The 144,179-nt window shown below is 41.9% G+C and overlaps 1 protein-coding gene across 2 annotated transcripts; it reads left to right on the forward strand.

The window, feature by feature from the left end:
* The first annotated feature begins 1,865 nt into the window (after nucleotides 1-1,865).
* On the forward strand, nucleotides 1,866-64,682 carry LOC132882124 (CMP-N-acetylneuraminate-beta-galactosamide-alpha-2,3-sialyltransferase 1-like). Of its 2 annotated transcripts, none has more exons than XM_060915389.1 (7): nucleotides 1,866-2,302; nucleotides 43,858-44,048; nucleotides 50,168-50,347; nucleotides 50,451-50,496; nucleotides 54,629-54,748; nucleotides 56,980-57,156; nucleotides 61,619-64,682. In XM_060915389.1, exons 1-6 carry the CDS (start codon nucleotides 2,048-2,050, stop codon nucleotides 57,148-57,150), a joined length of 963 nt encoding a protein of 320 aa, XP_060771372.1. In that variant the 5' UTR covers nucleotides 1,866-2,047; the 3' UTR covers nucleotides 57,151-57,156; nucleotides 61,619-64,682. The 2 variants fall into 2 exon arrangements, with proteins under 2 accessions (XP_060771372.1, XP_060771371.1); XM_060915388.1 differs by having other exon boundaries at nucleotides 61,669-64,682.
* Nucleotides 64,683-144,179: the final 79,497 nt, after the last annotated feature.

Below are 144,179 nucleotides of genomic sequence, written 5' to 3' on the forward strand. Positions count from 1 at the left end.
TCATAATTCTTCTTCTTCCGGGTTTGCGGTGTTTACAGATCCCAGCGCGCTCGCGGGGCGTGTGTGGGCATGTGAGGACACTCCTCCTCACCAATCAGTGCACAGGGGAGTGTCTGCTCACGCCCCCAGCCTCAGTCGGCACGGTTTGGCTCGCTTCAGCCCCACTCCAAAACCGTGCGAGTTTTAGGGGCTAAGCAGGGCTGAAACGAGCTGAGTCGTGCTGGTTTTTGGTAGTCGAAACGCGAGCCGTGTCGGGCTGAAGCGAGCTGAAGCGAGCTGAAGTGAGCTGAAAAAGGGTAGTGGAAAAGGGCCATAAGATGCTGTTAAGGTGTGCTCTTACACTGATGTCATGGCCTGTGAGAGATGTACAAGTGCATTCTGCAAGGGCAGAATAAAAGTGAGCTTTCTGTTCCAGGAAAACCGATGATGAGCATGTGTGACTATTCCTCCGTGAAATTAACAATGTCAAGTCAAGTCGAGTTTATTTGTATACAACAGACATTGTCACAAAGCAGCTTTGCAGAACATCAAAAACTTTAAACATGAGCTAATTTTATCCTGAATAAATGTATTTATCCCTGACGAGCAAGCCTGAGGTGACAGTGGTGAGGAAAAACTCCCTCAGACAACACGAGGAAGAAACTTTGAAAGGAACCAGACTTAAAATGGAACCCATCCTCATCTGGGTGAGAACAGATAGCGTGATTATCAATAACTTGCTTCTATAATAGCAATAACAATGTGTAGTTAACCCGCCTAAAGATGGCTGCACCAACTCCACTCTTATATTCAGTATTACCGAAGGAAGGAGTCTCCAGTGTCAGAGTTAAAGCTGCAACTTTAAGTTTTTGGACATCTTCAGGACAGAGAAGTTTACCCTTTATGGTTTCTCAGGAACATCACAAGCTGCAGGCTTTATGATTATAATTATTTTTTAATTATTATTATTATAGGAACTTATTTTTGTGGATGGTCTGCAACATTAAATGTGATTATAAACAGATAAAAAGTCTCTTGGGCCATTCATGAAAGAATTTCTGTGGATGTGCTGTTACAGGATGCACAGGCTATGATATATTCATACAGCCTGCGCACTATAATTGTTTATTATTATTATTATTATTAATCTCATCTCATTATCTCTAGCCGCTTTATCCTGTTCTACAGGGTCACAAGCAAGCTGGAGCCTATCCCAGCTAACTACGGGCGAAAGGCGGGGTACGCCCTGGACAAGTCGCCAGGTCATCACAGGGCTGACACATAGACACAGACAACCATTCACACTCACATTCACACCTACGCTCAATTTAGAGTCACCAGTTAACCTAACCTGCATGTCTTTGGACTGTGGGAGAAACCGGAGCACCCGGAGGAAACCCACACAGACACAGGGAGAACATGCAAACTCCGCACAGAAAGGCCTTCGCCAGCCACGGGGCTCGAACCCGGACCTTCTTGCTGTGAGGCGACAGCGCTAACCACTACACCACCGTGCCACCCCTATTATTATTATTATTACTACAGGAACATAAAAGCAACTGTGCTTCCTCATACTACCACTATTTCATCGTGTGTGTGTGTGTTTTCTCTTCAGCTGTGGGTTATTTCTAAATGACAAACAGTGTTGGAGATGACTCGTATCTTTCAGTTAGCACAATTGATTTGATTTGCATTTGAATAGTGACATGCAGCTCGACCTGTCTGACCAGACTCCCTTCTCTTCCTCCCCTCGCCTCCTCTCGTGCGTTGATCTCAGGATTCACCACCTCCCATTTTTTGTGTGGGTTTGAACCCAATCATTCTGATTGGTCCTCTAAAGGTTCTAGAGGTGGGGTCTATTTCAGAACACCTGAGTGACACCAGAAGGAACATTGTCTCAGGTATGCAAGGTGCTGATTGGATCCCGAATATAAATAAATGTAAATGGGCCTCAGTGCGAGACAAATCAGAGCAGTTTTCCCCACTGACCCAGTTTAATCCAGGATAGAGTTTTTTATTTTATTTTAATTTCATTTTCATTCATTTATTCCCGGGTCCTTGCCTCTGGATGATGAAACTGAAGGTTTGGGTCATTTCCATGCCCCTGTGTATGGTCCTCATATTCCTGTTCGTCCAAATCACATTCAGATCCGGTTTGTATGATTTCGTCGATTTCGGTGAGCCGAAGATGTGCGCGTGCATGAGCTGCGTGAAGGAGCCACAGCAGGATCCGTGGTTCATGGAGCGCTATGACGGCCGGGTGCCAATATTTATGAACAGGACCAACAGCAAGCTCAGTGAGCTCACGCTGAACTGGTGGATGGTAAGTATATTTTTTGATCAGTTTGTTTGTATTTTTTTAAAGCATTATTTCCTTGCGCCTTTATTGATCTTAATTGTATTTCAATTCCACATTTTTATTAGATTATGTTTAATGTTAATATTAACACAAACACCAAGAACAAATAACAAAGAAATATTATATTAGTCCTGTGATGACCTGGCGACTTGTCCAGGGTGTACCCCGCCTTTCGCCCGTAGTCAGCTGGGATAGGCTCCAGCTTGCCTGCGACCCTGTAGAACAGGATAAAGCGGCTACAGATAATGAGATGAGATGAGATGTTATATTAGTCATCATCCAGTCTATTATATTTTACTTTCATATTTTTTTAGTTCATTTAACATGTTTTATGATCTTTATGGTTTTCATTATCAATGAACTCTCTCTCTTGCTCTCTCTCTCTCTCTCTCTCTGTTGTCAAACTTCTTTAATTAATTGTCATCAGTAATCACCATTACACTACAGTGCTTCCTTTAATTCATTTTTACATGCTTTACTCTTTCTCTTATTTTTTAAGGCTGAATTTTACTGATGAAAAGTAAAGTGTCTTCTTCTTAAATTGTATTTATAATACAGCACCATTCATGCATTTGAAATGCAGCTCAACATGTTTTTCCAGTGTGGAGTACTTTTCTTATTTTTTTTTTTTTCAGCTGTCAACGTGGCAGATAATTTGAATCCACATACATGATTTGGCATAGGCTTTAGACTGGATGCCCATCCTGACACAATCCTCCCCAATGTATCAGGGTTTGGGACGGGCACTCATGCTGGGGAGTTTTACCAAACCTGCATGTCTTTGAACAGTGGGAGGAAACCCACATAGATACGGGGAGAACATGAAAACTATATCAGTGATATAAAGAAAAAAACATCAATAAAATAATCTCAAATGTTAAAAAAGTGTAAAAATAGAAAAAATACAATTATTAAAATAATGTAAAAGTAACATGGTCGTAAAAGTAAGTCAAAGCATGTGTTTTTTTTTTGTTTGTTTTTTAAGATGTTTTTTTTTTAATATACTTGTATATGACCAAAGGTTTGTGAACATCTGACCATCACACCATCCATCTGTGGGTCCCAAAACTGTGAGTTAAAAACCACAGGATTCGTGTTCACCATGCAGAATTACAGAGTTTTAAAAGCACCTTAGACATGGAGTGTAAATGTTGAACTTTCTTTTTTATAAATCAAAGTTTCATTGAAAGCTTGTCATTTTGCATCTGTTAATTTTCTTAATTGTAGGATTTTATAATAATTGTAATAATTATTTAATTTGCAATAATAATAATAATAATAATAATAATAATAATAATAATAATAATAATAATGTGGTTAACATAGTCCACATTTTCAGTCCTGATATTGGAATGGATTTTGGCATTTCCAAATGCACAAAATTCATGATTAAGAGAGGAAAAGTGATCTTGTCTGAAGGAACCACATTATCAGATGAGAGAGAAATCAAGAATCTGAATAATAGGTCAAGTTACAAATATCTCAGCATACTGGAGATTGATGAATTCCAGTCTGAAGAAATGATGAAAGGATTGTCAAAGGAACATCTTCGAAAAGTATGAAAGCTGTTACAGTCAAAAATTAATGATGGTAATGTATCAATGGTATCAGTAGATGGGCTGTCTCATTGTTTAGATACTAGGCAAGTTTCATAAACTGGACCAGAGATGAACTGAGAATATGAGACAGAAGAACCAGAAAATATCTCAACATGAACAATGCCTTCCACCCAAGAGACAGTGTATCATGACTTTAACTTCCGAGAAAGATAGGTGGCAGAGGCCTCAATAGATCTCAACCGACACTTGGATTGGAAAACTATTTAGGTGAAAGCAATGAAAGGTTACTGGGAGCAGCCAGTAGAAGTCTGAGTAGTTCAATCAAGAGTACTGAAGAGTTAAAGAAAATAAAGTGTGAGGAATGGATGAAAGAATTGAAGGAGCTTCATGGACAATTCTTCAGAAAGATGGATGGAATTGCTAAAAGAAAGCTGGGCATGGCTTGAAAGAGGTCAACTCGAAAAACAGACTGAAGGATTAATAATGGTAGCGCAGAGCCAGTCTATCAGAACAAATGCAATCAAAGTGAGGATTGATAAGAATCAGATTGACTCTCTCTGTAGGTTATGTAGAATGAAAGATGAAACTATCAGTCACCTTCTCTGTGAATGCCCTAAACTAGCACAGTGTGAGGATAAGAGAAGACATGATCAGGTGGCCAAGGGACTCCACTGGGACCTCAAGCAATTTGATTTAGAGTGCAGAGCCAAGTGGTACGAATATAACCCAGTTGCGGTAGCTGAGAATAAAACAGCAAAGATTCTCTGGGATTTCTCAATCCAGACATATAAGAAGTTTCCTCATAACAGACCAGGCATTGTTGTCATTGAGAAGAGCAGCAAGTTATATCACATCATTGATATGGCCTGCCCAGAAGATAGCAGGATTGCCAGTAGAGAAGCAGAGAAGTTCAATAAGTACGTCAACCTGGCGATAGAAATCAAAGCTCTGTGGAAGGTGAAGAAATTTGTCATTAACTTTGTTGTTATATGGGTGTTTGGAAGTGTAACAGAGAGACTCGAAAAATATCTAAAGGATATCCATGTAGACATCAAACCCTTCATGATGCAGAAGTCGGTTTTGTTGGGTACAGCGAGGATCCTCAGAGGAGCCCTGGAATGCGAAGGCCACTTGTTGTAGCCTGCCCTGGACTCATCAGTAAAACTGTGATGAACATCATGCAATAATAATAATAATAATAATAATAATAGAGACTGTTAATGACGGCATAGCTCATTCTGGCCCTGTGAGAAATCAAATAGAAGTTATATGCACCCTAGGTACCCCTACCTTTATGCCAGAAAGAGTCAAAACTGGTGAAGGATTGAATAAGAAGAAGCGATTCGTGTGGAAACTGCTTGTTAGGGATTAATTGCTCCATATCTTCATTATTAATAGCAATTATGCAAATTTGGGTAGAAGCTAGATGCACCCCAGGCAGACCTGCCTTCCTGCCAAAAAGAATAAAAATCAGTGAAGAACAGAGAAAGAAGAAGTGATTTTCATGAAATGTGGACTACGCCGGACAACAGACAGACAACACGTGATGGCATAAAATCATCGCCTATTGGCTGGATAATAATAATAATAATAATAATAATAATGTGATCCAACCATACAAACAAATCAGTCCCTTTGTTGTTACCAAGGAGGAGTAACTATGTAAGAATTTGTGTAAAGCAGATGATTTATTACTTAATTACAGTGAAAAAAATGTAAAAACTGTGAATGTAAGAAAAATAGCTGTAAAAACTAACACATGCATTCATACACACAGACTCAGGCAGGTTCTTCAGCATTCATATTTAACAGTTATTCCACTAAATCGAGTCATGCATGAGCTGATAGCCAACGAGGCACGTAGCACCAAGTCAGCTATAAGCTGTGTATGATGAGATTGAGTGGAATAACTGTTTTATTCTATCCACATCCACTGGATTTTGAGAAACAGAGCATTTTTTAAATTATTTTTTGCAAATTCAATAAATAAAAACTTTATACAAAACATCCGATAAAATCATTTCTGCTTAGAATGTAAACAAACCGGTGAAATGACAGTTGCAATTTGTGAAAAATGTAATAATAATAATTCTTAAAAAATACAAAAGATATATTCTTGCCATTAAATACTTTTATTCCATATTGTTGCTGCTTTTTTTTTGTATTTTGGGGGTTTTTGTTTTTATTTAATCCTCGGTTGGTTCAGCAACATGCTCCGCCATTTCGTTTTCCTCTACTCACGGTATATGTGCTGATATCCTAGTAGTAGAGTAGCCAATCAGAGCACACAATTGCTCATATCCAGTGAATGTGGATAGAATAAAAGTAAATACATAAATTCCGGATTTAACCTTTACATTTGTATTAAATTTATTTTATGAACTTATAAATTCATCCCCGGCGGCACGGTGGTGTAGTGGTTAGCGCTGTCGCCTCACAGCAAGAAGGTCCGGGTTCGAGCCCCGTGGCCGGCGAGGGCCTTTCTGTGCGGAGTTTGCATGTTCTCCGCGTGGGTTTCCTCTGGGTGCTCCGTTTTCCCCCACAGTCCAAAGACATGCAGGTTAGGTTAACTGGTGACTCTAAATTGACCGTAGGTGTGAATGTGAGTGTGAATGGTTGTCTGTGTCTATGTGTCAGCCCTGTGATGACCTGGCGACTTGTCCAGGGTGTACCCCGCCTTTTGCCCGTAGTCAGCTGGGATAGGCTCCAGCTCGCCTGCGACCCTGTAGAACAGGATAAAGCGGCTAGAGATAATGAGATGAGATGAGATAAATTCATCCCAAATGAGCAAGACAGAGGCAACAGGTTTTCGTACTTTAAAAAAAAACAAAAACAGTTTTTCAAAACTTCAAGACTTTTATTTTCATGCCCAGTCCATACTGAAGCAATTGAGTAAATGAGTCAAATCTCTTTAATTCAGTAACATGAGTCAAGCTACAGTAGTTTGTTTGCTTCCCTGCATTTAATAGTATCTAGTTAATTAGCTAACAACACATTTGGATACGTATCATGTATTTGTTGTGTGCAGTACCATATGAAGTGTATTTATCTTTCCTTATAGACATCGTACACACCACAGTAACTTACAGTCATCGAAACAACAGTCAAAGAGATTTGACTCACTTGTGGCAGTAAGTTCAGTCCTGAACGTTTCATTAGATTAAAATTATACATCATTTGAAATGAACTAAACAATAATTCTCATTTGAAGGATTAAAACAGAACAACTCAGATCCTAATATATGCCCCAAAAAGGATGTGCTTTTGTTTGTTTGTTTTGTTGAGGTAGAAGTTTTTTTTTTTCATGTAAGAGCATTCATAAACTTAGCCCTTTGATTTCAGCTTTCCTTCAATGAATGAATGTTAGACTGACAGTTCCCTCCAAAAGTACTGGAAAAGCAAGGCCAATTCTTTTGGAAGATTGAGAGGAGCTTCATAATGCAGCAAGACAATGATCCAGAACACACCAAGAACACAACAAAGGACTTCATCAAGGGGAAAAATGTGAGAGATTTTTGACTGGACAAGTCAGTTACCAGACTTTTGTCACAAACATTATAGCACAGGGAAAATTCTCTTCTTTGCACATCTCAACTTGTTAGGAAGTTAGGGTCAGAGTGCAGGGTCAGCCATGATACAATGCCCCCTGGAGCAGAGCGGGTTAAAGGCCTTGCTCAAAACAAATATCTGCTGACAAAAACTGCTCTACAAGCCTGGAAAAGTATCACAAAATCCAACTGGATGCAGTTATTTCAAGCAAGAGATAATGAAGTGTTATTTAGTTTAAGGTGGTGTAGTGGTTATTACTGTCGCCTCACAGCAAGAAGGTTCCAGGTTTGAACCTCATGGATGACGGGGGCCTTTCTGTATGGAGTTTGCATGTTCTCCCTGTGTCTATGTGTGTTTCCTCCGGGTGCTCTGGTTTCCCCCACCGTCCAGAGACATGTGGTTAGGTTAACCAGCTACTCTAAATTGCGCATGTGTGTGAATGGTTGAGAGGAGAAAACCTCTATAATAATCCAGTAGAAGACAACAGGAAACCACTACTGTAATTCTTTCCTAGAAACTCTGAGGCCATGTCCCTACAATAATATGCCACACAGAATTACGTAAAGACTGTCTGTTCCTAAACTTTTGCTCACCTAAAAATTGGGTGGTCTGCCACCAAAAGTGACTTTTTCTTAGTTGTTGAAAAGGGACATGTCATGGAAACCTGTTTTGTTTTTGTTTGTTTTTTTCGAAATAAGAGATGTTGATGTGACTTGGGGACATACAGGAACTTTCAAAGTGGACTGTTACCTTCCCAGTCTGTAATGGTCAACGAAATAAAATAGGCAGAGCAAACAGGCCAGTTACAAAAGTGCATGCTTCTTATGTAGCATCTCCTCATATTATTTATGGTACCACCCCTCATTGTGGATTCTTCCAAAATGGTGTTACTTGAATATCTTATTAATTTTTCAGTCTTATTTTGCCTCCATCCCAACTTTTTTTTGAGTGTGTTGCAGGCATCAAATTCTAACTTCGTTTATATTTACAAAGTCCAATTAAGTTGGTCAGTAAAACTATTAAAAATATTTTATTTTACTTTCATAAGTTAAATAAAGTTTCACACAAATGAACAAATCACAGATTTTTGTTTTAATTGCATTTTGGAAAATATCCCAACTTTTCTAAAAATGGGATTTGTAAACCTCTCACTGGGTTGCACCCATATCCACAACAGGTCTACCAGGCAGACAGCTTCTGTAGTCTTGGGTGTGGCACTGATTCAGAGCCTACACCTTCATTTTCCTGTTCTGATTCATACAGGTAAAGCTGAAATACTTGACCAAAATAATCCATCTATCTTATCTGTCATCTCATATTCATTGCGCGCGCACACACACACACACACTAATATATATATATATATATATATATATATATATATATATATATATATATATATATATATATATATATAGTCAAGTTTATTTGTATAGCACTTTTAACAATAAACATTGTCGCAAAGCAGCTTTACAGAATTTGAATGACTTAAAGCATGAGCTAATTTTATCCTTAATCTATCCCCAATGAGCAAGCCTGTGGCAAGGAAAAACTCCCTCAGATGATATGAGGAAGAAACCTCGAGAGGAACCAGACTCAAAAGGGAACCCATCCTCATTTGGGCAACAACAGACAACATGACTATAACATTAACAGTTTTAACATGAAATCAGTTTCATTGATGTTATAATGCTTCATTGATGGAAACTTGAATGCAAAACTGTTCATGACAACTGCAGTCCTAAAGTTAGCAAGTCAACTGTAGTCCTCAGCCATAAAAGCATTACTGTAAGTATCCAGCACGTCTTCCAAGTATGATTTTCAACTGTCCATATGGGGCCGTCCTCCACAGGAGCGATGTTATGAGACTCCAACCAGGGGTAGGGCATCAGGATGGATCAGGCAGGTCCGAGGAGCAGAAGAGGTCAGCATCTCGATCTCAGGATTGACATATAACTCAGAGGGACAGATTTGGAGGGGGAGAGAGAGAAAACACAGGTTGTTAGGTATGCCCAATGTCACCTGAATAATAGGAACAGTATACATTTTGTGCTGAGTACAAGCAGGGACTCCAGCAACTAACTATGACAGCGTAACTAAAAGGGGAGAGCCAGAAGGTAACACAGGCATGAGGGAGCCCCGGGACATAAAGCAGCAGCCACAACACTGTCAACAAACTCAAGTGAGCAAGCGAGTGGGGGACTGACAGCATCCATTCATCCCAGTTTACCAAAACACTCTATGTCTGAGGACCCTCCAGATCTACACCTTTACCTCATAAACACCATTAACAAAAGGCTTGACTAAACAGATATGTTTTCAGCCTAGACTTAAACACTGAGACTGTATCTGATTCCCGAACATTACTTGGAAGGCTATTCCATAACTGTGGGGCTTTGTGAGAAAAGGCTCTGCCCCCTGATGTAGCCTTCACTATACGAGGTACCAGCAGATAGCCTGCACCTTTTGATCTAAGTAGGTGTGGCGGGTCATAGAGGACCAGAAGTTCACTCACGTACTGTGGTGCGAGACCATTTAGTGCTTTAAAGGTCAATAGTAGTATTTTACAATCAATACGAAATTTGATTGGGAGCCAGTGCAGTGTGGATAAGACAGGGGTGATGTGGTCATATTTTCTAGTTCTAGGCAGGACTCTTGCTGCTGCATTTTGAACTAACTGGAGCTTCTTTATGCACTTATTGGAACATCCAGACAGTAAGGCATTACAATAATCCAACCTGGAGGTAACAAAAGCATGAACTAGTTTTTCTGCGTCGTGTAGTGACATTAAATTTCTTATCTTAGCAATATTTCTGAGATGAAAGAAAGCTATATGGGTAACGTTATCAATGTGAGTTTCGAATGAAAGACTGGGGTCAATAATCACTCCGAGGTCTTTTACTGCTGCATGTGAAGAAACAGAAAGGCCATCCAGAGTCACTGCGTAATCAGAAAACTTACTTCTAGCTGTATGTGGTCCAGGGGCGATTTCTCAGAGACAACAAGGGAAGCCGAGCTTCCCCTAAAATTCTCTCCCCAAACTGCGGCATCTATGACGTTGAATTCTCATTAAAACAATAACTTGCATAACATAATATATGCCTAAGATTGTATTTACGTTCATAACTATCCTGTAACTTATTTGAGTGATGTCTGACGAACTTGCAGTTCGCTACGAGAATCACCTTTGCTGCCAGGCTGTAACCAGCGTTGCCAGATACTGCTGACGTTTTCCAGCCAAAATATGTTCAAAACCCGCCAAAATGCACTTAAAACATCCCAATCTGGCAACACGCTGTAACCTTTCTTATTTCAATGGGCTCTATGCGCTGGCAGCCGGGTATCCGTTGCAGTCTATGAGAGGGCTCTGAACAGCCAATTTCGGCTAGTTGTTATTGGTTAAAATCAGGGCTTTGAACCGGAATTTTTTTCCTATTGGTTTGTTCCGAACAGAAACGGAATTTTAACGTTTCCGGTTTTGGGTTCCACCATTAAATAGACGTTCCCGAACCGGTTAGAACAAAAAAATTTCGTTCCCGGAACGGTTAATTACGTTCCCTGTCAGCTGTTTAACAAATGGCTATAAAATTATGTCTCTGTCTCATCCAGCTTAAGCCAAATGTAGGCTAATTCTATTACAACCTTCATTAAATAAGACAAGAAATAATTCAAAACAATTATTATTTCAAATGTTGGCGATTTGGATTCTCAGTATGTCTTCCCATCTACACAAACAGAAAAAGTGCCAAAAATGAAAGATAATTCATTTAGTGTGTTACCAAAGGCTAGTCAGGCCCTATAGAGGGCTACCGCATGACGTCACCGCGCCGCGAGATTTTGTTAGGCGCCATATTGGAAGACCAAGTACACATCTATGCAAGTACATACATACATAAAACAAACTACACCTGAAATGTAGCCAGGGCCGGTTCTGCCCTAATCTGGACCCGGGTGCAACATCGTGCAACCCCCCCCCCCCCCCCAAAAAAAAAAACCAAACAAAAAAAAAAACCAGTCTAAATCAGGACAACCATCACATAACTATAACTATAAACATTTTATATCAACTATTTTAACTAAATGGGCTATAATAAATAAGCCTGCAGGCAGCCACGGCGGGCTGCCTCAGAAAAGTAACCATTCAATGACAACTGAAAGCCTGCAGCCACGGCGGGCTGCCTCAGAAAAGTAACCATTTGTCCTACCTTAAAACTCGTTTTGCATTTTCTGCCTCCTTTTTTGTATTTTCAACCCTCCGTTTATTTTCTTTCCTTTTCTGAAAACCCGATTTGTGTCCAGACATTTTGTTCTGCTACCAACGAACTAACTCGTCAGGTCTCGTCTCTCGAGTCCGCGATGATTCCCGTGGGAAGGGCAACAACTGATACATTTTTACAAACAACCAATAGGGAGGTTGCATCGTTCAGGCTCTTCTTTGCTCAGACACTCAGTAATGCACTTACTCACTAGCAGTCCACCTTCCCGCTCTCTCCATTCAATCAGCGAACGTCACACAGGAAGTGAACCCCAGCGGGTCATAGAAACTTGCGCAGGAGAAGAATGACTATTTGTAGGCTACATAAACTTTGAGGAACGAAATAAAAACCGGTATTAACCGGTTACCATTATTTTTAATGAGCGTTTCTGTTCCGGATCATAAAAAATAATAAAGTTTCTGGTTTCGTTTCTGTTCCATGTGAAATAGAAAAAGTTCCCGGTTTTCGTTTTCGTTCCTTGAACCGGTTCAAAGCCCTGGTTAAAATCGACAAAATCGTCACTTCCAGGGAAGCCGGGCTTCTCTGGGACTAAATGAGACAGTGGGAGGGACAAGAAGCTGGGCTGATGAAGGATTATTGGAGGTAGTGTTTGAAAGACATGAGGAGGGCGGGCTTTGTCGGCGAGGAACACGGAAGTATGATCAGTCCCTAGCGGATGTTGAGAAAGTGTAGTCGTGTGCCAAAGTGCTGTCCGAATTTCTTTTCATATAAACGGTTCTTCTCATTGATGTCTCTGTACATTACTCTGTAAATAAATGTAAATATTACTCGTTGTGCTCTGTTAACTTTCATCCATTCTATCAGTTTGATCATTCGTGAATTCACTCGTTTATTTCATTTGTAGTTCAATCTGGTTGTAGGCTAGCTTGAGCCTTATTGGGATCTGCAGTGCTAGCTGCTAACAGAAATTGGTAAAGTCTCTGGAAAGCACAACCAGCTAGTATGACAGGGTCACAGACCATTTTCTGGAAAAGGAGCAGAGGGCAGAATTTGTGTATAAATAGTGTGCATCATATAATGTTCATGAATCTGAAGTGTGTATATTGTTCAGTAATGTTAAGAGAATGGTGGGCTCCGTGTTATAGGTTATACCTGGGTATAATATTCAAGGTTCTGTGTGTTGCATAGCCTACCTGGTTATGAATTTCCAGACTGTGTTGCAGAAGATGTTCAAGGATGTGTTGCACAGCTGGGTGTTGTGTTAAAGACTCTGTGTTGCATATCAGGGTATGATGTTCAAGGCTCTTCGTTGAATAGCCAGTGATTTTTGGATGTTTGATATTTTTGATTAAGGATATGAGGCACTAGCCTGGCAAGCCAGACTATAACATGAAATGTACAAGCAAAAATACTTTCTGCTACTAGGTAGGGTTGTCTAGTTCACTATGCTAATGGGGCACACCTTTCTATGCTTTGATATCCGGCCTACAGGTTTTACGATGAATACGTAAAATGGGCTTCCCCTGTTTTAAAAACCAGCAGCCGCCACTGATGTGGTCCTAGTACAAGTACTTCAGTCTTGTCAGAGTTAAGCAGAAGGAAGTTAATAAGCATCCAGTGTCTAATGTCTTTAACACATTCCTCAATTCTATAAATCTGGTGTCTCTCATCAGGCTTTGCAGAAACATACAACTGTGTGTCATCAGCATAACAGTGGAAACTAATACAATGTTTACCAATAATATCACCCAGAGGTAACATATATAAAGAAAAAAAGCAGTGGACTCAAGACAGAACCTTGTGGAACACCAAACTTTTTTTTTGATTGATTGATTGCTTTATTCCAAACAGTAAAGAAGATATAAAAAAAAAAATAAAAAATAAATAAAAATAAAAAATGCAATCATCAAAACATTGTCATAAACAAACAGAATAGCGTAGCCACAAGGCAGTAACATAATAATGTTTGGAAAGGATTAGGAAGAAGTAAATAACATCAAATCCTAACCCTCTATACCACCGCTAATCAAACGTCACTTTCCTCCATAATAAACTCATCTCATCTCATTATCTCTAGACGCTTTATCCTTCTACAGGGTCGCAGGCAAGCTGGAGCCTATCCCAGCTGACTACGGGCGAAAGGCAGGGTACACCCTGGACAAGTCGCCAGGCCATCACAGGGCTGACACATAGACACAGACAACCATTCACACTCACATTCACACCTACGGTCAATTTAGAGTCACCAGTTAACCTAACCTACATGTCTTTGGACTGTGGGGGAAACCGGAGCACCCGGAGGAAACCCACGCGGACACGGGGAGAACATGCAAACTCCACACAGAAAGGCCCTCGCCGGCCCTGGGGCTCGAACCCAGGACCTTCTTGCTGTGAGGCGACAGCGCTAACCACTACACCACCGTGCCGCCTCCATAATAAACTATATAAACTATATATACAAAAGAAAACAAAATCAACAAAAGAAGAAAACATACCAAGACATACCAACATGGTATAATATCGACCAAATCAAATCATATATACAGAAACTTATGTTATGCATATACACACACATCTCATCTCATATCATTATCTCTAGCCGCTTTATCCTTCTACAGGGTCGCAGGCAAGCTGGAGCCTATCCCAGCTGACTACGGGCGAAAGGCGGGGTACACCCTGGACAAGTCGCCAGGTCATCACAGGGCTGACACATAGACACAGACAACCATTCACACTCACATTCACACCTACGGTCAATTTAGAGTCACCAGCTAACCTAACCTACATGTCTTTGGACTGTGGGGGAAACTGGAGCACCCGGAGGAAACCCACGCGGACACGGGGAGAACATGCAAACTCCACACAGAAAGGCCCTCGCCGGCCCTGGGGCTCGAACCCAGGACCTTCTTGCTGTGAGGCGACAGCGCTAACCACTACACCACCGTGCTGCCTCCATAATAAACTACATAAACTATATATACAAAAGAAAACAAAATCAACAAAAGAAGAAAACATACCAACATACCAAGACATACCAACATGGTATAATATCGACCAAATCAAATCATATATACAGATACTTATGTTATGCATATATACACACATACAATACATATATACAGTACATACATATACACATACCGTACCTATAACTATACACATCCATATGTACACAGACACCCATATCATAATTATGCATATTATGCTTATATATTATATTATGCTTATATATTATATACAATTATGCATATATATATATATATATATATATATATATATATATATATATATATATACACACACAAAATACTCACACTTTATATAATATATATCCGTATGTACCCATACCCACATATATACACTTATCAATAGAATGTTATTGTAATTCCTCCTCCCTATACCTCATAAAGATCTGTTCCTTATACCTTTTTTGAACTGGTTTATAGTTGTACATTTCATGAGCTCCACATTCAAACTGTTCCATAGCTTTACTCCACAAATAGAAATACTGAACATTTTTAACGTTGTCCTAGCACTGCGAATTTTAAATTTCAATTTCCCCCTAAAATTATGGCCCCCCTCTCTATCCGAGAACATTATTTGGATATTCCTTGGTACTTTATAATTCCTTACTTTGTACATTATTAAGGCAGTTTTATATTCTATAATATCCCTGAATTTTAAACATTTTGAATTTAAGAACAGTGAATTATAGTATGATCTCGGTAACCAGCACTATGAATTATTCTTATAGCTCTTTTTTGAAGTAAAGTTATTGCATGAAGTGAACATTTATACGTATTTCCCCACACCACTGAGCAGTAATTTAAGTACAATAAAACCAGGGAACAGTAAAGAATGCGGAGTGAATTATAGTCCAGGACGTGCTTAGCTATACTCAACACAGATATGCTTCTTGATAGTTTAATTAGTATGTATTTTATATGTGATTTCCAGTTAATTCTATCATCTATTATTACCCCAAGAAATGTATTATTAGAAACTCTTTCAATATCAACACCATCTACCTGTACATTTATTGCCCTATTTATTTTATAATTATTAAATAACATGATTTTTGTTTTAGACAGATTTAATGATAATTTATTTTGATCAAACCAACTTTTTAACCTGTACAATTCTGAAGAGATTATGTTTTCTAACTCGTGTAAATTTGTTCCAGAACAAAACATATTTGTGTCATCTGCAAATAATACCATCTCAAATATCTTTGATACATTGCACATATCACTTATATTAAGAATAAACAGTTTAGGATCCAATACTGACCCCTGAGGGACACCACAATCAATATTCAAATAAGTTGAGACAGAGTCACCCAACTTCACAAATTGTATCCTGTTGCTCAAATAACTTCTTATCCAATTTAATACAACTCCCCTTATCCCACATTGTTCCATCTTATTAATTAATATATCATGATTAATAGTATCAAAAGCTTTTTGTAGATCAGTAAATATCCCAGCGATATATTTCTTATCATTTATAGAGTTACTGATATCTTCAATTGATTCCATTAGTGCCATCTCTGTTGATCTATTTGCTCTCAATCCATATTGACTATCACTGAGTAGTTTGTATTTTTCAATGAATTTATCTAATCTGTTATTGAATAGTTTTTCAAGAATTTTGGAGAATTGAGGAAGTAAAGAAACAGGTCTGTAATTTGTGAAGTTGTGTTTGTCCCCAGATTTATACAATGGAATTACTTTTGCCATTTTCATATTGCTTGGAGGGTGGCACGGTGGTGTAGTGGTTAGCGCTGTCGCCTCACAGCAAGAAGGTCCTGGGTTCGAGCCCCGGGGCCGGCGAGGGCCTTTCTGTGTGGAGTTTGCATGTTCTCCCCGTGTCCGCGTGGGTTTCCTCCGGGTGCTCCGGTTTCCCCCACAGTCCAAAGACATGCAGGTTAGGTTAACTGGTGACTCTAAATTGACCGTAGGTGTGAATGTGAGTGTGAATGGTTGTCTGTGTCTATGTGTCAGCCCTGTGATGACCTGGCGACTTGTCCAGGGTGTACCCCGCCTTTTGCCCGTAGTCAGCTGGGATAGGCTCCAGCTTGCCTGCGACCCTGTAGAACAGGATAAAGCGGCTAGAGATAATGAGATGAGATGAGATAAATTCATCCCAAATGAGCAAGACAGAGGCAACAGGTTTTCGTACTTTAAAAAAAAACAAAAACAGTTTTTCAAAACTTCAAGACTTTTATTTTCATGCCCAGTCCATACTGAAGCAATTGAGTAAATGAGTCAAATCTCTTTAATTCAGTAACATGAGTCAAGCTACAGTAGTTTCTTTGCTTCCCTGCATTTAATAGTATCTAGTTAATTAGCTAACAACATATTTGGATACGTATCATGTATTTGTAGTGTGCAGTACCATATGAAGTATATTTATCTTTCCTTATAGACATCGTACACACCACAGTAACTTACAGTCATCGAAACAACAGTCAAAGAGATTTGACTCACTTGTGGCAGTAAGTTCAGTCCTGAACGTTTCATTAGATTAAAATTATACATCATTTGAAATGAACTAAACAATAATTCTCATTTGAAGGATTAAAACAGAACAACTCAGATCCTAATATATGCCCCAAAAAGGATGTGCTTTTGTTTGTTTGTTTTGTTGAGGTAGAAGTTTTTTTTTTTCATGTAAGAGCATTCCTAAACTTGAGCAAGCTTAGCCCTTTGATTTCAGCTTTCCTTCAATGAATGAATGTTAGACTGACAGTTCCCTCCAAAAGTACTGGAAAAGCAAGGCCAATTCTTTTGGAAGTTTGAGAGGAGCTTCATAATGCAGCAAGACAATGATCCAGAACACACCAAGAACACAACAAAGGACTTCATCAAGGGGAAAAATGTGAGAGATTTTTGACTGGACAAGTCAGTTACCAGACTTTTGTCACAAACATTATAGCACAGGGAAAATTCTCTTCTTTGCACATCTCAACTTGTTAGGAAGTTAGGGTCAGAGTGCAGGGTCAGCCATGATACAATGCCCCCTGGAGCAGAGCGGGTTAAAGGCCTTGCTCAAAACAAATATCTGCTGACAAAAACTGCTCTACAAGCCTGGAAAAGTATCACAAAATCCAACTGGATGCAGTTATTTCAAGCAAGAGATAATGAAGTGTTATTTAGTTTAAGGTGGTGTAGTGGTTATTACTGTCGCCTCACAGCAAGAAGGTTCCAGGTTTGAACCTCATGGATGACGGGGGCCTTTCTGTATGGAGTTTGCATGTTCTCCCTGTGTCTATGTGTGTTTCCTCCGGGTGCTCTGGTTTCCCCCACCGTCCAGAGACATGTGGTTAGGTTAACCAGCTACTCTAAATTGCACATGTGTGTGAATGGTTGAGAGGAGAAAACCTCTATAATAATCCAGTAGAAGACAACAGGAAACCACTACTGTAATTCTTTCCTAGAAACTCTGTGGCCATGTCCCTACAATAATATGCCACACAGAATTACGTAAAGACTGTCTGTTCCTAAACTTTTGCTCACCTAAAAATTGGGTGGTCTGCCACCAAAAGTGACTTTTTCTTAGTTGTTGAAAAGGGACATGTCATGGAAACCTGTTTTGTTTTTGTTTGTTTTTTTCGAAATAAGAGATGTTGATGTGACTTGGGGACATACAGGAACTTTCAAAGTGGACTGTTACCTTCCCAGTCTGTAATGGTCAACGAAATAAAATAGGCAGAGCAAACAGGCCAGTTACAAAAGTGCATGCTTCTTATGTAGCATCTCCTCATATTATTTATGGTACCACCCCTCATTGTGGATTCTTCCAAAATGGTGTTACTTGAATATCTTATTAATTTTTCAGTCTTATTTTGCCTCCATCCCAACTTTTTTTTGAGTGTGTTGCAGGCATCAAATTCTAACTTCGTTTATATTTACAAAGTCCAATTAAGTTGGTCAGTAAAACTATTAAAAATATTTTATTTTACTTTCATAAGTTAAATAAAGTTTCACACAAATGAACAAATCACAGATTTTTGTTTTAATTGCATTTTGGAAAATATCCCAACTTTTCTAAAAATGGGATTTGTAAACCTCTCACTGGGTTGCACCCATATCCACAACAGGTCTACCAGGCAGACAGCTTCTGTAGTCTTGGGTGTGGCACTGATTCAGAGCCTACACCTTCATTTTCCTGTTCTGATTCATACAGGTAAAGCTGAAATACTTGACCAAAATAATCCATCTATCTTATCTGTCATCTCATATTCATTGCGTGCGCACACACACACACACACACACACACTAATATATATATATATATATATATATATATATATATATATATATATATATATATATATAGTCAAGTTTATTTGTATAGCACTTTTAACAATAAACATTGTCGCAAAGCAGCTTTACAGAATTTGAATGACTTAAAACATGAGCTAATTTTATCCTTAATCTATCCCCAATGAGCAAGCCTGTGGCAAGGAAAAACTCCCTCAGATGATATGAGGAAGAAACCTCGAGAGGAACCAGACTCAAAAGGGAACCCATCCTCATTTGGGCAACAACAGACAACATGACTATAACATTAACAGTTTTAACATGAAATCAGTTTCATTGATGTTATAACGCTTCATTGATGGAAACTTGAATGCAAAACTGTTCATGACAACTGCAGTCCTAAAGTTAGCAAGTCAACTGTAGTCCTCAGCCATAAAAGCATTACTGTAAGTATCCAGCGCGTCTTCCAAGTATGATTTTCAACTGTCCATATGGGGCCGTCCTCCACAGGAGCGATGTTATGAGACTCCAACCAGGGGTAGGGCATCAGGATGGATCAGGCAGGTCCGAGGAGCAGAAGAGGTCAGCATCTCGATCTCAGGATTGACATATAACTCAGAGGGACAGATTTGGAGGGGGAGAGAGAGAAAACACAGGTTGTTAGGTATGCCCAATGTCACCTGAATAATAGGAACAGTATACATTTTGTGCTGAGTACAAGCAGGGACTCCAGCAACTAACTATGACAGCGTAACTAAAAGGGGAGAGCCAGAAGGTAACACAGGCATGAGGGAGCCCCGGGACATAAAGCAGCAGCCACAACACTGTCAACAAACTCAAGTGAGCAAGCGAGTGGGGGACTGACAGCATCCATTCATCCCAGTTTACCAAAACACTCTATGTCTGAGGACCCTCCAGATCTACACCTTTACCTCATAAACACCATTAACAAAAGGCTTGACTAAACAGATATGTTTTCAGCCTAGACTTAAACACTGAGACTGTATCTGATTCCCGAACATTACTTGGAAGGCTGTTCCATAACTGTGGGGCTTTGTGAGAAAAGGCTCTGCCCCAGGGGCGTCACTAGGAATCAAGCTTTACTGGGGCACTGCCCCCCTGGCACACACACAAAATGCCCCCCCCTGCACAATGCACCTTAACGTTCCTGTCCCCAACCTATGCAAAGTGGATAATTCTCATGCTCTCGTGGATGAAGTTATGCGAGGAATAGGTCAACGAGACGGAAAACACATCCCAGTCCCCAAAAAATGTATTGTTGGCATTTGGGCTTTTAATGCATGCTGATGCTAAACATGTCACCTCAACTCTCACGATTCATGAACTTAGCTGGTTAGTTATGACTGACTAGCACATAGCCTACAACCTTAATCTTACCTCTCTCACCCTCCTCCTCATCTGTCACTGTTTCCCTGCCCCTGTCTCTGCTTGGTGAGAAGAATTGTCTGATATCCATCTGGAAAATTAATTTAATATCGTTTAATTCGATGTAGTTTAATGGGTTTGTTAGAAAATGGTTTGCTTAGTTTTGTTGCAAAAACTTCGCGCTACCTTAACTCATCCAGAGCCCGTTCTCTGACTCATCCAAAGAGTAGACTCATCTCTCCAGTAGGCTAAATGGACTCATGGCACGCCGCACGCACGCTATGTTTACAGTGCGAATCTCCCAGACCAATCAGAAAATTAGTTAGAAAGAAGAGGTGATAGAAGTTTGAAACACACTCTGTCCTACAACTTACAGTAGATAAATGATCTGACAAAGAAACTAGTTTGTTACGAAAATCTTTCAACATTTTCTTACTGGGGCACAGCTGATTTTTACTGGGGCACGTGCCCCAGTAAAAAAGGCCTAGTGACGCCCCTGCTCTGCCCCCTGATGTAGCCTTCACTACACGAGGTACCAGCAGATAGCCTGCACCTTTTGATCTAAGTAGGTGTGGCGGGTCATAGAGGACCAGAAGTTCACTCAGGTACTGTGGTGCGAGACCATTTAGTGCTTTAAAGGTCAATAGTAGTATTTTACAATCAATACGAAATTTGATTGGGAGCCAATGCAGTGTGGATAAGACAGGGGTGATGTGGTCATATTTTCTAGTTCTAGGCAGGACTCTTGCTGCTGCATTTTGAACTAACTGGAGCTTCTTTATGCACTTATTGGAACATCCAGACAGTAAGGCATTACAATAATCCAACCTGGAGGTAACAAAAGCATGAACTAGTTTTTCTGCGTCGTGTAGTGACATTAAATTTCTTATCTTAGCAATATTTCTGAGATGAAAGAAAGCTATATGGGTAACGTTATCAATGTGAGTTTCGAATGAAAGACTGGGGTCAATAATCACTCCGAGGTCTTTTACTGCTGCATGTGAAGAAACAGAAAGGCCATCCAGAGTCACTGCGTAATCAGAAAACTTACTTTTAGCTGTATGTGGTCCAGGGGAGATTTCTCAGAGACAACAAGGGAAGCCGAGCTTCCCCTAAAATTCTCTCCCCAAACTGCGGCATCTATGACGTTGAATTCTCATTAAAACAATAACTTGCATAACATAATATATGCCTAAGATTGTATTTACGTTCATAACTATCCTGTAACTTATTTGAGTGATGTCTGACGAACTTGCAGTTTGCTACGAGAATCACCTTTGCTGCCAGGCTGTAACCAGCGTTGCCAGATACTGCTGACGTTTTCCAGCCAAAATATGTTCAAAACCCGCCAAAATGCACTTAAAACATCCCAATCTGGCAACACGCTGTAACCTTTCTTATTTCAATGGGCTCTATGCGCTGGCAGCCGGGTATCCGTTGCAGTCTATGAGAGGGCTCTGAACAGCCAATTTCGGCTAGTTGTTATTGGTTAAAATCGACAAAATCGTCACTTCCAGGGAAGCCGGGCTTCTCTGGGACTAAATGAGACAGTGGGAGGGACAAGAAGCCGGGCTGATGAAGGATTATTGGAGGTAGTGTTTGAAAGACATGAGGAGGGCGGGCTTTGTCGGCGAGGAACACGGAAGTATGATCAGTCCCTAGCGGATGTTGAGAAAGTGTAGTCGTGTGCCAAAGTGCTGTCCGAATTTCTTTTCATATAAACGGTTCTTCTCATTGATGTCTCTGTACATTACTCTGTAAATAAATGTAAATATTACTCATTGTGCTCTGTTAACTTTCATCCATTCTATCAGTTTGATCATTCGTGAATTCAGTCGTTTATTTCATTTGTAGTTCAATCTGGTTGTAGGCTAGCTTGAGCCTTATTGGGATCTGCAGTGCTAGCTGCTAACAGAAATTGGTAAAGTCTCTGGAAAGCACAACCAGCTAGTATGACAGGGTCACAGACCATTTTCTGGAAAAGGAGCAGAGGGCAGAGTTTGTGTATAAATAGTGTGCATCATATAATGTTCATGAATCTGAAGTGTGTATATTGTTCAGTAATGTTAAGAGAATGGTGGGCTCCGTGTTATAGGTTTTGATTAAGGATATGAGGCACTAGCCTGGCAAGCCAGACTATAACATGAAATGTACAAGCAAAAATACTTTCTGCTACTAGGTAGGGTTGTCTAGTTCACTATGCTAATGGGGCACACCTTTCTATGCTTTGATATCCGGCCTACAGGTTTTACGATGAATACGTAAAATGGGCTTCCCCTGTTTTAAAAACCAGCAGCCGCCACTGATGTGGTCCTAGTACAAGTACTTCAGTCTTGTCAGAGTTAAGCAGAAGGAAGTTAATAAGCATCCAGTGTCTAATGTCTTTAACACATTCCTCAATTCTATAAATCTGGTGTCTCTCATCAGGCTTTGCAGAAACATACAACTGTGTGTCATCAGCATAACAGTGGAAACTAATACAATGTTTACCAATAATATCACCCAGAGGTAACATATATAAAGAAAAAAAGCAGTGGACTCAAGACAGAACCTTGTGGAACACCAAACTTTTTTTTTGATTGATTGATTGCTTTATTCCAAACAGTAAAGAAGATATAAAAACAAAAATAAACAAAAATAAAAATAAAAAATGCAATCATCAAAACATTGTCATAAACAAACAGAATAGCGTAGCCACAAGGCAGTAACATAATAATGTTTGGAAAGGATTAGGAAGAAGTAAATAACATCAAATCCTAACCCTCTATACCACCGCTAATCAAATGTCACTTTCCTCCATAATAAACTCATCTCATCTCATTATCTCTAGACGCTTTATCCTTCTACAGGGTCGCAGGCAAGCTGGAGCCTATCCCAGCTGACTACGGGCGAAAGGCAGGGTACGCCCTGGACAAGTCGCCAGGCCATCACAGGGCTGACACATAGACACAGACAACCATTCACACTCACATTCACACCTACGGTCAATTTAGAGTCACCAGTTAACCTAACCTACATGTCTTTGGACTGTGGGGGAAACCGGAGCACCCAGAGGAAACCCACGCAGACACGGGGAGAACATACAAACTCCACACAGAAAGGCCCTCACCGGCCCTGGGGCTCGAACCCAGGACCTTCTTGCTGTGAGGCGACAGCGCTAACCACTACACCACCGTGCCGCCTCCATAATAAACTATATAAACTATATATACAAAAGAAAACAAAATCAACAAAAGAAGAAAACATACCAACATACCAAGACATACCAACATGGTATAATATCGACCAAATCAAATCATATATACAGATACTTATGTTATGCATATATACACACATACAATACATATATACAGTACATACATATACACATACCGTACCTATAACTATACACATCCATATGTACACAGACACCCATATCATAATTATGCATATTATGCTTATATATTATATTATGCTTATATATTATATACAATTATGCATATATATATATATATATATATATATATATACACACACAAAATCCTCACACTTTATATATATATATATATATATATATATATATATATATATATATATATATATATATATATATATATATATATATCCGTATGTACCCATACCCACATATATACACTTATCAATAGAATGTTATTGTAATTCCTCCTCCCTATACCTCATAAAGGTCTGTTCCTTATACCTTTTTTTGAACTGGTTTATAGTTGTACATTTCATGAGCTCCACATTCAAACTGTTCCATAGCTTTACTCCACAAATAGAAATACTGAACATTTTTAACGTTGTCCTAGCACTGCGAATTTTAAATTTCAATTTCCCCCTAAAATTATGGCCCCCCTCTCTATCCGAGAACATTATTTGGATATTCCTTGGTACTTTATAATTCCTTACTTTGTACATTATTAAGGCAGTTTTATATTCTATAATATCCCTGAATTTTAAACATTTTGAATTTAAGAACAGTGAATTATAGTATGATCTCGGTAACCAGCACTATGAATTATTCTTATAGCTCTTTTTTGAAGTATAGTTATTGCATGAAGTGAACATTTATACGTATTTCCCCACACCACTGAGCAGTAATTTAAGTACGATAAAACCAGGGAACAGTAAAGAATGCAGAGTGAATTATAGTCCAGGACGTGCTTAGCTATACTCAACACAGATATGCTTCTTGATAGTTTAATTAGTATGTATTTTATATGTGATTTCCAGTTAATTCTATCATCTATTATTACCCCAAGAAATGTATTAGAAACTCTTTCAATATCAGCACCATCTACCTGTACATTTATTGCCCTATTTATTTTATAATTATTAAATAACATGATTTTTGTTTTAGACAGATTTAATGATAATTTATTTTGATCAAACCAACTTTTTAACCTGTACAATTCTGAAGAGATTATGTTTTCTAACTCGTGTAAATTTGTTCCAGAACAAAACATATTTGTGTCATCTGCAAATAATACCATCTTAAATATCTTTGATACATTGCACATATCACTTATATTAAGAATAAACAGTTTAGGATCCAATACTGACCCCTGAGGGACACCACAATCAATATTCAAATGAGTTGAGACAGAGTCACCCAACTTCACAAATTGTATCCTGTTGCTCAAATAACTTCTTATCCAATTTAATACAACTCCCCTTATCCCACATTGTTCCATCTTATTAATTAATATATCATGATTAATAGTATCAAAAGCTTTTTGTAGATCAATAAATATCCCAGTGATATATTTCTTATCATTTATAGAGTTACTGATATCTTCAATTGATTCCATTAGTGCCATCTCTGTTGATCTATTTGCTCTCAATCCATATTGACTATCACTGAGTAGTTTGTATTTTTCAATGAATTTATCTAATCTGTTATTGAATAGTTTTTCAAGAATTTTGGAGAATTGAGGAAGTAAAGAAACAGGTCTGTAATTTGTGAAGTTGTGTTTGTCCCCAGATTTATACAATGGAATTACTTTTGCCATTTTCATATTGCTTGGAAATGTACCGGTTTGAAATGACAAGTGACAGATGTATGTTAATGGTTTAGAAATCCCCCCAATAATAGTTTTCACTAGTTTCATATCAATATCATTACAATCTGTGGATATTTTATTACTACATTTATTAACTACAGTGGGGCAAAAAAGTATTTAGTCAGTCACCAATTGTGCAAGTTCTCCCACTTAAAAAGATGAGAGAGGCCTATAATTTTCATCATAGGTACACTTCAACTATGAGAGACAAAATGAGGAAAAAAAATCCAGAAAATCACATTGTCTGATTTTTAAAGAATTTATTTGCAAATTATGGTGGAAAATAAGTATTTGGTCAATAACAAAAGTTCATCTCAATACTTTGTTATATACCCTTTGTTGGCAATGACAGAGGTCAAACGTTTTGTCTAAGTCTTCACAAGGTTTTCACACACTGTTGCTGGTATTTTGGCCCATTCCTCCATGCAGATCTCCTCTAGAGCAGTGATGTTTTGGGGCTGTCACTGGGCAACACGGACTTTCAACTCCCTCCAAAGATTTTCTATGGGTTTGAGATCTGGAAACTGGCTAGGCCACTCCAGGACCTTGAAATGCTTCTTATGAAGCCACTCCTTCATTGCCCAGGTGGTGTGTTTGGGATCATTGTCATGCTGAAAGACCCAGCCACGTTTCATCTTCAATTCCCTTGCTGATGGAAGGAGGTTTTCACTCAAAATCTCATGATACATGGCCCCATTCATTCTTTCCTTTACACAGATCAGTCGTCCTGGTCCCTTTGCAGAAAAACAGCCCCAAAGCATGATGTTTCCACCCCTGTGCTTCACAATAGGTATGGTGTTCTTTGGATGCAACTCAGCATTCTTTCTCCTCCAAACATGACAAGTTGAGTTTTTACCAAAAAGTTCTATTTTGGTTTCATCTGACCATATGACATTCTCCCAATCCTCTTCTGGATCACCCAAATGCTCTCTAGCAAACTTCAGATGGGCCTGGACATGTACTGGCTTAAGCAGGGGGACACGTCTGGCACTGCAGGATTTGAGTCCCTGGCGGCATAGTGTGTTACTGATGGTAGCCTTTGTTACTTTGGTCCCAGCTCTCTGCAGGTCATTCACTAGGTCCCCCTGTGTGGTTCTGGGATTTTTGCTCACCGTTCTTGTGATCAGACCCCACGGGGTGAGATCTTGCATGGAGCCACAGATCGAGGGAGATTATCAGTGGTCTTGTATGTCTTCCATTTTCTAATAATTGCTCCCACAGTTGATTTCTTCACACCAATGCTGCTTACCTATTGCAGATTCAGTCTTCCCAGCCTGGTGCAGGTCTACAATTTTGTTTCTGGTGTCCTTTGACAGCTCTTTGGTCTTGGCCATAGTGGAGTTTGGAGTGTGACTGTTTGAGGTTGTGGACAGGTGTCTTTTATACTGATAACGAGTTCAAACAGGTGCCATTAATACAGGTAACGAGTGGAGGACAGAGGAGCCTCTTAAAGAAGTAGTTACAGGTCTGTGAAAGCCAGAAACCTTGTTTGTTTGTAGGTGACCAAATACTTATTTTACCGAGGAATTTACCAATTAATTCATTAAAAATCCTACAATGTGATTTCCTGGATTATTTCCCCCATTCTGTCTCTCATAGTTGAAGTGTACCTATGATGAAAATTACAGGCCTCTCTCATCTTTTTAAGTGGGAGAACTTGCACAATTGGTGGCTGACTAAATACTTTTTTGCCCCACTGTATATCAATAATTTCCTTCTCATCTACTGGTGTAAGAAACATAGAACAAGAATTCATCTTTATAATATTATCTATACAGTCATTATTTGTTACTGGATCAGAGATATTTTGAGCTAATCTTGGTCCAACATTAACAAAAAAATTATTAAAACTATTAGCAACTAGCATTAGCATTATTGCTAGCAACTAGCATTATTAAAACTATTAGCAACAGTACCTACTTTACTACGTTTAGTACTTTTAACCAGTGCTGTCTCTGTGCTAGGATGAGGTCTAAATCCTGACTGATACATTTCATGGATGTTATTCCTATGTAAATATAAGCATAACTGCTGTGCCACAGCTTTTTCAAGGATCTTGGAGATAAAGGGGAGGTTTGATATTGGCAGATAATTGGACAGCTGACAGGGATCAGGGTCAGGTTTTTTAATCAGGGGTTTGATGACTGCTTGTTTAAAGGATTTGGGTACATAGCCAAAGTAAGAGAAAAATTTATTATTTTTAGAGGTGCCAATTTGCGTGACTCCACCCGTAGTGGTAGGTCTCGAGCCGACAACCATACCTTCTGGCCGACATGGTAAACGGGTGCAGGGGTCCTCCACCGGTTAGCCCCAATAGCATAGCTGGTACTGGACTTCAGGAGTGCGATGCGGGCCTGGGCCCACGTGCGGCGGGCGTAGGTGAGAGCAGACGGGCAGGTGGCTTCTCCCTCCTGGCTGGTAAACAGAGGTGGTTGATACCCATACACACACTGGAAGGGGGAGAGTCCGGTGGCAGAGCTGGTGAGGGAGTTGTGGGCATATTCCACCCAGAGCAGATGTTGAGCCCAGGCGTGGGGGTTGTGCGAAGCCACACACCTAAGTGCCTTCTCCAGTTCCTGATTCATGCGCTCAGTTTGGCCATTTGACTGTGGGTGAAACCCGGACGACAGACTGGCAGTGGCCCCGAGGAGGTGGCAGAATTCCCTCCAGAAACTGGTGGAGAACTGTGGGCCCCGGTCGGAAACGATATCCCTGGGCAGGCCGTGGACCCAAAAGATGTGTTCTAAGACAACCCGGGCAGTCTCCTTAGCAGTTGGCAGTTTTGGGAGAGGCACAAAGTGGGTCATCTTACTGAAGCGGTCCACGATGGTGAGGATGACCGTATTACCTTCCGATGGAGGAAGACCAGTAACAAAGTCCAGGGACGCATGGGTACTGGCAGGGGCTGGAGTAACCCGGCTGGGGGCTGCCTGGGGGACTTGTGCTGGTTGCAAGTGGGGCAGGCTCTCACAAAATCCTGGATGTCCCTCCTCATCGACGGCCACCAGAATTGCTGAGACATCAGATGGAGGGAGCGTGTGACCCCAGGGTGACAGGCCAGGTGGGAGTCGTGTCCCCATTGAATCACCTGAGACCTCAGGTCGGCTGGGACATAGAGACGGTTGGAGGGGCAAGCGCTGGGGCCTGGCTGGTCCCTGATGGCCTCTCGAACCTGCTCCTCGATGTCCCAGGTCAGGGCAGCAACGACACAGGGGCTTGGGAGGATGGATGTTAATTCCTCCTTGGAAGCCTCATCCCTCTGAAACATCCGGGAGAGTGCATCCAGTTTGATGTTGCGGGAGCCAGGACGGTAGGAAAGGACAAAGTTGAAGCAGGTGAAGAATAGTGACCACCGGCGCTGGCGGGAGTTTAGCCTCCTGGCTGTCTGGATATATTCCAGGTTTTTGTGGTCTGTCCAGACCACAAACGGAACCTTAGACCCCTCCAACCAGTGGCGCCACTCCTCGAGGGCGAGCTTGACCGCCAGTAGCTCGCGATTGCCGATGTTGTAATTGCTCTCTGCTGGGGTCAGTCTTTGGGAGTAGAAGGTGCAGGGGTGCATTTTTCCATCCTCAGCTGCCCGCTGGGAAAGCACAGCCCCGACTCCCACATCCGAAGCATCTACCTCCACCACAAACTGCCACTCAGCGTCAGGCATCTGGAGGATGGGAGCTGAAGTGAAGCGGGCCTTGAGGGTTTCGAAGGCTTTGACAGCTGCTGCCGTCCATTGGAAGGGCTGTTTGATGCTGGTCAGTGCGGTGAGTGGGGCTGCCATGGTGCTGTAGCCCCGGATGAACCTCCTATAGAAGTTGGCGAACCCCAGGAACTGCTGCAGCTTCTTACGGCTCTCTGGGACCGGCCATGACATCACTGCCGATACCTTCGCAGGGTCCATTTGTATGCTGCCCTCGGTAACCACATATCCCAGGAACGAGACAGACTGAGCATGGAACTCGCACTTCTCGGCTTTCACAAACAACGAATTCTCAAGCAGGCAGCGCAGGACCAACTGGACATGGTGGGTGTGTTCAGACAGGGTTTTAGAGAAGATCAAAATGTCATCCAAGTAAACGAAAACGAACTTGTTGAGCATGTCTCTGAGGATGTCGTTTACCAGCGCCTGGAACACTGCTGGGGTATTGGTGAGACTGAATGGCATGACCAGATATTCATAGTGTCCCGTTGGGGTGTTGAACGCAGTCTTCCACTCGTCGCCTTCTCTCACTCGCACCAGATGGTAAGCATTCCGGAGACCTAGCTTGGTGAACACTGTGGCCCCTTGCAGTAGTTCAAAGGCAGAGGAGAGTAGTGGCAGAGGGTAGCAGTTCTTAACCATAATGTCGTTCAAGCCCTGGTAATCTATGCATGGGCGAAGAGAACCATCCTTCTTCCCCACGAAGAAAAATCCAGCTCCGGCAGGAGAGGACGATGGATGGATTAGGCCGGCAGCCAGAGAGTCATTTATGTAGTCCTCCATGGCCTTTCTCTCCGGGGCTGACAGGGAGTAGAGACGGCCCTTAGGGGGTGCAGTGCCTGGCAGGAGGTCAAGGGTGCAGTTGTATGGCCGGTGTGGGGGCAACGACGTGGCCTTGGACTTGTTGAACACCTCCCTCAGGTGGTGATAGCAGACAGGAACCTTGGATATGTCGGGGGTGGAGCTGGTGGTCTCCTGGTTGGTTGGCAGGATGGCTCCCTTCAAGCAGGTCTGATGGCAGCCCCTTCCCCACTCTCATATGGTGCCAGTCTCCCAGTCGAGTTGGGGGTTGTGTAGAAGGAGCCACGAGTACCCTAGGATGAGTGGTTGGCCGGGTGAGTGTAGGAGGTGGAATTGGATGGACTCCTGGTGGTTTCCTGACAGCAGCATTGTCACGAGGGCTGTGATGTGTGTAACTGTGCCGAGACGATGTCCACCCGGTGCTTGTACAGGAACGGGTGGAGTAAGATGGTGGCACCCCACACCCAGCTGCCGTGTGAGCTCTGTGTCTATGATGTTAGCTTCGGCTCCAGAGTCCACCAGGGCAGCCAGGGCACAAACGGTGTCGGGAAGCTGAAGGCGGAGCTGAAGCAGGGGTTTACGGATGGAGGTTAGGTGGTGCTGTCGCTCCTCGGGGGTGAGGGAGGCACGGCCGATCTCCATGGGCTCAGACTGATTATGTCGGCTTTGGGGCGTGACAGGCAGGAACTGGGCAGTGGAAGACTCACCCCGAGTGCAGGTGGCAGGTTGACTAGGACGCCCCTTCTCTCGTCTGCGGATCTGGTGATCGATGCGTACGGCGAGGGCAATGGCCTCATCGAGTGTTGCTCATGGGAAATGAGCTCGTCCTTGACGTAGTCCGCCAAACTGTGGAGGAAGGTGTCCACCAGCACCGCCATGTTCCACGAACTGCGCCTCGCCAGGGTGCGGAAGTCGATGGAGTAGTCTGCCACCGTCCGGTTGCCCTGACAGATACTCATCAGTGCTCGTGACGCCTCTGTTCTTGACGAGCCCAGGTCGAACACCTTTAACATCTCCTCGGCGAAGGCACTGAAGGAGGCACAGGCCAGGGTCTGCTGGTCGAATTCAGCTGTCCCCAGTGAGTGATGACATACCCCACCTTCGAGAAGGTCCTGGGCTCCAGAGAGAACTGGATACGGCAGCTGGTCAGGAATGGCCGGACCTGGTTTGGGTCACCATTGAAATGTTCCAGATTACCGATCTTTGGTTCCGAGTCACCGGGAGCCAGAGCAGGTGGAACATGAGTGGATAGGTTGGTGAGAACTTGCAGGACCTGGGTTAGCTGATGCTGCTGGAGCTGTTGCTGTTGAAATAGTTGTTGCTGCTGGTTGAACTGCTGTTCTTTGTTGGCGGTCAAGCTGAAGCAGAGATGCAATGTCGCCGGCCATCCGGTTTATTTCTCCCTCTGTACATTCTAGTCACTTCAGGCTCAATCACCATGCTGGTCAGGGAGGGTGCTGGGTCCATGATGGTCAGATCGTTCTGTCAGGAGAAACAGACGAGGACCCAATAGCACAAGTTAAATAGTTGAGTTTTATTGATAACAGGGGAAAGGGAGTTGGGAGGATGTGCGTGTGTGAAGTTCAGTGGCAGGAGGACTGAGAGGCAGGGATGGCTGGTGGGAGCATGGGGGTGATGTCTGCGGTCTCCCATCCAAGCACTGACCAGGCTTGGCCCTGCTTAGCTTCAGAGATCAGACAGGATCAGGGGTTGTCAGAGTAGGGAGGCTGTAAGCTGATGGCACTAGCTGTTCAGGCAGTCTCCCAGCGAGCAGTCCCTCAGCAGACAGACAGGACAGCACAACAGGCAGGAGTGGGGAACAGGCTGGAACACAGAGTCACAGATCAGGTAGCAAGATAAGGGACAGAAATGCAGGGTCAGGTTACCAGGACTGAACAGTTGATGGAGTCGACACCTAGAAGATGATCTGACACTGAAGCTTGGGAGGACAGCAGCTTAAATACACACAGAGGAGGAGCAGTTGATAGGCAACAGCCAATGACAGCCACTGAGAGTTAATAAGAGGAAATGTATGCGGGTGTGGCCGGTAATGCTGAGTGGAGAGGAGTGGAGATGTTAACTGAAGAGAGGAACCCCACAGGTAGGACCATGACACGAAGAGCTTTTCTGTACATCAGAAAGCTCTCCTTCCATGCTAATTTGAACGCTACCGATTTTGTTTGACGCCATTTACATTCCAATTTTTGAGTGGTCTGTTTTAAAGTGCAAGTGTCATCATTATACCAGGAATGATCAATGGTATCAAATGCTGCACTAAGGTCAAGCAACACAAGCAGGGAGACAGCCCTGATCAGATGCCTGATTATGATTTATTATATATATGAATATGATGAATGAACCCTTTATTATCACTGTACCAGTGAAATTGACCATCAACCTGTCCTTACATACATACATACATACATACACAACATACACATAATTAACAGAGGGGGAGTAGACAGGACAGGAAGACAGGGAAAAAAGAAAATTACAGAGTAACATGAGGAAAGGAGAAGAGAAAAAAGCAACCCCCACCCTATGCTCCTACGAGGAGTACAGTGTGGGAACATTAAAAAAACCTCAGCACATAAGCACAAAAAAACCACAAGTACACTTTACAACATGAAAACACGGGACTTGAGGGGGGCGATCAGGGGTGGGGGGAAGGGGGAAGGGGAGGGGAGATGGTAGAGGTAACCCAGCACAAGCAAGCAGCCGTCCGCTCCTGCAGCCATGAGGGCACGGGTCACGCACCCGCTTGTCACACTGGGGGTGAAAGTGGCGACCGCAGGAAGTGGGGGAAGGAATGCAAGGAATGCGAGAGCGTATCACAGCAGTGACCTTCAGGGGGAGATGTTGTCCCAGCAACGGCCTTGGCCGAGGCCTGTGCTGTCTCAGGGAGCAGAAAGCAGATAAGATTGGGATTATTTTATAAAAGTACACTCAACAATGTACAATCCAGTGCAAATGTCTACAGCTGCAAAGGAGGAAAAGACACTTTAGCGTGCTGCCGTTTTCCTTAGATTGTCAAAGAGAATGTAAAATTTGATATCAAATCATTTTTGGAGCAATTTATGAACTGTTTGACAGGAAGTCTGATTTTTTTTTAAATCTTTATAATAAATTTCTGATCAGTTCCTGTTGAAAAGACAAAAGAGACAGAGGCATAGCTCAGCAAAGGTCTGGAAGTGTTTACCCTGTGTGATTTTACCCACTTGATGTTTTGAATTGATTTTGGTTCTTTGGGTCCCACTGAAATTGTTTCAATCCTTTTCACAGAATAACTTGTTTGTCTGAGAAAAATATCAAGGCTGGAGATCTGCAATGACATCAATCTGGCAATCTGTCATGACTTGAGATTGAAAGGGTTCATGTCAAACCACATGCCTGAACTAAATTAAGGTGACAGCATTCCGTAGATATATATATATATTTTTTTTTACCGGTTCCGCATACTATATTACAATGTGTCTTTTGAGAGAGGTTATGAACCCTGATTTGTTTGACTCCAAGTAAAGACAGAGAGCCAAATAAACACCGATATTCACTGGCTGCTTTGTTCACTGAATAAGTGTATGACACCTTCGGTGCATATCAGATTTTAAAATAATAATAAAAAAAAAAAAAAAACAGTAAAAACAAGAAAACACTTTGTTCTGCAAAACAAACTTCTGAAAAAAATGGTTGTTTCATATAAAATAAAGTATTTAAGTCCTACATTCTCAGCTTTTTCATGTTTCATAATTATTTCTGGATAACTTTCAAGTGGTGCTTGAAAGTTTGTGAACCCTTTAGAATTCTCTAGATTTCTGCATAAATATGACCTAAAACATCACCAGATTTTCACACAAGTCCTAAAAGTAGATAAAGAGAACCCAGTTAAACAAATGAGACAAATACACGGAGTGCAGAATTATTAGGCAAGTTGTATTTTTGAGGATTAGTTTTATTATTGAACAACAACTATGTTCTCAATCAAACAAAAAGACTCATAAATATCAAAGCTGAATATGTATGGAAATTAGAGTGGGGTGTTTTTAGTTTTGGCCATTTTAGGAGAATATGTATGTGTTCAGGTAACTTTCACTGTGCAGAATTATTAGGCAACTTAATAAAAACCAAATGTGTAGCCATTTCACTTATTTATTTTCACCAGGTACACTGATATGACAACTCCAGATTTGCAAATAAACATATCTGACATTCAAACACAAAACAAAAACAAAATCAGTGACCAATGTAGCCACCCTTCTTCATGAGGACACTCAAAAGCCTTCCATCCATAGATTCTGTCAATTTCTTTATCTGTTCACGACCAACATTGTGTGCAGCAGCAACCACGGCCTCCCAGACGCTGTTCAGAGAGGTGTACTGTTTTCCCTCTTTGTAGACCTCACGTTTTATAATGGACCACAGGTTCTCTATGGGGTTTAGGTCAGGTGAACAAGGGGGCCATGTCATTATTTTTTCACCTTTCAGACCTTTACTGGCTAGCCACGCAGTGGAGTATTTGGACGCATGAGATGGAGCATTATCCTGCATGAAAATCATGTTCTTCTTGAAAGATGCTGACTTTTTCCTATACTACTGCTTGAAGGTTTCTTCCAGGAACTGGCAGTAGGTCTGGGAGTTGAGTTTGAGTCCATCCTCAACTCGAAAAGGTCCAACAAGCTCATCTTTGATGATACCAGCCCATAGCAGTACTCCACCTCCACCTTGCTGGCGTCTGAGTCGGAGTGGAGCTCTGTGCCCATTACTGATCCAGCCACAGGCCCATTTATCTGGCCCATCAAGAGTCACTCATCTCATCAGACCACAGCACCTTAGAAAAATCAGTCTTAAGATATTTCTTGGCCCAGTCTTGACGTTTTATCTTGTGTGCCTTACTCAGTGGTGGTCGTTTTTCAGCCTTCCTTACCTTGGCCATGTCCCTCAGTATTGCACACCTTGTACTCTTTGACACTCCAGGAATGTTACAACTCTGGAATATGGCAGAACTGGATGCTAATGGCTGCTTGTTAGCTTCATGCTTGATTTTCCGCAGATCATGTGCAGTTATTTTGCGCCTTTTTTTTCCCCACACGCTTCTTTCGACCCTGTTGACTATTTGCAATGAAACGCTTGATTGTTCGGTGATCACGTTTCAACATCTTCGCAATTTCAAGAGTGCTGCATCCGTCTGCAAGACATCTCACAATTTTATACTTTTCAAAGTCTGTCAGATCTCTCTTCTGACCCATTTTGCCAGAGGAAAAGAGGTTGCCTAATAATTATGCACACCTGATATAGGGTGTTGATGTCATTAGACCACACCCCCTCTCATTACACAGATGCACAGCACCTGATATACTTAATTGGTAGTAGGCTTTCAAGCCTAAACAGCTTGGAGTGGGACAACATGCATTAAAAGGATGTTGTGGTCAAAATACTCACTTGCCTAATAATTCTGCACTCAGTGTATATTATACTCGGTCATTTATTTATTGAGGAAAATTATCCATTATTACATATCTGGGAGTGGCAAAAGTATGTGAAACTCAAGGATTAGCAGTTAATTTGAAGGTGAAATTAGAGTCAGGTGTTTTCAATCAATGGGATGACAATCAGGTGTGAGTGGGCACCCTGTTTTATTTAAAGAACAGGGATCTATCAAAGTCTAATCTTCACAACACATGTTTGTGGAAGTGTATCGTGGCATGAACAAAGGAGATTTCTGAGGACCTCAAAAAAAGCGTTGGTGGTACTCATCAGGCTGGAAAAGGTTATAAAACCATCTCTAAAGAGTCTGGACTCCAACAATCCACAGTCAGACAGATTGTTTAGAAATGGAAGAAATTCAAGACTATTGTTACCCTCCCCAGGAGTGGTTGACCAACAAAGATCACTCCAAGAGCAAGGTGTGTAATAGTCGGCGAGGTCACAAAGGACCCCAGGGTAACTTCTAAGAAACTGAAGGCCTCTCTCACATTGGCTAATGTTAATATTCATGAGTCCACCATCAGGAGAACACTGAACAACTATGGTGTGCATGGCAGGGTTACAAGGAGAAAGCCACTGCTCTCCAAAAAGAACATTGCTGCTCATCTGCAGTTTGCTAAAGATCACATGGACAAGCCAGAAGGCTATTGGAAAAATGTTTTGTGGATGGATGAGACCAAAATAGAACTTTTTGGTTTAAATGAGAAGCGCCATGTTTGGAAAAAGGAAAACACTGCATTCCAGCAGAAGAACCTTATCTCATCTGTGAAACATGGTGGTGATAGTATCATGGTTTGGGCCTGTTTTGCTGCATCTGGTCCAGGACGGCTTGCCATCACTGATGGAACAATGAATTCTGAATTATACCAGTAAATTCTAAAGGAAAATGTCAGGACATCTGTCCATGAACTGAATCTCAAGAGAAGGTGGGTCATGCAGCAAGACAATGACCCTAAGCCCATGTTTACATTAGACCGTATCAGCGGATCATCAGATTAATGTTTTTAAAACGATTAGTGTGCACACAGCAACACCAATACACGATTTGCGTGCACATAGCAACGCCAATACACGGATACGCTTGGCTCCGCAAGCATCCTGCGCTCCAAATCACTCCGCCCTGAACAGCGAGTGCCCTCTGGAGGGTGCGCACTCCGGCCTTGCGCAGCTCACACAGCGCGCGAGTGAAGTGCACAAGCCACGATTCGGGACTGAGCCGCTGTGTTTGTGATCCCAGCGCATATCACTTACTACTTGCAAGTGGAAGGATGGCAAGCCTAAAGACAATCATAACTACACAATGGGCAGTATTTGCATCAGTATTTGCAGTATTTTCATACTTTTATACTCTTTAATGAAAGGTGATACAAGGCGGAAGTCCGCGCCGTTTTTCATCAGTCGGGTCACATGACCAACGCCAGCGAATCAGGAAGGTGGATGTCACAGTGACGTTGTCCAATAAGACGCCAGCTAGAGCTCAGCACAGCGTATCCGCATATTCTGAATGTTTACACAGCACTGGAGCTGACACGATCTGGATTGAATACGTGGACGCTGGCGGATTCCCGTTTCCCGGTGTTTCCAGGCGGTTTAATATAAACGGACAGTGCATCTGCGAAGAAAACGAGACAGATACAGTCTAATGTAAATGTAGCCTAAGCACACAAGTCGTTCTACCAAAGAATAGTTAAAGAAGTTAATGTTTTGGAATGGCCAAGTCAAAGTCCTGACCTTAATCCAATCAAAATGTTGTGGAAGGACCTGAAGTGAGCAGTTCATGTGAGGAAACCCACCAGCATCCCAGAGTTGAAGCTGTTCTGTACAGAGGAATGGGCTAAAATTCCTCCAAGCCAGTGTGCAGGACTGATCAACAGTTACCAGAAATGATTAGTTGCAGTTATTGCTACACAAAGGGGTCACACCAGATACTAAAAGCAAAGGTTCCCATACTTTTGCTACTCACAGATATGTAATATTGGATCATTTTCCTCAATAAATAAAATGACCAAGTATAATATTTTGGTCTCATTTGTTTAACTGGGTTCTCTTTATCTCCTTTTAGGACTTGTGTGAAAATCTGATGATGTTTTAGGTCATATTTATGCAGAAATATAGAAAATTCTAAAGGGTTCACAAACTTTCAAGCACCACTGTATATATACATACACACACATACACACACAGAAAAGTTGGGATATTTTCCAAAATGCAATAAAAACAAAAATCTGTGAGTTGTTAATTCATATGAATCTTTATTTAAGTGACAAAAGCGAAAGAAAAGATTTTCAACATTTTAGATTTCGATGCCTGCAACACACTCAGAAAGGAGTTGGGACACACACACACACACACACATATAATTCCTTGACACTTGAGAACTTCCAAAACCAGTTGGACTATTTACTTCATTTCTGTTTGCCCTTTGTCGTCACTGTAACTTTGCTCATCCTGCTTTTAGTTGTGTAATAAATTCAAGCATTCTTGCTCAGCTGCATGTACAGGTCTGTATTCATTCCAGCAAACCTACAAAAAAAAAAAAAAAACACTGAGCTTTTGTTGATGATGTGTCTGTGTATGCATGGACTACATGGATGATGATCTGACAATGGGGAACGAAAAGCACAGATAAAGAATCAGCCAGAGAAAGACACATTTACTTAAGCAGATGCACGCATGCGCGCACACACAAAATGAGATAGATAGAGAGAGAGAGAGAGCAGAAGTGATATGAAGAAAGACAGCTGAGAAGACTGGGAGACATAAATATATAAATATCTGTAAAGTCTGTAGATTTGTGTTCTAACATATCAGCAATTCATAGTTTACCTGCTAATAAACTGATAAACAGTACATGTATGTGTCAAAGCTTTTGCGTGTGTGTGTGTGCGCGCATCTTTTTTTTTGTCATATGCACAGATAAAACAAGTTTCCCCGGATAATGAAATTCTTCCTTTCTTGCCCACTTTGAATGCAGGGAGGACAGTAAAAAGAAAATAAATGAAAAATGTACACTCAACAATGTACAATCCAGTGCAAATGTCTACAGTATGATGTAGAATTCACTGTGCAAATCTGTGTGACAATGTGATGGAAAATTATTCAGCAGAGAGGCAAAAAATCTTAAAAGTTTAAAAATCTCTTAAACTCAGTTCTCATAGTGTCATTCTTTCAAATAAGTGCCTTTTTTATCTTTTCCATGGTTCATTTGTCATTAACTCCCTTACGTCTCTGTGTCTGTTTTGAGATTGAGTGTTTGTCTGTCTTTTAGTCTGTATTAATGTTACCTGTCAATGTTTGTATAGGTTTATGAAACTTTATTTTATTCGCTGCCATTTTGGCCAGGACTCCCTGGAAGAAGAAATATTGTATCTCAATGGGACCTTCCTGGTAAAATAAAGGATAAAAAAAAAACCTATGAAATTATTAATATTGCCTTAACTTCTCAGCTCAGTGATGTTGCTAAAGTATGGAATCCAAGTCAAAATGTGCTGAAAACCAGATTTAAAAATCATCACCCCAGTTATAGCAGTGATGCTTCAGAGAAATCCTCATTTGAATTTTATGAAATGAAAGATAAATTTTTTTCTGATGTAATTCCATTACTGACTTTTCTTTCGTCATGAAAGGTTTTGCAGTCAGAGTTAAACAATTAATTTTCCTATGCTTTTTTAGGGTCAAAAGATACCCCATACAGTGTGAAATTTTATTTAATACTATTATCTTGAGGACTGCAGCTAAAAAAGTTACTATATTTTGCCTTGAATGTAATTCAATTACCGAAGAACTACCCAATGAAATTATATATACAGTTGTGGTCAGAAGTTTACATACAGTGACATGAATGTCATCTTGGATATGAATGTCATAGCAATATTTGGGCTTTATTTGAACTGTTCTTTTTCTGTGGCAGAATGATTGTACAGGGCAGCACGGTGGTGTAGTGGTTAGCGCTGTCGCCTCACAGCAAGAAGGTCCGGGTTTGAGCCCCGTGGCCGGCGAGGGCCTTTCTGTGTGGAGTTTGCATGTTCTCCCCGTGTCCGCGTGGGTTTCCTCCGGGTGCTCCGGTTTCCCCCACAGTCCAAAGACATGCATGTTAGGTTAACTGGTGACTCTAAATTGACCATAGGTGTGAATGTGAGTGTGAATGGTTGTCTGTGTCTATGTGTCAGCCCTGTGGTGACCTGGCGACTTGTCCAGGGTGTACCCCACCTTTCGCCCGTAGTCAGCTGGGATAGGCTCCAGCTTGCCTGCGACCCTGTAGAACAGTATAAAGCGGCTACAGATAATGAGATGAGAATGATTGTACAGCATACATCTTAAAAAAACACTAGTATTTGGTGCAGAAGTTTTAATTTTCTTTGGGTTTTCTGAAATCAACACAGGGTCAAAATTATACAAACAGCACACCTAATATTTAGGTAAAATGTCTCTTCACAAGATTCACCTTGGTCAAACATTTTTGTTTACCATGAACAAGCTTCTGGCAGAATTCTGGTTGGATATTTCATGACTCTTTATGGTAGAGTTCACCTCATCTCATCATCTCTAGCCGCTTTATCCTGTTCTACAGGGTCGCAGGCAAGCTGGAGCCTATCCCAGCTGACTACGGGCGAAAGGCGGGGTACACCCTGGACAAGTCGCCAGGTCATCACAGGGCTGACACATAGACACAGACAACCATTCACACTCACACCTACGGTCAATTTAGAGTCACCAGTTAACCTAACCTGCATGTCTTTGGACTGTGGGGGAAACCGGAGCACCCGGAGGAAACCCACGCGGACACGGGGAGCACATGCAAACTCCACACAGAAAGGCCCTCGCTGGCCACAGGGCTTGAACCTGGACCTTCTTGCTGTGAGGCGACAGCACTAACCACTACACCACCGTGCCGCCCTGGTAGAGTTCAATTAATTTTTTTTTCTTGGCATGGACTCAACTTATAAGCATGGTCAATATATTTTCAATAGGGTTGAAGTCAGGACTTGTTTTAAGCTTAATGTTAGCCTGCTTTATCCTCCACAGCCAGCTCTGAAGCATGTTTGGGTTCATTGTCCTGTTGTAACTCCCAAGTCCCTAGTCAATTTCAAGTTTCTGATGGTTTATGCTGAAGAATTCTGAGGTAGTCCTCCTTCTTCATTATTCCATCCACTTTGTGCAATGAATCAGTTCCACTGGCAGCAAAACAGCCCCAGAGCATGATAATCCTACCGCCACCACCAGCTGGTACAGTGTCCCTCTGTACATCATGGTCATTGTGGCCAAACAACTCAATCTTTGTCTCATGTGACCATACAGCTTTCCTCCAAAATGCTTTTTCTTTGCCCATGTGGTCAGCTTCAAACTTTAGTTCACCTTGAAGTTGGCAATTTTGGAGCAGGGGGTTATTTCTTGGATAGCAGCCTCTTAGTCCATGGTGATCTGAACTGTAGACAGTGATCCATCAGCTTCCAGTTCATGGCAGGGCTGTGCCATGGTGGTTCCCAGGTTGTTCCTGACCACCCAAACCAATTTCCTTTCAGCTGAGGATGACAGTTTGGGTTTTCTTGAAGCAAAGTGTCTTGGCAAAGTGACCTCACAGTAACTTACATACAATTGTTTGAACTGATCTTGGGAGCTGCAGTTGTTTACAAATGGCTCTAAGGACATTCCTGACATTCTTCTTTCTCAGATCTGCACTGAGCTCCTTGGACTTTCCCATTTTACTCTGTGTTGGTCAATCAATTTACACAACATGCCTACCACTTTAAAGGTGCACATTGTTGTTTATGTACAGTATATCCACATGTTTCTAACTAGGCCTTTTCACTGCATCGGGCTGATATGCAGTGTTTCCTTACCACTACGGGCATAATATTGCCGACACACCTGTAAAAGACTACACTAATAAAAAGACTTGTCAATCTTGAAAATGTGGTCTTTTGTTTAGTTTTCTCTTGTTATCCCCACACAGTGGTGACATGTCACCATTTAAATGTTCTACATTTGCAACTCCACTCCCTGTCCACATAAGCACCCAGTGTATAGCTCCCCACGTAGTTCCATGTGGAGATCATCACTGATCATGCTAGTCCGGTTTACCTCCTTCTTTATGTTGTGTTTGTGGTAAAGTGCCATCCGTGTTAAGAGGCACTTACATGCCATGTACGTAATACACACTGGTCCCCGAGTTAGATCTGGATAGTCATGTACTGTAATTGAATGGCTGAAGCTGAAAATAAAGCTGACACTTGGTGAACATCAACTGATTGTTTTATTCTTATTCCATAAATATGTCACCAATCTAGTTGAATATTAATTATAATAAGTCTTCAATCAAAATCAATCACAGCAACTTTTGGCAAAAAAAAAAAAATCTCATTAACATTGCCAAAAAAGAGTGACTTTCAGGGAGACCTGCAAGGGCCAGGAAATGTACTAGAATGCATCTCCAAGCAAGGAGAACCTGTGACCTTTTGGTGGCCTAAAGTGGCCCCTGAACCCCCGGCCATTATGACTGGTGCCACAATGCTGATATTTTGATATTCTGAGACAGTTATGTTCAAATAAACAGCAGTGCATTAAAAAAAGTGAATAAAGTGACTTTTTAAAAATCACTTTTATTTCCATATTTTAAATGTAGTGGAAACATTGACCAATTCAATTCCAAATCAAAGCATGAACAAATTTTTTCTCATTCATCTCATCTCATTATCTCTAGCCGCTTTATCCTGTTCTACAGGGTTGCAGGCAAGCTGGAGCCTATCCCAGCTGACTACGGGCAAAAGGCGGGGTACACCCTAGACAAGTTGCCAGGTCATCACAGGGCTGACACAGACAACCATTCACACTCACACCTATGGTCAATTTAGAGTCACCAGTTAACCTAACCTGCATGTCTTTGGACTGTGGGGGAAATCAGAGCACCCGGAGGAAACCCATGTGGACACGGGGAGAACATGCAAACTCCGCACAGAAAGGCCCTCGCCGGCCACGGGGCTCGAACCTGGACCTTCTTGCTGTGAGGCGACAGTGCTAACCACTACACCACCGTGCCACCCCACAAATTTTATCAAGTCTGCATATGCTTTTACAGGCAGCAAAGACCAGGAATATTAATCTGTTCAAAATAAAATAGCAGTGTCAACATTTTTCTCTTCAAACTCAAACTGAGCTAATATTTAGTTGCATAACCATTGTTTTTGATCACTGCTTCACATCTGTGTTGCTCATGTGTTGCAGAAGTTGTCAACCAAATTCTGGCACCTGTAAACAAGTATTTCAGCCCAGGATGAACAAACTCCATCCCACAGTTCCTGTGATTTGTTGAGTTTTGCTTCAGAAATTGCATTTTTAATGTCACCCCACAAGTTTTCAATGGGGTAGGGGTCAGGGGATTGAGCTGCCACTCCATTCCCTCAATCCTTTTTGTGTGGAACTGAGATGTTGCTTGCTTTGTTGTCTTGTTGAAACACCCATTTCAGGGGCATTTCCTCTTTGGCATGTGGCAACATAATCTCTTCAAGTATTTTTATAAGACTTTACTGTCATTGTAGTTATACAATAAAATGCTGTTTGGTAGCACTCGGAAAAAAACATCAGCAATAAAAATAAAATAGATAAAGTAAGTGTGTGTGTGTGTGTGGGGGGGGGAGTAGATTGCTGTGCAAGCAGATATTCCATGATTGTAATAGGTGTATTTACATTCCTATGTGTAAAGTGATCAAGTCAGTAAAATATAGTGCAGTGTAAGCAGATATTGCACAGATTGAAAGTGATCAGTACATTAGCAACAACTTGTGTGTGGGGATGTAGGTTACTGATCAGGTTACTGATATTGTACTTTTAATATAACTTGTGTGTATATATATATATATATATATATATATATATATATATATATATAAAAACACGATACCAAACATCCATCCATCGCCACTTATCCTGTTCTACAGCGTCGCAGGCAAGGTGGAGCCTATCCCAGCTGACTATGGGTGAGAGGCAGGGTACACCCTGGACAAGTCACCAGGTTATCGCAGGGCTGACACAGAGACAAACAACCATTCGCACCTACGGTCAATTTAGAGCCACCTTTAGAGCATGTCTTTGGACATGCAGGTTAGGCTAATTGGTCTTTGGACTGTGGGGGAAACTGGAGCACCCAGAGGAAACCCACACAGACATGGAGAGAACATGCAAACTCCACACAGAAAGGCCCTTGCCAGCCGCTGGGCTTGAACCCAGGTTTTTCTTGCTGTGAGGCGACAGTGCTAACCACTACACCACCATGCCACCCCTATACCAACTACTTGTTTAAAATTTATCTTGTTTTATCTCAATATTAAAACAATGTTCATACACCATTAGATAAAGTGACATGGATATTGTACAACCCATGGCTCAAACCCAACATGTGCTTCTGAATTAATTGTGAGAAAAATAATTAAGGCTGAAAATGTTTTCTTTAATAACAGTGAGTGTTGATTTGAGCTTTATTCACCATGATCTGCTCTTTTACATCTGTGCAGCATCTGCAGTCATCTCAAACAGTGGGACTCAGTGAAGTGGTGGAACCTCTGTTCTCACTGTTCCATGATAAGGAACACTACAATGACCCTAGTCCTGACCGCTGTCGAACCTGTGCTGTGGTTGGGAACTCTGCTAATCTGAAGCAATCTCATTATGGTGCTATAATAGATGCTCATGACTTTGTTTTCAGGTAGGTTTATCTAATCTACAGTCGTGGTCAGAAGTTTACATACAGTGACATGAATGTCATCTTGGATATGAATGTCATGGCAATATTTGGGCTTTCAGTAATTTATCTGAACTGTTCTTTTTCTGTGGCAGAATGATTGTGTAGCATACAGCTTTAAACAAAACAAAACTAGAATTCGGTGGACAATTTTCTTTAGGTTTACTGAAATCAACATAGGGTCAAAAGTATACATACATGGTCAAAAACGTACATACTCACTTAGATTATTAATTCAGAGGTGCTGAAACTTCCAAAATGTCTCTTGTCTTGCCAAGGCCTCTTAACTTCCTATTATTGATTATGATTGACTACAGTTGGTAGCTTATCTGTGCCTTCAGAAGAAGGGTTTGTTTACAGCACTCATTGGATTGACCAACACAGAGTAAAATGGGAAAGTCCAAGGAGCTCAGTGCAGATCTGAGAAAGAAGAACGTCAGGAATGTCCTTAGAGCCATTTGTAAACAACTGCAGATCCCAAGATCAGTTCAAACAATTGTATGTAAGTTACTGTGAGGTCACTTTGCCAAGACACTCTGCTTCAAGAAAACCCAAACTGTCACCCTCAGCTGAAAGGAAATTAATTCAGATGGTCAGGAACCACCCAGGAACCACCATGGCACAGTCCTGCAATGAACTGTTAGCTGATGGATCACTGTCTACAATTCAGTGAGGTTTATATCACCATGGACTAAAAGGCTGCTATCCAAGAAATAACCCCCTGCTCTAAAATTGACACCTTCAAGCTTAGCTAAAGTTTGCAACTGACCACATGGACAAAGAAAAAGCCTTCTGGAGGAAAGCTGTATGGTCACATGAGACAAAGATTGAGTTGTTTGGCCACACTGACCACGATGTACAGAGGGACACTGTACCAGCTGGTGGTGGTGGTGGTGGTAGCAGCATCATGCTCTGGGGCTGTTTTGCTGCCAGTGGAAATGGTTCATTGCACAAAGTGGATGGAATAATGAAGGAGGACTACCTTAGAATTCTTCAGCACAACCTCAAACAATTGGAAACTTGAACATGATTGGGAGTCACAACAGGACAATGAACCCAAACACGCATCAGAGCTGGTTGTGGAGGATAAAGCAGGCTAACATTAAGCTTAAAACAAGTCCTGACTTCAACCCTATTGAAAATATATTGACCATGCTTATAAGTTGAATCCATGCCAAGAAAAAAACAATTTAATTGAACTCTACCAATTCTACCATGAAGAGTCATGAAATATCCAACCAGAATTCTACCAGAAGCTTGTTCATGGTAAACAAAAAAATGTTTGGTCAAGGTGAATCTTGCAAAGAAACATTTTACTCAAATATTAGGTGTGCTGTATGTATATTTTTGACACTGTTTTGATTTCAGAAAACCCAAAGAAGATTGTGCACCAAATTATATTGTTTTTTTTTTTAAAGATATATGCTGTACTCTCATTCTGCCACAGAAAAAGAACAGTTCAAAGAAATTATTGAACGCCCAAATATTGCTATGACCTTCATATCCAAGATGACATTCATGTCACTGTAGGTAAACTTCTGACCACAACTGTATATACCTATCTCTATTTCCATCCATCAAAATATCATAACATAGAGGTTCAGCAGACCAAGAAGATCTTGATAAGGACTTGTTAAGGTGCTGGCTGTAAGTAACAACTAAAACAGCAATGTTGCATAATTCACAATGGGGTTGTATTGTTTGTGGAAGGAGTCTCCAGTTTTGGTGCTTTGGAACAGTCAGAGGTAAGGCTGTACCGTTAAACAGGATAGATTACCCTACCCAGAATCCAGTTTGTTGTTTGCATTTTGAATCCACATAACCACTAGTCTGTTAGCTTTCTGTGCAGCAAAACCTCCACAAATTCACTGTTGGTGATCCTTTGTGTGTGTACCGTATATGCATGTTGCCCTGTTATGGTCTGACATCACATTCATAGGGTATTTCCGTCTCACTCCTAATATTCCTGGGATAGCCTCTGGGTCCACTGCAGCCCTGACCAGACCAGGATAAAGTCCTTACTAAAGATGAATGAGTTGGCATTATCAACAGGATCCATCTTCAGGAGCTGTTTGAATTTACTGCAGGAATTTAAATCCAATCCCAGGAACACTGGGTGGGGTGTGATGAAGAAAAACATCCTGGATTGGTCATCAGTTCATCAATAACTTCCAATAATGTAAAATTGCAAAGAACATATCAGTAGGAAGTATAGTAGTACAATGATGCATTATAACATATATAAGGTAATAATATCACTCACTCATAGAGGCCTCAGCCAAGTCTGAAGCCCCAACCCTGTCAATCAGCCATGCAGTTGGCTAGCTCAGCTGTACTGGCTATGCCCACGCCTCTTTTCAGGATGCCAATGAAGGTTATGGGGGGACAGCCTTGACTTGTGCAACCGTGGAGAGGCTCCCACAGCACAAGCTCACCAGCAAGCAGATTATTTTACCCAAACCAGTGGCCCACAAGCCCAAGTCTCCGCCAGGCCACCTTGTCAGAAATTCTGGGGAGGGTACCATATAAATCTTCATTTGGTACATAGCTCTGCCAGTTGATGTTCAGAGCCGCATGTAACATTTGAGTGTAGGAGCCATCAAGAGATCTTTCTAAGGTAGAGGTAAGGGACTAGCATTCACATCCATACAGGAGGACAGACTTGACAGTGGCCACAAAGAGCCTATGCTTCAGTTCACGAAAGACAATTAATTTCCAGATCTTATATCATTCAGTGCCTGCCAGGCTAGTGCCTTGCAGACTTTGATATCCTGCTCAGTTAAATTAACCCATGAGCCTAGATACTTGAAATTGTCTACTTCATCAAGCACCATCCCATTGCTTGTGGAGAGAGGTGCCGGAGATATAACATTGCAAGCCATCACCTTGGTCTTCTTGTCATTTAGAACAAGCCTGATGCGAGTACACTTTCTCAATGCTAGCAAGCATTGCCTGTGCCTGTTGGACATCATTAGATAGCAACGCAATGTCATCAGCGAAGTCCATATCCATGATTACCTTTTCTGGGTGTCTATGAAAGCGGCTAGGCATTAACCTAAACCCAAGGTTGGATTCTCTGCCACAAACAGCCTTCCAAAGAGCATAATCAAGTACTATCACAAAAAGAAACCCTTAGCAAAAAGTAGTATACTTAAAGTTCATTTTGTAAAGTATTCTGAAGTGTAAGTATAAGTATATCAAGTGTACTACAGGCCATGTACTTCAAGTGTACTAGAAAGCATACTAATTTAATACTTCTTCGGACTAAATTGGAACATTTTAAGTTTATAAAAGTATACTTTCAAGTCCGTTTTAAGTTTACAAAAGTACACTTTCAAGTATACTCATTTATATACTATCAATGCACTTGGTATATCCCTATTGTGTACTTGAAGTATATCATAAGTACACTTATTTATGTACTGCCATTGTACTAGTTATATACTGTAAGTATATTCATTTATATACTATCAATGTACTTGGTATATCCTTATTGTGTACTTGAAGTATATCATAAGTACACTTATTTATGTACTGCCATTGTACTAGTTATATACTGTAAGTATACAAGAGGGATATACCAAGTACATTTACAGTATAGATATAGTATAGATGAGAGTACTTAAAGAGTACTTTTGCTAACTTAAAAGTAACTTTGAAGTATACTTTTATAAACTTAAAATGTTCCAATTTAGTCCAAAGAAGTATTAAATTAGTATGCTTTCTAGTACACTTGAAGTACATGGCCTGTAGTACACTTGATATACTTATACTTACACTTCAGAATACTTTACAAAATTAACTTTAAGTATACTACTTTTTGCTAAGGGAAACCAGTATAAAAATGTCATATAGGCTTGCCATTGAAAAGTTGTGTGGGAAACTAAGTAACTGCTTTTGGTCTTACAACCGTTTTTTGGTTGATGGAGTTACGTACCACAGTAAAACCTATGACAGACTAAAGAAGAGATTCAACAGTGCTGCATACTTGAAAGATGGTACATTTTGTTGTATTATAGAATTGGTTGTTTTTAAACAAATTTGTTCACATGAAATCTCTGCTTTTTGTCCATGTCGCAAACTATGTTGTGTTTTAGTTGACGTACTTAGTAAATCAGGCAGGCCTGTATGTAAAGATTCACAAATAAATGTACAAAGTCATTTTGTACATGATGTTCAAAAAACTGAAACTGTTCATGCTGTCTCGCCTGACATCATCAAAACAAAATGTGTCCTTGTTGAAACAGCTGACACACTGTACATAACACCATTGCCAAACCCTTTTGAAAGGGACTAGTTAAATAAATAAAGTCAAGCCAAACTTTTTTCTGTTTTCCTGTTTTTGTGTATGATGAAGTGTAAGGTACATGAAGATAATGCAATTCAGTACACATAATGACTAAGTGTTAATCTCCAGAATTATAATAAGACATTAAACAAGACATGCATGTTGACGGTTGGGTTGGCTGGTAATGTTCATCATGTGCTGTTGAGTAAGGCTGCTGCAGAGGGGATGAAGGACTTTTTGTTTATAGTGGTACATTGTAGCGCCAGCCTGATGGGAGCAGTTGGAAGGAGTGATGGAGGGGGTGAGAGGGGCCCTCTGATCAGGTTGGATTCCCTAATCACTTACCAGCTGTATAGCTCAGCTAATGTAATATAAATTATAAATATAATATATATATAAAATAGAATGTAATATAAATTATAAATATAATATATACATATAGTATAAATATATAAATTAAACGTTGAGTCAATTAATGAGTTGACCTTATTGTGCTCTTGAAGCAAGATATATGCTAAGCATTCCTATTTTGTGGCAAAAAGATTTACAAAGTATACTTAGGTCCAAGTATAAGTTTTAGTATTAATGTATAAGTGTAAGTCTTAGTATTGATATAGGTCTACTTATACTTTTTTATACTTGGTTCAGTATAAACCAAGTATACTTCCCTGTACTATGTTGTAAGTGTATCAAGAATTAGTTTATAAGAAGTAACCTTCAAGTACACTTCCTCGATTTTAGTATAAAATAAGTATACTTGTAGCACACTTGATTAAACTTCTTTTTGCTAAGGGAAAGGGCAAGGGTATCTCCCTGCAGCACACTTGCTGTGATTTCAAATTCCTTGGTATAGCCATCTGGGGTCACAACCTTTGCTCAGGTACCTGTGTACATCGCTTCAATTGCCTTTAGTAACCTTGATGGAATGGCATAGGCCTTGAGGATCTTGATCATTTTTCCTCAGTGGATAGAATCAAAGGCTTTCTTGAAGTTCAGAAATGTGAACATGACAGAGAGGTTGTTCTTTCAGGCCTCCTCTAGGATTCTCCGCAGAGCCAAAATGTGGCTAACTATCATCCTGCTTTCCTGGAATCCATTTTGGTTGTCCCAAAAATGGGGGTCAATGGGGTCATGGATATTATGTAGTAATATAAAGCAGAGGAAAAGGAAATAATATTTCATAAAATATGGAATACCGCTCAGGAATAACTCAAACAATTCAGATTTACTAAATTAAAAAATGGGCATAATAGTGACCTGTAAATGGCTATCACAGTTTCTCCTTTGTAAGTATTTCTAGTCACAGGTCTTCTTACCTTTGAGGATTTTGTGTAACAGTCAGATCTTAGCATAAAAGGGGATCACATTTTCTTCTTCCCTTAGCCAGCAAAGGTTGTAGGGGCACACTGATGACATTTTTAACAGTCTATCATTGGTGTGTCTTGGGCATTTAAACTTGGTGGAGCCCATCCTTCTCCAAGCTTGATCAATGGACAATTTAGAGTAGCCAGTTAGCTTAACTGCATGTCTTTGGACTGTAGGGGAAAAAATGGAGGAAACCCACACAGACATGGGGAGAACATGCAAACTCCACACAGAAAGGCCCCCCATCAGCCATGAGGATCAAATCCAGAACTTTCTTGCTATGCAGCAACAGGGCTAACCACTGCACAACCATGCCACCTGATCACACATTTTGCCTTCCATATTTGATGTGATTTCACTTTCAATTCCTTTTGAGGGCCTGCCATGTTTCTGTACACTGGCATGAAACTTTGTCTAACCTTTGCCACAGGATGAATCGTGGTTCAACAGCAGGTTATGAAAGGGATGTTGGCACAAAGATCACACACCGAGCAATTTATCCAGAGAGTGCTATGGACCTGGAAAACTCCACCCATCTAGTGCTGCTGCCTTTTAAAGTTTTGGATTTGCAGTGGCTCATTAGTGTTTTCACCACCAAAAACATTACACGGTGAGAGCTAGAAGTACATGGATGGTGTTTTTTTTTATTTTCTTATAAATTACATTCAAACTGTCTTGAGTTTGTCATGTTTTATTTGCCTTCTTGTTTTTAGTACATATACTGCAGTGAAACCTACAATAAAGGCAAACAAAGACAAGGTGAGTAATACACTCTTCAATGTTAACTTTACTAACCCTATAATAAAGTGTCCATAAAGGTTTGAGCAACCTCAACACTCAGTTCACTTAAATACTTGGGGGTTACTTGGTAGTTCTTTCTTCACTGATACTGAGTACAATGGGGTGTGTGTAAATGATGATACATTGTGCATTTCAATAAGTAAGGAATATGGTAAACACTTCATCTCATGTTGTTACAGGATGGTGGGATCGAGCAGTTACTGTTACTCTATTATTTTCTTATAATAGTACATCCCAAAGTGATTTATAATAATAATAATAATAATAATAATAATAGGGTGGCACAGTGGTGTAATGGTTAGCACTGTCACCTCACAGCAAGAAGGTTCTGGGTTTGAGCCCAGTGGCCAGCAGGGGCCTTTCTGTGTGGAGTTTGCATGTTCTCCCCATGTCTGTGTGGGTTTCCCCCACAGTTCAAAAGACATGCAGGTTAGGCTAACTGGTGGCTCTAAATTGACTGTAGGTGTGAATGTGAGTGTGAATGGTTGTTTGTCTCTATGTATCAGCCCTGCAATGATTTGGCAACTTGTCTAGGGTGTACCCTGCCTCTCTCCCATAGTCAGCTGGGATAGGTTCCAGCTTTCCCACAACCCTGCATAGGATAAGCAGTTACAGATAATGGATGGATAATAATAATAATAATAATAATAATGCATCTTTTGTTATCAAAAATATTATTTTAGGGCTTTTTACATCAATGTTGTTGGTGTTTCCATTTTTCATGGCTGTGTCTGCCAATGTAAGATAGAAAGCATTGATCAGAATATCAGCACTGAATTTGAGGGGATGGTCCTTGTCCCAGAAGTTGCTACTTTGCCCTTTCCTTTCTTCTGACTCTCTTTTCTTCTGATTATTGTTGTCAAATGTTCTGCAGCAATGGCTCCTTCATTACAAGTCCCTTTCCAGTTGTTACGATATATTCATCTGCCATGCTTTCCCAGTTATCAGGTTGGATATTAAACAGAATCATTGACTTCTTAGTGGAATCTCACAAAAGTGTTGCTTAGGTGCACCTCTTGGCCAATGTCCTTCTTCTAACTCAGAAACAAGTACGGTATCTGTTTTGGTATTCTTATCTTTGGCATATGTTTATTTGTCCTAGCCAAAATATTGTTTTTCGACCATGGTTTGAATTCTCATGGAGTTTGCTCTTGTCAGTACCTCATTATTTGTCACAGTCATCCCATTTAATGTTTAGAATTGATCACAGTTTTGATTGATGGAAGCTCTCAAGCTGATTCATTTGATATAATGACCAGATCTCACCACTATATAGGAGTGTTGACAGCACAGTAGCTTGATACACCATGACTTTTGTTTGGGCTTTCAAATTATGATTGTAAAAGACACATTTCATGAGTGATCCAAACGCTTCGTGAGCAGCTTTAAATTCAGTTAGTAATTTTGTCTTCTAAAGAGCAGGAGCTAGAGAAAGTGCTACAAAGTGAAAGATGAAACAATTAATTCTTCAATGAATTTGTCATGGATAGTAATTTGAAGAGGTCTTCTTTCTGCTCTAGTTGGATATATTTGAAAGAACCTTTGTCCTTGCAAGGCTAAGAGTAAGGCAGAATAATTCATAAGCATGGACAAATGCATTGCAAGTAGTTTGAAGGTCCGATTCAGTCAAAGATGGAACAGCATTGTCATCAGCATATTGCAGCTCAAAGATCATGGTTGTGGATGTATGTCCTTTCGATTTCAGTTGCCTTAAGTTGAAGAATCCTCCATCAAATCTGTACCTTATAGTGACTCCAAGTTTTGATTCATTTTCGATTTTCATCAGTACAGTAGCCACAAGGTGGCTGCGAGTACATGTCCTTATTTAACTCCACTGTTGATGACAAATTCATGAGAAAGTTCACCTTGATAAGACAAACATCCTTTCATACCATTGTGAAGTGATTGGATCAGATTAACGAAAGTGTCTGGACACCCAAATTTCGATTCCATAAGGTAGGCCTCAGGACGGTGTTAAAGGCTTTAATTAAGTCATAGAAGATAAAAAAAATAATAATTTTGTTGTTCCCTTGCCTTCTCTTGTAGTTGTCTCGCAACAAAAATCATATCATTTGTTCCTCTGAGGGCAAAAACCACATTGGGACTCAGGTAGGATTTGTTCAGATAACTGGATGAGCAGATTTAGTAGTATTTGGGACAAAATCTTACCAGCTGATGATAATCGGGATATTCCTCGATAGTTTCCATATACTCGATGGTCACCTTTCTTAAATTGCGATAATATTCACATCTTTGAAATCATTTGGAACAGTACCCAAATCTTTAAAATCAGTTCATGAAAGTAGTCCTTCAGGATATTTCCTCTACTTTTATAGAATTTGGCAAGAATTTGATTGGGATCAGGAGCTTTATTGTCTCACATTTGATAAATAGCTTTGTCCAGTTCCATGAGAATAGGAGGTGCGTACATCCAGAGTTGTTTGGGAGAGATTGGAAAATCGACAAAACAGTCATCATAAGGAGTCGATGGTGTGTTAACGAGTTTGTTGAAATGTTCAGTCTAGCAATTGAGAAGAGCCTCAACACCTGAGAGGGTGTCGTTAGAGCGTTGATTTGTCATCATCATTTGCATCGAGTGTTGGCGCATATACACTGAAGACAATAAGGTAGCGATTCTTAATAAGAGGTATTTGTAATGTAATAATTCTTGCATTAACATGGTTGGGACACAGCTTCAGATTTTTTCAGTAGCTTGGTTTTTGGAGCAAATTCAACTCCACAGGTACGACTTTTTTGGGGGCTTCCCTTTCCAAAAAAAAGGTATATCCAAGACCGATTTCTGTTATTTGTCCTTCATCTCCTAGTTTAGTTTCAGCAAGCACTGCAATGTCAACACTGAACCCTGACAGATGTTGGGTAATGAGAGCAGTATGGCACTCTGGTCTATTAGTTTTTCCTTTATCTTGTAAGGTTCAAATATTCCATGTTCCAACAATAAGAAGAGTAATCCATTTTCTTAAATGAGTATTGTGACTACAGTTTGGATACTTTACTGGATATGGTTGTCCAGTCAAGTGAGATGGAGACCAGCAATTTTTGGAGTACCTTTTCCAGATCCTTCCCCAGAATGGGGAAGCAGCGCTGTCCCTAAATAAAGCTGCTTCATCATGAAAGTGGCTGCTGCATTCTGACATTGTCTCCCATGTTCATCATAAAGACGGCCTTCACACTTTTGCCACCAAAGCGCCCAGTTGGAAGTAAAAACTTCCAGCTGTATCAATCCTTTCTCCATCATTCGTTCTGGATCACCATTGGACTTTGATTTAAAACCTGAGGCCATCCGCTAGTGAATTTGATTAATGTGGAGAAAGGGTCACGAGGAATGGTTGTCTGTGTCTGTGTGTCAGCCCTGTGATGACCTGGCGACTTGTCCAGGGTGTACCCCACCTTTCGCCCATAGTCAGCTGGGATAGGCTCCAGCTTGCCTGCGACCCTGTAGAACAGGATAAAGCGGCTAGAGATAATAAAATGAGATGAGATGAGTCACAAGTTCATTCCCCACAGTACCTGATCTTCAAGACCTCTGTCACACGTTATATGTTCCTGCAGGTATGGAGCTTTAGATTTCTCCACACATCCAGCATTAAATTCCATCCATCCATCCATAACCACTTATCCTGTGCAGGGTCTTGGACAAACTGGAGCCTATTCCAGCTGACTATGGGCAAGAGGCTGGGTACACCCTGGACAAGTCGCCAGACCATTGCAGGGCTGACATGTAGAGACAAACAACAATTCACACTCACATTCATACCTATGGTCAATTTAGAGGCACCAGTTAGTCTACCCTGCATGTCTTTAGACTGTGGGGGAAACCAGAGCACCCTGAGGAAACACATGCAGACATGGGGAGAACATGCAAACTCCACACAGAAAGGCCCCTGTCAGCCACTGGGGTCAAATCCAGAACCTTCTTGCTGTGAGGTGACAGTGCTAACCACTACACCACCATGCCTGGCTGTGTATCAGTTACATCCCAACTCTACTAGATCGTGTGACTTTGTTTGGAAAAAGTTCACTTTGATTGGATCTATCCAGATTAAAGGGTTCTTCTGAATTATTTTTAAAGGTGATGATCATTAATCCCGAGTTTATGAAATATGTCTACGAAACATGGTTGAAGAAACAAGGGAAATATCCATCCACTGGCTTCATGATGCTCATGTTGGCCCTGCACATCTGTGACCAGGTGAAAACATTATTATTATTATTATAAGTAAAATCATTTCTTTATTGTAAACTTATTCTCAATGCAACTGCAAGGTGTTAGAATGCAGGCACTTACAGATGTATCTGCGGAGGAGAGTGGAGTGCAGACTGTCAACAAAGCCAAGACAAGAGATTGGAATCAGAGTCAGTAAACAAGCAAGGGTCGGGCAATCGGCGAACAACTTAGTAAAGGAAAGACAGAGTGAAAACTTGGAAGAAATAGCAAAGTGTCAGAAATACAAGAGGCTGTCAGAAAAGATACAAGGCTCGGCATGAACTGAGCTAGCAAGACAATACTTCACAATGGTGTGTCTGTTTGGGGAGCTTAAATAGAGGGACAGGTGGTTAAGGAAATGAGAGACAGCTGAGATTCAGTAGGCTGGAGGCAGAGGGCACTGCGTGTCTTGGGAACTGTAGTTCAGGGTCTCCATGTTTGTAGTTTTCTCAGTGGGTCTTCTGACACAAGGGAAATGTAGCATTGTTGTAATAGTGTGACAAAGTGCATGAAAGACAACACATTAAAGGGCTGTATTGGACCATGGTTAAAAAAATTAAGAAACTACTGTATATTGTGAACTTCACTATATCCCATCCACAGTGTATTCCAGCCTTGTACCCAGTGTTCCCAGGATAGGGTTCAATAATATCAGCCAATGTTGCATCTCTTTAATGATAAATATTGCAGCAAATAAATTCTCAGTCCAACCAACAAAGATTCTACACAGAAAACAGTAATCAACAATTTACAATGTACCACACACTCAAACGGTGATTACACACAGTGATTATCTCTTAAAATATTTTTATGGGATAATTCAAGAATAATTACATGTTCTTAGCTTAAGTATGTTCTAAGCTTTTTGATAGGAAAAAAACACTATGGTAAAGTTCTACATAGAATCTTTAAGGGTTCTTCTAGAGAGACAACTCATGGACCTTTCACTCACTCACTCCAATCCCTGTCACTTGTGATCACAGGGAACCCTGTCATGATGCTTCTGGCAGCGGCGTGCAGCACGGGTTGCTCGTTCAGACTCACAGCTGCCTTGACCCCGTCGCAGGTTCTGGCACCACTTGTCTTGGTTTTGTGTCTCTTCATACCAGGTTGTACTGTTGATGGCAAATGGCTTCAGATTGTCTTTTGTGCAATCTTTCCATCTTTTTTTGGCCATCCATGCTCCCTGGTGCCATTCGTTAGTTCTCCAAACAAAAGTTGTTTTGGGATGTGGTCCTCTTCCATCCTTGATACATGGCCTAACCACCTTAGATGATTTATTCTCAGCATTGTCTCCACAGTTGTTGAATTGGCTCTTGACAGTACCTCTTGGTTGGTGACATGTTGCCACCAGTTGATGTTCATGATGCAACACATGGACTGTTGGTGAAACACTTCTAGTCTGTGGATGTGATTAGCTAGAGTGGTCCAGGTTTTGCTGCCATATAAGAGAGTAGGGAGGACAACAGCTTTGTATACTGCAAGCTTTGTTGTTATGGATAGTCCCAATCATTTCCAGCATCTTGAATCAAGGGACTTATAGGCTGCTTAGAACCTTTAAAGGTTCTAATATTTACCCCACTTTGTCCCAATCTGCTCATTTGACAATTCCTATCCAGTAGCTAGTTCTCCTTATATAGTCTGGCAGTATGCAATTTGGGACATACCCATATATTCACAGCAGCTAGTAAAATTCTATTTATTCATCTTCAGTAAACACTTTATCCTGCTTAGGGTCTTGGCAGATTCAGAGTCTGTCCCAGGAACCCTGGGCACAAGGATATAGTGCGAGTCCCAAAATTCCAAACTAACTTAAAAGATTTTCTAGAAATAAGCCACTTGTGCAAGGCAACAAATTAGCCCCTTCATTTGTTCACTAAAGAAAAATACAATACATATAATTACTGGATAAAGACAGGTTTTTAGCTGCTGATACTCATGTTGCCACAGAACATTTAATTCAAGTCAGCATTGAGAACTACAGCCAGTATGTTATTGTTATCAATACTGTAACTATGAGACTGAGTGAAGTGGTAGTCCTATTGTAGTTGTGGAGATGACAGGACTTGTTCATTCTGCAAATGGAGCAGGTGGTAGTTTGTATTCTACAATACACATGATGTATTTTATTAACATACGAAGTAATCCAATTTCAAATAAAACAAAATGACTTGTAGACAATATGTTTTTAGTCTCACTCCTCACCTCTATCATAGGTGAGTGTATTTGGATTTGGGGCCGATTCAGATGGACGATGGTACCATTACTTTGACCACTGGCATCAACGGCTCATGAATGCAGGTGTACACAGAGGGGGAGTTGAATATGAACTCATTCTGAAGCTTGAGCAGAAAGAGAGGATCAAAATGTATAAAGGATGGTCATAGAGTCAGGTAAAGTGATCCATCTTTTCCTTTGTTATTTGATCAAAATGAACAAAAAAGGCTATTTTGAACAAATTCCATTTTATTTTTTGTTTTCCTAAAAATATCAGTACTATTAGTCATTTAGGCCTGGACAAAATTATATAAAAATTAAATTGTATTGAATATAAATCCTGAAATCATATAGACTGTACCCACACCATTTGCACAACTAGCTACACAGTAGAGTGCATACAAGCTGCTACCTGATTTGGTCAAAATTCACTGTGTTTGTGAGTTTGTTGATATTATTTAACAACACTTAATTCATCTTCCATTGTCACCAACACAAGACAAGTTAGCTGAGTCAGATCCTTGATTTGATCCTTTGAGTGAAATTTTAGAATTGGACCTTTAAAGGGATAGTTCGGGATTTTTGACATGAATCTGTATGGCATCCCCATCAATAGTGTCGTGCAAACACACTGACTTACCCCTGACAGCATCCTGTGAGTCCAGTTCTTGTCCAGTTTTGGTCCAGACAAAAGTAGTCCGGCAAGTTTGTTGGGGTCACGAAAGTAAAACGTTTTTCGTCTCAAAACAGTATGTGTTCAAAAGAGTGATATATTTGCATCACAAAACCATTGCCAAATAAAAAGTCAGACCTCGAAATCGCTTGGCACTATTTTCTCTCCCTTCTTATCACTGCGCGCTGCCGCCAGGTGACAGCGAAACGCAGACCCACTAAGCTGGTGGGAGACCAAGGCTGCACTCTATCCACGGCTTACACACGTGATGGCATGGAGGATGTGTATAGTGGCAGCATCTGTCCCCCCAGAGAGGATCTTTTCAAAAGCAGGACAGATTATAACTGAGAGGAGAAATAGAATCAGAATTAACTAGTTAATTGCAGCAATTAAAGGAATAGGTAGGAAAAGGAAGGTGCAAAGACACTGCGCAGTGCCTGAAAACAGGTTTTCAGGCGCTGCGCACCCGTTTTCAGGCGCTGCGCGGTGTCTTTGCGCCTGCAGCGGTGCTTTGCCTGTGCTGTGGCTGAAAATAGTTCCAGATATAAATTGGTCTAGTAAATCCCTTCGTGTTAATTTGCATTGATATGTGTACTCGATGTGAATGTACAAGTCATGAGAAATAATTATAAAAAATCTTGAGTTATTTAATTCACTTTTGCAACGACAATGCTAGCTGGACACGCCGGATTACAGCGACTAAGCTAAGCTAACCTGGGCGTTTATAGATCAGGACAATGGCTGGGTCGGCTACAAAATGCTTTGGCTCACTCATCCAACTCTAGGGACTGCAGGGACTGACTCAATTTCATCTGGGGGTGGCGTATTCCTTTAAATAAAAAATAAAATCTCGGGAGCCGTTTGGGAGCCGAAAGAGCCGGCTCCTTATAGTAAGAAGAGCCAAAAGAGCCGGCTCCCGAAAAAGAGCCGAAATTCCCATCACTAGTAAACAATGAATGAAACAGCCGTGGCTGTCACCTGGCGGCAGTGCGCAGTGATAAGAAGGGAGAGAAAATAGTGCCAAGCGATTTCGAGGTCTGACTTTTTATTTGGCAATGGTTTTGTGATGCAAATATATCACTCTTTTGAACACATACTGTTTTGAGACGAAAAACGTTTTACTTTCGTGACCCCAACAAACTTGCCGGACTACTTTCGTCTGGACCAAAACTGGACAAGAACTGGACTCACAGGATGCTGTCAGGGGTAAGTCAGTGTGTTTGCACGACACTATTGATGGGGATGCCATACAGATTCATGTCATAAATCCCAAACTATCCTTTTAAGTCAGATTTGAGTCAGTTCTTTGAGTCAGGTGTTTGAATTGAACATCTGATTCAGATCTGATTCAGGTATTTTTGTTGAGCCTTCCAGTCAGATCTGGGTCATCTCTTTGAGTCAAATATTTGAGTTGAGCCTTTGCGTTAGCTCTGGGTCAGCTCTTTGAGTCGGATATTTGAGTTGAGCTTTTGCGTCAGCTCTGGGTCAGCTCTTTGAGTCGGATATTTGAGTTGAGCTTTCAAGTCAGATCAAGGTCAGCTCTTTGAGTATTTGAGTTGAGCCTCTGATTCAGATCTGAGTCAGTTCACTGAGTAGGATATTCAAGTTGAGCCAAACTCAAGTTTGAGTTTGTTGAGTTGCCTATTTGAGTTTAGCCTGTGAGTAAGAGCTGGGTCTGCTCTTTCTGTTGGATATTTGAGTTGTAGAGATGCACCGATACCACATTTGTGAAAACCGATACGAGTATGAGTACTATCATTTCAGTACTTGCCGATACCGAGTACTACCGATACCGATACTGTTGATGTTATTAAAATATCATTTTTCAAAAATTGCAGCATTTGAATATTTAATAGGCCTACTTTATCTATTTCCCGTGAATGTTGTTTTCTAACTGGAGTGATCATGCACACGGGTTCACATTGACAATCTCCGCTGCTCCAGAAGCGCAGAGTAGCCTTGAGTCCACGTCACACAGCCAGACAGCGCCTCTTCACGGTAGCGCTTATCTTTTGCAACATTGTTACAATAATGTTGCAAAACCTAAGCACTGCTGCGCTAGGCCTACTAGGCCTACATAACAATGTTGCAAAAGAAGCGCTACCGTGAAATGAAGAGGCGCTGTCTGCTGGCAGTGTAACTTGGACTACAAGGCTATCTGCGCTTCCGTGTGCAACCTCTCGATTGTCGCGCAACATTCACTCCCAGAAAACTACACTCATTGCAAATAGCCTACACAAAGAATTAAATATTTAGCTGCTGCAATTTCTGAAAAAGGCTGCTATTTATTTGGATTAGATTACAATGTCCAACTTTCGAAGTCAAGAAAGACTTGCACTCTTGCAACATGTAAGACCGATTGTTGATGAAGGGAGGAGAGAGCAGTGAGTTACCACATGCAGCGTGATCATTTCACTCCGCTGGTCACTTACCCCCTTTATCATCGGCCTTCCGCAACATTGCGGTCTTGGTTGACTTAAGGGTTGTTCTGGTGGTGCGCTTAAACTACTCCAATTACATTTAGCAACAAGACAAGGGCGTGAAAGGGAGGAGCAGTGATCATCGCAACATCACAGAGAGCGCACAAGATAACAGTGGCGGCCGGCGACGATGTATTATTTAATTTCCATCGCCAGTAATGCAGACTAAAATATGCCCCCCCTCCTCCTCTCATGTGCATGTGCGCACATCCTGCTGTGTGCTGCAGGAGAGTTGAATGCCTCGAGCACGCTCTTGTTCAGTCGCAGAACTTGTTAGGCAGACGCTGTTGCTGTCCATTCGCAACATCGCGTCCCGTGCTCGTGGAGCTCCATACCTGTAGATGGGACGTCAATTTCCTTGGTCTTAGCGTTGCCCTCAACTGAAACAAGTTGGAAAACTCAATCAGCCATTTCTTAAAGCTCTCTCTCTCACTCTTCACTCTTAAACTCTCCCGGTTGGACTCGTACTTAAAAACTCTGCCGGTTGGATTCACCTATACAAAAATCCGATTTTCATTTGTTTGTTAGTGAGTAGCCTGTCCTACAAAACCCTTACCTAGGTGAATAGCCAACATTAAAAAAGGACAACGTTGGGGATCTTAGCGTAGGCCTATCTGCGTATGGCAGCGAAAGGGAGTGGAGTGTGGAGAGATGTTTAAAATGACAGTGTTGGGGAAAGATGTTGTGACGGCACTGTTTCATGACTACGCAAACACATCTTCGTCATGGAAAAATGGGTTGTTGTCGAACAATTTTTTTTGTCTTCTGACGAAATTAGCCTATGCTCAATGCTTGAGATTTACAATTTTTTTCCTGGGAGAGGCTTTTTTTCCTCGAACGGACGCTGGCAAAAGGTGCTTCACGGAACACTATCGGCGCATGGTATAGCCTATCATATTATGCTCAAGCCTGAGCTCAACAATGCTTCAGGTTTTTTTTCTCTCTCGAATGGAACAAAAAGCGCTGCGGGGAACATTGGTATCGGCGCATGGGATCTTTACTGGTATCGGTTCATGGTATCGGCAACTGTTTGACAAGTACGAGTATGAGTATATTAGTGGAGTATCGGGGCCGATGCCGATGCCAGTATCGGTATCGGTGCATGCTTATTGAGTTGAGCCATCAAGTCAGATCTGGGTCAGCTCTTTGAGTTGATTTGTTGTCTTATCTTTGATTTAATTCTTTGAGTCTGTCCTTTGAGGCCTTTGTCCTGGTTTTTTATGAGTAAATTGATTTTGAATATGTAGTGAAGTAAAAGCTGACAGAAATAGTTATACTCAAGTAAAGTAGAAATATTCACTAAACTGACTTAAGTAGTCACAAAGATCAACTAACTCCAATATCACTGAAATCTTGAAATCTACCTTCTCTTTTTCTCATGATGATCAGAATAAACAGTATTGATGGAAATGGAGCCCCAGTGTCTTGTTCCATGCTTGGGGATCCTCCAGATGACATATGTACAATAATGTTTGTGTGTTACAGGTGAGGGACTGGAGAAGCCACTAATTCTCTATTTTTTTTCCCACCCACAGATGTGTTTTTTAAAAGGCTTTTTCATCGGCCCCAAACTTGCTCACATCATAACATTGTTTAAGAGTGAGTCACATCAGCCCACTCTTTCATGGACTTACTGAGCAACAAAGTCTCATTTAAACTCAGTAATGCTCAATATCAATGCTGAGAACACACACCCCTGTGCAAATCACTTTTACTGCTCTTATATACTTGATACCAGTCATTAGCTCATTATCAAGCCCTTCATTTTCTCGATCTGGTGGAATAGACATGAAATAATGGATATACTTTGGGAATGTAAACCAGCAACATTTTTACCTTTTCTAGGATTTTATCATGTGGAAAAAAATTTAAAATAAACAAACAAACAACAAAAAAAAAACCTAAGCAGTGTATGTATGTGTACACCGCACAGATACAGTGTTCAGTAGGTATGCAATTACTGACTGTTGTTATGCATAATTTGTGTAATGTAATGGCTACGTATTTAAACTGTGTGTGTCTGTAAAACATTATTAACTATGCAAGGTGTAAAGTACATTATATTTTATCCTGTGACTGAGCAATAATAATTTAACCTCAAGGGGGAACCATTAATGGTTAGAGAAGCAGCTTTGGGACCAAAAAGTCATGGGTTTGAGTCCCTGGACCAGCAAGAATGGCTGAAGTACAACCCAGATTCCAAAAAAGTTGGGACAAAGTACAAATTGTAAATAAAAACGGAATGCAATAATTTACAAATCTCAAAAACTGATACTGTATTCACAATAGAACATAGACAACATATCAAATGTCGAAAGTGAGACATTTTGAAATTTCATGACAGCAACACATCTCAAAAAAGTTGGGAAAGGGGCAATAAGAGGCTGGAAAAGTTAAAGGTACAAAAAAGCAACAGCTGGAGGATCAAATTGCAACTCATTAGGTCAACTGGCAATAGGTCATTAACATGACTGGGTATAAAAAGAACATCTTGGAGTGGCAGCGGCTCTCAGAAGTAAAGATGGGAAGAGGATCACCAATCCCCCTAATTCTGCGCTGACAAATAGTGGAGCAATATCAGAAAGGAGTTCGACAGTGTAAAATTGCAAAGAGTTTGAACATATCATCATCTACAGTACAGTGCATAATATCATCAAAAGATTCAGAGAATCTGGAAGAATCTCTGTGCATAAGGGTCAAGGCCAGAAAACCATACTGGGTGCCCATGATCTTCGGGCCCTTAGACGGCACTGCATCACATGTCGGTACAGGCATGCTTCTGTATTGGAAATCACAAAACGGGCTCAGGAATATTTCCAGAGAACATTATCTGTGAACACAATTCACCGTGCCATCCGCCATTGCCAGCTAAAACTCTATAGTTCAAAGAAGAAGCCGTATCTAAACATGATCCAGAAGCGCAGACGTCTTCTCTGTGCCAAGGTTCATTTAAAATGGACTGGCAAAGTGGAAAACTGTTCTGTGGTCAGACGAATCAAAATTTGAAGTTCTTTATGGAAATCAAGGACACCGTGTCATTCGGACTAAAGAGGAGAAGGACGACCCAAGTTGTTAAGTTGTTATCAGCGCTCAGTTCTGAAGCCTGCATCTCTGATGATATGAGGTTGCATTAGTGCGTGTGACATGGGCAGCTTACACATCTGGAAAGACACCATCAGTGCTGAAAGGTATATCCAGGTTCTAGAGCAACATATGCTCCCATCCAGACAATGTCTCTTTCAGGGAAGACCTTGCATTTTCCAACATGACAATGCCAAACCACATACTGCATCAATTACAGCATCATGGCTGTGTAGAAGAAAGGTCCGGGTACTGAACTGGCCAGCCTGCAGTCCAGATCTTTCACCCATAGAAAACATTTGGCGCATCATAAAATGGAAGATACGACAAAAAAGACCTAAGACAGTTGAGTAACTAGAATCCTACATTAGACAAGAATGGGTTAACATTCCTATCCCTAAACTTGAGCAACTTGTCTCCTCAGTCCTCAGACGTTTACAGACTGTTGTAAAGAGAAAAGGGGATGTCTCACAGTGGTAAACATGGCCTTGTCCCAACTTTTTTGAGATGTGGTGTTGTCATGAAATTTAAAATCACCTAATTTTTCTCTTTAAATGATACATTTTCTCAGTTTAAACATTTGATGTCATTTATGTTCTATTCTGAATAAAATATGGAATTTTGAAACTTCCACATCATTGCATTCCATTTTTATTTACAATTTGTACTTTGTCCCAACTTTTTTGGAATTGGGGTTGTATTCCTGAGCAAGGCACCTGGCCCCTAACTGCTCCCCAGGATGCTCAGAGTATGTTATATATTGCTCTGGCTAATGCCTGTAATGTAATCTCCTGTTTCTTGGGGAAAAAATGAGCAAAATATTCCTGGGTCCATTGTTTCCAGATCTGTGTAACTCTTGCTGTAGAAGCTTATTTACTGGGAAAGTATTACACCTGAAGTTGGGTTTCTCTGTTATATCTATTATGAGGCATGTAAATTTTCATGTCTGGCCTTATTGATGAAGATGGTCTCAGGACCTTCTCTAGTTTTGGACAGTTCCAGAATTATTGGCACCCTTCAATGATTTTAAAAATAGACAGTTTGAGAAGCAGGAACATGCCTAGAACTAAAACTAACTGGAAAACTAACTATATGTGCTCTACTTACAAAGATTTGAGACATGGTGGTAACTGGATGGCTAGATAAAAGTCAAGCCAAGTCAAGCGGCTTCATTGTTGTTTCAACCATATACAGCTGGGACAGTATACAGTGAAATGAAACAACATTCCTCCAGGACCATAAAAACAATACAGGACTACACAAGCCTACACAGACCTATACAGGATGTCATAAATTTCTTGCTTGAATAAAGAGCCTAATGCAAAAACATGTAAAAAAAAATTACCTAGTAATTAAGCTGCTGTAAATGTACACATAACATACAGTGTCTTGCAAAAGTATTCATCCCCCTTGGCGTTTGTCCTGTTTTGTTGCATTACAAGATGGAATTAAAATGGACTTCTGTATGGTTAGCATCATTTGATTTACACAACATGCCTACCACTTTAAAGGTGAAAACTGTTGTTTTATTGCGACACAAACAATAATTAAGATGAAAAAAAACAGAAATTTGGAGTGTGCATAGGTATTCATCCCCTTTCGTATGAAACCCTGAGCTGGTCCAACCAATTAACTTCATAAGTCACATAATTAGTTGATTAAGATCCACCTGTGTGCAATCAAAGTGTCACATGATCTGTCACATGATGTCTGTATAAATCAACTTGTTCTGGAAGGACCCTGACTCCACAACACTACTAAGCAACCAACATGAAAACCACAGAGCCTCCAAACAGGTCAGAGACAAAGTTGTGGAGAAGTATAGATCATGGTTGGGTTATAAAAAGTATCCCAAACTTTGAATATCCCAGGGGGCACCATTAAATCCATTATAGCAAAATGGAAATAATATGGCACCACTACAAACCTGACGAGAAGGCCACCCACTAAAACTCTCAGACCGGGCAAGGAGGCCATTAATCAGAGATGCAACAAAGACACCAAAAATAACACTGAAGAAGCTGCAAAGATCCACAGCGGAGATGGGAGTATCTGTCCAACTGTACAAAAAAAAAAATAACTTCACACAATGAACAGGTGCAATTTTGTTAACCACCAACAGTGACTTTAGTGGGTGCATTTTACTTTTTTCCAATTTAGTGATACTCATAACAAAAATTACATGGCATCATGCAGTCTTCATAACACAAAATCACACTGTGTCAAGCAATGACACATAAAAGATAACTTCACACAATGAACAAGTGCAGTTTTGTCAACCTACATGCAATGGTGGTATGACAGTAACATTTACAGATTAGTATAACAAGTAGATTTATAGATATAACTCCTTCTTACATTGGTGCCACCACAATTTCTACCACTTCATAACTTTTATCCCCCTTTCCTTCACAATCTACCTGGAATAACATCCATCTCTCTCCATTGCTTTCCTTTCTACTATTCCTTCCCCATACACTGATTTCCCATGTTACTTTCCAGAAAACTGGCAAAGACCAGACAAAACAAGTTCTTTAAATCACAACAGGGAATCAATAAATATCATCAGAGCAGACTTGACCTCATTCTTGGCATTACAATAAGGTAGGCCTACTGGGTTTGAATTAAATGATAGCTAACATTAAGCTAGCTGATACATCTCCTAACATTGACTAGCCAGCTAACTGCACTAACATTTCCACTGAGACAAAAAGAATCCTGTCCTGTGGGGAAATTTTGACTTACTTTCCGCTTCTTTGTAAAGAATTTCCTTATGTCCATTGTGTCTGGGGAGGAGCAAATACTGCAAACAATTCATCATCAACCAAGAATACCCCATTAGGCTCAGCTTATTTAATTGTTTAGTTGAACATTAATTTAACGTGGCCTAGGGTTAATTTTGAGGGCATATAACAAAAGAATAAGGTTTTAGCAAAAACTAGACATTGTGAGGTGGCAATGGAGCTGACGTCACCTCCTCCACTTTCGAGCAGCCTGCACCAAAATTTTTCTGCTTGCACTGAGATTCACTTCACTTGTGTGCGGTGAGTTGTTGTAGGTAACACCTGGAAAACCCGGAGTGGATTTTCAGTGGTCTGTGTATTCTCTTATCGATCAAGTGGAATGGATTCTTTCACAAAGCAATAGAAACGGCGCTGGGTGAACTAATATTTTATGTTAAATGGGGGGGGTCCAAACAAAGAATTATGAAATGTGAAGGGGACGTGTCCCCTTCACATTCAATGGTGGCGATGCCCATGCCCCCCCCCCCCCCCCCATACTTTTTTCTGGACAAGGAACTGACCTGTGTGTACTACTGTTTTCTTGGGTAGAACTTTAAGCAGATTTTTCTTGAATCTTCTGACATTTTTTTATAATTATATTACAATATAATTATATTACAACTATATAATATAATTACATTACAATATTCAATTTTTAATGTAATTAGCAACTAAAGTCTAGTGTAATTTGGCCTTTGAAGATCACAAAAATGTGCCTGGAAATAGCTGAGAATCCATTTCTAGGCATCTAAACCTAGAACCATCTTCCCGGCCACATTGTTCCAAGCCTTTGGCCCATCATTCGGACAGGCTGAAATTTGGACAGATGGACAACATTTCAGACTTGTCTGTCCTGTGAAAGTCTGCTTAATACTCCTTATTTCCCCCACACTGAAAAACCATCAGCAAACATGATCAACTTGTGCATTCTTGGAGAAAATAAATAAGGTACAGTACTACACTGTATTTTGCCTTCTGGTTGGCTTGGTACTCTCAAAGGTACACTTGATATATCATTAATATTTAAATTTCACATGGAATTATTGATATAGTCTACCTTTAACAAATATACACAGCATGCTTATTAGAAGTAAAATAAAGCATAGGAAAAAAAAAAGGATGAAAGGTACAACTTCAGAGACAAGTATCTGCCTAGCCCTAAAGGCTATAATCATTCCATCAAACCGCTCCAACAGGTTGGTGCCTATGAAAAAAAGTCAGATCAGCTCTAAATATACCCTGTTTAGCATATCTTTCTTCCATGATTAATAAAACTCAAGTTCAGTCTCTCATTTGCTTAAGCAATGCAATGGTATTGAAAAGAAAAACTTTCCACACAGTCTCTCATTCTCATCCAACCAAGTGTCATATCTGAGCTTATCTCTAAAACTATCCATTTCATCTCCACACCCATGCCATATCACTAACATGCTGCATGGTGCAGGTTACCTCATTATAATTCCTGAACTGTCAGAACAGTCTCTTGAATAGCTTTGAAATGTCAAACTCATGGATTTTCATAGGACTATAACCTGACAGTTGATGATTGAGAAATATTACCATTATCGACATTCATCCATCCACCCATGCATTATCTGTAGCTGCTTATCCTGTTCTACAGGGTTGCAGGCAAGCTGGAGCCTATCCCAGCTGACTGTGGGTGAGAGGCGGGGTACACCCTGGACAAGTCGGCAGGTTATTGCAGGGCTGACACAGAGACAAACAACCATTCACACTCACACTTATAGTCAATTTAGAGCCACCAATTAACCTAACCTTTGGACTGTGGGGGAAACCGGAACACCCGGAGGAAACCCATGCAGACACAGAGAGAGCATGCAAGGCCTCTCTCCACACAGAAAGGCCCTCACCAGCTGCTGGGCTCGAACCCAGGACCTTCTTGCTGTGAGGTGACAGTGCTAACCACTACACCACCATGCTGCCTCATTATCAACATATCAACATAAAATAAGTGCTGCTGGGCAAGGTTGATCCCTTTGGGCGGGTTCCCTCAGGGAAATTAAAATTTCAGTAGCATCATTACAGGATAAACAGAGAATAGAAATAGAGAAAAAACTTCTAGATAAATAAAAAAATATTAGGTATTTGCATATACAAATATAAAAAAGAATAAGAATATGGGGAAGGGGGGGGAGGGCCAACAGAAGAGGTATTGCATATTGTCCAGTATTGTTTATTGTCAGGCTAGGCTGCTGCTCCTTCCCATCCTCTGTCCTCCTGTTACCCCTCCTTCCCCCAGAGAAGAGTTGTACAGTCTGATGGCATGAGGGACAAAAGAGTTTTTAAGTCTGTTAGTCCTGCACTTGGGAAGGAGCATTCTGTCACTGAACAGGCTCCTCTGGTTGCTGATGACGGTGTGCAGAGGGTGACTGGCATCATCCATGATGTTCAGTATTTTGTCCATAGTCTTCTTCTCTGCCACCATCATCAGAGAGTCCAGCTTCATGCTGACCACAGAGCCGGCCCACCTGATTAGTTTGTCCAGTGTGGATGTGTCCTTCTTGGATGTGTTGCCCCCCCCCCAGCACACCACAGTGTAAAACAGGACACTGGTGACCACAGACTGATAGAACATCCACAGGAGTTTCCTGCAGGTGTTAAAGGACTGCAGCCTCCTCAGGAAGTACAGCCTGCTCTGTCCCTTCCTGTAGAGGTGGTTGGTGTCGTAAGTCCAGTCCAGCTTGCTGTCCAGCCACAGCCCGAGGTACTTGTAGGAATCCACAGCCTCCACCTCGACTCCCTCGATCAGAACTGGTTGTGACCTTGTTCTGGACCTCCTAAAGTCAATGACCAGCTCCTTGGTCTTCGAGGTGTTGAGCTGCAGATGGTTCCTGCTGCACCAAGCAGCAAAGTCCCTCACCAGGCTCCTATACTCCTCTTCTCTGTCATCCCTGATACACCCCATGATGGCTGTGTCATTGGCGAACTTCTGAATGTGACACAGCTCTGAGTTGTAGCAGAAGTCCATGGTGTACAGAGTGAAGAGAAGAGGCACCAGCACCATGCCCTGGGGTGCTCCAGTGCTGCTAATCACAGTATCAGACGTGATGTCCTTCAGCCTGACATACTGTGGCCTGTCAGTGAGGTAGCTGGAGATCCAGGTGACCAGGCAGGGGTCCACTCGCATCCTGTTCAGTTTGTCCTGAAGCAGTAGGGGCTGGATGGTGTTGAAGGCACTTGAGAAGTCCAAGAAGAGGATTCTCACTGTGCCATTTCCCTTATCCAGATGCAAGTGGGCTCGGTGTAGCAGGTAGAGGATGGCGTCTTCCACACCAATGCCTGCCCGGTATGCAAAATGCAGACAGTCCTGGGCATGTTGCACCTGGGGTCTGAGGAGGCTGAGGAAGAGTCGCTCCAATGTCTTCATCAGATGTGAAGTGAGTGCCACCAGTCGGAAGTCATTCAGCTCGCTGGGCCGGTTCTTCTTGGGAACCGGAATGATGCATGATGTCTTCCGGAGGGTGGGCACTCTCCCCAGCTGCAGGCTGAGGTTGAAAATGCATTGGAGTGGTTCATCCAGTTTAGCAGCGCAGGTCTTCAGGAGTCAGGGACACACCTTGTCCGGGCCTGCTGCTTTCCTGGGGTGAAGCTTCCTCAGTTGACCTCTGACCTGGTCTGCAGTAATGCATGGAGGAGTCTGTGTTGAGGTGGGGGAGGAGGGGGCTGCTGCAATGACTGGGGGGAGGTGTGTTGAGGGAAGGAGAGATGGCTGCAGTGAGGGGGAGGGGAGGAACGCAGGCTGGTTGAACTGGTTGAAGAAGTCATTCAACTTGTTCGCCCTCTCCACTGTCCCCTCAATGACTCTGGTCTTTGTGTTGTGGCCTGTGATGGTTTTCACACCTTCCCAGACCTCCCTCATGCTGTTCTCCTTCAGCTTCTGCTCCACCTTTCTCCTGTAGCTGTCCTTAGCTTCCCTCATGCAATGTTTCACCTCCTGCTGTGCTGCTTTCATCGCCTCCCTGTCCCTATTCCTGAAGGCAGCCTTCTTCCTGTTGAGGACAGCTTTGACTTCCTGTGTTACCCATGGTTTGTCATTAGGGTAACACCATACAGTCTTTGTGGGGGAAACCATGTCTGCACAGAAGTTGAAGTAATCTGTCAGACAGTGTGTCAGCCCCTCTATGTTCTCACAGTGTGAGCTAAGCAGCACATCCCAGTCTGTGGTGTCATAACAGTCTCTGAGGGCATCTTCCATTTCAGGGGACCACCTCTTGATGGAGCTAGTTGTTGTAGGATGCCTTTGAACTGGGGGGGGGGGTGTACTTCAGCTGTACTACAGCCGAAGTACTACACTTGTTAGCCTTCTGAAAATAAAGTTTGTTATATATATATATATATATATATATATATATATATATATATATATATATATACAGTGGTGCTTGAAAGTTTGTGAACCCTTTAGAATTTTCTATATTTCTGCATAAATATGACCTAAAACATCATCAGATTTTCACACAAGTCCTAAAAGTAGATAAAGAGAACCCAGTTAAACAAAGGAGACAAAAATATTATACTTGGTCATTTATTTATTGAGGAAAATGACCCAATATTACATATCTGTGAGTGGCAAAAGTATGTGAACCTCTAGGATTAGCAGTTAATTTGAAGGTGAAATTAGAGTCAGGTGTTTTCAATCAATGGGATGACAATCAGGTGTGAGTGGGCACCATTTTATTTAAAAAACAGAGATCTATCAAAGTCCGATCTTCATAACATATGTTTGTGGAAGTGTATCATGGCACGAACAAAGGAGATTTCTGAGGACCTCAGAAAAAGTGTTGTTGATGCTCATCAGGCTGGAAAAGGTTACAAAACCATCTCTAAAGAGTTTGGACTCCACCAATCCACAGTCAGACAGATTGTGTACAAATGGAGGAAATTCAAGACCATTGTTACCCTCCCCAGGAGTGGTCGACCAACAAAGATCACTCAAAGAGCAAGGGTGTAACAGTCGTCAAGGTCACAAAGGACCCCAGGGTAACTTCTAAGCAACTGAAGGCCTCTCTCGCATTGGCTAATGTTAATGTTCATGAGTCCACCATCAGGAGAACACTGAACAACAATGGTGTGCATGGCAGGGTTGTAAGGAGAAAGCCACTGCTCCCCAAAAAGAACATTGCTGCTCGTCTGCAGTTTGCTAAAGATCATGTGAACAAGCCAGAAGGCTATTGGAAAAATGTTCTGTGGACGGATGAGACCAAAATAGAACTTTTTGGTTTAAATGAAAAGCGTTATGTTTGGAGAAAGGAAAATATTGCATGCCAGCTTAAGAACCTTATCCCATCTGTGAAACATGGTGGTGGTAGTATCGTGGTTTGGGCCTGTTTTGCTGCATCTGGGCCAGGACGGCTTGCCATCATTGATGGAACAACGAATTCTGAATTACACCAGAGAATTCTAAAGGAAAATGTCAGGACATCTGTCCATGAACTGAATCTCAAGAGAAGTTGGGTCATGCAGCAAAGACAACGACTCTAAGCACACAAGTCATTCTACCAAAGAATGGTTAAAGAAGAATAAAGTTAATGTTTTGGAATGGCCAAGTCAAAGTCCTGACCTTAATCCAATCAAAATCTTGTGGAAGGACCTGAAGCGAGCAGTTCATGTGAGGAAACCCACCAACATCCCAGAGTTTAAGCTGTTCTGTATGGAGGAATGGGCTAAAATTCCTCCAAGCCGGTGTGCAGGACTGATCAACAGTTACCGGAAATGTTTAGCTGCAGTTATTGCTGCACAAGGGGGTCACACCAGACACTGAAAATAAAGGTTCACATACTTTTGCCACTCACAGATATGTAATACTAGATAATTTTCCTCAATAAATAAATGACCAATATAATATTTTTGTCTCATTTGTTTATCTGGGTTCTCTTTATCTACTTTTAGGACTTGTGTGAAAATCTGATGTTGTTTTAGGTCATATTTATGTAGAAATATAGAAAATTCTAAAGGGTTCACAAACTTTCAAGCACCACTGTATACACACACACACACACACACACACACACACACACACACACAGACATGCAAAGCGGAGAGGAGTGGTGCTCCCGTGGACAAGCCTCAGCATTAGCTTTGGCTCTGTGATTATGCTCCTGAGTTGTCACCCATTTGCCCCACTGTGAGAGCTCTAATGCCAGAGTTGGGGATTGCTAACTCCACCTAGAGCACCCAGACTTTCCCCTTCAGAAACTACGCTGCTCTCGTTCTCACTAACCCTCTGTAGAGTCTGGATATTAACCTCCAGAGAGGTTCCTGGATACCTCCAATCTTCTCCATCAGAGAACTCATCTACATCTTACTCATCTACACTTATCACAAATAAAGTTATCACTAATGACAGAGGAAGAATGACTAAACATCCTGCACTCAACACACTGAACAAGCTGAGTTTGACATTATAAATAGTTTACGTACCTTAATAGAAGATCTGTTGATACAGTCGATCCAATGTGGATGGCCTCCGATTGCTGTCTTTGGACAGGAAAAAAGGTGTTCTTTGAGAAAATGAAGCCACAAGGTGAAGCCATAAGGTGAATATCCCAATAACAGAAGCCCTCATGTTCATGAGGCTCACACTGACTTGGGCCACTTCCTTTCATTTCTACTTAACAAATCTCTTCTGTATCTCAGTGATCAATATAAACACATGTATAAAGTGCTGTGAGTTCAGCACTTCAGCCAGAAGATGGCAGTGTTGATGTTCACATTGTTCAGAGACTGACCAGACTCAGCATCACTTTAACTCACAGTGCTGTGCAGTATTAAAACTATTCACTTGCTCTGCTCGGGAGGCTTTAAAGCCACTGTGGGTTTTTTTTCTGGCACTGGTCCAATACAACACCATGTTGACATGATAATTGAAATGGTAATCAGATGTTAAGTGCAAGAGGTCTATGAGATGATGACTTCTCCATGGAAAATGGGCTCCTATATTGAACATTTTATCTTTAACTGTACAATGGTTAATGTAATGGGTCTGTGCCAGATTTTAGTTTTAAACCCAGAGCTTTTTCTAGTGAGATACTACTGAGAGTCTCAAATTAAACTCAAATTCAAATTATAAAATATTTAGAGATCTTGTAATGAGAGGCACAGTATTAAATGCCCAGTCCCACAATATCAATAGCTATAACTATAAATAGATCAGTCCCCTGCAGTTTATGTGGTCGGTGGTCACACCAGACCGATAATGATCCCTATAGCCCAGGCCTGGGTTTATCTGTATTGGTGAGATTGCATCTGGAGCCATTTTTCCAGGCCTGGACCTGATCTGATAAAACATCTGACCAATCAGGTCATTGTTTACATGTGACATTGTCTGATCACGTGCTTCTTTCCCCGGGCATCTTTGTACATCCTTGATGTATCATGAAGTCACGGAATATGAATTCACAGAAAATTAAAAATATAATACAAAGCACGGATCTTTTATTCACAGATATGTGATTTTCCATGAAATATCAATCATAAATTAATAAAGTAAACATATGAATGCAGGTAAGCTATTTTAATTATGAACTTCGGCAGTCCAAACATTGAATTGCTTTAGATTTCTTCATTTTTATCCGTGATGAATCATCCATATGAAATCGGTAACCAATCTGTAATATACTGAAACGTCCGTGACCAATCCGAAAATTATTAGCATCCGTATTAAAATCCGTAACCACTCCGTATTTTGTGTCCTTTTTTATTATATTTCTGTAGTCTGTGACCTATCTGTATTATATCAACCACTGGAGTGTGTGCATGGGTTGTTTTGGAGTCCAAGCTGTAGAGTATGACCCGGAATAATGTGCTACTACTTGGAAAAAACTTCCATGACTGTTCCTAAGTTGCATGTATTTATTTCCCTGAGTGTCAGGACCAAGCAATATTATAGTGGAGATTATAGCTGTGGTGTGACTGCTCCAGACTGGAACTAAATTCAGGCAGAGGGATAGTCATTGTAGTTATAGGTTTTGTGGGACCAGGCCCTAATAGTGCAGGTTTAAACCAATGAAATAAATGTGCAGCCATCTGAAAAGTTTGTGTTCCTTTAGGAGGAACTGAAGAAGATATGCAAAGCATTAAAGATTGATTTGCTCTTATTGGAAAATAATCAACTCCTCCTCCTCCTACTACCACAAGGGTTCCTAGGAGGTGCAACAGAAAAGTATTTACCTGATCATCAGGAGACTGTGAGTTGAAATCTCACTCACTACGTTTACATGCACATAGAGAGAATAGAATTTCTGCCGTTGCTCGACTGAAATCGAAGTTCAAAATGCCATGTATACACCTTAATTTGGCTGAAATTGAACCGAACTTGATTTCTCGGAATCGAGCTACACGACCTAGTTTATGCGATTTCTGCCAAGCTACTTTGTGCATGTATACCCTATCAAGCTAGTTGTCGACCTACTTCCGGAAGTGACGAGTGACGAGACCACAAGCGGGAAACACAACAGCCTCGGTCGGCATGACAACAGTAGTAGCGAGCAGCAGAAGAGGTCAGGAGGAACAAACGAAGAAGAGAAAATGGCGATGTAGAGCTCTCTGAAGTGTGGGTGGAGCACAGAGGACGGCAGGACAAAGCTTCTGGTACTAATAGGCTTTTTATTGTCAGACTTTTCAGTTTAACAGCCTACTTTTATTCTTGAGAGAAAAACACACACACACACGCACGCACGCGCGTGCGTGCGCTGTGTTCTAGTCCCGGGATGAGCTCTCCCCTCTGCTCTCCCTCTGCCTCCTTAAATAGGGCACGGTTACTCGGAAGACACACAAACACAGGTTAATTACTGTCAGGTGAAGTGATTCTGCCACTCACCTTCCCTGGCTCTGCCCTCCTGTCACAGACCGGCGCTTGACCACGCCCCCACTTCCACAGGCAAGCAGAAACGTGCACTTCTGGAGCAATGAGGAGACAGAGTTCATGCTCATTCAGCTTAAGGAGTTGAATATATTAAAATTCATGGACGGGAGAAAAACGCGCAATGGAGAACACGGAACTGATAACTTTGTTTATACTCTTGAATAGCTGTTCTTCATGACGACAACCGGAAGTGTACCAACACGATGGGGCGTGTTGCGCCACCTGTGGCTCGGGTGCACAATGCACCTCACACAATAGCCCAATTTCATTGTGTGCATGTAGGATTGGATTCCTCTGGCACCCTGCTGGGACCTTCAGCTCGATTACCGACAGCAGCTCGATTTGGATGTGCATGTAAACGTAGTCAATGATGCCACATCTGTGGCCAGAAGCCAAAGGAGGAAAACTGCCCATGTTCTCTAAGTAAGAGGGATGGCATACCTCTGAGTGGGTCATGCTGCACTGTGATGCAACTTGAGCAGTCATTTGAAAAGATGTGGTCAGCTGGCTTCACAGGTTTCTCAGGAAGTACATGTTAACCTTCAATCTTGCAGTCTGGTAACTGTCATATGATGGGGCAAGCTGGCTGCTGGCTGGAACCTGGCAGGTGACCAAGTTCCCTACTAATTAACAATTCATAAACTGAATCATGAATAATTAATAAATGCATAATAGCTCTGCTTCTTCTTTTGCTTCTTCTTCTTTTCTTCTCCCACATATATTACTGACAGACAAATGCTGCTCAGTAGGTGTTGATGAAGGTCCTCCTTCAATGAAGGAAATCACTAAGATTGTGAAGAGCCTAAAAAATGGTAAATGTTTGGGGTCTGATGGATTGGTTGCTGAGCAAATCAAGTATAACTCCTCACCGAAGCTGGTTTCCCTGTTGTAAGCCCTGATGGCTCTTGTTTGGTCAACTTTCACTGTACCCAAGTCATGGCTTCACTCTTGGCCCAAATGAGTGTGAAATACAAATGCATCAATGTATGGAATGATCTTCCCCTCTCCCTAAAGAATTTTACCTCTATAATAACTTTCAAACGTAACCTTAACCCTCTGGAGTCTAAGTGCCCGCCGGTGGGCAATTTGACACTTCTCCAAAACCACATCTGTAACCCTATGAGTTTTTGTCATTCAAACATATAAGTGACACCATTAAAAACCTTGAAACTTCTAGTTTTCATATATATATATATATATATATATATATATATATATATATATATATATATATATGAAATAAATTATATAGCTGGCCCTTTTTAAAGAGAGTGAAAATAAATCTTTGGATTTTCTGTACTGTCTGACTGCAGCAGCCCCCGAGGCCACACCTATCGCTATTCACATGTAAAGTACCTGGTGCTTGAGTGGCTATTCAGAGGTGAGAGCACGCCCCATTCAGCCAGAAGGCAAAGGCGATGTCCTGCCAGAGCACATGGAAAGTGACAGGGGGGTGGGAGCCATCAGAGGTGTTTCACGCCCATCTAATTAGTATTCGACTAACAGAGACACTGGCTTGACATACAATTACTTTTTTACATTTTGTATGGAAACAACAAAACATTTCTAAATGCTCTTTTTACTTTTATGCAGCCAACACTTTTGTTTACAAGGTTCAAACTTCAAAAGTCTTGGCTAGATATATTTATTGTGTGTTTTCTTGCACTGTTTGAAGACCTCTAAAACCTGTTTTTTGTACAGTTGTGTTTACACTCAATTTAAATAAAACGTGTTTGTATTACATTCACTTTACTTTCATATTATTTTTTGTTAGGCTTTTCAGAATACAACCATATGTGCCACTTTTGCATAGATGTTTACAGTTAGTTGAAATACTTGAAAATCTCAGGGTGTTGCAAACAGCCTCAAAGTCTCTGAAAGGCCTTAGACTCCAGAGGGTTAAAAAACATCTGCTATCCAATCCCAACCACTTTGAAATCCTCTATTTCATCATATGTACTTAGTTAGGCTTTTGATTTATAGAATGTTATTAGAATGCATTTTCATCTTTGTGGCAGCGGGGGCGTAGTCAAGCGTCGGTCTGTGAATGGAGGGCGGAGTCAGGGAAGGTAAGTGGTAGTATCACTGCACCTGATGTGAATTAACCTGTGTTTGTGTGTCTCCTCCAGTGACCGCGCCCAATAAAAGGAGAGAGAGAGCAGAGAAAGGGAGCTCTCTCCTGACCTGAACGCATGTGTGTATGAGAGAGTAAGCTGAAAAGCTTACATACAAAATAAAAAGTTTGTGAGAACTCAGTTCTGGCCTGCCATGCTTCTGTGCTCCACTCACCTGCTCTGATTCTACAGTGGTGCTGAAACCCGGGATCCGGAGCGCAGAAGGAGACAGCCCCATGGAGTCCTCCCCCTTCAAGGACCTGGTCCATGCCCTCACCATGGCCCAACAGAGCCAGCACCAGGCGCTGATCACCCTCCGGAAGGAGCAGGAACAATGGTTCAAAGCCCTGGTGCTGGTGCAGCAGGAAGATCGCCAGGCATTCCGGCACCCGCTCGCGTTGGTGGGGTCCACGACCACCACTGCCGTGGACCCTCCCCACTTCATCCTAATGAAGATGGGTCCGCATGATGACCCCAAAGCCTTCCTCGCTCTCTTTGAGCAGGCAGCAGAGGTGTGGGATTAGCTGGTGGAACAGCGTGTGGCGCGTCTCCTCCCCCTGCTAATGGGCGAGGTGCAGGTGGCCACACTGCAGCTCCCCGCCGACAGCCGGCTGATCTACATGGACCTCCACAGGGCCGTCCTCCAACGTGTTGATCGCATTCCAGAACAGCAATGGCAGCGCTTCCACATGCTGCACCTGGAGGAGGTCGGCCGGCCGTTCGCGTTTGGCCAGCAACTCCAGGACGCCTGCCGGCGGTGGCTGAGAGCTGACAACCGCAACACCGAGGGAATCATCGGCCTGGTGGTGCTGGAACAATTTGTTGCCCGACTTCCGGAAGGAACAGCGGAGTGGGTCCAATGCCATTGCCCAGCATCGCTGGATCAGGCGATCAAGCTGGCGGAGGACCATATGGCAGCCGTCCCGATGGCAGGACAGTGTGTCTCCTCTTCTCCCCTCTCTTCTATCTCTCCCTCTGCTCCCTGTCCTCACCCAATTCCCCCACTGCAGAGGCGGGGGCTGGCTCCACCCCAGCCGGCCCGCTGCACCTACGGTGCCCTACCATTTCCTACTTCCTTGTCTGTGTCTTCTCCCCCTCAGGTGAGTGATGTCCGGAACACCAGTGCAGAGGGAGAGCCTGGGCCTGTATGCTGGCGCTGTGGGGAACCGGGGCACCTCCAGCATCAGTGCTCGGCGATGGAGGTGGGCGCGGTGGTCCGGATCCCTGACACGCCAGGGACCGCCCTCGATTGGGCCGGGGCATACTGCATACCGGTGAGTATCCAAGGGGATACGTATCAGGCTTTGGTGGACTCTGGCTGTAATCAGACCTCAATCCACCAAAGTCTGGTGCAAGACGAGGCAGTGGGGAGAGCACAATTGGTGAAGGTGTTGTGTGTGCACGGGGATGTTCACAACTACCCTTTAGTGTCGGTCCACATTCTATTTAGAGGGGAAAAATTAAGAGTAAAGGTGGCGGTTAATCCTTGCCTTACACACTCGATAATTCTGGGGACTGATTGGCCAGGATTTCGGGAATTAATGGTGCATCTAGTGAAGAGTGGGGCCTGCCATAGCTTAGCGAGGGGAGGTCCCGGAGTGGCATTGGCAGGAGCGGCTGTCACAGAGCCATCTATGTCATCACCGCACCAGAGTGAGGAGCAGCCTGCTCCTCCTCCCTCTTTCAGGGATTCCCTTGAGGATTTCCCGTTAGAGCAGTCACGAGATGAGACTCTGCAGCATGCGTTTGACCAAGTGAGAGTAATCGATGGTCAAATGCTCCAGCTGAACACCACACCGTCCTTCCCCTATTTCTCCATTATTAAAGATAGATTATACCGAGTGACGCAGGACACTCAGACTAAGGAACCAATAACCCAGCTTTTAATCCCAAAGAGCCACCAGGAATTCATATTCCCGGCGGCTCACTTTAATTCCATGGCTGGACACTTGGGGCAGGATAAGACACTAGCCCAAATAATGGCCCGGTTCTATTGGCCAGAGATTCGCGGCGATGTCTGTAGGTGGTGTACGGCATGTTGCAAATGCCTGTTAGTAAATCCCGTGGCCATTCCAAAAGCACCTTTGCGCTCTCTGCCATTAATCGAGACCCCATTCAAAAGAATTGGGATGGATCTTGTTGGGCCATTAGATCAGTCAGCACAAGGATATCGCTTTATTTTAGTTCTGGTGGACTATGCAACGCGATATCCAGAAGCAGTGCCTCTTCGCAATATCTCAGCACGCAGTATTGCAGAAGCGCTCTTCTGCGTCATCTCCCAAGTTGGAATCCCCAAAGAGATTCTGACTGATCAAGGCACTACGTTCATGTCATGCACACTGTGTGAACTGTATGGGTTACTGGGAATTAAGCCTATCCACACCAGCATTTATCACCCACAAATGGATGGCTTAGTCGAACGGTTTAATCGCACCCTCAAAAGTATAATTAGAAAATTTGTAAGCAAAGACGCACATAACTGGGATAAATGGCTCGAGCACCTGTTATTCGCAGTGTGAGAAATCCCGCAAGCCTCCACAGGGTTCTCCCCATTCGAATTATTATACAGGCGTAAGCTGTGTGGCTTTTTGGATGTGCTACGTGAAAATTGGGAGGAGGGACCTTCAACTAGTAAAAACGAAATTCAATACGTTCTCGACCTGTGTACCAAACTCCATACACTCACACACCTAACCCAGGAGAATTTGCGGCAGGCCCAAGAACGTCAAGTCCGTCTGTACGACAGGAGCATGCGCCTTAGGGAGTTCACACCAGGAGATAAAGTACTCGTGTTGTTGCCCATGTCAAGCTCCAAATTGATCGCTAGGTGGCAAGGACCCTTTGAGGTCACACGGCGAGTCGGGGACGTCAACTATGAGGTGAGGCGAACGGACAGGGGTGGGGCGTTACAGATTTACCACCTCGATGTGCTAAAACGTTGGAACAAGGAGGTCCCCGTGGCGCTGGTTTCGGTGGTTCCGGAGAAGGCGGAGCTGGGGATGGAGGTTCAAAAAGGAAAATTGACATCGCCCACCACTCCAGTCCCCTGTGGAGACCACCTCTCCCCGACCCAGCTCACGGAGGTCGCCCAGTTGCAGACAGAATTTTCTGACATGTTCTTGCCCCTGCCCGGCCGCACCCACCTCATAGAACACCACATTGAGACGCCCCCGGGGGTAGTAGTGTGCAGCCACCCTTACAGACTGCCTGAACACAAAAAAAAGATGGTTCGGGAAGAAATCAAGGCCATGCTCGAAATGGGCATCGTTGAGGAGTCCCACAGTGACCGGAGCAGCCCGGTGGTCTTGGTTTCCAAGGCCGACAGGTTGATCCGCTTCTGTGTGGACTATCGAAAAGTCAACGCGGTGTCTAAATTTGATGCATACCCAATGCCTCATATTGACGAGTTGCTTGATTGACTAGGCACGGCTCATTTTTATTCGACACTGGATTTGACAAAGGGATATTGGCAGATCCCCTTGACTCCTCTATCCCGAGAGAAAACGGCTTTTTCCACACCGTTTGGCTTACACCAGTTCGTCACACTTCCTTTTGGGCTGTTTGGGGCACCCACTACGTTCCAGTGGCTTATGGACAGGGTCCTCCACCCCCACGCCACCTACATGCCACCGCCTTCCTAGATGACATCATTATTTACAGTAATGACTGGCCGCAGCACCTGGAACACCTGAGGACCGTCCTTAGGTCGCTGAGGTGAGTGGGTCTCACAGCCAACCCAAAGAAGTGTGCGATTGGGCGGGTGGAAGTCTGGTATCTGGGTTTCCACTTGGGCAATGGGCAGATGCTTCCCCAAATTAATAAGACAGCAGCGATTGTGGCCTGCCCGAGGCCCAAGACCAAAAAGGGGGTGAGACAGTTCCTGGGGCTGGCTGGCTACTATCATAGGTTTATACCTAATTATTCGGACATCACCAGCCTGCTGACTGATCTCACTAAAAAGGGGGCACCAGATCTGGTCCAGTGGACGGAGCAATGCCAGCGGGCTTTCTCTGAGGTAAAGGCTGCACTGTGTGGGGGGCCACTGTTACACTCCCCTGACTTTTCTCTCCCCTTTATTTTGTAGATGGATGCGTCAGACAGAGGGCTAGGGGCTGTTCTGTCCCAGGAGGTGGAGGAACGTCCCGTGCTGTACATCAGCCGGAAGCTGTTGGTGCGCAAGGGCAGGTACAGCACGATAGAGAAGGAATGCCTCGCCATCAAGTGGGCGGTCCTCGCCCTCCGCTACTACCTGCTGGGGCGCCCTTTCACCCTCTGTTCAGACCACGCGCCCCTGCAGTGGCTGCACCGCATGAAGGATGCCAACGCGCAGATCACCCGTTGGTATCTGGCACTCCAGCCATTTAAATTCGAGGTGGTCCACAGGCCAGGGGTGCAGATGGTCATAGCGGATTTCCTCTCCCACCAAAGGGGGGGAGAGGGAGTTGGCTGCAGGCCGGACAGCTCCCCGGCCTGAGTCGGGCGGTGGGGGTATGTGGCAGCGGGGGTGTGGTCAAGCATCGGTCTGTGAATGGAGGGCAGAGTCAGGGAAGGTAAGTGGTAGTATCACTGCACCTGATGTGAATTAACCTGTGTTTGTGTGTCTCCTCCAGTGACTGCGCCCTATAAAAGGAGAGAGAGAGCAGAGAAAGGGAGCTCTCTCCCAACCTGAACGCATGTGTGTATGAGAGAGTAAGCTGAAAAGCTATATGTACATACAAAATAAAAAGTTTGTGAGAACTCAGTTCTGGCCTGCCGTGCTTCTGTGCTCCACCCACCTGCTCTGATTCTACAGTCTTGTATTATTTTTTGTCATTGTTATTGATTTAATTGTATATGCTTATTCTGCAATCCATTGAACTGTATTAGATTTTTGTTATATCTATATTCTACTAATTCATCTGAGAATTATCTCATTAGTATTGTGATAGTATTTGTTTAGTTTAAAGGAGGAGGGCTTAGCATAAGCCTTGTTAGGCTTCTTCTCTCCTCCTGCACTTTTAAAAAAATATAATTTCATTACTTCACTGTTTATGTTTTTTGTGCAAATAAACAAACAATAAACAAACAAACTCTTTAATCACATGCCTGTACAAGAGTAAAGGAGATAAGATGGACCCAAGCAACTACCATGAACTCTCTATCACTGCCACATGCTCCAAATCTTTGTTGCGATAATAGTTGAGCAGTTGAGACCAATCTATGAAATATTTCTTCTGGCAACTCAGTTTGGCTTTAGACCAAACAAGTCCACCAATTATGCAATTTTTGTTGTGAAGAATGTCATCGACAATCACAAGGGTGAACTTTTCTGCTGTTTTATCGATTTAAAAGCAGCTTATGACTGGATTGACTGAGATACTCTTTTCAAGATCTTAGAGATACATACTGGAGCAAAAACGCTTGTTAAGTTGCTGCAATGTATTTACAGCAGGATGACTACAGCAATCAAGCACTCAACATCAGCCATTGAAACAATTTATGGCTGCAGACAGGGAGGCCTTGAATCCCCATGTATTTTCAACATCTTCCTTGACTTTGTTCTGAGGTGTATCCTTGACTGGATCAATTGAGAACTCCCTGACCCTGGTGTCCTCATAAAGTATGAGATTCCATTTACTTGTATCAATAGAAGTCAACAAAAGGAACACTCTTCCAGTGGAGAGACCTGTCTCATCCAAATCAGCTATGCAGATGACATTGTCTTCTTCTGTAAAAGTATATCTGAACTGGAAAACATGCTGAAGATATTTGATGAGGAGTTCACTAGGTTTGGGCTAACAATCTCGGCAGCCCAAATGAAAACAATGTGCTTTAATGCTCCCTCAGAGAAAAAACAACGAGCTCTCGTATTAAAATGAAAGATGCTTCTATTGAGAATGTTACTAGCTTCACTTATCTTCGTCAAACTTTATCAAATGAGGAAGACCATCCAGAATTTACAATCTAGCGCATCGCTTCAGCTCATAAAAAGTGGAATGAGTTAAAAACTGTACTCACAGACCTTCAGATAAAGCTGTCCGTGTGCGTAAAGTTTCTAACTGCTTGTGTACGCAGTTGTCTCACCTACAGTACCCAAGCCTGTAATCTTAACGCCTTGCAGCTGGCAAAATTGGAATCCACGTGGATGAATTTTCTTAGAAAAATTGTCCACAATGGTTTCAAGTGTTTCAATGCCCCACCATCAAGACGAAGAGGCAGCTGTAAAAACCCCATTTATTGAAGAAGACAACGTGGACTGGTGCTACAAATATACCAACAATGACATACTCTCCCTCACCTGCTCCTCACCAATCCTTAACTTCTGTCTGTCTCAACACCTGAATTATATTGCCCATATAACTAGACTTCCTAACTCTGCCCTACAGAAACAAATTCTGTTCCGATCTAACAATAAGCTGTATACTCGTAATATCTGGAAAAGCTATGAAAAACTCACTGGACTCGCAGCAATGCAACTACAAAGAGAAAAGCAGTGCAAGTCAAGTTTCCTGCCTTTGTCAGAGCATTTAATCCTGGGCACCCAACCTGCTGAAGCAGTGGAAGGGGAAAATGATGATGATGATGATGATGATAGTGACTTATTTCTGTGCCATGACTTCTTTGCCATGGGGCAGCATGGTGGTGTAGTGGTTAGCACTGTTGCCTCACAGCAAGAAGGTTCTGGGTTTGAGCCCAGTGGCTGATGAGGGGCCTTTCTGTGTGGAGTTTGCATGTTCTCCCCCTGTCTGCATGGGTTTCCTTCAGGTGCTCCAGTTTCCCCCACATGCAGTTAGGTTAACATGAGGCGGCCTTGGGCTGAAGTGCCCTTGAGCAAGGTACCTAACCCCTAACTGCTTCCCGGGTGCTGTAGCATGGCTCTGGGTATGTGTGTTCACTGCCTCAGATGTATTAAATGCAGAGGGTGAATCTCACTGTGCTTGAGTGTGCATGTGACAAATAAAGGTTGTTTCTTCTTCTTCCTCTTCCAGGTTGTAAAACAATCTCCACTTTATAATCATGCTATCTGACATGATGCACTATATAAACCATGAGTCCTCAGTACATCAGACATTCTATCAGTATCTCAGCATGGACATCACATCCAGTGGGTCTAGTTGACATGATGAGAATGACCTCAAGATTAGAGGTAAAGGGCCCCCCCCCTCCACCCACACACACATACAAGGCCACAGATTGGCATCGTCCTCCATAATGAAGATAGATCCATGTGTTGGGGAGAGACTAAAGCTTTACATTCAGCAGATGCTGAGCTCTTAGATCACTGAAAGGGGCCATGCATCAATTCCCTGCACGTGTTGTTGAGAGAGGAAACCCGAGAGGAAGCTGGATGGTGTTTAAATGGGAGAAAGCAGAACTGCGGTGAAGCTATAGTGATTTTATGTTTAATGAGGAAAAGATAGGCTGGACAGCAGAGCAGCACACCAGCAGCACTGCCTCAGGAATCCTCAAAGGATTCTCTCTTAATCTGCTGAATGTTTAAAGGAAGACATCATGCTGCAGGTTAGAGAGTGCTGCAGTGCTCCATTCAAGCCTCACATTTCCCCAGCCTTTAAAGAAATGCCTGAAAGCTCAGCTCCTTCCAGCAGCACTTGAATAGTGACGTAGAAATATCCTCAGCACTCCTCTGAATGTGTCAGTTTCTGTCATTACCTTTTGAAATGATCGATGATCTAATAATAATATTAAAGTTTTTTTTTTTAACTAACAAGACAGACGGACAATCACAGACCTTTTCCTGTAACTTCTCAGCAACTACATGAGTTTATCTCATTTACTCACCACCATGACACCAAATAGCACCACTGAAGTTTGTTCTTTTTGTCTTATCTCTGACTGCTACAATGTGCTGACACTGGAGACTCTTTCCATAAGTGTTCAAGAAGCATCTCCTTATCGTAAACTTTCCCAAAATCAATCATTACACACATTTGTAGACCTGTTTATTTGGGGCATCTGCTGTACAAGTCCCTATGAATGAGCCATTACTATAGTAACAGTAATGTATTAGAACAAGTGCATTATTATAACCTGTAAACAGCTATTATAGAAATTTAATCAACACCTTCTGACCAATCAGAATGCAGAAATCAACACCAACACCAATGTTTCAACGGTTTTCAATCCTTTTGCTTGCAGTATTCAAAAATTAAAAAATAGCCTCAGTGAGGCTGGAGCTCACTGTTGTTGTGAGTTTGAAATCTGATAAATCCAGTAGGAGGAGTAGCGATTTTTGTGAAATTGCCTACAGTATGACCCCTGTGTAGCTGCATCCATGGCAGATGGCGCCAACTGGTGAACAATTCTTGTTGGAATATGTCTTTAGAGTCTTCTGGGTGAGTTTCAGTGAAAACATCCTAGCAATTTATGAACAGTAGTGTTCAGTGTAATGAGTCACCCAAAATTTTCAAATGCCCATAAAATGTTAAATATGGCAGGTGGCACCACCGGCTTGACAAGTTTTATACATACTAACCTGGGGGACATTCCATATGAGTTTAGTTGAAATCTGATCACTCCTGTAGGATGAGTAGCGATTTTTGTGAAATTGCACGTGACCCCTGTGTAGCCGCATCCATGACAGGTGGCGCCACCTGGTGAACAATTTTTGTTGGAATATGTCTTTAGAGTTTTCTGGGTGAGTTTCAGTGAAAACAGCCCAGCAGTTTAATGCTTTAATTGTTAGCATTTAATGTGACAAGTCACCCAAAATTTTTAGATGCCAATAAAATCATAAATATGACAGGTGGTGCCACCACTCACCTGAGGAACATTGTATGCAAGTTTGATCGAAATCTGATCAATCCTGTAGGATGAATAATGATTTTTGTAAATTGTGAACAGATGACAGATGGATGACGGACGGACAACGTGTGATCGCATAAGCTCATCCGGCCTGACCTATGGCTGGATGAGCTAAAAAAAAAAAATACAAGAAACTAACACATGAAAGATCAAACATCGAGATCATGAAGCTTGTGGCCAGAAAGGTGTAGAGAAAATTTAGATTATCACAGGCTCAAGTAATGAATGTAATGAAATGATGGAAAAGACTTAAATACTACAAAAAAACAAAGTTGATATGCTTGGTTGAGATGGAAAGGTGATATGTGATAAAGAAAGACTGAAATAGAGAACTAATCAATTATTTCTTTAAAAAGATAAAGAATAAAGAAATGTCACAGGTTTCTAGTCAAGTCAAGTTTATTTGTATAGCACTTTTAACAATAAACATTGTCGCAAAGCAGCTTTACAGAATTTGAATGACTTAAAACATGAGCTAATTTTATCCCTAATCTATCCCCAATGAGCAAGCCTGTGGCAACGGTGGCAAGGAAAAACTCCCTCAGATGACATGAGGAAGAAACCTCAAGAGGAACCAGACTCAAAAGGGAACCCATCCTCATTTGGGGAACAACAGACAGCATGACTATAACATTAACAGTTTTAACATGAAGACAGTTTTGTTGATGTTGTAACTCTTCACTGATGGAAACTTGAGTGCAAAACTGTTCATGATAACTGCAGTCCTAAAGTTAGCAAATCAACTGTAGTCCTCAGCCATAAAAGCATTACTGTAAGAGTACAGAGCGTCCTCCAGGTGTAACTTTCAACTGTCCTCATGGGGCCATCCTCCACAGGAATGATGCGATAAGACTCCAACCAGACACAGGGCACCAGGATGGATCAAGCAGGTCCGAGGGGCAGAAGAGGTCAGCATCTCGATCCCAGGACCGACATGTAACTCAGAGGGACAGATTTGTTGGGGGGGGGGGGGGGGGAACACAGGTTGTTAGGTATGCCCTAAAAATGACACAAGTATTAAGTCTGTGTGGTAGGCTCGCAGAGACGAGAGTCTTGACATCAGGCATAATACACAACAATTGCATGTTAATATGGTTAAAAATATCATGACCTGCTCTGGCTGGATGCTTGATTGGGTGATGGGAGCACACTCCTCAGCAATGATGGGATGCAGATGGGACCCTTAGGGCTGGCCAAGACAATTCAGTTACATTTCACTGGGTCTGAGACATGCGACAGAATGTCTGACGGCCGATTCCCTACAGGCTATGATAGTCAGTCAAGGTCTCCACCCTCTCTACCAAAAGATTTCCTGTTGACTCCATGTAACTCAGAGGGACAGATTTGGGGGGGGGGAGAGGGAAAGAAAACACAGGTTGTTAGGTATGCCCAATGTTACCTGAATAAGTAGGAACAGTATACATATTGCACTGAGTACAAGCAGGGACTCCGGCAACTAACTATGACAGCATAACGAAAAAGGGGAGAGCCAGAAGGTAACACAAGTATGAGGGAGCCCTGGGACATAAAGCAGCAGCCACTACACCATCAACAAACTCGAGTGAGCAAGCGAATGGGGACTGACAGCATCCATACAGCCCAGTTTACCAAAACACTCTATGTCTGAGGACCCTCCAGATCTACACCTTTACCTCATAAACACCATTAACAAAAGGCTTGACTAAACAGATATGTTTTCAGCCTAGACTTAAACACTGAGACTGTGTCTAATTCCCGAACATTACTTGGAAGACTGTTCCATAACTGTGGGGTTTTGTAAGAAAAGGCTCTGCCCCCTGATGTAGCCTTCACTATATGAGGTACCAGCAGATAGCCTGCACCTTTTGATCTAAGTAGGTGTGGTGGGTCATAGAGGACCAGAAGTTCACTCAGGTACTGTGGTGCGAGACCATTTAGTGCTTTAAAGGTCAATAGTAGTATTTTATAATCAATACGAAATTTGATTGGGAGCCAATGCAGTGTGGATAAGACAGGCGTGATGTGGTCATATTTTCTAGTTCTAGCAAGGACTCTTGCTGCTGCATTTTGAACTAACTGGAGCTTGTTTATGCACTTATTGGAACATCCAGACAGTAAGGCATTACAATAATCCAACCTGGAGGTAACGAAAGCATGAACTAGTTTTTCCGCATCATGTAGTGACATTAAATTTCTTATCTTAGCAATATTTCTGAGATGAAAGAAAGCTATCCAGGTAATGTTATCAATGTGAGTTTCAAATGAAAGACTGGGGTCAATAATCACCCCGAGGTCTTTTACTGCTGCACGTGAAGAAACAGAAAGGCCATCCAGAGTTAGTGTGTAATCAGAGAACTTACTTCTAGCTGTATGTGGTCCTAGTACAAGTACTTAAGTCTTTTCAGAGTTAAGCAGAAGGAAATTAATAAGCATCCAGTGTCTAATGTCCTTAACACATTCCTCAATTCTATAAAGCTGGTGTCTCTCATCAGGTTTTGCAGAAACATACAACTGTGTGTCATCAGCATAACAGTGGAAACTAATACAACGTTTATGAATAATATCACCCAGAGGTAACATATATAGAGAAAAAAGCAGTGCACCCAAGACAGAACCTTGTGGAACACCAAACTTTACCTGAGTACGTCTAGAAATATCACCATTTATATCAACATACTGATAACAATCAGTTAAATAAGAGCTGAGCCAGGAGAGGGCCGTTCCCTTAACTCCCACAGCATTTTCCAGTCGATCCAGAAGAATTGAATGATCAATGGTATCAAATGCTGCACTAAGGTCAAGCAACACAAGCAGCGAGGCACAGCCCTGATCAGACGCCAACAGTAGGTTGTTTACTACTTTCACCAAAGCTGTTTCTGTGCTGTGATTAGGTCTAAATCCTGACTGATACATTTCATGAATGTTATTCCTATGTAAATATGAGCATAACTGCTGTGCCACAGCTTTTTCAAGGATCTTGGAGATAAAGGGGAGGTTTGATATTGGCCTATAATTGGACAGCTGACAGGGATCAAGGTCAGGTTTTTTAATCAGGGGTTTGATAACTGCTAGTTTAAAGGATTTGGATACATAGCCAATCGTGAGACAAGAATTTATTATTTTTAGAAGTGGTTCAATTACTTCAGGTATTATCTGTTTGAATAGACGTGTAGGTAAGGGATCTAGTACGCAAGTTGAGGCTTTTGATGCCGAAATTAATGAAAGTAATTCAGTTTCTTTAAAGGGAGTAAAACATTCTAATTGATGATCTGATACAGTTATATAGTTAACTACAAGGTCACTTTCAATGTCTGACCTTAAATTAGTAGTTTTAATTTTTTGTCGGATATTCTCAATTTTGTCATTAAAAAAATTCATGAAATCATTACTATTATATACTGCAGGTGTGCATGTGTCTATAGTGGACTTATTCCTAGTTAATTTTGCTATAATATTAAATAGGAATCTAGGATTATTTTTGTTATCTTCTATTAGGGAGGAGAGATATGTTGATCTAGCAGCAGTAAGAGCTTTTCTATACTTCAGGAAGCTCTCCTTCCACGCTAATTTGAACACTACCAATTTTGTTTGACGCCATTTACGTTCCAATTTTCGAGTGGTCTGTTTTAATGTGCGAGTGTCATCATTATACCAGGGTGCTAATTTTTTGTCTCTGACCATTTTCCTTTTTAGAGGAGCTACATTATCTAAGGTATGGTGGAATGTTGACTCGAAGCATTCAGTTGCCTGATCAAGTTCTGCAGGGGCTGACAGTGACCCAATCAAAGTTGATAACTCTGGGAGATCATTTATAAAGTTCTGTGCAGTAGTTGACATGAACGTACGTTTAATACAGTAGCATGGTGAGGTGCATATATTATTACTCAGACATAGTTTGAATGAGATGAGATAATAATCTGAGATAACTTCAGACTGTGGAAGTATGACTATATTGTCTACGTTTAACCTGAATGTTAGTATTAGATCCAGGGTGTGACCACCATTATGGGTCGGTCCTATGACATTCTGCTTAATCCCAACTGAATCTAAGATGGACACAAACGCTGTTTTTAAAGGGTCTTCTGGGTTATCGAAGTGAATATTAAAATCTCCAACAACTAAAGCTTTGTCTAAGGAAATAACCAGATCCGAGATAAAATCTGCAAATTCAGAAAGAAACTCAGAATATGGCCCCGGGGGCCTGTAAATAATAAGCAATGGAATTAACTAGGTAGACTTATTTTTCGAGGCTACATACATTATATGAGTATGAAGAACTTCAAATGTATTAAATTTATAACCAGGTTTTTGTGTTACACCTAGATAATCATTATAAATAACCGCAACGCCTCCTCCTCTGCCAGTTAGATGAGGCTGGTGTATATACAGTAACTGTATCAAGGAGGACTCGCTTCATTTAATGCTATATATTCATTTGGCTTAATCCATGTTTCAGTTAAACAAAGTACATTAAACTCCTGATCAGTAATGAGTTCATTAACCATTAGCGCTTTAGATGTAAGAGATCTAATATTTAATAGCCCCACCTTTAGATCAAAGGTGCTAGCAGCAGCTGTACAGTCAGTATGATCTAATTTTATATTGATTAGGTTACTGGAGCAAACTCTCTGAAAATTTCTACCTTTTTGTTTCGCCCGGGGAACAGACACAGTCTCAATGTAGCGGACCCTGAGTGACAACTCTGTGCAGCTAGCAGACAGTCAGTTTAGCCTGTTCGTCTTCTCCCTGGCCTTGGCTCTGGACTGTCAGGAATTAACTAGGCCTGTTCTGAGACTATGGCCTATGCTGCAGGAAATGAGAGCAGCACCTTCCCGAGTGGGATGGATACCATCCTGCCCTAACAGGCCAGCAGTGCCCTCAAAATTAGCCCAATTATCTATAAAGCCCACACTGTTTTCAGAGCACCACCTGGACAGCCAGCAGTTCAGTGACCATAACCTGCTGTAAGCTACATCGCCACACTGCATTGGAATGGGGCCAGAGCATACTACAGCATCGGACATTGCCTTCACTAATTTAAACACCTCTACAAAGTTACTCTTAGTAACCTCAGACTGATGAAGACGTATATCATTAGCTCCTGCATGGATAACTATCTTTGAGAACATGTGCTTGCCTAGGACCCTAAGATTACCTGCTATGTCCGGCACCCTGGCTCCCGGTATACACCTGACTAAAGCTGCTGGTGCCCCTAAAGGCCTAGCTAATTTCACGTGCCGTATGATAGAGTCCCCTATAACCAGAGCTCTTTCAAGTTTCTCAGTGGGTGCATCACTAAGCAGAGCAAACCTGTTCGACATGTGACATGGAGAGGAGTGGTGCTTCCGTTGATGAGCCTCAGTGGTAGCTTTGGCTCTATGCTTATGCCGCCGAGTCATCACCCATTCGCCCCGCTGTAAGGGCTCTAATGCCGGAGTTGGGGGATTACTAACTCCACCTAGGGCATCCAGACTTTCCCCTACAGAAACTACACTGTTCTCACGCTCACTAACCTTCTCTAAAGCTTGGACACGCGCTTCTAGCACTGTAATCTTCTCCATCAGAGAGCTAACTAATCTGCACTTATCACAAATAAAACTAATAAAGCTATCGCTAGTGGCGGAGGAAGAATGACTAAACATCCTGCACTCAGCACACTGAACAGGCTGAAGGTGTGCCATGATGAAAAGATTCACATACCTTAATCGAAGATCTGTTGATGTTAAAGCAGATCCGATGTAGATGGCCTCCACTTGTGGTCTTTGCACAGGAGGAGAGAAAAAGAAAAAGAAAGCTTCCGGTCTCGGTGTTCTTCCAAAAAAGAGAGAGAGAGAGAGAGAGAGAGAGAGAAAAAATGGAAAAAAGGAAAGCAAAAGTGAAAAGTACACAAAGGAAAGTGACAGTACAATAAAAATGAATAGGATACTGGAAAAGTATCCTCTTCATTCTAGTCCATTTGAATATTTCTACACAACAACAAACAACTTTAGTATAACCTCATCATGTCCAGATTATTTTCTTATGAAGATTGGCTCTCTGGTAAATGAGGGATTTAATTTCACCACCAGTTCACAGTTCACAGCACTGGTCAAGCTTCACATGTCCTCAGATACTTTTTTTTAATGTTTTCCTACAACATTAGTTCCACAGCACCAGTCACTACAAAATCACAAACTATGAAATGGTGTAATTCATAATGTTCATGTTACTCTCGGCGAAGGATAGACACATTGAGAATGTTTTTTATTTGTTCTGGCATTGAGAAAACCCTAGAGGTTGAAACTTTTGATAAACTCTCTCTTCTTCTGCTCACTATAGCACGTCATCCCTCAGGGGGCTTTTTTTCTGTTTTCTGAAAATAACGATGCAGCGTCAAGCTTCTGTGAACTTGATTGCAGTGTATTCTTCTGTAAAATAGACACAAGTTGTGTGAATTTGGAAGAATCTGGCTGTCAGGTATGTGTGATAAATGATAAATACCTGCCTAGAGGTGACTAATGGGGAAAAAAAGCAGATGGGTGAAGAAAGAAATGATAAATATACACATTTGGAACTTTGATCTAGTTTGATACAATCCATATCTCTGTGCATCGTTGTCTAAACCATCCCAAGGAAAAATCTGGAAGGCCATAAAGCATCAAATTGAAGTTGATGTAAAGCAGGCAAGTTTAAACTGCCTCACGGAGCAATCAAGCCATGATCAAGAAGGTCCTGGAGCTGAACAAGAGGAGTCAGAATTTGGATAGCTGATTCAATGTAGTGGCAAAGACAAATCTGAGCAATGAAATGTCAATAGCAATGACAGATTAATGCTGAAGGAGTTGCCATGTAGGGCAAAAGATTAATGCAACTCAAACTAGGCTCAGATCAATGATGACTAGTAATGTCCTGCTGATTTGGAGGAGAAAAAAAAAACTCTAAATGAGGCAAAGCATTTTCTTCACTTTCTAAGAGGTTTCTGGGAGAAATGTATTAAATATCAGAAAACCATCCGATATACAACAGTGCAGCTGAAAAGACACATCTGAGCAATAGAGGTGGTCAATGAGACCATAAATGAGATAAATGTAACTCCAAGTGAAGCTGTATTTACATGAGCACTATTTCTTATTTCTTACACTGCTGTGGTTGTTAGCTCTTCCAGCCGATAGGTAGTGAGTTTATGTCCTTGTGTTGTCTTTCATCCATCCGGCGTCGTCCACATTTCACAAAAATCGCTTCTTCTCTCTCAATTCTTCACCGATTTTTATTCTTTTTGGCAGGAAAGTAGGTCTGCCTGGGGTACATATGGCTTCTACCAAAATTTGCATAATTGCAATTAATAATGAAGACATGGAGTAATTAATCAATCCCTAATGAGCAGTTTCCACACAAATCACTTCTCCCTCAATTCTTCACTGATTTTGATTCTTTCTGGCATGAAGGTAGGGGTACCTAGGATGCATATAATGTGTTGTTCACGCACTTCCTGTTTCCTGAGTTGTTCGCGCCGAGTCCTTTTTCCCGCGAGTGCCGGCGTTAATTACTAATCCTTTTTTAACTTTTTTCTATAAATAAATTTCCAGTATCGTCTTCATTTTTATTATACTGTCGCTTTCATTTTTGTACTTTTCACTTTCGCTTTCCTTTTTCCGTTTTTTTTTCCAGTTTTTTCTCTTTCTTTTTTCGGAAGAACGCCGAGACCGGAAGCTTTCTTTTTCTCTCCTCCTGTGTAAAGTCCACAAGCGGAGGCCATCTGATCTGCTTTAATATCAACAGATCTTCATTTAAGGTACGTGAATCTTTTCATCATGGCACACCTTCAGCCTGTTCAGTGTGCTGAGTGCAGGATGTTTAGTCATTCTTCCTCCGTCACTAGCGATAGCTTTATTAGCTTTACTTGTGATAAGTGCAGATTAGTTAGCTCTCTGACGGAGAAGATTTCAGTGCTAGAAGCGCGTGTCCAGGCTTTAGAGCAGGTTAGTGAGCGTGAGAACAGTGTAGTTTCTGTTAGGGAAAGTCTGGACGCCCTAGGTGGAGTTAGCAATCCCCCAACTCCGGCATTAGAGCCCTTACAGCGGGGCGAATGGGTGACGGCTCGGCGGCATAAGCGTAGAGCCAAAGCTACCGCTGAGGCTCGCCCACGGGAGCACCACTCCTCTCCGCGTCACGTGTCGAACAGGTTTGCTCTCCTTAGTGATGCACCCACTGAGAAACCTGAAAGAGCTCTGGTTATAGGGGACTCTATCATACGGCACGTGAAATTAGCTCAGCCTTTAGGGGCACCAGCAGCTTTAGTCAGGTGTATTCCGGGAGCCAGGGCGCCGGACATAGCAGGTAATCTTAGGGTCCTAGGCAAGCACAGGTTCTCAAAGATAGTTATCCATGCAGGAGCTAATGATATACGCCTTCGTCAGTCTGAGGTTACTAAGAGTAACTTTGTAGAGGTGTTTAAATTAGCGAAGGCGATGTCCGATGCTGTAGTATGCTCTGGCCCCATCCCAATGCGGCGTGGCGATGTAGCTTACAGCAGGTTATGGTCGCTGAACTGCTGGCTGTCCAGGTGGTGCTCTGAAAACAGTGTGGGCTTTATAGATAATTGGGCTAATTTTGAGGGCACTGCTGGCCTGTTAGGGCGGGATCCATCCCACTCGGGAAGGTGCTGCTCTCATTTCCTGCAGCATAGGTCATAGTCTCAGAACAGGCCTAGTTAATTTCTGACAATCCAGAGCCAAGGCCAGGGAGCAGACGAACAGGCTAAACCGACTGTCTGCTAGCTGCACAGAGTCGTCACTCAGGGCCCACTACATCGAGACTGTGTCTGTTCCCCGAGCTCAACAAAAAGGTAGAAATATTCAGAGAGTTTGTTCCAGTAACCTAATCAATATAAAATTAGATCATACTGACTGTACAGCTGCTGCCAGCACCTTTGATCTAAAGGTGGGGCTATTAAATATTAGATCTCTTACATCTAAAGCGCTAATGGTTAATGAACTCATTACTGATCAGGAGCTTAATGTACTGTGTTTAACAGAAACATGGATTAAGCCAAATGAATATATAGCATTAAATGAAGCGAGTCCTCCTGGATACAGTTATATACACCAGCCTCGTCAAACTGGCAGAGGAGGAGGCGTTGCGGTTATTTATAACGATTATCTAGGTGTAACACACAAACCTGGTTATAAATTTAATACATTTGAAGTTCTTCATACTCATATAATGTATGTAGCCTCGAAAAATAAGTCTACCCAGTTAATTCCATTACTTATTATTTACAGGCCCCCGGGGCCATATTCTGAGTTTCTTTCTGAATTTGCAGATTTTATCTCAGATTTGGTTATTTCCTTAGACAAAGCTTTAGTTGTCGGATATTTTAATATTCACTTTGATAACCCAGAAGACCCTTTAAAAACAGCGTTTGTGTCCATCTTAGATTCAGTCGGGATTAAGCAGAATGTCATAGGACCGACCCATAATGGTGGTCACACCCTTGATCTAATACTAACATTCAGATTAAACGTAGACAATATAGTCATACTTCCACAGTCTGAAGTTATCTCAGATCATTGTCTCATCTCATTCAAAATATGTCTGAGTAATAATATATGCACCTCACCACGCTACTGTATTAAACGTACTTTCACGTCAACTACTGCACAGAGCTTTATAAATGATCTCCCAGAGCTGTCAACTTTGATTGGGTCACTGTCAGCCCCTGCAGAACTCGATCAGGCAACTGAATGCTTAGAGTCAACATTCCGCCATACTTTAGATAATGTAGCTCCTCTAAAAAGGAAAATGGTCAGAGACAAAAAATTAGCACCCTGGTATAATGATGACACTCGCACTTTAAAACAGACCACTCGAAAATTGGAACGTAAATGGCGTCAAACAAAATTGGTAGTGTTCAAACTGGCGTGGAAGGAGAGCTTCCTGAAGTATAGAAAAGCTCTTAGTGCTGCGAGATCAACATATCTCTCCTCCCTAATAGAAGATAACAAAAATAATCCTAGATTCCTATTTAATACTGTAGCAAAATTAACCAGGAATAAGTCCACTATAGACAGATGCACACCTGCAGTATGTAGTAGCAACGACTTCATGAATTTTTTTAATGACAAAATTGAGAATATCCGACAAAAAATTCAAACTACTAATTTAAGGTTAGACAATGAAAGTGACCTCGTAGTTAACAATATAACTGTATCAGATCATCAGTTAGAATGTTTTACTCCCCTAAAAGAAACTGAATTACTTTCATTAATCTCTACATCAAAAGCCTCAACTTGCGTACTAGATCCCTTACCGACACATCTATTCAAACAGATAATGCCTGGAGTAATTGAACCGCTTCTAAAAATAATAAATTCTTCTCTTATGATTGGCTATGTACCCAAATCCTTTAAACTAGCAGTTATCAAACCCCTGATTAAAAAACCTGACCTTGATCCCTGTCAGCTGTCCAATTATCGGCCAATATCAAACCTCCCCTTTATCTCCAAGATCCTTGAAAAAGCTGTGGCACAGCAGTTATGCTCATATTTACATAGGAATAACATCCATGAAATGTATCAGTCAGGATTTAGACCTCATCATAGCACAGAGACAGCACTGGTTAAAGTAGTAAACGACCTACTGTTGGCGTCTGATCAGGGCTGTGTCTCGCTACTTGTGTTGCTTGACCTTAGTGCAGCATTTGATACCATTGATCATTCCATTCTTCTGGATAGACTAGAAAATGTTGTGGGAGTTAAGGGAATGGCCCTCTCCTGGCTCAGGTCTTATCTAACTGATCGTTATCAGTATGTTGATATAAATGGTGATATTTCTAGACGTACCGAGGTAAAGTTTGGTGTTCCACAAGGTTCTGTCTTGGGTCCACTGCTTTTTTCTCTATATATGTTACCTCTGGGCGATATTATTCGTAAACATTGTATTAGTTTCCACTGTTATGCTGATGACACACAGTTGTATGTCTCTGCAAAACCTGATGAGAGACACCAGCTTAATAGAATTGAGGAATGTGTGAAGGACATTAGACACTGGATGCTTATAAATTTCCTTCTGCTTAACTCTGACAAGACTGAAGTACTTGTGCTAGGACCACATACAGCTAGAAGTAAGTTTTCTGATTACACAGTAACTCTGGATGGCCTTTCTGTTTCTTCACGTGCAGCAGTAAAAGACCTCGGAGTGATTATTGACCCCAGTCTTTCATTCGAAACTCACATTGATAACATCACCCGGATAGCTTTCTTTCATCTCAGAAATATTGCAAAGATAAGAAATTTAATGTCATTGCATGATGCAGAAAAACTAGTCCATGCTTTCGTTACCTCCAGGTTGGATTATTGTAATGTCTTACTGTCTGGATGTTCCAATAAGTGCATAAACAAGCTCCAGTTAGTTCAAAATGCCGCAGCAAGAGTCCTTACTAGAACTAGAAAATATGACCACATCACGCCTGTCTTATCCACACTGCATTGGCTCCCAATCAAATTTCGTATTGATTATAAAATACTACTATTGACCTTTAAAGCACTAAATGGTCTCGCACCACAGTACCTGAGTGAACTTCTGCTCCTCTATGACCAGCCACACCTACTTAGATCAAAAGGTGCAGGCTATCTGCTGGTACCTCGTATAGTGAAGGCTACATCAGGGGGCAGAGCCTTTTCTTACAAAGCCCCACTGTTATGGAACAGCCTTCCAAGTAATGTTCGGGAATCAGACACAGTCTCAGCATTTAAGTCTAGGCTGAAAACATATCTGTTTAGTCAAGCCTTTTATTAATGGTGTTTATGAGGTAAAGGAGTAGATCTGGAGGGTCCTCAGACATAGTGTTTTGGTAAACTGGGATGTATGGATGCTGTCAGTCCCCACTCGCTTGCTCACTCGAGTTTGTTGACGGTGCAGTGGCTGGCTGCTTTATGTCCCGGGGCTCCCTCATGCCTGTGTTACCTTCTGGCTCTCTCCTTTTAGTTATGCTGTCATAGTTAGTTGCCGGAGTCCCTGCTTGTACTCGGTGCAATATGTATACTGTTCCTACTTATTCAGGTGACATTGGGCATACCTAACCACCTGTGTTTTCTTTCCCCCCCCCCACTCCAAATCTGTCCCTCTGAGTTACATGGAGTCAACAGGAAATCTTTTGGTGGAGACGGTGGGGACCTCGACTGGCTATCGTAGCCTGCAGGGAATCGGCCGTCAGACATTCTGTCGCATGTCCCAGACCCAGTGAAATGTAACTGAATTGTCTTGGCCAGGCCTAAGGGTCCCATCTGCATCCCATCATTGCTGAGGAGTGTGCTCCCATCACCCAATCAAGCATCCAGCCAGAGCAGGTCATGATATATTTTTTTTACCATATTAACATGCCATTGTGTGTCATGCCTGATGTAAAGACTCTCGTCTCTGCGAGCCTACCACACAGATTTAATACTTGTCATTTTTAGGGCATACCTAACAACATGTTTTCTTTCTCTCCCCCCCCCCCATCTGTCCCTCTGAGTTACATGTTGATCCTGGGATTGAGATGCTGGCCTCTTCTGCCCCTCGGACCTGCTTGATCCATCCTGGTGCCCTGTGTCTGGTCGGAGTTTTATCGCCCCACTCCTGTGAAGGACGGCCCCATGAGGACAGTTGAGGGTTATACCTGTTAAAACTGTTAATATTATAGTCAGGCTGTCTGTTGTTGCCCAAATGAGGATGGGTTCCCTTTTGAGTCTGGTTCCTCTCGAGGTTTCTTCCTCATGTCGTCTGAGGGAGTTTTTCCTTGCCACCGTCGCCACAGGCTTGCTCATTGGGGATAGATTAGGGATAAAATTAGCTCATCTTTTAAGTCGTTCAAATTCTGTAAAGCTGCTTTGTGACAATGTTTATTGTTAAAAGCGCTGTACAAATAAACTTGATTTGATTTGATATAACTTGTCCCCAGATTTGCTTCCTTACAATTATTAATGAAGTTATGGCCTAATTAAGCCTTAATGAGCAGTTCAACAAAAATTGCTTCTTCTCGGTCAATTCCTCGCCATTTTGGATTCTTTCTGGTAAATGGGTCGGTATTCCTAGGGTGGATATCACTTCTATATATAGCTTGAATAAAGTGTATATAGCTTGCAACATTTATCGCGCAAGGTGGCCTACTTTAGAGCGTTCCTTCTGGACTAGACAGGGCCAGACTGAGCTACGTGGTCACTGATGGTCTCGTTTCTGCTTCTAACTTCTTGCAATATTTTCAAATTATCAGTTGATTCAAACTTCTAGGTTTGGTGGAGACAGATTAAGCTTTATCCCAGATTAATTTCGCCAAATACATTGACATTTTTCCAGTCCATGAATTAGGCGTACGTGAATTTTGAAAATATCTCAAATGAAATATTCTCATAAGACAAACTTGATTCATTAGAGCATTCTAAGTTCTTCCTATTTTCACAGGAAGAGGCAATCCGACTGACAGGACAGGCGACCAATCACAGAGCTTCTTCTGTAACATATCAGCAAAGTGCTTCAAACAAAGAGCTCTGGATTAAACTCTGGATTTCATGAATTATATGTACATTGCTCCAAAAAGGACTTTTTTTTTCAACTCTACCCTTTTCCACTGCAGCACTTGGAACCCTCTTGGAAGATTTTCTCATGAAGATAGTCCAATGTGGATGCTTCTGAAATGCCAACTCAATATGATTTATTTATCCATTCATCCATTATCTACAGTAGCAGCAACTGAATTTTTCCCATTCCAACCGCACGCCATGCGACTGCGACTGCCGTGCAGTTCCCAGCTGAACGCCAGGGGGCTGCCATGAATGGCTCAGACCCCCCTTCCTCCCCTATTTTAATTCTAAACACGCCCATTCATTCGATTCCACGGTGTCGCCATTAGATGGCGCTTCTCTCATAAAAAAAAAATCTTGAAATGTTGTGTGAAGCTTGTTGTCCTGCACTTCCCGATTTCAATGAGAAAGTAGCTGTAGAATAGATACATAAATGTGAGGTAAATTTTACCCAATTTAAGTATTTCATAGCTTTTTATTTCAGTTATTTTATACTCAGTATATGGAATTAAATCTACCCCAAACAAGTCAATGCAAATTGTTACCTCAGATTTATTGGGTAAATTCTATACGGTAGGTTACTTTTTCAGTGCAGGAGCAGATGAAACTGCGGGTCTTGGTAGTCTGGTGGTTACTGCACATGTCCTGTACCGGTAACTCCTGAAATATGGTTCGATTCTTGCCTTGGGTTTACTCGCTCAAAAATAAATATTTAAAAAAATGACTCTTGCAATGAAGCACTGTGCACTTTTTAGTGTTACATATAGGTCCTTGTATCATCCGATCATTCAAGTATTCCATTCAATCTAAAAAACAAACAAAAAAACACTCAATGTTTCATTTTCCTGTTTTTCTGTATGACCAAAAAATGAGGGATTGGTGTTTGTTTTCCTTTTTCCAACTCAAAACAGAACAAATAATAAACAGGGAAACCAAAACGAAATAATAACTCTAATTTACGATTATTGATTTTCTCTATTCCCCACGCTACATTAGCCTTCCCATGATCCTCAGCGACAGTCCATCATCATCTCTGCGTCTATGAAACAGAAAAATTGCATGTGCATGTATATATCATGTAATTTATTCATACATCCTATTTATTTAATATATTAAGCTGTTAATGTTAAGCTGATTATCTCTTAATTATTATTATCTCAATATAATAGTAATCTGTACTCGAGTTGAGGGGGGATGGGGGGGATGCCATCCCCCCTGGAATAAAAAATGGTCAAAATCATCCCCCCTCTAAAATGGGCATCCCCCCTCCCTTCCCTTGAGCAATTTTATCAATAAATGTGGACATTACTTCTATTTAACATTGGAATTAGAAATGCCATTCCACGTAGCTTTGCTGAAACTGAGCATACAGTAAGCTACTGTGAGAGACACGCGCAAGTGAAGCATTTGAGGAGGTGACATTCAGTTGGAGTTCCGTTATTTTTTATTTCATTCGGCGTCAGTGACAGCAGCGGATTGCAGCATCATGGCCAAGTGGAGTGCACAGCAAGACCTAAGCAAGTTCGGATTTAAGATCACAAGAAAAAACATTTCAGGAGGTAAGTCAAGAGTTACGAATATCAGTCACACTTTCTGTGAGCCCGCTATCATGCTGTAAATTTACCGATATGGAGCCTAATTTGTGGGCGGCGGATAACAACACAGCTATCATAATGAATGTTAGTTTGGAGTCTATCCAGCTATCGATAGCTTACTCAGGTTCATGTTAGCTTTGATTTCTTGTATAAGGCCATTAATTTAATCAGCCTGGACGTTCGTTTGTTATTCTTCAGGCAACATAAAGTGTTATTCAAGACAGGAAGGCTAAAATAAATGACACTAGCAGTTTTGAAGGCTTCATTGCCTCATTAGAGAGCCGGTCACAACATGTAAGGCAGAGCAGGATTGGTGTAGGACTTGGCAAAGTGTCTGCTAAAATGCAGCTTTCTTTTTCTTCATCATAGGCTCTTCTTCTGTCTCCTCATTGGGCCTTTTCCCCTTTCCAAAGAAACTTTCCAAAGATGCCTGCTTTTAACTCATTTTGCTAGCTTGTATCCAGTATGTATCAAAGTGCTGGTATGTATCGAAGCAAAGTATCAAAGTATCCAAGGCAGCTCCTTGGTAACCGTCAATGTTAAGGTGTCACATGACCTAGATAACAGCGGGAATCAACGTTACAGAAATAATCCGGTCATTTTTCAAAGCTCAAATCCTCGTTCAGATAATAAATAAATCAGAAATAACATTGTGGCAGCGGGGGCGTGGTCAAGCGCCGGTCTGTGACAGGAGGGCGGAGTTGGGGAAGGTAAGTGGCAGAATCGCTTCACCTGAGTGTGATTAATCTATGTTTTGTATGTGTTCTCCCCAGTAAACCGGGCTATTTAAGGAGGGAGAGCGAGAGCAGAGGAGCTCTCTCCACAACCAGACAACTGGAATGTGTGTGCGTGCGTGTGTGGCTGAGAGAGAAACCTATTTCCGCTGAAAAGTGAAAATAAAAGAGTTTTTGCGAACTCAGTCTCTGTCCTGCCATCCTCTGTGCTCCACCCACATCTCGAGAACCTTACAGTGGTGCCGAAACCCGGGATCGTGGAGCACCTGTCCTGCAGCCCCATGGAATCCTCCCCATTCGCGGACTTGATCCACGCCCTCGCCACGGCTCAGCAGAGCCAGCACCAGGCACTCGTCATGCTCCGGAAGGAGCAGGAGCAGCGCTTCGAAGCCCTGGTGCTGGCTCAACAGGAAGACCGAGAGGCGTTCCGGCGCCTCCTCGCGTCGGCGGGGTCCACCAGCGCCCTGGCCGCGGGCCCATCTCCCATCACCTTGACTAAGATGGGACCCCGAGGCATTCATCGCATTGTTCGAACAGGTCGCCGAAGCCTCGGGGTGGCCGATGGAGCAGCGCGCAGCGCGCCTCCTCCCCCTCCTGATGGGAGAGGCGCAGTTAGCCGCACTACAGCTCCCCGCCGACCACCGGCTGGCCTACGCCGACCTTCGCCGGGCTGTCCTCCAGCGCGTGGGGCGCATGTCGGAGCAGCAGCGCCAGCGCTTCCGCGCGCTGCGAATGGAGGAAGTCGGCAGCCCGTTCACGTTCGGCCAGCAGCTCCGGGACGCCTGCTGGCGGTGGCTGAGGGCCGAAGATCGTGACACCGAGGGGATCATCGACCAGGTGGCGCTGGAACAGTTCATCGCCCGCCTACCCGCCAGAACCGCGGAGTGGGTCCAGTGCCACCGCCCGGCGTCGCTGGATCAGGCCATAGGACTGGCGGAGGATCATCTGGCGGCTGTCCCGGCGGCAGGACAGCGGATGTCATCTTCTCTCTCCTCTTCTCTCTCTCTCTCTCTCTCTCTCTCTTCCCCCTCCTCCCGTGTCCCGTCCTCGCCCCATTCCCCCACCACGGAGGCGGGGGCCGGCTCCACCCCAGCTGGCCCGCCGCACCCGTGGTGCCCTCCCGTTTCTCCCTTCTGTGTCTGTCTCTCTCCCCCCCCCCCCCCTCAGGTGAGTGACCCCCAAACCACAGCTGCAGAGGGGAGGCCCGGGCCGGTTTGCTGGCGCTGCGGGGAACCGGGCCACCTGCAGCAACAGTGTGTCGCGATGGAGGTGGGGGCGGTGGTGCGGATCCCCGACGCGCCAGAGGCTGCCCTCGATCAGGCCGGAGCGTATCGCATACCGGTAAGTGTACAAGGGGCGACATATCAGGCGTTGGTGGATTCGGGTTGCAACCAGACCTCGATCCGCCAAAGCCTGGTGCAAGACGAGGCATTGGGGGGAGCACAAGGGGTGAAGGTGTTGTGTGTGCACGGGGATGTTCACTGCTACCCGTTGGTGTCGGTCCACATACATTTCAGAGGGGACAAATCCATAGTAAAGGCGGCGGTTAATCCTCGCCTTACCCACTCTTTGATCTTGGGGACTGATTGGCCAGGATTCCGGGGGTTGATGGCACACCTAGTAAAGAGTGGGTCCTGCCGGTTAGCAGGGGGAGGTCCCGGTGTCGTTTTGGCTGGAGCTGCGGTCGCAGAACCATCTACGTCATCTCTGCGACAGAGTGAGGAGCCCCCGGCCCCTCCTCTTTCTATTGGGGAATCCCTCGCGGATTTCCCACTGGAACAATCGTGAGACGAGACTCTGCGACACGCGTTTGACCAAGTGAGAGTAATCGATGGTCAAACGCTCCAGCCAAACGCCACCCCGACCTTCCCCTATTTTTCCATTTTAAAGGATAGGTTGTACCGAGTGACGCAGGACACTCAGACGAAGGAGCGTGTCACCCAGTTGTTAATTCCAAAGAGCCGCCGGGAATTGGTATTCCAGGCGGCTCACTTTAATCCCATGGCGGGACACCTCGGGCAGGATAAAACACTCGCCCGGATAATGGCCCGATTCTATTGGCCGGGGATTCGCGGCGACGTCCGTAAGTGGTGTACGGCGTGCCGCGAATGCCAGTTAGTAAATCCAGCGGCCATTCCAAAAGCGCCCTTGCGCCCCCTACCATTAATCGAGACCCCGTTTGAAAGAATTGGGATGGATCTCGTCGGGCCATTAGATCGGTCAACACGAGGGTACCGCTTTATATTGGTTCTGGTGGACTATGCAACGTGATACCCGGAAGCGGTGCCTCTTCGCAATATCTCCGCACGTAGTATTGCAGAGGCCCTCTTCCACGTCATCTCCCGGGTCGGAATCCCGAAAGAGATTCTGACTGACCAAGGCACCTCGTTTATGTCACGAACACTGGCCGAACTGTATGCTACTGGGTATTAAGCCGATCCGCACCAGCGTGTATCACCCACAGACGGACGGTTTAGTCGAACGGTTCAACCGCATCCTCAAGAATATTATCAAAAAATTCGTAAGTGAGGACGCATGTAACTGGGATAAGTGGCTCGAACCCTTGTTGTTTGCAGTGCCAGAGGTCCCCCAAGCCTCCACGGGGTTCTCCCCATTTGAATTATTGTATGGGCATAAGCCGCATGGCATCTTAGATGTACTGCGGGAAAATTGGGAGGAGGGACCTTCGCAGAGCAAAAATGAAATTCAATACGTTATGGATCTGCGCGCAAAACTCCACACGCTCACCCACTTAACTCAGGAGAATTTGCGGCAGGCCCAGGAACGGCAAACCCGCCTGTACAACAGGGGCACGCGCCTTAAAGTTCACTCCGGGATATAAGGTACTCATCCTGCTGCCCACGTCGAGCTCCAAATTAATTGCCAAGTGGCAAGGGCCCTTCGAGGTCACATGGAGAGTCGGGGACGTCGACTGAGGTTAGGCGAACGGACAGGGAGGGGGCACTACAGATCTACCACCTCAATCTGCTGAAGCTCTGGAACGAGGAGGTCCCCGTGGCGTTGGTCTCGGTAGTTCCGGAGAAGGCGGAGCTGGGGCCGGAGGTCCAAAAAGGGTCATTGGCATCTCGCACCTCTCCGGTCCCCTGTGGAGACCACCTCTCCCCGACCCAACTCACGGAGGTCGCCCAGTTGCAGGCCGAGTTTTCGGATGTGTTCTCACCCCTGCCCGGTCGCACCAACCTCATAGAACACCACATAGAGATGCCCCCGGGGGTGGTAGTGCATAGCCGTCCTTATAGATTACCCGAACACAAAAAAAAGGTGGTTCGGGAAGAACTTCAGGCCATGCTTGAAATGGGCATTGTCGAGGAGTCCCACAGTGACTGGAGCAGCCCGGTGGTCTTGGTTCCCAAGGCCGACAGCTCGGTCCGGTTCTGTGTGGACTATAGAAAAGTCAATGCGGTGTCTAAATTCGACGCGTACCCAATGCCTCGTATTGATGAGCTGCTCGATCGACTAGGCACGGCTCGCTTTTACTCGACACTGGATTTGACGAAGGGATATTGGCAGATCCCCTTGACTCCATTATCCCGGGAAAAAACGGCCTTCTCCACACCGTTCGGCTTACACCAGTTCGTCACTTCCGTTTGGGCTGTTTGGGGCGCCCGCTACGTTTCAGCGGCTGATGGACCGGATCCTCCGGCCCCACGCCACCTATGCGGCCGCTTACTTGGATGACATCATCATTTATAGTAATGACTGGCAGCGGCACCTGCAACACCTGAGGGCCGTCCTTAGGTCGCTGAGGCGGGCGGGGCTCACTGCCAACCCGAAGAAGTGTGCGATTGGGCGGGTGGAAGTATGGTATCTGGGCTTCCACTTGGGTAACGGGCAGGTGTGTCCCCAAATTAATAAGACAGCAGCGATTGCGGCCTGCCCGAGGCCCAAGACCAAAAAGGGGGTGAGACAGTTCCTGGGGCTGGCTGGCTATTATCGTAGGTTTATACCTAATTATTCGGACGTCACCAGCCCGCTGACTGACCTCACTAAAAAGGGGGCGCCAGATCCGGTCCAGTGGACGGAGCAGTGCCAGCGGGCTTTCTCTGAGGTAAAGGCTGCACTGTGTGGGGGGCCACTTTTACACTCCCCTGACTTCTCTCTCCCTTTTTTGTTACAGACGGATGCGTCGGACAGAGGGCTGGGGGCCGTTTTGTCCCAGCAGGTGGGGGGAGAGGATCGCCCAGTATTATACATCAGCAGGAAGCTGTCGGTGCTTGAGGGGCGCTACAGCACCATCGAGAGAGAGTGTCTGGCGATCAAATGGGCGGTCCTCGCCCTCCGTTACTACCTGCTGGGGCGCTCTTTCACCCTCTGTTCGGACCACGCGCCCCTCCAGTGGCTCCACCGCATGAAGGATGCCAATGCGCAGATCACCCGTTGGTATCTAGCGCTCCAACCTTTCAACTTCAAGGTGGTCCACAGGCCGGGGGCGCAGATGGTCGTGGCGGACTTCCTCTCCCGTCAAGGGGGGAGTCGGCTGCGGGCCGGACGGGCGCCCGGCCTGAGTCGGGCGGTGGGGGTATGTGGCAGCGGGGGCGTGGTCAAGCGCCGGTCTGTGACAGGAGGGCGGAGTTGGGGAAGGTAAGTGGCAGAATCGCTTCACCTGAGTGTGATTAATCTATGTTTTGTATGTGTTCTCCCCAGTAAACCGGGCTATTTAAGGAGGGAGAGAGAGAGCAGAGGAGCTCTCTCCACAACCGGACAACTGGAATGTGTGTGCGTGCGTGTGTGGCTGAGAGAGAAACCTATTTCCGCTGAAAAGTGAAAATAAGAGTTTTTGCGAACTTAGTCTCTGTCCTGCCATCCTCTGTGCTCCACCCACATCTCGTGAACCTTACAAACATTATAATTATATTTAATTAAATTATCTTATCCACTGCTCTTTATTCCAGATGACAGTCAGCAGCAACTGCAACACAGTGCGACAGGAGCTGGAGGACCCGGAGTGGGAGACAATACAAGCAGGAGAACCAACAGCTGAAGAGCTGAAGGTTTACAATTTACTGTTGCTTGTTTTAGCTTATTGGTTCCCTACCTACCTCTGTATTTAATTCAATGTTCCCAATGTTCAGCTTTGAATAAAAATTCTATTGACTTGATATGAAAAGATTAAGTTGTTCATCTACATTGCCTGCTGAGGTTTTAATAAATTATTTACCAAATGATTTAAAAGGAGCCTACCATGACTATAAAGTTGCACTTCAAATTTGTCATCTGCATTTCACCCTAATATGGAGAATGTGGTCGGTATGTCAGCCAGGAGACTGACTAAATATGACACGACATCCACACTGTGCATGTTTTACAGTAAAATACCAGTGTATTATGTTTTTTTACAACAATAAAAAGGGTACACAGTGTGTACTACACACTTTATCAGCACAAAATACTGTATGTCTGGTAAATGAACAAGGTCCACAGACCTACGTTGTGTGCAAACCCTCCTAAAAGCAAACCAGTTTCCCACCGACGGACCGACCGATGGGTCGACACGCGACTAAAAATTTCACCATCCACCCTGGTTTGATTTTACAACTCGACCACTGATAGTAATAATAAATAATGATAACAATAACAACATGGCATTCATTTTGTCGCTTTCAACATATTGTGTCAGACCAACTTTGCTTTTTATTAGAGGACATGAATCAGTGTATCATTCGTTCTTTCTATTTTCAAATGGCAATCAAAAATCAAAAAATGAAAAAGTGACTGGTTATTTTGTTATTTGTTTTTATTTTAACACGAAAAAATGAAAAAATGACTGGTTTTTCTTTTTTTTTTATATGAGCCTAAAATTGAAATGAAAAACAATTTTTTTTTCATTTTTTGATTGCCAATTAAAAATGGAAAGAACGAATGATACACAATCCGTGTATCATTCGTTCTTTTTTTCAGTAATACGCAATGACTCGGCCAGGCCCTTTCTTTAGTGTAATAAGAGACAGTAGACAGGTTCATGCCATTTGTCTATTTTTATTAACCGGTACAGTGTAATCACAAAACAGTATCGTATTTGAACTGACAAGAGACAGTTACCGTATCATTTCCCACTATGCCCTCCTTTGTTCCTAATAACCAGATTTATCATGTTTAATTATTAACAATAATAATAATAAATCAATATAAAGTCCCGACATCTACAGAAGATTTTCAACAAATAGGGGGCAGGGAAGCTCGCACACAGCAGCGAGTGATCTGTGATGAGATGATTTTGAGAAGCAAAAAAAAAAAAAAAACGCTCAACACCAGCAAATGTGGATTAAAGCAGAAAATTGCGTTAGGTAAAATCATTTTAGAAATCATTACATTCTTGTTTTTTCAATAAAAATAATATTTTTTAACTTTATAATGCTTAGTTAAGTGCCGGGGCTCTGTCAGTCATTGATAGCCCAACTAATCACAGCGCTGTGGTTCTTTTCCTGATCCTTGGCATTGTTTTTTTTTTCTTTCTTTGTTGATAATGTGTTACCATATGTGATAAACACGGTTCATTAAAAAGGCCCAGAGATTTTCACTTCTGCTGCATGCCCCCTCCTCTCTGCAAAAATTGTGTATTCCTTTCAAGGTGCTAACTGTCTTCATTGTATTGTGAACAGCCACTCCACCCCCCACTGAGGTTGCTATTCATGAATGGTAATTTGGTTTTAGGTTACACCCTAATTTCAGTGACAATTTACTCTGCCAAGTTTATACAATGTCAGAGGACAGAGGACTGGAATTAGTGCCCCAAAAAACACAATTTCAGCTTGGAAAAACTACAGACGGTTTAACTTCAGGAAGAAAATAAACATTTATTTCACACTAAGAAAAGCAGACTCACTACACATGGAGGCTATCCAAAGCACAGAAATGTAGCATAGAGTTGTCCCATCTAGTAATTTCCACATTCCCATGGTGAGTCTTTCCTACAGTACATTTACCACAGGTGTATTTGTGGCAGCGTACACAAAGTTCAGTGCTTCTGTTATTATTGCAAGGCAAGGCAAGTTTATTTATATAGCACATTTCATACACAATGGCAGTTCAATGTGCTTTACAGAAGTAAAAACAAAAACAGTAAACAATAGAGAAATAAAATTACATAAAATAATTTTATCTTTATTCTAAAATAATTAATTAAAAGAATTAAAAGAATTAAAAGAAAATAATAAGAATTAAACAATAGTAGAAATAAAATATTAAAATGCCAAAAAGAAAAAGGAGAAAAAGAAAGAGAAAGGGAAAAAAAAACTAGCAGAATAAAATAGAATAAAGTTAAAGTAAATTTAAAACATGCAGAGAAAGCAAAGATTATAAAAAATGTAAAAAATATTAATTATTTAACAGAAAGCATCTGAAAACAGCTTGGTCTTTAACCTAGATTTGAAGCTGCCAACAGCAGCAGCATTTTTAATGTCCTCTGGCAGTTGGTTCCATAGCTGTACTGCATAGTAGCTAAAAGCTGCTTCACCACACTTTGTTTTAACAACTGGTTTTAATAGTAAATTTTTCTGTTGCGATCTGGTAGATCTGATTGGGTTAGGCCGCTGCAACATATCAGAGAGGTAATTGGGCCCTGTACCATTTAGAGATTTGTACACCAGCAGCAATGCTTTAAAGTCAATTCTGTAGCTTACTGGAAGCCAGTGAAGGGACCTTAGAATTGGAGTAATGTGCTCTGTTCTTTTTGTTCGTGTGAGAACCATAGCCGCTGCATTTTGAACCAGCTGAAGTCGTTTGATGGTCTTTTTTGGCAGGCCTGTGAAAAGGCCATTGCAGTAATCAACCCTACTAGAGATGAAGGCATGTATTAGTTTTTCCAGATCATGTTTTGACATAAGTCCTCTTAGTTTGGAAATGTTTTTTAGGTGATAAAATGCCGTTTTAGTGATTGCTTTCATGTGACTGTCAAAGTTTAGCTCGCTGTCAATGAAAACACCAAGATTTTTAACCATTTCTTTAGTTTTAATCCCTTTTGTGTCAAGAATAGTGGTAATCCTGAGTCTTTCATCTTTTTTTCCAAATAGAATTACTTCTGTTTTATCTGTGTTCAGCTGAAGAAAATTTTGTGACATCCAGCTATTGATTTGATCGATACACTGGTAGAGACATTCAAGGGGGGCATAATCATTTGGTGATAGAGCAAAATAAATTTGGGTATCATCTGCATAGCAGTGATACAAAATTGAATTTTTATTGATAATTTGCCCAAGTGGGAGCATATAAAGGTTGAAAAGTAATGGTCCAAGAATCGACCCCTGGGGGACACCACAGGTCAAGGGCATTGACGTTGAGGAACAATTTCCCAGGGTAACAAAGAAGCTTCTATCTTTTAAGTATGATTTTAACCAATTGATAACTTTACCAGTCAATCCAACCCAGTGTTCAAGTCGATATAGCAGTATGTTGTGATCAACAGTATCAAAAGCTGCACTGAGGTCCAGTAACACCAGGACCGATGTTTTGCCTGCATCAGTATTAAGACGTATGTCATTTATAACTTTAATCAGCGCTGTTTCAGTGCTATGATTGGCACGAAATCCTGACTGAAAATTATCAAAATGGCTGTTTGATATCAAGAAGGCAGTTAATTGATTGAAGACAATTTTTTCCAGGATTTTCCCGATGAATGGTAGATTTGATATTGGCCTGTAATTATTTAACACTGAAGGATCCAGATTATTTTTTTAAGAAGGGGCTTTACAACAGCTTTTTTTAGGGACACAGGAACAACACCAGTCTCCAAGGATGTATTTATAATTTTAAGCACATCTGTAATTATAAGATGAAGAACAGACTTAAAAAAGTTGGTGGGCAGAATGTCCAGTTCAGATGTTGAGGAACTGAGATTTTGTACAGTTTTTTCAAGAGTCTCATAATCAATTAAACAAAATTCTGACATTGTGTTAAAGTTATCTATCTGTGTCATTGGTGATTGCAGTTTTTCAATTTTTTGCAACTGAGATATATTATGAGAAATATTCTGCCGTATTTTATCAATTTTACCTTTGAAGAAGGATGCAAACTCATTGCATTTATTAACTGAGAGAAGTTCAGGTGCTAATTGTGGTGGGGGATTAGTTAGCTTCTCTACTGTTGAAAATAGCACACGGGCATTGTTCATATTCCTGCTGATGATATTGGAGAAGAAAGACTGTCTTGCTTTACGAATTTCATAATTATAATTACAAAGCATCTCTTTATGGATTTGATAATGGATGTGAAGTTTAGATTTGCGCCATTTTCTTTCAGTCTTTCTACATTCTCTCTTTAGCAGTTTAACAACCGGGTACTGCTTCCATGGTGCTTTCTGCTTATCATTGACTCTTTTTATTTTGAATGGAGCAATCCCAGATAGCAGAGGGTCGTTGATTCGACGTGGAATCATCGGCATGTTCTTCGACCTATACGCCGTCGAATCACCGTCGATCACCGACGTTGATTCAACACCGCTTTGCTCATACGAGTTTCCGTTGAAACGACGTTGAAAAGTGGCTGGTGGTCGACAGAGAATAGACCCCCTTTCACCCTTTATTCAACTACGTATTTCGGTCGATTTATAGTTGAATTTTCGGCGATGATTCAACCAACTTTACTTCCTGTTTTATGTACAACAGGAAGGCTACAAATTAAGCAAAACAGGCTAAATTAAACTAGCTAACAATAAAGCATCGGAGCTCTTGCCTAGGATGAACACACATTACTTCAACCATGAAGGTGAACATTTATATCAATGTGCGTAGGCTACGTCCTGTTTTATGTACAACAGGATATAAAAAATGCATGCACCAATGCACCCCTCCTAATGTTTGTCAAGCTATGTAATAAGGCATACATTTTACCATTTATAAGGAACAGAACACACTTGAACAAGTTCTTAGAAACATTTTCGGATTTATTTACAAATGTACAATTTTGTAGCCTACTCCTCCTGCGGCGCAGACACCTGTACATGGAAACAGAAAAACATAACCGAAATTAATTTGATGCAGCATTGACAAAGAAAGTCAGCAGTAGGCTATTGGTTTCAAAATGAAATGCCACCCTACATCACGTCTCCTCATTCCTCCCTCTCTCTCTGGCGCATATTTCAGCCACTTCTTCACGGCGTCACTGAAATTGGCGCGCGTGCTCCCTGGCAGCTGCTTTTGTAGAGCATCTGAAAGAAAAAGAACAAAACATTGAGAATTTGCATGGTGATAATTGTTTAAGTTTGAGTTGGGAAGACTATGTCACACTCTAGTGGTAGGTGGCAAGTAATGGCACTAGTACAGAAAATATATGTAAAAATCAGAAACCATAGGTGTGAATCTTGTGACAATTAAAACGGGATTTAAAAATAATAATAGTAGTAATTTCCCCATTGACAAAGCGGAAATAGAAATGCCACTACCAAACCGTTCGTCACTCAGTCAGCCTCCCTGGACTTGCCTGCACACCTGCTTTTTCTGAGTAAGGCGCCTGGTAAGTTTCTTAATCCTTTGCATCTTTCACAATATGTTTGTCATTGTCATTATAATCGTAATGTTACAGTTAGTGAAGGAGTTGTTAAAGAACATTTAGAAGTAGTGTGCAAGTACTTGCAACAGCTTTCTATTTTACCCTCTTTTACAGCTTTGTGCACATGCATAACCTACCAAACAGGACATCATGCATTTTGGTGTCCTTAAAGGCAGTTTTTTCCCCCTTTCCAGCCCAGTTGAACTGGCTGGCCAAGCTGTTGTCCAGGAGGCTACGCAGCATCCGCCTCACCGTGACCCCTACATCAGTTCCGCCACAAAGGGCTAAGGTAGACACCTGATAGAATAAAATGTAGCATGAAGACAATGTGAAAGTATTCAGTGTTTATCATTGTTTCATTGATTCACAACGACATTAAATATTTGTGTTTCCTTTTGCAGGTGTTGCAGATGATTGTAAAAGAAAGGTAAGAATAAGTACCATCAGCTGCTTTTGTTTGGCATCTTCCTTGACCAGGGCCTCTGCTGCCAAAAACTCCTCCATGGTGGAGAGTGGGAGCTTGGTAAGGGGTGATGTCTGGGGTGTGTCTTGTCTCCCCATCTCTCTCCTTTGGGCCCTGACCTCTTGCTCCAGCCTTCCTATCATCCCCTTCATCTCCCTGTTTTCCCCCTTCAGCTCCCTGATTTCCTCCCTCAGCTGGCCAAGGAGAGAGATCACGGTGCTGATGCCCATGTCTGTTAAGTAACACGAAACATTAGGACTTTTGTTACGCATTGCTTGTCATTTTTGAAAAGTGATTACAGTTGAGGACTCACCACGCAGCAACTCATTGTTCCCCTGTTGGGATGGCAGAGGTGTGGCTGAAATATCAGAGTACAATTTAGTTCACTGCAGGGTGCTTAATTTAAATATCTGTTCTAAATTGACAATTTTCATGTTGATTGATTTCCTCTTTGACTTACCATGGAAGCGGTGACGTGGCTGGGGTGAATCTGAAAAATTGTATGGTCAGTTGATCAGAACACATCTACATAGATGGTTTTTTTTTTTTTTTAGTCGTTTATGGCATAAATCAAGGCAATGTATAGTTACCATGGGTTAGTGGCTGACTGTGATGTAGGGGGCCTGGCGGGGTTTCTGACGATGGTAAATCTGAAAAATAGTAAGCAGTCAGTTTCCCTCCCTCAGCTGGCCAAGGAGAGCAATGACTGTGTTGATGGCCATGTCTGTTAAGTAACACCAAACATTAGGAGTTTTATTTCACATTGCTGGTAATTTATGACCAGTGAATACAGTTGTGGACTCACCACGCAGCAACTGATTGTTCACCTGTCGCAATGGCAGAGGTGAAGCTGAAATGTCAGAGAGTACAATTTTGTTCACATTTAGTTTAAAACACATCTACAGTACATAGACATTTTTTGTTTGTTTTTTTTCAGTCGTTTATGGCATAAATCAAGGCAATGTATAGTTACCATGGGTTAGTGGCTGGCTGTTAAGTACAAGGCCTGGCGGGGTTTCTGACGGCAGTGAATCTGAAAAATAGTAAGCAGTCAGTTGATCAAAACATCTTCACTTACTTACTGGTATTTTAGTTTCTGGCATAAATAAAGGAAATGCATAGTTACCATGAGTTAATGGCTGGCTGTGAAGGAACTGGCTGGCTGGGTGTCTACTGGCTGACTGGGTGTCTAAAGACGGAAATAAAATCATTATTATTTCAGACAAGTTCTAGGTCTTCAGTAGAACAACAACAAGTGGTACAGATAGTCACCTTCATTAAGGGAGGGGAATTGCCACTTGCTGTCCAGCTGAGTGGCGTCAATAGATGGTGGCCTCCTCCCCTTACGCCTTGGTTGTGCCTCCTCCTCGCTGTCCCCCTCAAAATACCTTTTGTTTGGACTTTAAAATAAACACAGGACCTTACTGCCACAGCTCAAAACACAAACGAAACTGTACTTGAACTTATAACTGCAAGTTGTGATTTAAAAAGAATTTTTACCGTCTTTTCCTGGGCCCCATCTCACCATCAGACTGCAGGTCTGCTGTAAGGCAGCCTTCCTCCAGCGATCGGTTGAGGCAAGACCTGGCTTTGGCACAAGGTGGCTGAAAGGGAAGGCAGTCTTAATGATATTGGCTTAATGCAATATTGAAGTATTGTCATTGGTTTAATGAAGTAGCTTTGCAGCTCACCACAGGTTGTCAGCACCCTGATTTTTGGGTGGAATTGCCATCCTTGTCGTTCATGGCGGCCTTCTCAGCTTTTTGGCCACTATAGGGTGGCCAGTAGCATCCCACTTCTCCGTCCACCTCTACCACCCAGCTGAGCAGCACAACTGCTGCACTCTGGTCCTGGAATTCCACCAAGTTCCAAAGCTGTGCCATCTATAATAAAAATAATAATAAAACAAAGCACTCCATGGAAAGGATAGTTAGTGCCTGCCATCCAGCTGGAGTACTCCAACTGTCCAGATTCTAATGTAAAAGTAAATGTGTCCTTTGTGTGTGTGTGTGTGTTTTTTTTTTCTTTTTCTCCCCATATAGGTTTACGAATGGTGACGAAGAGGGATTGCCACAAAGGTCTCTCCATCTGGGAACAACACACATTTGCCCTGGACAACCTCAAGCTGGTCAACGTTAAGGCAGCTGTCTATGCCAAATACTCTGTAGCAGCCAATGCTTTTGGAGGGGCAAGGATAGTGGAAATATGACTCCCTCCTCTTGAATTTCATGTAAACCACAAAGACAGAGTCACAATGTTTAATTATGTTTTTCACCATTACGATTTCATTTTTAATCACTAGGCAATCATCACCCTGCTTTGAAGAAAAACAGAAATCATTGAAATGCACTTTTTTAAATTGCTGGCTGGAACTTAAGTGTTGGGGTAATGGGCCCTCCTGGTGTGGGTGTAACAGCTGTGGTTGTGTAGGTGGTGGTGGAACTAAACGAACTGGCTCCTCTGAAAGGCGTTTGACAACCTGTTGTAAAGGTTGAGATAGCTTGCGTAGCATTTTTTTTAGTTTACCCAAATAATTCTCGTAAGGAAAGGATGAGATGTTGTGTAGGGAACCATACAGGCAGTACTCATGTGTCAGATGTATTGTTTGATGTACGCTAAACACAATCTCGTCTTTACCATACACCTCTCCAAAATGCTTCACAAAAGCCATTAACAATTTTTCGCAAAAACAAACCATACTTTCAGAAATGTTTGGTGTGAGTAGCAAAAACATGGCCACAGAAAACAACATGAAGTTTTCATAGAGATCTTGTGGAAGAATGTCCCTCAGAACTACTGGCCCACTGTAAATCATAAATTGCTGCAGCTCTGCCGCTTTCCACCTATCAATTTCGGCGAGTTCACGGGGTTTTCGTGCAAATTCAGCTGGAGTATAGGGACGAAGCTGCATCAACTTTTCAGAGATGGCTTTAATGGCTCTTGTAGGCTGCCTTGTGGAGTTTTTCCCCCTCATCCAAAAATGTATCAACTTTTTCGTAACGCCTAGGCAACATAAATGCATGTAATCTATTGGGAAGGCAGACACCATTTTCACCAGACCAGTCAGAGGACTTCTGTTGATGTGGTGGTCCTCATCTACCATATTTTCAAACTCCTCGTCTGACCTTAGCCTAACATCAGTGTCTGGATACGTCATTTTTTTCTGCCAAATACCAGTCTGATAGCACTTATCGCATCCGGAGTACCCATTATGACATTTAATTTGTTTTACAAATGCTCGAGCAGGAGCATCACAAATGAAGGATGAAATGGCCACCCTCAGCTTTCTACCTCCAAATGTTACCCCACTGCAAAGCAGAGCAGATAGGTCTTTAACAAACTGCGTCAGATAATCAAACACATTGGAGGGTTTTCCAGGGCCACAGAAGATGCCAACTAAAAACAGTGTTCTGGTGTAATCGCAATCAATCAGTGCCAAAATAGGCCAAAACTGAAGCTTGGTGCTTTTGAAAATAGGGAGACCATCGATGTTAAATTGAAGTCTTATTGTTTGAATAACATCTGGTAAATGGATGGTGCTTAATTTGGACAAAATTCCCTTTGCCAAGCCAAAATGGTAGTATTCCCCATTACCTACAGTCTGTAATGGTACTGCAGGCTTAGTGCCCAATAAGGTCTGAGCATCCTGGGGCAGTTCAGGGTGGCTTGTTCTCAAAATGGTCAACAGAGCAGTAATGGCAATCAAAGGCACAGAGAATGATGCAGCCCAGTGTTTTAATTTTTGGTGAAGCCCTGACTCTTCAAAAGAGTCACCATCAATATGACTGTCACCCTCTGAAGACATGCTACTGCTGTCAGACTCTGCATCACTGCACCCTCCCAACTCAACAGAATCTCTACCATCCTCATCTAAACCCATTGATGATGCAGGCCTGGGAGAGACTGGAGGAGCAAGAGAGACTGGAGGAGCAAGAGAGACTGGAGGAGCATGATTACGCAGAGCTGACTCAAAATCGGACAGAATCTGCCTTTCTAACATTTCAGTAGCCTTCAAAACACGTCTTCTTTTTGACCAATAAGAAGCCATATTCTCTCCCCTAAAGAAATAAATGACTGCAGTACCTTTTGAGGGAATGTCGTGGTAGTGGTCTTCAGGTTCCATTGAGGTAAACATAGGGGGGGACAAAGACAACATTTACGTCATTACATTTGAAATAACCTTACACACACACACACACACACACACACACACACACACACAGGTCAAACAATTGTTTTACAGAAAGTTCTGTTTTAACACCAACAATGTTTTAATGCTTGGATTAATGTTGTAATGGCTGCGACCCATCGGCCTACAGTGTTACAAAACTTAGAGTTTAAATCTAGCATGTAGGCCTAGGTTGCATGTTGTTTTGAGCTGACCTGTTCGTTTGTGTAGCCATGGCGGCCATGAACTTCAAAGATTATCCAGGCTACTTCTGTATTGACCACTTTGTTTGAGGTACCACGAACGAAATTGCTTATATTCCCTCAACTCATACAAGAAACATGCAGAAACAATGCATCTGCATGTTTGTTTCAAGTGGACACACGCACGCACACACACATTTATGCCATTACATTTGAAATAACCTTACACACACACACACACACACATCAAACAATTGTTTTATAGAAAGTTCTGTTTTAACACCAACAATGTTTTAATGCCTGGATTCATGTTGTAATGGCTGCGACCCATAGGCCTACAGTGTTACAAAGCCCAGCCCCCACAAGCTAGGTGTAGGCTAGCTACCGGTTATAACTGCGGCCTGTATACTCGATTGAAATGCTTTTTTTTCCAAGACCACAACTATGACCAGTTTTCGGCTAAACAATGCATCTGCATGTTTATTGTATGAATTGAGGGAATATAAGCAAAGTTGGTCATGGTACCTCAAAGAAAGGTCACTACAAAAGCGTTGGTAGCCTGGATAATGTTTAAAGTTCATGGCCGTGACCCAAACACAAAGCCGCTACACAAAATAACAGGTCGGCTCACAACAACATGCAACCTAGGCCTATGGCGTAGGCGATATGACTGAAGTTCATCTTCTTAAACTGCTTGAAATTGTATTTAAAATTCCCTTTCCTAATAGTGACTGAATAATGGTACGTACCAGATGTCCAGGGATGAATGAAAAAGTAGCGTCTATCAGCAGGCCGATCCACAAGAGAGTCGCGTTCCAACTAGTGTTGAAGTTAACCTGCAGCCAGTATACAGTAAGGCAAATGACGTCATGCAGTAAACAACGGTGCATTATGGGATAGCATGGGTCATCCAACGACATCGCAATAGGCCTGCCCTTCTTTTTAAATCATGCCTTGAAATCAACAAACTGTAAAAAAAAAAAAACTTTCATAGAAGGTCAAATATTGCTGAGTTCAGACAGTAGACCTAAATTGGTTTTATTCCTTTTTTCATCATTTACTTATCGTTTACTTGCCATTATCACTTAGCCTATATAGGCCTACTTATATCATTTATATGTAAGCAGCATAAGACAGACAGACACACTAGTGGCAATTTATATTCTGAGCAATCCTACCAATGTTGAAAACTGGCCGGCAAAAGTGACGATGGTTCAACGTCGTATATTCAACCTTCTCTGACGGTCGACAGATCAACCTTTACCCACGTTGATTCAACGGTGATAAATCGACCCTCTCAGACGGCGGAGAAATCGACGTTTCACGGCGCCGTTTCAATGTTGATTTTCTGACGTACGATGGAAACCGACCATTCTGACCAAAACTCTACGTCGTTTCAACGACCCTCTGCTATCGGGGATATCATCCATAATTTGGGTCATATTTAAATTAAAAAATTCCAGTAAATCATCTACAGAGTCTGACATTTTGGTTGAGTTCTGAGAGAGAGCTTGCTTAAAAAGAGCACATGTGTTGTCGTTTATGACTCTCCTGCCTATAGTCGTTGAGCTATTCTGAATGTGAGGAGACATAGAAACTTCAAAGAAAACACAGAAATGATCAGATAAGGCCAGGTCAACAACAGTATAAGAAACAGTAAGACCCTTTGTGATGACGAGGTCAAGAGTATGACCACGAGAGTGGGTCGGTCCCTGTACATGTTGTACTAGGTTAAAGTTATCAATAATTGCAAATAGTTCTTTGGCATAAATGTTATCAGTATTATCTACATGCAAGTTAAAATCCCCAGATATAATAAGACAATCAAACTCTAAGCAAATGACTGATAACAATTCACCAAACTCTTCAAGAAATACTTTGGCTGAATGTCTTGGAGGCCTGTAAATAGTTAATAATAATATGTTAGGAGAGCATGTAACAAGTGCACATAAGTGTTCAAAGGACATAAAATCACCAAGTGAGGATTGTTTACATTGAAAAGAGACTTTGAATATATTTGCGATCCCTCCACCTTTCCCTTGTCGGGTAACATTCAAAAAATTAAAATTTGGGGGAGCTGCTTCGATAAGGGTGGTAGCACTATTTGCTTGATCTATCCAGGTTTCAGTTAGAAGCAAAAAATCAAGATTGTGTTTACAAATAAGATCATTAATTAAAAATGACTTGTTTAAAAGTGATCTAATGTTCAGAAGGGCTAGTTTTACAGTAATATTTGGTTGTGCACTCTGATGCTGTTTTAAAACAGGAAGGAGATTAGATTGGTTCACCCCCAGGGTTAAATGTGCTCTATGTTTTCTGTTTCTTATCAACACAGGAATAGTGTCAATATCGGATCCCTGCTTTTTTCTACATCCATTTGCAGGGACCCAGAGTACATCAAACAAGACTTTCTAAATGGTCCATTTGGTTTGAGGGTGAAAGGATTGGAGATGACATGTATCTTTTGGATGGTGAAAAAGATTTGTAGCCAGTTGAAAGTCCTGGACGAACACAATTTTGATGAACTGGGTACACTGCTTGTCGCGACAAATTTGGGCTGGAAAAAGAGAGTGTAGCCATAGGAAGCAATTTTTTCATGCTATTTGGGAAATCCATCCGAGGAGAAGTGGAGTCGTCTGTCCTTGAGTGTTGGGAGGCCTGCAAGTCAGATGTTTGTGTGTCCTTGATGACGACTTGCAAAGATGATTGTTTAGGCTTTGTAACTATGTCAGTCTGTGACATCTTATCAACTGTTTTCCTCGGTGCTGGCTGAGAAAAGATTGCAAGTTTGTAGTGGTCTGCTAAGACTTTGGCTCCAACCCAGCTGAGTTCAGTGCTATTTGGCTTGTAGAATTCTTTGCGATTCCAAAAAAGATTAAAATTGTCTATGAAATTCATACCAAATGAAGAACAAGTTTTTCCAAGCCAGGTGTTAAGACTGAAGAGTCGAGAAAAAGCAAAACTTCCTCTCGCTGGGAGTGGGCCACTGATAAAAGATTGAATTCCAGTCTTATAGAGCTCAGAAAAAAGTTTTCTGAAATCATCTTGGACAAACAGCTGTTCTCTGAAAACATCATTTGCTCCCACATGTACAACAATATGCTTAATCGTTTTATGCTCGGACATGAGTTTCAAAATGCTGTCTTTGGTGTCAGAGATGGATGCATTTGGAAGACAACAAATAATCATCTCATAACCTTTTAATTGTCTTACAGTGGAATCACCAAGAACAAGGGTTGTGGGATCAGGTGGTGTTACGAGCTGCTTTTTGCCTCTTCTCACAGCTCTTCGATCTTGGTGCGATCTCTTTTTACTATGTGTTTGTCCACTTGACAAATCCTCTTCCACATCCCTGAGGCATTCAAATTTGTTCTGAAGCTTTATGGGCTGTGGATTTTCCATAGGATTGTAGATCCTATTGTAATTTGTAGAACGAGCTGGTGTTGAAGTAATTACTTTTCTGTTTTTGTTTTTGGGCTTAGCACCCATCATTTGCCAGTTTTCAGTACTCACATTTTATACAGCTTGAGTTATGAATTCTTCCACTTGGTCTGCAATGTCCTCAGTCTGTCGGAGCGCAATCTCTGCATTCTCAGCCACTGTTTCTGTACTCCTTTCCTGAGATATCGCTTTTAATTCGTCTGTCTTTGGCAGAGCATTAATCTTTGATTCCAGAATAGAAATCCTCTGTTCTAATTCCATGCATTTTCTGCAGGATTTTTTGCTTCCTGGCATTTAAAAAAAAAGTGGAAATTAAAATTAAATTAAAAGCTTATAAAGATGAAGAAAAGAGAAAAAAAGTGGAAATTCAATGAGAAAGTAAAGTATAGAAATAAAGATTAAGAAAGCAGGAGCAAAGCAAAGAAGCATCCTACTCACTTGAGTAGGAGGAGCAAGATTGCAGGGTGCACTGTCCTTCCCAAGCCCCATCCTCAATGCTCCACAAGTGCCTGGTCAGCACCCCCATGTTATATTTGGGTTATTATTCCATTATTATTTGAGGCTAGGTTTTGGGCTAGGGGCTAAGGCTAGGGGTTGGGTTAGGGGTGAGCTCAGGTTGGGGTTAGAGCCAGGATTTGGGGTTAGGGTTAGAACTGATCCTTCTTGGTTGCCTTGGTTGTGACGAAGTCTGGTTAGGGTTAGGCTACGTTTACATTACGTCGAATCAGCGGATCATCAGATTAACGTTCTTAAAATGATTCGCGTTTACACTAAAACCGTTAGCCGTGCACACAGCAACGCCAATATGCAATACGCTCGGCTCCACAGGCATCCTGCGCTCCAAATCACTCCGCCCTGAACAGCGAGTGCCCTCTGGAGGGTGCGCACTCCGGCCCTGCGCAGCTCACACAGCGCGCGAGTGAAGTGCACAAGCCACGATTCGGGACTGAGCCGCTGTGTGTGTGTGTGATCCCAGCGCATATCACTTACTACTTGCAAGTGGAAGGATGGCAAGCCTAAAGACAATCATAACTACACAATGGGCAGTATTTGCATCAGTATTTGCAGTATTTTCATACTTTTATACTCTTTAATGAAAGGTGATACAAGGCGGAAGTCCGCGCCATTTTTCAGCAGTCGCATCACATGACCAACGCCAGCGAATCAGGAAGGTGGATGTCACAGTGACATTGTCCAATGAGACGCCAGCTAGAGCTCAGCACAGCGTATCCGCGTATTTTGAATGTTTACACAGCACCAGAGCTGACACGATCTGGATTGAATACGTGGACGCTGGCGGATTCCCGTTTCCAGGCGTTTCCAGGCGGTTTAATGTAAACGGACAGTGCATCTGCGAAGAAAATGAGACAGATACGGTCTAGTGTAAACGTAGCCTTAGAAACAAAGAGGCTATTTCTCAGGTAACACAATAATTAGGCTTCTTTACACAACAATGGGAGGCAGGTAATGGTACGTTAGACTTATTCACAAATTTGGGGGGATTTCATTGCAGACTAAAGTCTGCACTTTGGGCCTTCTAGTGTTAAAAATATGCTGTTAACTCAAAACACTTCTTATTCATTGCAAAACGTTTATTTCAGCGCTGTATACAGGTATTGAGCACACAATGTGACTGCTTTTATGCGGTAGCCTAATAATAATAGAACAACCCGAAAATTGCAGGGTAACCCCAGACCTGCGCAAGTGATGCACTACTGGCAAAAGAGCCAGCGACGTATGAAAAAAAACCCACACCTTGGACCAAATACATATTATTTTCGGCATGCTGCTCCACCAGTCTGTAATGGTATTTTTCATATGGTTACATTACGGTGTAAATGTGGTCTTGAGAAAAAAAACATGTTTGCAGACCTTTTGTTAAAATTGTTAAAAGTGATGTTGTAATATTAATATGTAATAAAATAATAATAATAATAATAATAATAATAATAATAATAATAATATCAGACATGGCGGCACAGTGGTGTAGTGGTTAGCACTGTTGCCTCACAGCAAGAAGGTCTGGGTTCGAGCCCAGCGGCCAACGAGGGCCTTTCTGTGTGGAGTTTGCCTGTTCTCCCTGTGTCCGCGTGGGTTTCCTCTGGGTGCTCCGGTTTCCCCCACACTCCAAAGACATGCAGGTTAGGTTAACTGGTGACTCTAAATTGACCGTGAGTGTGAATGGTTGTCTGTGTCTATGTGTCAGCCCTGTGATGACCTGGCGACTTGTCCAGGGTGTACCCCGCCCAGGGGCGCCGCCAGAAATTTTGGGCCCCATGAAAGATTAGAATTTTGGGCCCCCCAACTTTGCCCACCCTCGTCACAATTGCACTATTGTCATTATTTGAATTTTGATAGCCCATGGACCTTGAGTTTGTGACTTTATTACATTTTATGTATTAACCAATGGTTGAAACCAATGGTTTAGAACGTGTGAACATTCCACACATGTAACCATGTCAAACACTTAACTGGTGTCCGTTATTAGTGTAACGGGTTTATTTTTTTCCACTTGCCATTGTACGTAGTCAGGGGCACAGATAGGATTTTTGAACTGGGGGGGACTGAGCTGTCAGCAAAAGATTCCATTTTGTGTGTGTGTATATATATATATACACACTACCATTCAAAAGTTTGGGGTCACTTTGAAATGTCCTTATTTTTGAAAGAAAAGCACTGTTCTTTTCAATGAAGATCACTTTAAACTAATCAGAAATACACTCTATACATTGCTAATGTGGTAAATGACTATTCTAGCTGCAAATGTCTGGTTTTTGGTGCAATATCTCCATAGGTGTATAGAGGCCCATTTCCAGCAACTATCACTCCAGTGTTCTAATGGTACAGTGTGTTTGCTCATTGCCTCAGAAGGCTAATGGATGATTAGAAAACCCTTGTACAATCATGTTAGCACAGCTGAAAACAGTTTAGCTCTTTAGAGAAGCTATAAAACTGACCTTCCTTTAAGCAGGTTGAGTTTCTGGAGCATCACATTTGTGGGGTCGATTAAATGCTCAAAATGGCCAGAAAAATGTCTTGACTATATTTTCTATTCATTTTACAACTTATGGTGGTAAATAAAAGTGTGACTTTTCATGGAAAACACAAAATTGTCTGGGTAACCCCAAACTTTTGAACAGTAGTGTGTATACATGTTATTTCACCTCCCTCACTGCCATCACCAGGAACTACCTGCAGGCCAGGACAATGATAACATTTTAACATAGCCTATGGAAATCCAAAGTTTACACATTATCATCACGCACAGAAATTGCAAAACTAGTTTTAAAACCGCTAAGTTCCAACTGTTAAACATAGCGAGAGGCTGGGCTACGTCTGTGTGTGTAAAGTGTAAACCAGTGCATCCTGACTTTCTAACTATGCCTGTGTGTTGCGTGAGCGGCAGTCAGTCAACAACTCTTCGCAAAGTTTCCTTATGAAACAATATGTTCGCTGAAATTATGGCAGGGAACACCAGATTAAACATTAAAACTGCCTTCTGAGCACTGTATCTACAGGCTGCCACCAAAAGAAGGAGGCTACCAGAAAGGCATCTCTACTCCGTATGATTTTACTTTCACTACGACATTACTTTGAACAGACTATCAAAAAATTGCAAGGTGATATGATAAAGTAAGGCACAGTTTACTTACAGCCGTTTTTTTTTTTTGAAAAAACGATGCAATCGTTTTCTGCCTTTTGGCACCCTTCATCATGCCGTGTTGGGGTCCTGAATTAGGAGGAGCTGTCCCCGATATGCCTGTCAAACTTGTTGTGGGTAACCATAGCAACCAAGCTCGAGCTCGCAACCCATGCAGTCTGCGCAGTTGCAACTATTGCCGCTTTTCCACTACCAACGCGGCTGAGTCAGGCTGAGCCATGCCGTGCTGAGTCGGGCTGAGTCGAGCTGAGCGGGGCTGTTGGAGTTGCATTTCGACTACAACCGCGCTGAACCGTGCTGGCTGGAAGTGATTGGACACATTGGGTGGAGTTAGCGAAAGTGGGTGGTCGTCAGGTGATGTCGTTAGGCGGCGCAAACAGTGACATCAGTGACCTTTTAAGCAGTAGTCTCACAACCCGGATAGTAAACAATAAACATGGAGGACATGGAGTTGTTAGTGTTGCTGGTCTTGGTGCTGTGGCTTGTTGTCACCGACAACGCCAACAGATACTGGCAAGAGCGTATAGATGAGGCGAGGTGCATAAGGCTTCATAACTCTCGTAATTTGTAATTCTCCTTCTTCCGGGTTTACGGTGTTTACAGATCCCAGCGTGCTCGCGGGGCGTGTGTGGGCGTGTGAGGACACTCCTCCTCACCAATCAGTGCACAGGGGCGTGTCTCCTCATGCCCCTAGCCTCACTCAGCTCGGTTTGGCTCGCTTCAGCCCCACTCCAAAACCGTGTGAGTTTTGGGGGCTGAGCAGGGCTGAAGCGAGCTGAGTCATGCTGTTCTTAGATAGTCGAAACGCGAGCCGTGTCGGGCTGAAGTGAGCTGAAACGAGCTGAAGTGAGCTGAAAAAGGGTAGTGGAAAAGGGCCATATGTGTGTAATGCTGTGCACCTCAATAAACCAAATGGTAATTAGTCTTTTGATTTTTCCGTGAGGTTTGCCTTATGCAAAGAAAGACAGCATAGACGTTTTTTCCTCCCTATAAGTGGGGGGGACCGAACGAGGTGAATTTAAATCTGGGTGGCACGAATCCCCCCCGTCCCCCCCTCTATCTGCGCCCGTGTGTGTAGTGGTGGGGAAATTCTGTGCTGGTCCTTTAAGAGCGCAGGTAGTTATGGGAACGAGGCGCTGCCTCTTTCAGTTCGTTTTGGAAATGTAAGCGCCAATGCCACTGGATGTTTGCAGCCCATCCTCAGCAGTGTATTTGTGTCTCATTTCTTCAGAATAAAAAGACTGGTGAACAACACAACGCAACGTCTGTTACATTAGCAACACTTTAATCTAGCAAACTGTATATGGCGCTCGCTCATTAAAAACTTCAATCCTAAAGCATTTATGGGTTGTATTGCTGCTTACCTCCTTCTCCAAAGGGGGGTTCAGTGGTTTGGTAGGGCGTAGGTCCCCCTGAGGCTGAATCTCTGCATATTTAGGGCACCCCATTAGTTATGAAACTGGTTATTAGCACTAGTTATTAGCACCAGCATAACGTAATATTTCATCTTGTTTATCACACAAGTCAGTTCAGTTATTAAATTGGAAAAAATGTCACTGTACAAACTGTAAAAGTGTTCTATTGATAGGCTAATCCAACCACGTTCATACTGTTCATTTACCATTCGCTAATATTTTGAACACACATGTGAGCAATAGCTACCTTTCTTTGGGAAAAACTGAGTGACCAGTTGCCTGCCTCTCTGGTCCCTCTCAGCTTTCAGCTGCCTTTCTTTACATTTTTGACAGCCACTCTTTATATTTAGCGATCATAGACTGATACGCACGCCACTGCTGGCTGGCTGGCTGCTGCACCGCGACACAGCAGCAAGTAGTGTTGCACTGATCATCACACAGATTTAACGCATCGCACTTCTACCAGAACTGGACCGTACCATTTCACAAAAGGAGGAGGGTTAAATGACAATATGTTGAAGAACTAAAGAAATAGACAACCTTGTTCAATTAGCTCATTTTACCAGATGGAATATTGCATTGTTGTTATTTCAAAAGTCTTATTAAAATCGTCAAAAGCATATTATCAGCCCCTTAAAGGGCCCCATGGCAGTGCTGGGCCCCTAGAATTGTTCTAACCTTTCCCCCCCTGGCAGCGCCCATGACCCAGCCTTTTGCCCGTAGTCAGCTGGGATAGGCTCCAGCTTGCCTGCGACCCTGTAGGACAGGATAAAAGCAGCTAGAGATAATGAGATGAGATATCAGACATTATGATCTTAGAAAACGCTTTAGTGATGAACAGTTACAGACAGTAATATGTCGTGATATTATATTATAAAATATTATTTTTCATTAGGCTATATATTAAATTATATATTAAATTTATCTTCTAAAATAACAGACTGTACTCATATCACAACCGGTTTATTTCACCATTGGAGATCAGATCACACAAAACATGCGTTACATGGCCGCGAGTCTGATCAGCATATACATTTGTCTGTGTCACCAACATATCCCAAACTTCCTCAGTGAAAATATTCGAAAACACATCTAAAGGGCTTGCATCTTCAGATATTGGCACCTTCAGCCCAGGTGTCCGAGTGAACTTTTGTTGATGTGGGGGGCGAAATCCATCTGACTGCCAGTCCACTTGGAAGCCTTGGAATTCCTCCTCCTCCTCTCAAAACAAATCCCACTCCTGCTCTCTATCTAAGGGGTCTTCCGGCACATCTCCCTCTATCTCTTCCTCGATTAAAATCTGTTCACCCCCCTCCAACTCCACATCACTTCCATCGCTGTCACAGCATGTCTCCGGAGTAACCACAGCCATTTTCGCCGATGTCAAATAGCTAAACAAACGCACGTGTGCAGAACAGCGAGTATGGCTGATTGATTGATGTTATTGTCTAGTCTGGTTAACACCAGACCATATCACAAGTGAAATATGGTCTGGAATCCGCCTATTGAATTTCTCGTAGGGGAGGTGTGGTTTACGATTTTCAACGGCCGTTTATTGGACGTTGCGAATGTCTATCATTTGGTGTATGGCCAATCATGGCCCATGGCCAATCATGGCAGTTGTACCTGGTGACGTAGTTAGAGCGACGAAGAAGACGAAGAAGAGAAGGAAAGAGAAGGCAAAACAAAAATAGGAAAACAATGGCACCGAACGATTACTGCCGTTTTAAAACAAACTTTTGCTCTAAACTATTCAGAACAGTGAAAGCTTGATCGAAAGTTTGGTTCGTATCGCTCGCCGCCATGTTAAATGTGATCCGTAAACAGTCCCAAATAAACTACAAGATTCCATTTGTCGAGTAGTACGCGTCACCGTCTTTCCACCCCTCCCCACTCTCTGATTGACTCCCTAACTCAGGCGAGCCTTTAGACCATAGTTTCCATGCTGTCTTTTCACATCGAAACGATTGTGCAAAGCGGCATGGGATTTCCCAAGCTAGTTATTGTCGACAAATCACACAACAAATTTTTGGTCACATGGTCTTAAAAAATCGAAAACACCCACCACACGTGTATTTGAACCAATGATTGTGCATTACATGCCGCATGCGCCTTGAAAAAAATGACAAATCAACAATGCTGCGTTATGCAGCAACCGGCATTTGGGGCAATGTTGCATTATGCAACAACTGGCGCTAGGGGCAATGTTGCGCGATGCAGCATCCGGCGTCAATGGGTTAAGAGGAAACTTGATTTGCAGCAGAGAACACAACACCCCAATCACAACATACAAAAAGAAACCTACAAATGAGACAATAACCATATAGTTAAAAAACAACCAATAAGAAGAAATATTAACCATAAAGTACTAATAATAGTGTAAATTGAGTAGGTTAATTGCACTTAGTGTCAAGGAAAATTTAAATTGGTTGCTTTTGGCCTTGGGGTACCTCAGGTTTCTAACTAGGCCTTTTCAGTGTATCGGGCCAATATGCAGTGTTTCCTTAAAGCTACACTCATAATATTGCTGACATGCCTGTAAATGTTGCTGCTACACTCATAAAAAGACTTGTCAATCTTGAAAATGTGAGCTTTTGTTTCATTTTCTCTTGTTATGCCCACGTGGTGGCAATGGCACACTGCCATGTGAATGTTCTACAATAGGACGTACTCCACCCCCTGTCCACATAAGCACCCAGTGTATAGCTGCCAGAGTAGTTCCATGTGGAGATTGTCACTGATCATGCTCATCTGGTTTACCTCCTTCCTTATGCTGTGCTCTCAGTAAAGTGCCTTCTGTGTTAAGAGGTGCTTATGCGCCATGCACAAAATATGTGCGGGTCACCAGCATTTTTCTTTTTATGACACAATACAGTGCATTGAAACCGTCGGACTAACGGTCACTAGGGGAAGGTATGATATGAGTTAGATCTGAATAGTCATGTACTGTAATTGAATGACTGAAACTGAAAATAAAGCTGACACTTGATGAACATCAACTGGTTGTTTTTCATAAATATGTCACCAATCTAGTTGGATATTAATTATAATAAGTCTTCCATCACAGCAACTTTTGGGAAAAAAAATCTCATTAATATTACCAGAAAGAGTAACTTTCAGAGAGGCCTGCAAATGCCAGGAAATGCACTAGAATGCATCTCCGAGCATGGAGAATCCGTGAGCTTTCGGGTCATTATCACTGGTGCCACTACGCTGATATGTTGGTCTAGTTAGAACCCTGGGGTACCTGTATCTCCACCCAGAGAGGAGAAGAACAAACTCTTCCAAAAGTGGATGGTCAGAGCTGGCCAAGATCTACTGTGCCTTCCACAAGCCTTGTCTCACATAAATGTCTCCCAGAGAAAGCTGCTGTATGCCCAGCTGTTTTTGGACTGTTGGAGGAAACCAGAGCACCCAGAGGAAACCCGCGCAGACTTGGGGAGAACATGCAAACTCCACAGAGAATGTGTGATGAGCTTCAGCTGTATCAAATTGAATGATATAAAAGGTCTGATATTTGTGGCTGCATCAACTTGTGTTTTGCATCAAGCTTCCTGACATACATACATCTAGTCCAGAAGCAGACACTGCACCAAAACCTCAAGAATCCGAAGATGTTTTTTTAAATTCTTGCAAGAATCTGGAGCAAATATGGAGTTTTTTTTTTCTACAATGCCATGATTGGAGAGTCCCCAACATGGATTTCATCATATATGGGTCATACTTTGAAATATCTAGGCAAAACTATTTAATTTGTGCTAGCAGCACTGGAACAAATTGTTACTCTCACTCAGGATCTTTCTACTTTATTATTATGTTTTAGGATGCTATTTCTTCAGTTTTCAACCAATCATCACCAAATTTCACAGGAAGAATACCTCTGGGCTGAATTACATTGCTATGACTTTTGGTGTTGATCTGGATCACTGATCCAGAATGATCCATGAAAAACAGGCTTTTTCAGTCACTTAAAACTCTGTCAATTTTCATGATTTTTTCAATCAGTTTTTTTATTTTGTTCAGCAAAATGACCTTCACCTTGACCTTCAATTGACAAAGGTCAGCTAGTGCAAATTACTGTGACTTTCGTCAGTCTCTATCTTTCTTATTTTTATTCTCCTAACATTTTTTCGGACGCTATTTCTCCCTCAGTTTTCAACCAATCATCACCAAATTTCACATGAAGAATACCTCTGGTCTGAATTATGTTGCTATGACTTTTGGTGCTAATCTGGATCACTGATCTGGAATGATCCATGAAAAATGGGCTTTTTTCAGTCACTTATAACTCTGTCAATTTTCATGATTTTTTCAATCATTTTTTTATTATTATTTTATTTTGTTCAGGGTAGCAGGGCACAACTTTTCCTTGACCTTCAATTGACAAAGGTCAGCTAGCATAAATTACTGTGAATTTAGTTACAGGCTATATCTAGTTCTAGGTTCTGGGGCATTTTGTGCAGTGAGAGGTGGAAAAAGAAAAATTATATTATATGTATACTTTATTACCATCTCAGTAAAATTTCAGCTTATACAAAATCAGCCTCCAGAAAGAAAAATCCTGTAAACTTCACCTGAATCTCACTGGGAATACCAATTACTCCAATCCTGTCTTGACTTTATAATCCATGTCCCTGATGACAGCAAATCCTGAGCACTAAGTCCTGTTACATCATTCATTCCGCTCCCTCATTTCCCAGGATGTTAACTGTTAACTGGGTTAACAGAGACACGTGCCTTTTTTTTTCCTTCACTGTGCTGAGTTATTTAAGTGAAGGTTAAATTGATAAACGTGAACATACCATAGAGGAAAGAAAATTATTTTGATTCCTGAGTTTATCCTGGGTGTGGAAGCAAGCCATTTCCCTGGAGACTGGTTAAAATCTGCTGTCAGGTGGGGCTCTGTTCTCTTCAGGAGAGATTCACACCGGATCTGCTTGAGCAAACATAAATGTAGCAAAGAGCTCCAAACGCTGCAATCAAGAAGCAGTGAAGCAGTGAAACTGCCATGAAACTCGCTCTGAATTCTACTCACAGCAACTCCGGTTTCAACTGAAATTTAATCTGCATGTACCTGTAGTCCATAAATCTGTGTTTTGCAGGTTTTAGTTGTGTGCTGTTGCTGTCACTATTAATCTGAACCACTCTGTGGATACAGGACTAGACATATACTGCTGTTTCTGGATAGAAGAGCTTCAGCTTAGAGCAACACAATTTATGAGAGCAGGATAAATATAGGATTCCTTCACTAATGAGACGACTCATCGTATTCCCAAGCTGTTTTCATATTCCTTCCACTTTCCAGACAATATTAAATCGATGTAGTCAGTCATTTAAAGCCATTTTCTACCTGCTGAGTTCTCAATTTAAATGGCACAGGTTTATATTACCGCATTCATTCGAGCACTTTATTATTATTTCTCTAGTAACAGCTCATTCACAGGGATGTGTACAACTGACACTTTACATAAAAAACAGATTAAAAATGGCTTTAATTAGCTCACCAGCCATAGGGTGATGAGCTATTGCCATCATGTGACATCTGCCATCTGTCCGTCCAGCCGTCCGTCTGGCCACAGTTTGCAAAAATTGCTACTCCTCCCTGAGTGTTCAATGGATTTTGATTCTGATTGTTTTATTTGGAAGATCTAATCAGTCTGCACAAAAGTTACTCCCTGGTTTTGTGATTTCTCGTTAACAAGTTGCTAATTAGGCTGATTGACAAACTTTTTTTCCTTTTATGAACTTTCAAAGAAAGAATAAACAGAGACTATGAGGAGAATGGATGTTTATTATAATTGCTATAATGTAAGAACAGGAACTAAGGTGGTTTCCCCCACCCACCATGGCCATTCCATCCATCCATCGATCCATCCATCCATCTATCCATCCATCCATTCATTATATGTAATCACTTATCCCGTGCAGGGTTGTGGGCAAGCTGGAGCCTATCCCAGCTGACTATGGGCGAGAGATGGGGTACACCCTAGACAAGTCACCAGGTCATCACAGGGCTGACACATAGAGACAAACAGCCATTCACACTCACACCTACAGTCAATTTAGAGTCTCCAGTTAGCCTAACCTACATGTTTCTGGATTGTGGGGGAAACCGGAGCACCTGGAGGAAACCCACACAGACACGGGGAGAACATGCAAAATCCACACAGAAAGGCCCCTGTCGGCCACTGGGCTTGAACCCAGAATCTTCTTGCTGTGAGGCAACAGTGCTAACCACGACACCATCGTGCCGCCCCTATGGGCATTCCACAACAGTAAGTGTAACTATAAATGGATAAAAGGTGGTAGTAGTATAGTCACAGGTTACATCCGAATATGCATACTTCTATACTATTCTATCCCCTATACTATACTATCCCCTGACTCACTCACTCACTCACTCACTCACTCGAGTTTGTTGACGGTGTAGTGGCTAGCTGCTTTATATCCCAAGGCACTCATGTCTGTGTTACATTCTGGATCTCCCTTTTAGTTATGCCCTCATAGTTAGTTTTGCCAGAGTCCCTGCTTGCACTCAGTGCAAAATGTATCCTGTTCTTACTCTTTTGGTGACATTGGGCATACCTAACAACCTGAGTTCTCTCTCTCTCTCTTTCTTTCTTTCCCTCCGTCTGTCCCTCTGAGTTTCATGTTGATCCTGAGACACCAGAAAGTTGCTAACCTCTTTTGCTCTCCAGACTCACCTGATCCATCCTGATGCCCTATGTCTGGCTAGAGTTTCATCACATCACTCCTGTGGAGGACAGCCCCACATGGACAGTCGAAAGTCACACTTGGAAGATGCTCTGGACACTTACAGTAATACATTTATGTCTGAGGACTACAGTTAACTTCTTAACTTGAGGCCTGCAGTTGTCATGAACAGTTTTGCACTCAAGTCTCCATCAGTGAACAGTGTATAACTTCAACAAAACAGACTTCATGTTCAAACTATCATGAATTTCCTGGTTTCACAGTTGTACTTTGTTACTCTATAGAAAACAGTTATAGAAGTGAGTTATTTACACAGTAAAAAATGGAGTGTCAATTTTGCAGTGTAAACCTATTTTCCTCTGGATAGAGTAGTTATAACACTATGCAGAGTAAAATCGTCTAAATGGTAGTGTCAAAAGTGAGAGTTAATTCCCACTTGCACACAACGACAAAATCTACTCTGCAGGGTGATGATTCCCCGCGAAAATACAATATAGAGTCAGATTAACTCTGAAAATCTTACACTATCTATAGTGTTAAATATTTTTACACACCTCATTGTTAATTTTGACACAAAATAGAGTAAAATTAACTCTAAAAATCTTACACTGGCTATAAATTTTACACTGATTTTGAGTGGGACCAAATGTTATCTGACAGAGAGTTAAATTCAACTCTTAAAGAGTAAAATTGACACTATGATTTTTACTGTGTATAATCACACTATCCATTATCACCCAGATGAGGATGGGTTCCCTTTTGAGACTGGTTCTTCTCGAGGTTTCTTCCTCATGTCATCTGAGGGAGTTTTTCCTTGCCACCATCTCCACAGGCTTGCTCATTGGGGATAAATTACACAGTAAAAATCATAGTGTCAATTTTACTCTTTAACAGTTGAATTTAACTCTCTGTCAGATAACATTTGGTCCCACTCAAAATCAGTGTAAAATTTACTCTATAGCCAGTGTAAGATTTTTAGAGTTAATTTTACTCTATTTTGTGTCAAAATTAACAATGAGGTGTGTAAAAATATTTAACACTATAGATAGTGTAAGATTTTCAGAGTTAATCTGACTCTATATTGTATTTTCGCGGGGAATCATCACCCTGCAGAGTAGATTTTGTCGTTGTGTGCAAGTGGGAATTAACTCTCACTTTTGACACTACCATTTAGACGATTTTACTCTGCATAGTGTTATAACTACTCTATCCAGAGGAAAATAGGTTTACACTGCAATATTGACACTCCATTTTTTACTGTGTAGGGATAAAATTAGCTCATATGTTTAAGTCTTTAATTTTCTGTAAAGCTGCTTTGTGACAATGTCTGTTGTTAAAAGTGCTATACAAACTTGACTTGACTATTAGTACACAAAATGCAGTACATAGAGTGTAAAAATATTCAGTAGGAATTTAATAGTATGCAAATGGTACCAGGATGATCTACTACATCTGTAGGATGTAAATGTCCCACACTACACTGTACTGCACTACACTATGCTATCCCATAATTCAGCTGAAGCCTCCAAATAACCAAAGAATAAGAAAATAGAAAAATGTGGGCTGTCTGAAGCAAATCCAGATGTTGCAACAGAGTCCAAATGTATCAGGAATTGTTTAAACATTTCTGTCATTGCATATACACACACACACACAATGCTGTGCAAGTCTTAGGCACCCTGTTTTTTTCCTTTCATACAAACTTTGTTATAGCTTACTATTTTTTGACTTCTACATTATTAAGTCAGTAAAAAAACATTTTAGAGTTCCAAATGTTCATTTTTTTTTGTTGTTTTGTTTTTCAGCACAAAATTAAATGTTACAGAAAAATAAAAACTTTGTATCTGAGCAGCATATTCCATAAGAGAGCATTTTTCAGATTAAAATTAACACATAAAGAAGGCTACTGGGTTTTGGTGCAAAATCAGGGTATCTGCACATTTTTCAAGTACAAATTTAAAGACTTTTAAGACCTTTTCAAGACCTCGAAATGGAAAAATTAAGACTGTACCATGGCAAAGAAAATGATAAATACGACAACTTAAAACTGTTTTCTGCAATAGTTTTTTTTACTAACTTTAAGAAGAATGCACACAATTGGTGAACAACAGGGTGCATCAATGGCAACTGTCAGACATGCAAACAGCTGAAGCAAAGTCATGTGTTTTGGGCCTGCAGAACTACTGTAGCTGCAAGGAGAAGACTGGTGTTTACTGGAGAAAACACCATGAATCATTTCAAAAATGAAAACAATAAACGGCAAGTAGAACCAGCTGAACAACCTTAGCCGGCATTATTTCAATCCCCAAAGATTATCTTTGATGATGTGTGATTTTGTGTCCGACAGCAAAATCAGTCTGAGTGTCGTACAGTATACAGCTGGCTGAGGAAGTTCTCGAGTATCTTCTGCATTATAGCAGGTAACAGCGTAAACCTGTTTATGCAGTCATACAATCATCAGAGCGTTACATTAAACACAGAAAAACAACTATCACCTTTCATAACCATTACTATCAATATTAATCAATGTGTTGTAATAACTGTAAACTAATTATCATCAGTGCAATTGTTATATCAATGTTCATTATTCAAAAATAATCATTAATTATCTATAATCCATGAATAATTGTTTGTTACTATTACTACTACTACCTACTTTTTTAATAATAATAAAAAAATAACTCAATTTTATAACATTTTAATAATCACTACTTATTAGCTATATTAATTAATAATTAATAGAGTAGCAATTATTATAATTCAGTATTATTAATTAATAAGCAGTGATTATCAAAATGTAATTTGATAATTAAAAAGTAGTAATTATTATCAACTACTACTTAATTATACTAATAATTAATAAGTTGTGATTATTAAAATGCTATAAAATTTAGTTATAGGATTAGTTAAAATTATTATTATTATTATTATTATTAGTAGTAGTAGTAGTAGTAGTAGTAGTGATACAAACAATTATTCATGGATTATAGATAATTTGTTTTTAATAGTGAACATTGATAACAATTGTACTGATAATAACATTAACAACAAGTATTACTAGTAGTGTTATTGTTTATTATTATTATTTTTATTATTATTATTATTATTATTATTATTATTATTATTATTAGTAGTAGTAGTAGTAGTAGTAGTAGTAGTAGTAGAACAGTTATTTTATATCAATGTTCACTATTTAATTTGTTTGTATTCTACCAATTACTACTTTTTAATAATTATTTGTAATAATTTTTAATAACTTAATTTTATAACATTTAATAATCCCTAGTACTTAATCACTAATTCATAAGTAGTAATGATTAATGATCAATAATAATTACTACTACTACTAATTATTATTAGTGGCTGTTAATATTATTCTTCTTATTATATTAAAAACACTGTTGTAGATGATAGGAATAAAACTAAAAAACTTTTTATACAAATGATATTGTACTATATTTATAATTATTGTATTTTCTGTAGTTCTTTTTAATTGAGTTTTGAAATAAAGGTTGTTTATATTTATATTAAACTTAGTACAATAAACAATGTTAATTATGTAAAAAATGATGCTAATCAGTAGTAGTAGCAGTAGTAGTAGTATTTCCTATAAGTCCCATTTTCCACCTGACTCTTGTGAGCATGCGAGAACCCCCCTGCGTTTCACTCCGGGGCGCTTGACCTCTAACACACGCGTGTGCCTCGTGTTCGTGAAAAGCCAGTTTCCCAGTGGGCGTGTCCCCAGCGCTGCGTTACTGTCTTTAAACACATTTGTGCAGTCCAGCACTTTTTATCGCAAACGATTCTTCTCCTTATTTTGGGGATATTTGTCATCCCCCAACCACTTGTCATTAAACAGACATCTTCCCATAATTATCAACGCTTTCTAGCGCCCGCATAAGCTACCTGCGCATCTCTCACTCTTCACAACCACTGCACCGCACTGCCTCCAGTAGCCTCCTAACGTTAGCCCTTGATCTACAGAATGCATAGAAGACGCACAGAACCAATGCTGCCCCCAAAAGGTACACTGTCACTTTTAAAATTACAGTTAAAAAAATACCCAAACCAGATGGAGACATTTCACTCGTTCGGTCCAAGATTAAATTTAATACCTCCCTTTCGAAAATTCCAGTCATTCCAAACAATTTAAGATGTTTTAAGGCCTTAAAAACCGACAGTTGGATTTAAGACTTTTTAAGACTTTTTAAGGACCCGCAGGAACCCTGAAAATGAAGACACGAGTGTGACAGTCAAAGTGTCCAGAAGAACTGTGCCTGTTTCTTCAAGATGCTCATGTAACCAACCTCTCACTCGTGGAAATGGGATACAGTTAAATAATCAATAATATTAATAAAACTATAAAGGACCAATATCACTTCACATTCTGGCGCCGACGAGAGTGGCAGCAGGTCTCAGTAGCTCCGTGTTTTGTTTGTCTTTTTAGCTCGTTTCTGTGTCGTTTTTTATAATTTTATAATTCCGTTTCTTTTCTTTCTAACTTCTGCTTGCTGCAAGAAGTGTTTTTTTATTTCTATCCCATGGATATGGATAATACTATGCAACATTCCGGCAACAGCAAACTTGTTTACACAAGGAATCAGCTGTTTGCGTTACGTAAGTTTGCCAGAAGAGCAGCGCACGGGGATATCCCTAAGGAACTGTTTTGTTTTCGTGGATGCAGAGCTGGAGTCGCAGTTAAAGCTAGGCGACGTGAGAAGAAGTGGAGATTTAAGCCCTCTGTTCCAGCAATCGTGATGGGAAACGTTAATTCACTGACCAACAAAACCGACGAGTTGGCTGCTCTGGTAAGAAATCAAAAGTTGTTTAGAGAGTCGAGTCTGATTTGCCTGATGGAAACGTGGCTAACTAGCCTCACGCCTACTGCTAATGTTGACTTGCCGGGCTTCAGTGTGGTTAGACTGGACAGAGATATTTTACTCTCGGGGAAAAAGAAAGGCGGTGGACTGATCATGTACATCAATAACAAGTGGTGCCATCCGGGACATGTTACGGTGAAGGAGACAGTGTGCAGCAAAGATGTGGAGCTATTGGCAGTGAGTTTGCGTCCTTACTACATCCCAAGAGAGTTTTCACATGCCGTCATTATCTGTGTTTACATACCACCGCGAGCCGTACCCGACAATGTCTGTGATGTCATTCATACGACTGTTGCGAGGCTACAAACACAACACACAGATGCTTTCTTCGCAATAACTGGAGATTTCAACCATGTTACCCTCGACTCCACCCTAACAAATTTCCATCAGGTTGTCAACTGTGCTACAAGGAAAAATAGAACAATTGACCTCCTTTATGCAAACGTGAGGGACGCATACAGTGCAACTCCCCTTCCCCCACTGGGTTTATCTGATCACAATCTGATCCACCTTCAGCCAGTGTATGTTCCAAAAGTACAAAGGCTACCAGCTACCACACGCACCTTCAGGGAATGGACACCAGAAGCAGAGGAGGCGCTGAGAGACTGCTTCGACACCACTGACTGGAGTTTACTACAGGGCAGTGATGACCTGGAGGAGGCCACAGCATGTACAACGGATTACATAAACTTCTGCATGGACATTGTTGCACCAACTAAGACTGTGCGCTGCTACCCCAATAATAAACCCTGGATAACCAAGGATGTCAAACAACTCCTCAACAAGAAAAAGAAACTCTTCAAGGAGGGCAATCTGACGGAGCTGAGGGATGTACAGCGGGATCTCAAAAGCAGTCTGAGGGAGGCCAAGGTGGCATATGGGAGGAAGGTGGAATTGAAAATGAAAAACAGCGCTAAAGAGGCATGGCAGGGGATCAAAAACATTACTGGTTGTGGGAAGAAGAGAGGCATGGCTGATGGCGACTTGTCTATGGCCAATGACCTAAACCACTTCTACAACCGGTTTGGCAACTCTGTGATGGGGGCAGCCAATTCTATTGTCACCCCTATAGCCCCCCCACCCCCGCTACCCCCATGTGATAACGACTCAGACAACGACCCGGACATCAGCTGCTCAGCCAGTGACTCCATTTTCCACCCTGTCCCCTCATCTCTGCTATCAGGAACAACCTACCCAACACCCACTTCCCCACACCCAAACCCAGCATACCCACCACCTACAGTCACTAGAGGCCAAGTGAGGGGGGCACTGAAAGGACTGAAGTCCAAGGCGGCTGGGCCTGATGGCATCTGTGCAAGACTGCTAAAGTCATGTGCAGAGTCACTAGCCGAACCACTTCATCATCTGTTCAATAGGAGTCTGCAGGAAGGCAAGGTACCTACACTGTGGAAAACTTCGTGTCTTATACCGATCCCAAAGAAAGCACATCCCAAAGAACTCAATGATTACAGACCGGTTGCTCTCACCTCTCACCTAATGAAAACATTAGAACGTGTGCTGCTGCGCAACCATCTCAAACCCCAGGTACAACATGCACTGGATCCTCTGCAGTTTGCCTACCAAGAGAACGTAGGAGTTGAGGATGCTATTCTGTATCTTCTTCACAGGGTGCACTCTCACTTGGACAAGGGTGGATGTGCTGTGAGAATCATGTTTTTTGACTTCTCCAGTGCTTTCAATACCATCCAACCACTGCTGCTGAGAGATAAACTGGTGCAGATGGGAGTGGAGCCTGGCCTGGTAACCTGGATTACAGACTACCTCACCGAGCGGCCCCAGTTTGTTAGACTGGGAGGCCTTACATCTGAGACGGTGGTCAGCAGCATAGGAGCACCACAAGGAACAGTGCTCTCCCCGGTGCTCTTCACTCTGTACACAACTGATTTTAGCTACAACTCTGCGATATGCCACATGCAGAAGTTTTCAGACGACACTGCAATTGTTGGTTGTATCAAGGAGGGTCAGGAAGAGGAGTACAGGGGTCTGGTGGAGGACTTTGTGGGATGGTGCCGGACCAATCAGCTGCACCTGAACACCACCAAAACCAAGGAAATGGTGGTGGATTTCAGGAGATCCACCCCGCCTGTGGTGCCGGTCTCTATTGAGGGAGAGAATGTGGAGATTGTCTCCACTTACAAGTACTTGGGGGTGCACCTAGACAATAAGCTGGACTGGTCTACAAACTCCGAGGCACTCTATAAGAAGGGCCAAAGCAGACTCTACTTCCTCAGGAGGCTGAGGTCCTTCAATGTCTGCAACCGACTTCTGCTGATGTTTTACCAGTCTGTCATGGCCAGCGTGCTCTTCTACGCTGTGGCATGCTGGGGTGGTAGCATTAGGAGGAGGGACGCTGGACGCCTGGATAGATTGGTGAGGAAGGCAGGTTCGGTGGTGGGCATGGAGCTAGAGACCCTCACCTCAACAGCAGAGAACAGAACTCTGAACAGACTGGATTCTGTAATGGACAATCCAAACCACCCCCTTCACACCATTTTCATCAACCAAATGAGTCTTTTTAGCCACAGATTCCGTGCCCCCTCATGCAGGACAGATAGGCTACGGAGGTCCTTTGTCCCACGGGCCATTCAACTGTTCAACAGCACACAGAAGGACTACAAGGACATTATCATTAGGGACTGGACTGCCTAACACTCATGTCCTCCATTTATTCCAGGCTTCTATGCTTGTTTGTGTGTGTGTGTGTGTGTGGGCCTGAGCTGGCGTGTGTGTGTGTGTGTGTGTATACTGTGCAATACACTTTTCACTGGATTTCTCACTGTGAAAACTGATAAGTCTGTTCTTGTTCACTGTAATCCCTGTGTGTGTGTGTGTGTGGTGTGTGTGTGTGTGTGTGTGTGTGTGTGTGTGTGTGTGTGATGTGTGTGGGTGGGTGGGTTTTTTGACTGTGCAATACTTTCTTCACTGGACTTTTTACTGTTACAATTGAGAAGCATCCCCTCTATCATGGCTGACACTTGCTATTTGTTTACTTGTTATTTGTTCACTTAATGTTTTACTTTAATATCTCTCTTTGCACCATACTAGAAGTTTTTGCTCTTTGTTGAATTAGAGTAATTTAGTGTTGATTTAGTGTAATTTAGTGTAATGTTGATCTAGTGTAATTTCTTCCCTCTCTGTATCTTAATATGTTTTTTGTATTTTTGTATAAGCTACTTGACACTTTAATTTCCCTCTAGGGATCAATAAAGTACTCTACTCTACTCTACAATACCAGAAGATACTTGGTTGTTAAGAGCCCGTGATTTAGCATCAATAAAGAGACGGAAAATAATTTGTATATATACGTAGTTGTGTTGTATTACTACCAGTAGAAGAAAGAATGCTGTAGTACAACAATGAGAAATATGATATCAATACATGGAAAATAATAAAGTGCACACAAAATAAAAAAATAAACCCTTTAAATCCCAAAGTCTGTTCTGGTTCATTGGGGCCTGTATCTGTGTCAGTGTCCACTGTTTGTTTGAGTTTTTATCCTACCACAGTGATGGAAGGAACCTTCTCATGGACGTAGCAGTGCAACAGTGTCCGAAGTCTGGCTCGCTACCCAGCCTGATAACTGGGAAATCTTGTAACTCTGAGGATCTCTTGGATGGTTGCAGTCAACTCAAACCTTACCAAAAAACCTGACCTATACAGTAGACAGGCCAGACAAAACCCAATATTCATTATATTCATACACAGTCTGCATGAATTATGTTTATCTATTTATTAATTAAATCATGTTCACACTATCTGTATAAACCATATTTATTAATCTAATCAAATCTCTAATCATGTTTCTTATGAATTATCACTAATTAATAATACCTCAGTCTGTATTAATTAGTTCAAATCATGTTTAGTTGTACAACATAGATCGAGTATCAAGTATCTCATTACAATAAAATAAAGAGTTAACTCTTTACACAATTAAATATACAGAACTGTGGTTTTAACCAACATCAGTAACTTGGTAATGGTAAATAGTAAACAATTTGCACATAATGCAATTAACACTGTATTCAGAGTAACTCAGAGGTATTCAAAGTCAAAGTCCTTCCCACACCTTACAGTACCTGGTATTCCTAGGCAGTCTCCCACTCAAGTACTAACCAGGCCCAACCTGTATGTGGCGCATCGGGCGGCGCCGATCTCCGTTTCCATAGCCCTCGGCCTCTCGCCTATTACATAGCTAAGGTTACAGTGGGGGGCTAGTCCTCTGGTAACCACGAGAGTTTAACTCCCCATGCACATCTGTATTGCAGCGTGCCTTGCCAGATGGCGGTAGGTACCATTTTTATGACGGTCTTTGGTATGACCCAACCGTGAATAGAACTCAGGATCTCCCGATCGAGAGGCGGACACGCTACCACTAGGCCACTAGTCAGTAGACTCAGAGGTATTCAGGCTTCATTATCTCTCTGCACTAGTAACAGTATTCTTTTTTTTTTTTCCTTTTTTTTTAAATTTATTTTTATTGTCAGATAGCATTGCATACATTTTGTATAAAAAACATATATAACAGTCTGCCAGAGGTTACGGCATGGAAATAATAGTAAAAAACAAACAAACAAACAAACAGAAACAGGAAAATAAATAAATTTACATGAATGCATTGTACAGCACAAAAAGGGAATAAGACTTCACAGCTTTCTTATTAAGAGAGCAAGAGATGGACGCTATATAATGATTTACATAAATGGAGAATTCAACAAAGGTTGGCTTTACATTTTGAAATTTTGACTTGTGTATATAATGTTGGGCGGCACAGTGGTGTAGTGGTTAGCGCTGTCGCCTCACAGCAAGAAGGTCCTGGGTTCGAGCCCCGGGGCCGGCGAGGGCCTTTCTGTGTGGAGTTTGCATGTTCTCCCCGTGTCCGCGTGGGTTTCCTCCGGGTGCTCCGGTTTCCCCCACAGTCCAAAGACATGCAGGTTAGGTTAACTGGTGACTCTAAATTGAGCGTAGGTGTGAATGTGAGTGTGAATGGTTGTCTGTGTCTATGTGTCAGCCCTGTGATGACCTGGCGACTTGTCCAGGGTGTACCCCGCCTTTCGCCCGTAGTCAGCTGGGATAGGCTCCAGCTTGCCTGCGACCCTGTAGAAGGATAAAGCGGCTAGAGATAATGAATGAATGAATGAATGTATATAATGTTTGGCTAAAATGATAATAAGGTTAATTAAGCAAAACTCAGAAGTGGCATTCCTGTCTTGAGTAACAAAACCAAAGAGTACATTTTCCCACTTCAAAGCAAAATCAGGGTAGACAGAATCTATAATATATCTTGATAGTTTAGACCAAAATGTCTTTGTATGAGAGCATGACCAAAATAAGTGTACAAGTGTTTCTCTGTGATCCCTACAAAAGGTGCAGTTTACATCAATATCTTTTTTAAGTTTCTGTAAATAGTGGTTGGTTGGGTAAAACCTATGTATCAACTTAAAAGAAATCTCTCTGACCTTATTAGTCAAGCAGAATTTATGTGGTAGCAGCCACACTTTATCCCAGCAAATGTCCCCTACATAACTGGACCAGAATGATAAAGAAGGTGGCGCAGTGGTGATTTCTTGTTGGAAAAGTTGACGGATTGTTTTGTTTGAATTCTTATGATTTGAAAAGCAACTTCTTCCAACATTAGTCTCAGCAACATCACGCACGACAGGGTCATATAACTGACCCTTAAGGCCTCTAAATAAAGAAATTATGCCCGCAGGGATGGCATCAAAAGCAACAGAAAAGTCCTTCGGGGTGACAGGGATACCATATTTAAGAAGAAACTCAGAATAGGAATAAAGATGACCATCTTGATTGAAGAGTTGATTAACTAAAATGATATTGTTATCAAACCAATGCTTTAAAAAGAGTGATCTATTTTTAAATAAAATATGCTTATTGTTCCAAATATAAAATCTTTGTGGGCTAAAGTTGTGTTTATATATCAGTGACCAGGCCAACAGGATTTGTTTATGGTAAGAAGCAAGTTTTACAGGAATTTTATCAATATTATAATTGCACATTAGGACAAAGTTCAGACCCCCCAAAGAAGAAAAAATGTAATTGGGAATAAAGTTCCACAGTGATGTTGGATGCCTTAAAAAACGCTTAACCCAATTTATTTTAAACGTGTAATTCAATGTGGAAAAATCTAGAAAGTTAAGGCCACCCTTACAGTATTCATTCATTATGACAGATTTTTTAACAAAGTGAGTACGGTTTTTCCAGACAAAGTCATATAAAATTTTGTCTATAGCTTTACATGTTTGTGTATCTACGCTCAAGGAGAGAGCAGCATACGTTAACCTGGAGATCCCCTCTGCTTTGGAAAGTAAAATTCTGCCACTTAAAGACAGATCATGAAGAAGCCATTGATTTAATCTTTTTTTTTGTTTTATCAATAATGGGAGAGAAATTAACTGAGCATCTATGAGAGTCTTGTTTGTCTATAGTGACACCCAAATAAACTACAGAGTTTTTAACAGGAATATTTGAAACAGAATCAACATCGCAGTCCTTGATAGCTAGTAGTTCACACTTTTTTAGATTTAAGTGAAGACCAGATGCCCTAGAAAACACATCCATAAGGCTGATGGCTAAAGGGACTTGAGAACTGTTCTTTAGAAACAAAGTTGTATCATCAGCTAATTGACTAATGAAAATAGTTTTATCAGCTATGGTGATACCTTGTAGGTTGCTTGATTTAATATAAGTGCACAAAAGCTGGGCAGCAAGCAAAAATAAGTACAGTGAAATAGGACATCCTTGACGGATGCCTCTCTGAACCTCAAATCTAGTTGAAGATCCAGGTTTAAGCTTTATAGAACAGTTTGCTCTGTTGTAGAGTGTTTTTATAGCATTACAGAAGAAGTTACCAAAACCAAATTTTCTAAGTGCGTCATAGAGAAAGTTGTGCTCAACTGTATCAAAGGCCTTGCGGAAATCTAAGAAAAAAAATAAAGCTATCATCATAAATTAAGTGAGAGTAGTCAATAAGATCTAAAACCAGTCTAATGTTGTCAGAGATATGCCTATTGTGCATAAACCCAGTTTGAGCCTCATCAATAACTGAA

This window comes from Neoarius graeffei, chromosome 2, assembly GCF_027579695.1.
Source record: "Neoarius graeffei isolate fNeoGra1 chromosome 2, fNeoGra1.pri, whole genome shotgun sequence".
Classification (NCBI taxonomy): domain Eukaryota; kingdom Metazoa; phylum Chordata; class Actinopteri; order Siluriformes; family Ariidae; genus Neoarius; species Neoarius graeffei.

What these genes read in the sequence shown, in the direction of transcription:
- LOC132882124 (XM_060915389.1), top strand. Translation starts at nt 2,048, where the DNA reads ATGATGAAACTGAAGGTTTGGGTCATTTCCATGCCCCTGTGTATGGTC. An exon ending in GCTCATGACTTTGTTTTCAG is followed by an intron (nt 44,049 to 50,167) that starts GTAGGTTTATCT and finishes CCTTTGCCACAG; the next exon opens with GATGAATCGTGGTTCAACAG. An exon ending in CCCTGCACATCTGTGACCAG is followed by an intron (nt 54,749 to 56,979) that starts GTGAAAACATTA and finishes CCTCTATCATAG; the next exon opens with GTGAGTGTATTTGGATTTGG.